The 135,835-nt window shown below is 40.1% G+C and overlaps 18 protein-coding genes across 22 annotated transcripts; 12 read left to right on the forward strand and 6 right to left on the reverse strand.

Annotated features, from left to right (window-relative positions):
* Positions 1 to 13,713: 13,713 nt before the first annotated feature.
* On the forward strand, positions 13,714 to 16,962 carry wasf3a (WASP family member 3a; the record flags this gene model as incomplete). The annotated part of the gene is made up of 8 exons (XM_079566841.1): positions 13,714 to 13,846; positions 14,385 to 14,519; positions 14,596 to 14,749; positions 14,822 to 14,939; positions 15,013 to 15,197; positions 15,692 to 15,889; positions 16,322 to 16,599; positions 16,793 to 16,962. The coding sequence occupies 8 exons, from the start codon at positions 13,714 to 13,716 to the stop codon at positions 16,948 to 16,950; spliced, it is 1,359 nt and encodes a 452-aa protein (XP_079422967.1). The 3' UTR covers positions 16,951 to 16,962.
* Positions 16,963 to 18,292: 1,330 nt separating this feature from the next.
* LOC306970823 (V-type proton ATPase catalytic subunit A-like) lies at positions 18,293 to 22,147 on the forward strand. Of its 2 annotated transcripts, XM_079566852.1 has the most exons (15): positions 18,293 to 18,417; positions 18,809 to 18,905; positions 18,995 to 19,123; positions 19,212 to 19,426; positions 19,497 to 19,634; positions 19,719 to 19,870; positions 19,951 to 20,113; positions 20,190 to 20,298; positions 20,367 to 20,489; positions 20,568 to 20,682; positions 20,774 to 20,837; positions 20,913 to 21,116; positions 21,196 to 21,290; positions 21,600 to 21,771; positions 21,837 to 22,147. In XM_079566852.1, exons 2-15 carry the CDS (start codon positions 18,824 to 18,826, stop codon positions 21,927 to 21,929), a joined length of 1,854 nt encoding a protein of 617 aa, XP_079422978.1. In that variant the 5' UTR covers positions 18,293 to 18,417; positions 18,809 to 18,823; the 3' UTR covers positions 21,930 to 22,147. The 2 variants fall into 2 exon arrangements, with proteins under 2 accessions (XP_079422978.1, XP_079422977.1); XM_079566851.1 differs by having other exon boundaries at positions 20,367 to 20,682.
* Positions 22,148 to 24,058: 1,911 nt separating this feature from the next.
* On the forward strand, positions 24,059 to 27,499 carry LOC306970578 (palmitoyltransferase ZDHHC23-A-like). Of its 2 annotated transcripts, none has more exons than XM_079566571.1 (5): positions 24,059 to 24,479; positions 25,099 to 25,217; positions 26,078 to 26,662; positions 26,835 to 27,002; positions 27,075 to 27,499. In XM_079566571.1, the coding sequence occupies exons 2-5, from the start codon at positions 25,108 to 25,110 to the stop codon at positions 27,340 to 27,342; spliced, it is 1,131 nt and encodes a 376-aa protein (XP_079422697.1). In that variant the 5' UTR covers positions 24,059 to 24,479; positions 25,099 to 25,107; the 3' UTR covers positions 27,343 to 27,499. The 2 variants fall into 2 exon arrangements, with proteins under 2 accessions (XP_079422697.1, XP_079422698.1); XM_079566572.1 differs by having other exon boundaries at positions 24,059 to 24,233.
* A 708-nt stretch (positions 27,500 to 28,207) lies between these two features.
* LOC306970490 (lipocalin-like) lies at positions 28,208 to 29,796 on the forward strand. The gene is made up of 6 exons (XM_079566474.1): positions 28,208 to 28,368; positions 28,884 to 29,020; positions 29,090 to 29,163; positions 29,246 to 29,359; positions 29,439 to 29,540; positions 29,633 to 29,796. Exons 1-6 carry the CDS (start codon positions 28,276 to 28,278, stop codon positions 29,650 to 29,652), a joined length of 540 nt encoding a protein of 179 aa, XP_079422600.1. The 5' UTR covers positions 28,208 to 28,275; the 3' UTR covers positions 29,653 to 29,796.
* Positions 29,797 to 31,617: 1,821 nt separating this feature from the next.
* On the reverse strand, positions 31,618 to 37,477 carry LOC306970604 (zinc finger X-chromosomal protein). 3 transcript variants are annotated; one of them, XM_079566606.1, is made up of 7 exons: positions 37,163 to 37,477; positions 35,852 to 35,948; positions 35,117 to 35,428; positions 34,895 to 35,041; positions 34,670 to 34,795; positions 34,459 to 34,599; positions 31,618 to 34,265 (listed from the first exon to the last, which is right to left on the reverse strand). In XM_079566606.1, the coding sequence occupies exons 2-7, from the start codon at positions 35,916 to 35,918 to the stop codon at positions 32,965 to 32,967; spliced, it is 2,094 nt and encodes a 697-aa protein (XP_079422732.1). In that variant the 5' UTR covers positions 35,919 to 35,948; positions 37,163 to 37,477; the 3' UTR covers positions 31,618 to 32,964. The 3 variants fall into 3 exon arrangements, with proteins under 3 accessions (XP_079422732.1, XP_079422733.1, XP_079422731.1); XM_079566607.1 differs by having other exon boundaries at positions 34,895 to 35,044; positions 35,117 to 35,224; positions 37,163 to 37,476; XM_079566605.1 differs by having other exon boundaries at positions 31,619 to 34,265; positions 34,895 to 35,044; positions 37,163 to 37,475.
* A 550-nt stretch (positions 37,478 to 38,027) lies between these two features.
* Positions 38,028 to 39,214, reverse strand: LOC306969830 (diamine acetyltransferase 1-like). Its single transcript, XM_079565527.1, has 6 exons — positions 38,983 to 39,214; positions 38,798 to 38,849; positions 38,642 to 38,725; positions 38,473 to 38,574; positions 38,356 to 38,396; positions 38,028 to 38,277 (listed from the first exon to the last, which is right to left on the reverse strand). The coding sequence occupies exons 1-6, from the start codon at positions 39,046 to 39,048 to the stop codon at positions 38,110 to 38,112; spliced, it is 513 nt and encodes a 170-aa protein (XP_079421653.1). The 5' UTR covers positions 39,049 to 39,214; the 3' UTR covers positions 38,028 to 38,109.
* A 499-nt stretch (positions 39,215 to 39,713) lies between these two features.
* On the reverse strand, positions 39,714 to 42,924 carry prdx4 (peroxiredoxin 4). Its single transcript, XM_079565523.1, has 7 exons — positions 42,651 to 42,924; positions 42,075 to 42,192; positions 41,889 to 42,005; positions 41,677 to 41,799; positions 40,875 to 41,005; positions 40,746 to 40,780; positions 39,714 to 39,819 (listed from the first exon to the last, which is right to left on the reverse strand). The coding sequence occupies exons 1-7, from the start codon at positions 42,841 to 42,843 to the stop codon at positions 39,769 to 39,771; spliced, it is 768 nt and encodes a 255-aa protein (XP_079421649.1). The 5' UTR covers positions 42,844 to 42,924; the 3' UTR covers positions 39,714 to 39,768.
* Positions 42,925 to 44,173: 1,249 nt separating this feature from the next.
* Positions 44,174 to 47,723, reverse strand: pdha1a (pyruvate dehydrogenase E1 subunit alpha 1a). The gene is made up of 11 exons (XM_079567049.1): positions 47,661 to 47,723; positions 47,039 to 47,107; positions 46,266 to 46,443; positions 46,011 to 46,133; positions 45,842 to 45,933; positions 45,672 to 45,764; positions 45,414 to 45,569; positions 45,224 to 45,295; positions 45,075 to 45,142; positions 44,626 to 44,734; positions 44,174 to 44,530 (listed from the first exon to the last, which is right to left on the reverse strand). Exons 1-11 carry the CDS (start codon positions 47,706 to 47,708, stop codon positions 44,366 to 44,368), a joined length of 1,173 nt encoding a protein of 390 aa, XP_079423175.1. The 5' UTR covers positions 47,709 to 47,723; the 3' UTR covers positions 44,174 to 44,365.
* A 349-nt stretch (positions 47,724 to 48,072) lies between these two features.
* map7d2a (MAP7 domain containing 2a) lies at positions 48,073 to 58,060 on the forward strand. Its single transcript, XM_079566785.1, has 17 exons — positions 48,073 to 48,409; positions 49,535 to 49,627; positions 49,858 to 49,941; positions 50,010 to 50,087; positions 50,854 to 51,017; positions 51,860 to 51,953; positions 53,137 to 53,223; positions 53,707 to 53,798; positions 53,861 to 53,964; positions 54,056 to 54,345; positions 54,428 to 54,575; positions 54,656 to 54,821; positions 54,907 to 55,008; positions 55,090 to 55,140; positions 55,324 to 55,354; positions 56,142 to 56,724; positions 57,180 to 58,060. Exons 1-17 carry the CDS (start codon positions 48,373 to 48,375, stop codon positions 57,436 to 57,438), a joined length of 2,463 nt encoding a protein of 820 aa, XP_079422911.1. The 5' UTR covers positions 48,073 to 48,372; the 3' UTR covers positions 57,439 to 58,060.
* Positions 58,061 to 60,096: 2,036 nt separating this feature from the next.
* LOC306970282 (uncharacterized protein) lies at positions 60,097 to 64,674 on the forward strand. The gene is made up of 7 exons (XM_079566198.1): positions 60,097 to 60,215; positions 60,300 to 60,944; positions 61,223 to 61,870; positions 63,530 to 63,627; positions 63,692 to 63,861; positions 63,955 to 64,186; positions 64,264 to 64,674. Exons 1-6 carry the CDS (start codon positions 60,175 to 60,177, stop codon positions 64,174 to 64,176), a joined length of 1,824 nt encoding a protein of 607 aa, XP_079422324.1. The 5' UTR covers positions 60,097 to 60,174; the 3' UTR covers positions 64,177 to 64,186; positions 64,264 to 64,674.
* A 405-nt stretch (positions 64,675 to 65,079) lies between these two features.
* On the forward strand, positions 65,080 to 67,543 carry LOC306970470 (uncharacterized protein). The gene is made up of 5 exons (XM_079566451.1): positions 65,080 to 65,174; positions 65,920 to 65,991; positions 66,075 to 66,310; positions 67,362 to 67,425; positions 67,495 to 67,543. The coding sequence occupies exons 1-5, from the start codon at positions 65,145 to 65,147 to the stop codon at positions 67,531 to 67,533; spliced, it is 441 nt and encodes a 146-aa protein (XP_079422577.1). The 5' UTR covers positions 65,080 to 65,144; the 3' UTR covers positions 67,534 to 67,543.
* Positions 67,544 to 67,981: 438 nt separating this feature from the next.
* Positions 67,982 to 70,456, reverse strand: lipia (lipase, member Ia; the record flags this gene model as incomplete). The annotated part of the gene is made up of 10 exons (XM_079566425.1): positions 70,369 to 70,456; positions 69,653 to 70,023; positions 69,462 to 69,570; positions 69,264 to 69,365; positions 69,093 to 69,182; positions 68,839 to 69,006; positions 68,656 to 68,745; positions 68,468 to 68,576; positions 68,147 to 68,323; positions 67,982 to 68,066 (listed from the first exon to the last, which is right to left on the reverse strand). The coding sequence occupies exons 1-10, from the start codon at positions 70,424 to 70,426 to the stop codon at positions 67,982 to 67,984; spliced, it is 1,359 nt and encodes a 452-aa protein (XP_079422551.1). The 5' UTR covers positions 70,427 to 70,456.
* A 1,449-nt stretch (positions 70,457 to 71,905) lies between these two features.
* On the forward strand, positions 71,906 to 78,506 carry LOC306970204 (choline-phosphate cytidylyltransferase B-like). Its single transcript, XM_079566083.1, has 9 exons — positions 71,906 to 72,034; positions 73,428 to 73,701; positions 74,817 to 74,916; positions 76,492 to 76,608; positions 76,706 to 76,857; positions 76,938 to 77,016; positions 77,095 to 77,237; positions 77,314 to 77,502; positions 78,130 to 78,506. Exons 2-9 carry the CDS (start codon positions 73,618 to 73,620, stop codon positions 78,382 to 78,384), a joined length of 1,119 nt encoding a protein of 372 aa, XP_079422209.1. The 5' UTR covers positions 71,906 to 72,034; positions 73,428 to 73,617; the 3' UTR covers positions 78,385 to 78,506.
* Positions 78,507 to 79,707: 1,201 nt separating this feature from the next.
* LOC306970289 (palmitoyltransferase ZDHHC20-B-like) lies at positions 79,708 to 86,273 on the forward strand. Its single transcript, XM_079566204.1, has 13 exons — positions 79,708 to 79,840; positions 80,594 to 80,620; positions 81,092 to 81,186; positions 81,259 to 81,379; positions 83,124 to 83,193; positions 83,301 to 83,333; positions 83,418 to 83,538; positions 84,838 to 84,970; positions 85,039 to 85,165; positions 85,236 to 85,322; positions 85,392 to 85,471; positions 85,579 to 85,615; positions 85,701 to 86,273. Coding segments are annotated over exons 1-13 (1,050 nt in total). The 5' UTR covers positions 79,708 to 79,722; the 3' UTR covers positions 85,702 to 86,273.
* A 1,326-nt stretch (positions 86,274 to 87,599) lies between these two features.
* Positions 87,600 to 93,051, forward strand: LOC306970952 (organic solute transporter subunit alpha-like; the record flags this gene model as incomplete). Its single annotated transcript, XM_079567048.1, has 8 exons — positions 87,600 to 88,205; positions 88,828 to 88,979; positions 89,708 to 89,781; positions 90,016 to 90,174; positions 91,046 to 91,157; positions 91,317 to 91,463; positions 92,444 to 92,549; positions 92,891 to 93,051. The coding sequence occupies exons 1-8, from the start codon at positions 88,124 to 88,126 to the stop codon at positions 93,049 to 93,051; spliced, it is 993 nt and encodes a 330-aa protein (XP_079423174.1). The 5' UTR covers positions 87,600 to 88,123.
* Positions 93,052 to 94,053: 1,002 nt separating this feature from the next.
* LOC306969831 (uncharacterized protein) lies at positions 94,054 to 97,186 on the forward strand. The gene has a single exon (XM_079565528.1). The coding sequence runs from the start codon at positions 94,325 to 94,327 to the stop codon at positions 96,875 to 96,877; it is 2,553 nt and encodes an 850-aa protein (XP_079421654.1). The 5' UTR covers positions 94,054 to 94,324; the 3' UTR covers positions 96,878 to 97,186.
* Positions 97,187 to 99,704: 2,518 nt separating this feature from the next.
* On the reverse strand, positions 99,705 to 115,296 carry LOC306970577 (pleckstrin homology-like domain family B member 2). Its single transcript, XM_079566570.1, has 17 exons — positions 115,091 to 115,296; positions 113,513 to 113,633; positions 111,853 to 112,799; positions 111,430 to 111,756; positions 109,425 to 109,559; positions 107,770 to 107,907; positions 106,892 to 107,044; positions 106,601 to 106,711; positions 106,434 to 106,523; positions 106,218 to 106,352; positions 105,127 to 105,226; positions 104,111 to 104,309; positions 103,187 to 103,277; positions 102,954 to 103,100; positions 102,315 to 102,534; positions 102,062 to 102,147; positions 99,705 to 101,626 (listed from the first exon to the last, which is right to left on the reverse strand). Exons 2-17 carry the CDS (start codon positions 113,568 to 113,570, stop codon positions 101,486 to 101,488), a joined length of 3,078 nt encoding a protein of 1,025 aa, XP_079422696.1. The 5' UTR covers positions 113,571 to 113,633; positions 115,091 to 115,296; the 3' UTR covers positions 99,705 to 101,485.
* An 8,959-nt stretch (positions 115,297 to 124,255) lies between these two features.
* Positions 124,256 to 131,572, forward strand: LOC306970092 (gamma-aminobutyric acid receptor subunit rho-3-like). The gene is made up of 9 exons (XM_079565933.1): positions 124,256 to 124,851; positions 125,536 to 125,648; positions 127,591 to 127,658; positions 128,196 to 128,419; positions 129,071 to 129,153; positions 129,641 to 129,778; positions 130,211 to 130,363; positions 130,598 to 130,791; positions 131,170 to 131,572. The coding sequence occupies exons 1-9, from the start codon at positions 124,709 to 124,711 to the stop codon at positions 131,470 to 131,472; spliced, it is 1,419 nt and encodes a 472-aa protein (XP_079422059.1). The 5' UTR covers positions 124,256 to 124,708; the 3' UTR covers positions 131,473 to 131,572.
* Positions 131,573 to 135,835: the final 4,263 nt, after the last annotated feature.

Here is a 135,835-nt window from a genome sequence, read left to right on the forward strand (position 1 = left end):
GCTTTTGCATTGTTCGTCAAATGCGATCTTATTTACTTACTTTTTTTGCTACCGTGTTTCTCAAATTATGCAGAAGCCAGTGCCATTTCCCTAAAAACCTTTCCTAAAAAACAAACAAAGATCACTCCAACACCCTCAAAGTTTATGTTCCTCCAACTCCCCCATTATCTAAACTGAAGTTACTCATTGTCTCGTTTTGAAGTTTGTACAGATTTGCTTTTGTGAGATTCTCAAAGTCAAACGTGCCCCCGACCGTTCCTCTGCAGACGCTCATTATGTTGGTATGACAGCGTGCATTAATGTGCAAAAACAAAAGTAATTTATCCACTTTACACCAGCGAAAGAAAAGTTGGCAGGAAAATTGCTCCTGACCCCACCAGCCCCCCCCCCCCCCTCCCCTCGCTCTCCCCGGCCGCTTCCTCCTCCTCTCACTTTAGCATGCTGTCGTGCGCTCCTGGATCATGCAGCTTGTGTTAATTAAACCCTCTTTCAGATCATTTTCTTGCTCAAGTGGCCTCGGTGCAGCGCCCATTAGGCAGAAAGCTCTGTTATCTGAATTTCCAAATGTAGCTCAACATTTATTAAAGTGAAATTCATCCAGTAATTGCCCGCCTCGCTGTGGCCCGTGTTCTGCCTCTTTACCTCTGAGGCCACCTGCTCAGAGACACCTCCAACTATTTACCACATGACGCGGTAATTAGACCCCGCCGACCCGGGCCGCTAAGAGCCCCGTAATTGCGTTAATAAAAAAATTAACAGCAGCAGCATGAGGATCATTATGTAAAAATACCCCATAATGAAGCATTAGCCTTGATTTTATTTGGATTAAAAACAGCTATAGGTATTTAAAGGTTACGGTGTCTACTAAAACAATCTCTAAGTCTTTCTGTTTTAATATAGAGCCGCCCTTATGGCATGAATAATTGTGACATAGTTTGGGCTGGGGATGTCAACTTTATATTGCCATTTCTTATCGGTGTTATTCTATGTTACTCCTGATTTTTTAAGGTAAGTAAGTCTTTTTTTCCTCTTTCAGGAAAGCTTTCGGTCGATGGGTTTAAACTTATGTCATTTATTTTATGAAACTGCTATCATATTGTTTCACATATATCTTGAACAGAACAGAACATTTCATTTTTAACCTCTTAACCCCCGCCTTAACCAAGCGCATTTTCTCCTGTTCAGTTTTTCCCAAATCTAAAAGCTTCTTGACTGGAGCTCACAGCCTATAGGCCAGAGTAACGCCTCATTTGAAAGCTAAGTCCTACAAAGCTTATTTTTTTGTTGCCACATTTTTGTCAAATTTTTGTCTCTTTTATGTCTTGTTTTTGTTATATTTTTGTTGTTTTCTTCATTGCTTTGTTCCTTGCTTCTTTGTCATGCTTTCTTTTTTTGTTGCTCTTTTGTTGTATGTTCTTCCTTGTTTTCATCACTATTTTTGACATTATGTTTAAGAAGCTTTTAGATTTGGGTAAAGCCAAACTGGAGGAAATGTGCTTGGTTCAGGTGGGGGATTAGAGGTTAAAGGCTAAAAGCACTTTTAACACAGCACAATATATCATATTTATTACATGTATATTGCATTATTGTGCCCTGTGTTAGACTATTATATGGGTTATATGACTTTACCCATATGAATTAACGCAGCACAAGAGAAAAATCAAACGTTAATCAAAACGTTATTACACTGGAGTGGATAAAAAGGTTAAAATTATATGAATTTTATATGAATAGAATTATGACAATTATTTTATATTCTTAATAGCGTTATCATATTTTTATATATAGCCTATAAATGCTATTTCTGTTAAATACATGTACATATGCAAACACAAGCATTTTGATTTCTATTTGTTTTTATAGTAATGTTTTTAAAGTTAATCCTGCATGTCTCTCCCCAAAATTAAAAAGGCGATATAGTAGCAGTGGTGGTAGAAGCCTCGGTAGAAGCGGCGTAAACGCACAGATGAACAGACGCAGTCACTGTATTGGCCTGTGTCTTGCAGAATACAGTACATACAGTGACACCCTCTGGCCTCTTAGCGCAACTGCAGCACATGTACAATAACCGCTCCGTTACCAATAACTTTCGGTTATTAAAAGACCGATTCATTCGTGCTCTCAGTCCCGGAAGCCATGGCCAAACACACTTTAACTGAGACCTAAAACAGTGGCTCAAATGACAATGTCAAAATATGAAGTGCATTACATTGTACTATATTGTTGATGGGTAATTCTTGCCTCTCTTGTATAAACTTCTATTAAGTGGAGTTTCCTAAACAGATGTTGAATATCAGTGAACATGCTTAATAAGATGTGGGATGTCTAATGTAATTTCCATGTCCACATAAAACAAAGAAATACTACAGCAAAAAGTCCAAGTGTGTGCATATACAAAGTGGTGGTCTTCTTCAGGACTAGTGCACCTTAAGGCTGGAGATAATCTTGGCTCTTACAACTCTAAGCTGGTAGTGGCTGTTTAAATCCTGTTGACTGCATGACCATCTGAGCCACTCTCAGAGGTTCTTAATCAGGGTAATCTGGAAGAGATTGGGTCTTTAACCTGGCTCTAGCAGAGGCTTGGACCAGCCACACCTTCACTTCACCTATAATGTTACTAAAATGAACGCCAATGGGATGGATTCAAAACTAAGTGTATTTAATGCTTGTTTTGTATGGTATTAAATGATGCTTAAAACAGGTTCTGTAAAGTGCAGATGAAATTTGAATCTCAGCACAGCACGAGCAACAGATGTGTGACAATCTGAGCGTATTGTTGATGTTACCTTTTAGATGTTTCTAAAGCTAGATTGCATTGTTTAACCCCTTAACCCCCTGAACCGAGCACATTTTCTCCGGTTTGGCTTCACCCAAATCTAAAAGTTGCTTTAAAAAAGTGTCAGGACAGCAATAGAACTCAGAAAACAAGAATGAAAATGCAACAAAAGAGTGACAGAAAAGTGACAAAAAAACGCAACAAAAGAGCCAAAAAAAGAGCAACAAAAAAGCAATAAAATGTGACAAAAAAAGTGCTGAAAAAGTGACAAAAATTTGTTATGAAAATGCAACAAAAAAGCCAAAAAAAAGAGCAATAAAAAAGTGACTAAAAGGCAATGAAAATGTGTGATGAAAACAAAACAAAAAAACTGGAGAAAATGCAGGATGAATTGCTTTACATACAAATACACTCATTGGAGATAAGCAGTTGTTGCAGTTGAATTTAAATGCAGAGAGTGAGAGTGACAAAAATAGAAATCTACCAGCATGTAGTTGGTTAGTGTTAATGTTAATGTCTCGACTTACCTGGCAGAGCAGGACACGCAGAAGAGTAAGCGAGCTGATCGTTGCCACGGGCGATTGAGTTTCATGTTCATCCTCGTCTCTTTCCCTGAATCAGAATCAGAAGAACTTTACTGAAGGGGAAATTCTTCTCGTTTCAGACATTGCAGAGACAAGACAGCAATTTTGAGTTAGAACGAAAAAAAAAAAACGATATTTAAAATATATTTCGCAAGCAAATGTATTAATTTGACAGTGTTGTTATTGTTTACATGAAACGCTTATCTTCAGAAGTCAACAAAAACTAAACAGAAAAGGTTGTGGTGTGGGAATTCTGAAGCGCTAGGTCCCCATCATCTTCCTACGCATAATCCGTTGAATGCGCCACTGTTAATTAGTTCCTCATAGTGTTACTGCTAAATATCTCTTTATAAAACACTTTTGTGCGTGCCTTTCTTACGTTGCAAACCACACTATTCATGGCGTAGTTTGGCTCGTTAAAGTGCTGAAAGGAGCCACAGCCGCGGTCATTACCCTGCGGCCTGTTGGTGTTTACAGCAGGACGGTGCGGACCTCACAGGCGCTTCACCGTCCGCGCCCATTCACAGCCATCACACAAACCCCACACCAGGGCCCAGTGAAAAGATAAGGAAACAGTTCAAATCCTAATTAGGAAATGGCATCTTTTTATATCCAATCAGTCAACCATGCACAGCCATCCACCTGCTACGTCTAAATGCAGTGTGTTTTTGTCCAGCCTTTTCCTAAAGGAATTCAAATGGGGCTCAGACATGTGCGGTTTGGACACAACGATCAATAGTGGATCATTTGGAGGCTGCTTTTAATGTTATTTCAAAGGATCATCAAGGACCAGCAGTATTTCAGATGTGAGAAGTTATGTTTCACATTATTACAAGTTATTTATTTATTACAAATTATGTTTTTTTTTTTAAATAATAGTCGGTTATCATGATACGGACCAAGATACAGCAGCATTAGTAGGATTATTGAGTGTCCTGCATAAATATATAGCACCACACTACTCATAAGTAGTCACACAATTTAAAGTTGTGTATTCACTGGGGGAAACGCATCTAATTAACAATGATGACTTAAGCTATGCAACACAGTAGACTTTAATGGGATAATTTTCTCAGACAATTTATCCAGGCTTAATGCCTGCATATAATCCGAAAAAATGCCACATAGCGTCTAACTTAATTTGTTCATATGTTTGCATCACGGAGAAATGTAAACATATTAACAGATAAAATCTGTTGATTGAATTAAAGCTACAAGCTCCTTTCCAGAGTAAAAGTTGGAAAAGCCTGTAGACAGGCAGGTGACGGCGCTCTACTAAACATCACATCCCAGAGCGAAGGTTAATGCCACAGAAGAAAGCACAGATTAGCCTCTCTTTGACACCACAGCTTTAAACATATTTACCTTTTGAGGTGCATCTGACTGTAAAATCTTTTTATCATTATTTCTATAGACAAATAAAGAGCAGAGTATCTTTGAGCCCAGCTCATGACGAGTTTATATAGTTTTAGACTTTAGCGTTGAGGCCGACACTAAGCCAAATGTGACTACAGAATTAACTTTATAAAATCATGGATACAGTTTCTAAATGTTTGAACAAACAAGTTAATCTGAAAACAAAAGCCACTTTATTCAAGTTTCTAAAGGGCCTTTGAAGGCTTGGCCTAGGGAACTATTCTGCCAGGGCCCCAGTCCCAGTAAATGCCTACAAAGGGCCTATGCTGAAAGGATGGGGAGTTCAGGGGAATAATAGAAAAGCAAATGTTGAGAAATGAGAGCTTAGAAGACGAGCAAATTTATAGACTTCGCACGGATTTTATTAATGAAATTCCCGGGAGAGAGAGAGAAGACAAAGACCAATAGAGACGGGTACCGGTGCAGGTCAAATTGTGTCAACCTGAGTTAGGTCCAGATGAGCGCACCAGGACTGACCTGAGGGCTGCTGCAGCCCGCTCTCAGCATTACATCTCCAATGGGCCATGAGCCAGACGCTGACAGCCTCCCATTCGACCACATCACGGTTTCAAAGCAGCCCCAGTGTGAAAGCCTGCATTTGTAAAAATGGCAAATTTGTGATCTGCAACAAATTAGACCATTGATAAGCAGAGAACAATAACAAGAATTCAAGTCTTTGAGGACATTTTTAACGACTCACTGCTTTTTGAAATTTAAACATTTCCCTTTCAATCACAACAGTTAAGTTATAACCATTTCAAAAGATAAAGATGTGTGGAGATATGTCAAAATGTTCAATCATAAAGAAAAAGATCTAAATTACAGTGTAGCCTAAATTGTTCAATTACTGGCCCACTTACAGGTGCCACTAAAACACAGCTCCCGGCAATCGGCCATAATAGGAAAGATAGAAAACGCAAGTGTAAACTGTAATGCATAATAAATCACAAAAAGAGTATCACTATCACCATACCTTTAGTTTAGACAGCAACAAGTCTACAGCACAAAGGTGAGCTTGTTGCATGGTTAGACAACCTCCTAGTGGTGCAAGTTGGGACCACTACAGCTACACAAAATGCCATGTAAAATAATATTCAGCTTCACATCGCTTCTCTGTGTTATTACAGCTTTTATTCAATTGACTATATTTTAGTACAAAAGCCACAAATGTTTTATTCATGTCAAAGGTAGATTTGGTATAGAATTTCATAGCATTTCATTAAACTTATGCCTCTTTTGTATTCACTTTCAAATAATAATAATAGTTCTGTATCATTCTGAAATAAACAGTAACTACTATTGTAAATAAATGCAAAAGCCATTTTGGGCTTTTTAAAACTCCATTAGTGTCTGTTGGACTGAAGTCCTCACGTGCCTCCTGAGAACCACTGCAGCCCATTCTCTTTTTAGTTGCACTTTTTGGCCTCGTCTATTCTCAAAGATGTGCTCTTTTCTTCGTACCACCAACACACGATGAGATTCCTTGGTGCACACAGTCACACAGGCATTTAGACACTCATTAGCCCTCACTAATACAATAAGTGTCACCTTCCATTTCATGGTGCCGAGTGGGACATCAGGATTGGAAACCCACCAAATCTGCTCACAAGGGCTGCTACCCCCTCATGCATCGTATTGTCTCTCCATTACAATGTTGGATTGTTTTCTCATTGCTTGTTTACTAAGGTGTAAAACGTCACTGTAAACCTGACTCTAGTGTAGTTAGATAGAGCAACATCATATTTTGAATCACTTGTGAACATAATGTGACTGTAGATCAGCATTAGCGCGAACATTCACTCTGTCTGGAGTGAATGCTCTTGTTAACTGTTTGTTTGAGCGGTGGCAGCTGTTTAAAGATGCGCCGTGCCCCGCCCGGATCAAGCCTGTTGTCTCGCATAAGGACAGCACATGCGGAGTGGTAAAAATCTTAATTAAGACTGCTAATTCTCCATGGTGTCGCCCGACCCAGGCTGTGTGCTCACGTGAAAAGCCGTCAGTCTCAGCATGAGTGGCATCGCACTTGTAAAAGACCTGTCATTTTTTCAGTCTCTCACACGGCAGGGAGCCCGGCAAATGCATCAACGGACTCTGCACTTTTGGTGTGAAGATGTTTGTGCATGTTGAATGAAAATGTGTTTAAAGAGTCCAGTGTGTATCGCATAAAAATAATTGCTTAAATCATTTGTATAACACTTTGTAAATAGCCAACTGAATGCATTGGGTGTCTTTTACAAAAATAAAACTTTTCCGTGCTCATATTGTTCAAGATTCTGAGAGGCTTCTTTCTTTTCTTGTATTAGTTTAGGAGTTAGTCGTTGAAGAGTGTTAAGGCTTCTGAAGTACATTAAAATGTGCACTTTAAAATGTATTTCTATTTGCAAGTGCAATACAGAAACATTGCTCGGGTATGATTTCCCAAGATCATCAGCCCTAATACAGAAGACACGCTCTGACACATGGGCACAGAGGTTTTAATTAGCCATGTTACAACCTACAAGTATAATGATCCCAAAGGTTACTGTATGGGCTAAGCTAATGTAAAGAATCTGCCTCATTATCATTGCACTGTACCACTACACGGCGAAAGAATAAGAAGTGACAAGTGGTTCTCAGCGTAAGGCTAAGTGGGTTTTGTATGTGGGCTTAAAGTAAGGGCTGCTCCCTGTGTGCAGTGGCAAAGGCCATGTGGTCCTCTGCGTGCAGCAGGTGCCCCGGAGACCGCTGGGGACAGATGAGTGCAAAACAAGCGTGACATGTGTTAAGCAGCAAAGCCCCACAACACTGACGTTTGACAAGATGATGGGCGTATGCAATTATTATGGCCTCCACTTAAGCTCGCAGTAAATATTCAGTACTGCATATGAACATGAAAGATATACATACAAATAAGCCTAGGCAGATTCCCCACAGATGAACAGATGTCCAGTGACTACGGTGATGCAAAGGTTAAATGAAACTAGAGAGGATCCGAGGTAAAGTTAATAAAGTCCTGATCTAAAACCACTTTGGCAAACTGGTAAAAAAAGAAATGATGACCGTACTGAAAGTCTCTTTACCCTTGCTTTCTTGAATACTCTTGTAAGAATGTAGAAATGAGTTAACTCTGCTTCAGGCGCTTGTACATCTCTGCATACACTTGCAGACCTTCGACCTTGGTCCTTCCTACTTGACAAAGGTACCAGTGATGGTGAAGTTCGGCCTGGGGAGGAACATGCCAAGAAGGTCCCCCCTATGGTCCTCAGGGCCCCCTCCCTTCAGCCTCCAGAACCATTTGGACCACAGGGAACGGGTTAATCACATTAGAGGCCCAGAAGAGAGATGGGAAGTAGACAGTACCGTGACAGCCGGGGTAGCACTGGCACGACTAATCCCGTTAGGCCAAGGAAAAAGGGGGACGCCATCGCGCCTACGAGGCTGGGAAAGAAAACACATTTTCCCAGGAATGAGTTCACCTGTATGGTAACTCAGAGAAGTTGGCCTGCTGATGCCTATTAGAAGAAACAATCGAACTTGGCACATACTAGTGTTTTTAATGCTGGGCATCACTCCATTGTCAGTGGGGTTTCAAAAACAATAGGCACAGACAGTGGCATCGCATGAGACCCTCTTTCATGCCATGGTAAAGCAGCCCCTTTTAAGTTGCTGCTATCAGTTTAACAAACAGTGAGAATATGGGGGGGGGACACGGGGGGTGCTGTAAGAATGATAGAGCTTACTTCATCTGCCATTGTAAGTGCACCCGAGTGCAACCTAAATGTAAACCTTTGCGGGCAGGATATGAATAGGATGCTCTCTATAAAAATATATCCTGCTGAGTAATCCGGCAGATGGTCACAGCAACAGACACTACAGCTCCTCCGGCCACAGCGGCAGTGTGGACCCCTCTCTGTCCCGGGACATGAGCTGTGATTCTTAACTCTCCTTGGCAACGCTGGGAAACAGAGCCGTCAGTTTACATCCATCAACTTTCTGCCTAATCGCACGCACTATTTTACTCTCCCCATTTTCTCCTTTTTTGTATCTGTTCTTTTGTTGCAGGGATTAAGCCAAGTGGTAAAACACTGATTTAATGATCTTTCCATGGCTATGTGCACCACTTAAACCATGAGACAAACAAGCCGAGGCACTCTAAGAGTCACCCCTCTAAAGGCGCTCCTCAGGAACTGTGAAGCTTTTGATACGGCCTTAATCTTTCCCACTGACGTGTGATGTGCTGTCTCTGCTATGGGAAAGTTTAAGGTTCAGGGCTTTGTATAGACTCATTGTAAAGGAGCCCGGAATAAAGCGGCTGGTTAATACTCCGCAGTTAATGCTTAATGTAGGTTTTATTACGATGCATTGTTATATGCAAACATAAAGGCACAATTGTACTTTTTGTTTAATTCATGCTTGATATAGATATATTTACAGTTTACTTCAACTTATTTGAAAACTAAAATAGAATTGTTGCCATTTTTAAATGTAATGCATTTATGTAATATTATTATTATTATTATTATTTCTTTTGTACAGAAACATACCATAGGCACTTACTAGTCAATAAATAACCATGAAAGGAGGTTTGTGGTTTACAAATAAAGGTTTAAATAAAGTTTGTTTACTTACTTACTGACTTACTTATTTACACATTTTTGATTTTAACGTCTGTGATAAGACTTACCACAGCAGAAGCAATAGTCGTTTCTTTGTCGTCTTCTATGGATGATGGCTGGAGAAAACAGATAATGCATAAGTTAAAACAAACATGAATAATCTACAGTAAACTAAACTGCAAACCAACAGAAAAGACTCCTTACTTCTTCAGACTATACAGTGGGAGGAAAATGTATGTGAACACTTTCTCACATTTCTGCCTAAATTGGTCATAAAATGTTTTGATCTAAATTATAAGAATGAATAAACAGTGTCTGCTTAAACCATCCTTCACAGTGGGGAGAGGGTTTTGATGTTGGTGCTGTTTCATTTTTCCTCAAGACATGACGTTGTGTGTTCCGCCCAAACTATTTAACTTTGGGTTCATCAGCCCACTGAATATTTTGCCAGTAGTGCTGTGGAGCATCCAAGAGCTCTTTCGCAAAGTTGAATAGTTTGGGAGGAACACACGACGTCATGTTTGGAAGAAAAATGGAGCCGCACATCAACATCAAAACCCTCTGCTCACTGAAGTATGGTGCAGGGTGCATCATGGTGTGGGGCTGTTTTGTTGCCTCAGGGCCTGGACAACGTGCTATCATCAATAGAAAAATTAATTCACAAGTTTATCATATTTTGCAGAAAGACCTGAGACATTTGCAACAGCATGGAATAAGAAAGTGAACCCTTGTATTAAATAGCTGGCTGATCCTTCTTTTGCAGCAATAACTGCTTTCCTGATTAGACGCTCACAATGATCAGGATGAATCTTGGACCAATCCCCTTTACAAAACTGTGGCAGTTCAGCGAGATTCCTGGGTTCACTTACTTTTTCCTCCCTGTCCTGTGAATGTTCACATGTTATGGCCATTAAGAATATGACCACATCTAATTGATTGGGTGGTATTAGTTTAAGCAGACACTGTTTATTAATTAATTGTTAGGATTTTGATGAAGATCAGATTATATTTAGTGACCAATTAAGGCAGAAATGTGAGAAATTCCAAAGCGTTCACATACATTTTCCTCCCATTGCAGAGTATGCCTAATTAAATATGTAGATGAAAAAAGATATATTTTTATGTAAAACCAACTGAAATTTGTCACTTAGCTAAGCTTAAAGCCACACGGTGTAACTCTTCACAGTGTACAAAGAAAAATAAGCATTTATTTTATTAGCAATCAATCAATTGATTTGTGTAGCCCAACATCACAACAGAAGTTGCCTCACAAGACTGCAGAAACACTACAACAATGATACAAAGCAATAAACAAGACAATGTAAAATTCAGGCAAACATAATGGTTAAAAAAGTGTCGGCAGCTGGTGGTCCCCTCTCCTACACGGCAGAAAAAATTAAATGACACAGTGGGAGAAAATTATGTTGTTGTTGGTGAAAGTACAAACTTTGCTGGGAGCAGGAAACCACCAGCTTGTCTTGTCATCTCGTGGATCTTTCATGACCGCTGGCCAAACATTAAGCTTATTATTTAGGTCCTCTTCAAAAAGCTTTTTTTTTAACTGAGCATAAAGAACATTCAGTATATTAGTATTTGATGACGGTTTACTGTAGTTGCTCTTTTAACAAAGCATCATAGAGCCTGGACTGGATCCTGGACTGGATCCTGGATTGTTCTGCAGTGTGGCTTTAAGTACAGCCTTTGGTTGTGCTTAAATTAAAGAGCATGAGTGAATTGAAGGAAGAGGATGGAAGAGGTGGATGAGCTGACCAGTGCAGGACACCACGCTCTGAAACCGGTACAAACCCAGGAGGCGCTGCACCATTTCAGAGGAGCTCTGAAGGCAGCCAGCCGGGTTTCTGCTGGGTACTCCGGTTTCTCCAACCTCCAAAAACATGCTGGTCAGGTTGGCCCACAGTGGAGGGGCACTCAATCGCAGCGGCTCAGGACTAACCCAAAACCTGAACACAATTTTGCTGAACAACAAATAAAGCACTTACTTACTTAACCATGAGGTGTGATGGAGACAAGTTCCCTCCATAGGGCCCTCATCACTGCTCCTATCCCTGAAGGCATCCATCAGCAAATCTAAAAGGGAACAACATTTAGGTTTATATGCATAGTTCATATAGGTACTAAAGAACTATATAAAGTAATTTTAATTTCAGGGTATAGAGCACATATATTATAAGAGCAAGTATTTTTTCAACTATGGGCAAAAACAAAAGACCCATGGGCACAGCGCAGTGTTTTATGAGGCAGGAACACTATCAGTGGGTAATAACAGGCCCAGCATTGGCAGTCGTCAATATTATAGAGTGACACTAGAAAGCCATAATACGAGGACAAATATCTGAGAGACAGGACATAATGGATGGTAGTCGGGCTGTTAGTGTTTTTCTGGCTCCGCGGTAAGTGGTTATAAGCTGCGGTTGGCCATATTTGGTGAAACAGCGAGGTCAATGATGGAGATAATGGGGAGGTAAGTACTGTATTGGGGTTAATACTTGTGAGTTGGAGAAGAGATTATGGCACTGTCTAAAACAGAGAGGAGCCTCAGTGAGACAGTGGGGCTTCCCCAAGCAGCCAAAAGGGCACAGTGGCAGGGATTATCTTCAGTAACAAACCCAAAACAATAAATAGCCTACAGTTCCTTTTTCTGCTCTGACGTGACAATAATATAAATAATGAAACATCAAAACCCAAATTAAGACATTATTTCATTTAATAATCGATCATTACAATTGTGTCAAGTACCTTTCACCAACAAAATATCAGGTTTATGCTGGATTCCTGGATTTACTGGAACTTATTTTGAGTATAAAAACGGCCATGCCACATTTTTACAAATGTAATAAAAATGAAAATAAAACACAGGCTTAAATGTGATGTGTGATGTGGCTTAAACATTTTCCAAAAAAAGCTAACAAAAACACTCTAAATGATCCACATTTGGCATATTTTATTGTTCAATTAGCATGTCAATTATCAATCCTAGTACTGGCTTGAGAAATAGTTTCACTATGCGTTACTCTTGGCTTAAGCCTCCAGATCTGGGTTACACAAGTGGAGGCCATCTGTGTGATAACATAGTATTTGAATCAGATTTGTGTAGTCTGTGCTGTGTGCATTTCACAAGCTACATGTATTCTCTAGTTATCCAGGTCAGTGACAGCATGTGACTGCTGACGCGCTGGACTATGGGTGGTACATAGAAAATCAAGCAAATACTGTCTAATATTTTCTACAGATCATGAAGTAAATTTCCTGCCAAACACAAGCATGTGTATCTGTGCATGCGTGCCTATGTTTATCAACAAAAAGTCTTCTCATAAAAATCGTATTACAATCATATTACAAAATCAGGAAATGTTATTCATAGAAGGATGCCTGTGGTCCAAAGAAGGATGACAGTGGTCCAAAAATGAGGACTAATACAGATACCAAAATAAAGCAGGATGGCAAGCGGCTGGCATGACGGCTGTGATTGGATGACAAGAGTAAATCTGACCAAATCCCCCCAGGCTCAAGCTGTGATTTGGACCAGAGATTGTTTCCAGAGTGAACTCCGCCCTTCGGACAGAGAGGATGCGGAGGATAGAGTCCGGGACACGACAACGAGAGCCTGGACTGAAGTGTCATCTTTGAATGAGCCAGATTGGATGGTCTACAAGAACTTTGACTGCGCCTTCTCTGCGGTTTGAGGAAGTCACCCCGAGATGACCCGAGGAACCGCCGAGCGCCATGGTTACGGTAGGCCCAAACCCGACTTTTACCCATTGTCACAGTGTGTAAACTATTTAGTACACAGCGAGAATGTCTGAGAAACTTACATTACACATGGCAGCAGAACTGGTCCTTAATTACACAACAACACAGCGGAGTTGCTGATTAAGTTGTCATAGCGCTTTGGATTAGCGCGCACTGCATTATGGGAACCTGTTTACCTGACTGCATAATGTGTGCATCTTTTTAGCATACTCATGAGATTAAAGTCTATTTATTTATTCATTTGTTTATTAACCACAATAAATAATGTCATTATTAAATAATCAACAAGAAGGTCGCTACAGAAAATAAAATTAATTCAATTGTATTAATTTATATATATAGGCCTATCTATCTATCTATCTATCTATCTATTGAAATGTGTTCTGGGGAAAATAATAATAAAAACATTTGGAGAGACAGTGCTAAATGGCAACGTTCAGAAATAAGTGCTTTTATTTAGAGGATTATTGCTACATTTCAATAATTTTTCTCATGACTAGCTGCTAATGTGTTGCTTGTGATTTGCAGGTTGTTGACTGAGGCTGCAGCAGGTGCTGTGTGACAAGGGCTCATGCCTCTGGTGAAGAGAAACATCCAGCCACGGCACTTGTGCCACGGCAGAGTGCCTGATGGGATTGGCAACGAGCTGGAGTGTGTAACCAATAACACACTGTCCGCCATTATCCGGCAGCTCAGCAGTCTCAGTAAGATGCTATATATGCAGCAACATAAATGTGTTCATGAGAAATGATCTAATTATTGTCATTAAGAGTTGACAATAGGAAATCATTTGCATCATTGGCTGTTTAACTTCTGCCCTGACTACTGTCCTGATGTACGGTAGTGTCAAAGTGAACAGAACTAGTTTATTGTCTATATGTCTATTATAAAGACAATCTACAAATGAAAATCAAGTCATGATGAGATCAAACCAAAACTGATTGTGAGAATAAATGCTTAACATTTTATTGGGCAGTTGTTCAAACACAACGCAAGAATACTATTTTTGGAAGCGGATACACTGGACATCTGTCCCATACATAGAGATTATCGTGTGTGGGATTTAGTGCAGTTACAGGAGCCCAGGGCTTACCGCACAGCCCTGTATCACCAACAGGAGAGAGAGTGCCTGAAAGATGGGACAGTTACAATAAAGGAGATTTAGATCATTTCATACAATGTGTGGCAAGAAAATATTCAGCAGGTTTAAATTGCACTGAATAACACAGCTTTTTTGTGCAGGCAAACATGCTGAAAATGTGTTCGGGGAACTATTTAATGAGGCCAATACATTTTACGGCCGCGCAAACTCTCTGCAGGACCGCATCGATCGCTTGGCCATCAAAGTCACTCAACTTGACTCTAGTATTGAAGAGGGTGAGTGCCATGTTGTGTTTACATGTGTAGATTAAGTTTTTACTTTCTAACTTGTGTTTTTTGTGTGTGTGTTCAGTCTCTCTTCAGGACATTAATATGAGAAAAGCATTTAGAAGCTCTACTCTCCAGGATCAGCAGGTTTTGTCCAAAGGAAGCACTCCCACCTCTGTGACTGACATGTACAACACAAGTGACAAGCCCCCTCCCTTAAGCACTCTCTCCGCCTATAGGTATGAATTTGAACTTTATTGTAAAGCAAGCCACACAATTCCTATTTACCAACGATGTAATCACTCTTTCAGAGATGACTCAACCGACGCAATTAAGTTTTACTCAGATCCTTCTTACTTTTTTGACCTGTGGAAGGAAAAAATGCTGCAGGATACAGAGGACAAGAGGAAGGAGAGGAGAAAGCAAAGGGTTGGTGCACACATGACAAATAAAGGGTAAATAACATTGATTTAAAATACTAACTTTGCTATGACATCTAAAGGAACAAAAGCGCTGTGTGGACAGTAACACAATTCAGCGGGAGGTGAAAAAAGTGAGAAAGGCCCGAAACCGCAGACAGGAGTGGAACATGATGGCATTGGATAAAGAGCTTCGTCCCGACCACAGGCATCCACAGAGTCTTCGGCGAGGGGCGTCTTCTGAGGGCTCGCTCTCGCCAGACGGCAGGTTTGTGTTTGCAAAGATCAATGTATGATTATTGCTGCCTATGACGCCGTCGTAGTGTAACCCTGAGGCCAGAGGTTTTCAAACATTTAGTACCACCTGGTAGAATAATTCACCTTTCAAGTAGCACCAGGTTGTGTCTAAAATACCCCTGAATTAGACTAAATTATATAGTGTAAATAGTGTAAACCATGTCTACCTCTAAAATTGCGGATTACCCCAAGTACGATCTGAAGCAGCCCAAGTACCACAAGTAGGATTATTATTATACAGTATTAGACACTTGCATGATGGACAAATAACTTGTAAGATTGAATTATGGTTTTCTTAAGAAGTAACAAAATATTTCACCACCAGAACCACAACAATTATAATAATCTATCCAGCAAGATGCAAGCAAAAATGTCCAATATTCCAGGCCAAAATGGTTGTAGAGAAGATTGTAGAGGGTATTTTTTTTTTTTTTCAAAGCCTCCTGTTTTTCTTTGTTTCTCAAGGCCTGACCTCCCAGACTATCCTGTCCCTCCAGTACCTGTCCATGCAGCCGGTACCTTTCCCAAATCTCCAGATTACGTATCCGTGGAGCATGAATACCACAGCATTGATGTAAATTACAAGAGAGGAACCTACTCCACTATAGAGCCACCCTTCTCAGAGCAAACGAATGGTGCAGTGCATCCACCTGCTGAATACAAGTAAGACAAACATTTAGTATTAGTGCAAACTAGTACCAGGACCACATGGATTTTTATAACATCATAGTTTCTTATAATATACAGTACATGATGAGTGGTTAGCACTCCTCCATCACAGTAAGAGAGTTGAAGGTTTGACTCTGTTTAGGACACTTTCTCTTTGTTCTTCCTGTGTCATTTTCTCTCAGAAGCAAGTGTCAATATGTGTATTTATTTATAAGTCTATAGAAACAGGAATCCCTTGAAATGAAGATTCCAATAAGGACTTGCTTGAACAATAACATACTATATTAAAATAATTTTGTCCTCAGAATAAATATGCTGTAAACTGGAAAACAAGATCAGAGCAAGTTTGAGTTGTGCTGGCAGGACAACGGGACACAATGCTGAATGATGTATTTAGAAATTAAAAAGATCTTTTTATTATCACAGCACAATCCCACCACTTCATGGTCCTGGAGCAAAAATCCCATCTGCACAGACTGCATTTGGATGTCCTCCTGGTGCACTATCTCCACCTCTTAATGGAGTTTTACATGTGGGGCCGGGATATGTACTCCCACCTGTACCACCACCACCAGGACCCCCACCTCCACCTGTCCCTCCCCCCGCTGCACCCCAACAGACAGCGGGATACAGCCACAGTGGCCGAGCTGACACACAACCTGTCAGGGATGCCAGAAGTGATCTTTTATCTGCAATTCGAATGGGTGAGTCAAACACTTGTGGTGAATGAGTTTTCCAGTTGTAAATCCCTGAATAAATCATCTTGAAACTAGCATAAGGATATTTTATGATTTATAAACTGCTCATGAACTATTGATGTAGTCAGGTCTGTCAGGTGTGTAGCAAAGATCATGCTTGAGGCTTTAACTGTTGATTAAACATTGTTTATTCCAACAGGTATACAACTGAAAAAGGTTCAAGAGCTGCAAGAACAGCAAAACAAGTGGGAGCCGGTGGGAAATGACGTGGCCACAATCCTGTCACGGCGAATTGCAGTGGAGTACACTGACTCCGAGGAGGACTCTGAATTGGAGGAGAATGAGTGGTCGGATTAAAAAACTGGACAATCTCAGATCATGAAAATAAAGCTGCAACTCCGTGAGATTCTTTAATACCAGCTCTGACTCCATCTAGTGGACTCTTTCATGCACAAAGCATCCCTCTTCAAACTGTATGTTTACATTGTCACCAGAGCTAATATTAAACTATACTTAATTCTGACATATCAGTTCATGATAGAATTGGATTTCCATTCCCAAGACTTATTTCCAGTTCACCTCAAAACTCAGCACTTATTTATTATTTTGTATGGAAAAAGTGACATTTTGTATTTATGAAAATATTGATTGTACAATATATTTATATTCTGTGTAGACTGCTATAAAAATGTAAATACTGAGTATACATGAAAACTAGGCCAACATCTATAATCTATAATGTATTATGAAACCCAAAGGAATCTATTATTTCATTTTTATGATGTCAACCACAAAATAACTTTGCAATCTTACCTCAAAGAGTGTTTTCCCCAATAAAAGGATTATCCCTGTCTCACAAGCAAAACTCTTGGACTACCATAGGAATATTAGTAAATATGATTCCCAGAGGTGGGTAGAGTAGCTCAAATATTTCCTCAAGTAAGAGTAACTTTACTTTACTCAAGAAGAAGTATAAAAAACTTGACCAACATGAGGCGTATTGTTTTAAATGTTGTAATCTGTAAAGCACTTTGTGATACCTTTTCGACATGCGCTTTATAAATAAAGTCTGATTGATTGATGAGTAAAATAATTAAAAATAAAAGGTACCTTGGGAAAATGCTACTTGAGAACTGTGAGTACTAACTGTGTGAGCGTAAAAGTCACATTTATGATTCAGTAGTGTCAGAAGAGAAGCAAAATATGAAATGGAAGGAAATGTCAGAAAAATTAAAAAGGTAGTACAACGTAGTTAAAAAAGTACATGAAACACAAACTACATCTATTTTATGTGACAACATGAAGCTTTTGCCACTTAAAGAATTTACACACTGTGGATGGAGTAACTTTTTTTTTTACTCAAGTAAGAGTACAGATATTATTATTACAATAGGCTATTACTCAAGTAGCCTTGAAGTAAAAAGTACCATATGGACTAAAACTACTCTAAGAAGTACAATTATTTTAAAAAGTTGTAATGTAACTTTACTCTACTGTCTTTAAGTTTTTTACTCCTCATTTTCGAGCAAAATCTGTATCTATGTGAACACTAAATTCCCAGTACAGTAACAGTACCTCTATTAGTGTAGTGATAAACCTCACCAGCAGAGGTCAGAATAATATTTGGCTGAAGAAAAAACAGACAGGCGGAACTTTTAAAGAAGCAGAACGGGACGCCATCTTGGCTCCAGATTCATTCTCAAAGCAGGATTGTAGCGCATTTGAGCCACTATGGCTCTGTTGTCTTCCCTTGACAGTTCAATGCTATGCAGGTGATTAGTCCGCCGTAGCTAAAGGTTAAACTTGGACACAGAGTTATAAAAGGTGAGTAAATCATGAAAAATGACTCGTTGTTGTTAAGCGTTCATTGTGAAGGATAGTTTGATTGAACATAAAGATGTAAAAGGCTAATGCTAACAAGTCACCTGACTGTACGTGATTACGCACAAATCCGCTTTGCCATAAATGTAAATTGTATTGTACTGTATTTGACTTTTGTTTTCAATACAGTGTTTGGAAACGTTGTCATATTTTGTGGATACCTAGATAATTGATATGGATAATTTTAAGACGATCAGGAACATTGTGATGATAGCTAAAGTTGATGAATTTACTTGTAGTAACGTAGGTTTGTCCTTAAATCCTCTTGGAAAAGTATGTAGTCTATAAGGAACATAAAGACAAATATGGTGTATTAACGCTATTATGTTCGCAGTAACTAGTTGTTAAAATGGACACTTCAAAGCTTCCAAAGATCCAGGATGAGGAACGTGAAAGCCAGTTCGGGTTTGTCCATGGCGTCTCTGGACCAGGTATGACCCTCTAAAAGGTGTAAAGATGGCAGTAACATTGTGACCATACTTTGATGTTCAGCTTTTGTGCTTGTTTTTGCTTTCAACAGTGGTGACAGCTACTGCAATGGCAGGTGCTGCCATGTATGAACTGGTGCGTGTTGGTCACAGTGAACTGGTGGGAGAGATTATTCGACTGGAAGGAGATATGGCAACCATCCAGGTCTATGAGGAAACTTGTATCCTTTTACACATATTTTCATATTCAGAGTTCAGTGACTTGCCTGGTCTAAAGACATGATAGATTGCCCTTGACTGCTGCAACAGCTGGTGTTTCTGTTGGTGACCCTGTCCTGCGAACTGGAAAACCACTCTCCGTAGAGCTGGGTCCAGGAATCATGAACTCCATTTTTGATGGCATCCAGCGTCCACTTAAAGACATCAATGACATGACTCAAAGCATTTATATACCAAGAGGAATAAATATTGGCGCTCTTAACAGGGATATTAAATGGGAATTCGCTCCTGGTCAAAATTTACGAGTACGTTTGTTTTGTTTTCTGCTTTGTGGGAATTAATAAAAAAAAAAAAAATGTCATTGTGTTATTTTAGGCTGGTAGCCATGTCACAGGTGGAGATATCTACGGTATGGTTCATGAGAACTCCCTTATAAAGCACAAGTTAATGCTTCCTCCCCGAAGCAGAGGCACAGTCACATATCTGGCATCTCCCGGAAATTACGACCTCTCTGTGAGTGTGGCAATTAATACTTTGTTTTTATGATCCAATTTTATGTTTAATCAGCATTTATCCATTTATTTGTTTTCCTTCTAGGATGTTGTACTGGAACTAGAGTTTGAAGGAATCAAGGAAAAGTTCACAATGATGCAGGTGTGGCCAGTGCGGCAAGTGCGTCCCGTTACAGAAAAGCTGCCTGCCAATCATCCACTGCTGACTGGTCAAAGAGTCCTGGATGCACTTTTCCCGTGAGCTGTGCCTTAAAAACAATATAATAATGCTTTAATAGCTCCTACAGGGACACTGAAATAGCTCTTCTGTTTTGCAGTTGTGTGCAAGGCGGTACAACTGCTATTCCTGGAGCGTTTGGATGTGGAAAAACTGTAATTTCTCAGTCGCTGTCAAAGTACTCCAACAGTGATGTTATCATCTATGTTGGTTGTGGAGAGCGAGGAAATGAAATGTCTGAAGTGTTAAGAGATTTCCCAGAGGTATTACACAGATTTTGCCTCATTGGATCCTGGTATTTGTTTTTTCTGATTGTGTGTGACGACTCTGCCCCAACAGCTCACTATGGAAGTCGATGGTAAGGTCGAAAGCATCATGAAGAGAACAGCATTAGTTGCTAATACATCGAACATGCCTGTGGCTGCCAGAGAAGCCTCAATTTACACAGGTACATTTTTAAAATGAATTTTAATGGTAAGTGAAATCTTTGATGCTGAAAAAAAAAATGTTTTTCAGGAATTACGTTGTCGGAGTATTTCAGAGATATGGGGTATAATGTAAGCATGATGGCTGACTCAACTTCCCGATGGGCAGAAGCTCTACGAGAAATTTCAGGAAGATTGGCAGAAATGCCTGCTGGTAGGTTTATTTATACTGCAAAATATAAGCTATCATTAATTAAGAATTGTGAAACTACGTGTCTGTGGTTTTCAATAGACAGTGGATATCCTGCTTACCTGGGTGCCCGTCTCGCCTCTTTCTATGAACGTGCTGGACGCGTTAAGTGCCTGGGAAACCCTGAGAGAGAAGGCAGTGTCAGCATTGTAGGAGCGTGAGTTCAACATTTTTATGGTTCAAAGCATAATGAAAGACTTGAGATCAAAATATGTTATTGCTGCATGTGGGATTATTGTATGTTTTAGTGTGTCGCCCCCTGGTGGAGACTTCTCAGACCCTGTCACATCAGCAACCCTGGGAATTGTTCAGGTAGGCCACCACTTTCACTCCTCCTGCTTGTAAAAGTACGCAGCGACTCATTCTCCTATGTCTTCCTTGTTTAAGGTTTTCTGGGGTTTGGATAAAAAACTTGCTCAGAGGAAGCATTTTCCATCGGTAAATTGGCTCATCAGTTACAGCAAATACACACGTGCACTTGATGAATACTACGACAAACATTTCCCAGAGTTTGTGGCACTTCGCACAAAAGCTAAAGAGATTCTTCAAGAAGAGGAAGATTTGGCTGAAATCGTGCAGCTTGTGGGAAAGGTGAGCGTCGTCGTTACAACCTCAAGGTTGTATTAAAAAGCATAATGCATAAATCTTTATCATGATGATGCGTTCACAGGCCTCTCTTGCTGAAACAGACAAGATCACTCTAGAAGTTGCTAAACTCATCAAGGATGACTTTCTTCAGCAGAATGGCTACACCCCATATGACAGGTAAGAAACATGTACTTAAAGGCCCTAGACCTGATTTTTTTTTTCTCAATACAAAGAATGAAAGTTAGAGCCAAAATGTTAGTTGTGACTAACTTTCCTAACCTATGTGTAGCATCTGCAGCCTGCAAGTTCATGAAACTGAACGCTTAATGATTCTATGCAATACTCTAAAGGAGGATAAACTACTTTCATTCCACTACTAGAAACAAAATTGGATACAGGGCCTTTACCTTTAACAGATATCTTGCTAATCACACTATTTTGGACATTTAACTTTATTGAGCATGTTTGGGGTTTTTTGTGCTTTAGGTTTTGTCCCTTTTACAAAACTGTTGGTATCCTCTCAAACATGATCGCATTTTACGAAATGGCTCGCCACGCGGTGGAGTCCACAGCCCAGAGTGACAACAAAATCACCTGGACCATGATCCGTGAACATATGGGAGACACCCTCTACAAGATCAGCTCCATGAAGTTCAAAGTAATTCATCTTATTTGCATCCATTTTTTCTATATTTTCTTGACTATTTTTGTTTTGTATGACAGGATCCGGTTAAAGACGGAGAAGCTAAGATTAAAGCTGATTTTGCGCAGCTGCAGGAGGACATGCAAAACGGCTTCCGGACCCTTGAAGAATAGATCGTCTCAGACGTTGCAACATGATGCACACTGATTGGCCCATGTTCAGTCATGTGGCCACTTTCATTCCTGTTTACATTGAATCATTCCTGTTGCTGCAAAACACTGCATTTGTTTGTGGCATCACTTGGTTTACCCTTGATTTTACACTTGATTGACTTGATATTCGTGGTTCCCAGTGATAAGCATCAAACAAAAATCACTACAGTTCGTAATTATGGCAAATAGTGGGACAGTGTATGGGACTTGAAATGTCTTTCCTCCAAATGTGACATTGAGTCTTAAATAATGAAGAGACCGGACATAAGGGACCAAGTTTTAAAGTTGTTCACAGAAAAGGCAATCGTACCTCATGTGATAGTAAGATGTGAGATATAGAGTTTGTGAAAGTATGTGTGTGTTGTGTACAATACATTATGAACAAATGAATGTTTGATGTGTCTAGTATCAGGTGTCTTTGAAAATAAATGTTATTTTTACTTGTGCCAACTTCCTTTTATTAAAACCGTAGTGTTTGTCAATTACTTTTTATCAATCATGGGATAGAAACTATATGTACAGTTTCTTTTACCAACACCATAAGAAACTTGTAGTGACATACATATTTACTTTTGTCTTTTAGTAGTTTATTTTTGTTCCGAGGTGTCCCTTGAAAATCTTCAATGCACAACTCCATGGTCTCTTCTGCTTTTGCCTAAATGCCCTCTTTATTCAATTTGCTGATACACATCTTCAGTGTTATGCTCGTCAGTCTATTGTCATATACTCTCAGCATTTTTTCTCCTCTAAAATAGATTAGAGCTGGTATCTCGAGTTCCGGGCTCCATCAAGACTAATGGACGTATAACCCACAGACGCTCAAGCCCACTCCTGTCTCCGCATTGATTCAGTGGATCAAGACCAGGCTAAAAGGTTTCAATGGCCTACAGCACCTCCCCATTGTCATCTTTCAGTTAGCAGGGCTTGCATAAAAACAAATTATTGCAAGTTAAATTTTGAGCAGAATTTTGAATTTTGAAACCTAAATGTAAAAACAGTATTAGATCAGCTTATTGTATTTCACAAGACCAGTGCCACTGTAGTTTTGTGCCAGTGCCCAATGCAACATTGTATTTGCCCAATGCAACAATGTATTTGCAGACTTTTCCTTAACCTGTTTGTACTGTTTTATGGACTCTTTTACATACATCTTTTATATATAAAGGTAATAAAGGCATTTTAAGCACTTCAGATTTACATTTAAGCAGACATTTGCAAAAATAACTGTACAGATTAAGCTAAAGGTGTCCCCTAGTGTACAGTAGCCTATGTGGGACACAGAGCAGCTCTGCTCAAAACACAGCGCATTTTGGCTCATGAAATAGAAATGTATTTGTCTACACAGTATCACGCATGGTACTTTTGCTTATATGCAAGTTTTAATAAGTAAAGACAAACATGAAATTAAAAATATTTTCGAAGTTCCTCCTTCCTAGATTTCTGCAGCTAATCACAGTCTAGTATCCTCCCATGTTGACCAATGAGACGAGCTTTTCCTGTGAACCAGTCTGTCAGGTCCAATCAGGAGGGAGGGGGAGGAGCTTGATCGTTTACTTTCAAAATTCTGTTCCTGCTCCCCACATTTTGCAAACTAAGAAGGGCTTTCTGGTCCAAGAGGGGAGGAGTTTACTTTCACATTTCACCCTATCTCTCCTCACTTTGCAAACTTACAGACGATCACTTTAATGCTGAAGAATAACTGTATAATTCTTTATCTAACCACCTGTCAGCAGATGTGGGCAATTGCAGTGCATTGCTCAAGGGAAAAACAAACAAAGAAAAATAAACAGGCTAATGACTCGAGTTTCAAAATAATAATATATTTTTTTTAAAGTCTGATTCTGCTACATGTATTAATCTTGCTTACATTCAACATGACTGATTCCTGTTTTTCATAGTTTACATGGTGATTTCCATGGCTATACTTTCTTCCAGACTTTTCTGCGTGAGTGGAGTTGTAAGGTCAGGTTGCCTGTTTGGAGGAAATGTGATCCCGGAGGGTGGGGCAGCCTGTCGCTCAATGCTCACTCTCCTCCTCTATGAGCGCCTGTCATGTTTCTGATATGAGCCATAACCAACTCAATGCCTGGATTATCAGCACTGTGGCTCTGCAGCGCCTCAGTATATACTCTCTGACAGCTGGCCCGCCGCACCAAGGACAACCCGGACCACTGGGGTGCTCTTCACTCCAAAAGTTGAGCTCGCGCCTATATTTACCAAAGCAAATGCCAGGGTTATCAACCGGCTAAAGCAAAAGCAGCCAAGGTATGCCTAGAGACTTGTGAAGAATTTGAGGAAATTTGAGAAAGATAGGTCTTTGAAAAGTGAGACAGTAGGGTGAGAAGGCAGTGCAGAAAACCACTTAAAGAAGAATTTAAGAAGACTGGTGCGCCGGTATCATGAGGCAGGAGATGATCTAATTGCTGATATGGCACAAAGCAACTATATGTTTTATGATTTATTTGCCTTGATATATTTGTTGAAGCATTCTCCAACTACAGGAAACACAAGGTAAGTTGACTTAATGACATTCAGAGATTAGAAGTGCAGATTGTTAGACCTCACTGTAAACCTTAGTGTAAAACAACAAATTTGATAAGGCACTGACAATATCATTCAGATTTGCTGGCCCACTTATACATTTCCCTGTAGACAGAGTGACCTTGTTTTGTGAAATTAGTTTAGATACCCTAGGGAATTACTTTACAATTAAAAGTCCCAGATTAAACTAATTATCTTTTTTTTTTATGGGTCAGGAGCTTGAAAACATTCTTTACAGAAAAACTGTCAATTGTTTTATCAGGACTTTTGTGTTTGTTTAAGTGGTGCTTGTGGTTGGCCAGTCTCCAGAAAGTCCCTTGCTGTAAGTGCACCTTGTGATTGTAATTGCAGTGTAGAAGTGCACACAAATCAATAGAAATCCTTTAAATCCGTCTCAGTTGTTTAAGAAACCTAGAGCAGTAAAAAAAAAAAAAAAAGACATGACACGAGGTAGAAGTATTGCAAACCAATGAGCCCATAAAGACTATTTCCTGAGGATGTCTAAAGCAGGAATAAAACCCCATACTCGCACCACATATTTGTTCCATGAGCAATGGGATATTTAAGTATAGCCTACTATACTCTCCAGGTAGCCAGGATGAAGTGGGAGAGGTTGAAGCCTCCTGAGCCGGACGACCCTATGTGCTGCTGTGAGTGCGACTGTTTCCAGAGCTGTGACTGTGAAGGCCTGGATGAGGCGTTTAACAGGTGAAAAAAAAAAAAAAAACGTATAATGAGGTTGCTCACTTTTAACACTAACGCACATGTATTCAAATGGCGGAGGGGTGTAAAATGTCCATCAGCACCATCTGCTGGACAAATGTTGTATACAGCCTAAAAAGACTGGGTGAGGCTTTAAAAGATTGTTATTGTTCTTAGGTTGTTGTTGATGAAATGTTCTAAGCTCTGCTCATTAACAATAAAGACATGGTTTGTGGTGGAGGCAATTTGAGAGCCGAAACAATCAAAGCAGGTCCAGTGAATGATTCTGCATGCATTAAACATGCATGAATTAAACAAACCACAACTTCACATACACTGCCTGACCTAAAGAAGTCGGCACCTGATCTGGGCTCGCTGCAGTTGGTCAGGTTTAGGTTCAGCAACACGTTAATGGGCCCAAAGAATGAGATCAGATGACGAGCTGAACATCCTGAATGACCAGGTTATTCCATCAATGGATGTCTTCTTCCCTGATGGCATATTCCAAGATGAAAACGCCTGGATTGAACGGACTTACATTGTGACAGAGTGGTTCAGGGCACACAAGATCATTTTCACACATGGATTGGCCACCACAGAGTGCTGGATGTGCTGGAAAAGGCTTTGCGCAATGGTCACACTCGCCTATCATCAATACAAGAGTTTAAGGAAAAATGTATACAACACTCTACAAAACTTTTGAAGAAGCTTATTGAAATAGACAGTGTATGTTTTTCATAAGGGGGAAAAAAACAATAGAGCATGAAAGGTTAGTCTAGTCGAATCCTCTATCTTTAAGCCCATCATGTTCACTTTTCCCAAATCCCATCTAATCTAAGCTTTTTTTTCCTGTTACCCCTGAATAGCTGGTTGAAGTCCAAACGCTTCAGATGTGGTTTTCGATCTCCAGTTCTCCGGATCATAATCGACAACCTGGAGATCTCCATGGTCCCAGCGCTGGTGCTCCTGCCCCTACTCCTCAGAATTGCAGCTATACACTTTCTGCTGGGTGTCACTGTTCTGACAGCTCTGCCCGTGCTAGTGCTCTGGTACTACTACGCCACTCACCAAAAGAAGCGCCGCACCGTCTTCTTTCTCACTCTGGCACTTTACTCTTTGGGCTATATGTACTACCTCTTCATCACTGAGATCCTGCCGCGAGGAGATGTCAACTGCACACAGCTTTGCACAGTCACTACTGGCATGATCCTGACAATAATCTCTCTAATAAACACCAAGAGGAGCCCGGGATACGTGACCCCAGATCTGTTTGACACACACAAACAAGAGAACATGGCAGTTAATGAAGATGTGAAGTCCCAAACAACTAAAACCTCCATTAGAACCAAGTGGGTTCGCTGTGCATTGTGCAAAATAATAAGACCTCCACGAGCAGGGCACTGTCGGACATGTGGAGCCTGTGTGCAACGCCTGGACCATCACTGTATCTGGTGGGTCAGAGGCGCATACGTCATTAATTGTTTGTTGTTTTTTTTTTGGGGGGGGGGGGGGGGATATTCAGTACAAAGTACAGAACATATAAAAACATTTATGACATCACTTCATGAAAAATATTATTGTACTATAAATATTTTTCTTTGTCTGATTGATGAGATGCTGCAGGATAAACAGCTGTGTCGGACAAGCCAACCACCGCGGTTTCCTGTTGACCCTAGGGCTGTTTCTGGTAACCTCTGTGTACGGAATAAGCCTAGTGCTGCACAGCATTTGTCCAGGACAACATGTGCTGACTGCTGCCTTCTACTGCCCAGATGTCTACTCACAGTTCAGGTAACACTGCAGGTCACTGTTCTTTGGTATAAGACAAATCCATCTCGGTCATGTCCTCTCTTATCCCAACAGCACAGCCTTGTGCTTCACCTGTGTGTGGTACAGTGGCATCATCACAGCCGGACTCTTTTACCTGATGGTCGTGCAGATACTCAACATCAGTTTCAATGTGACGGAGCGGGAGGCACAGCTGGCACTAAGGAGTGGGAAAGGCCAATGGCGCCTATGTGGACTAGTGCTGGTCACTGGCGAGCACTCACGCGGATTCATTCATAACTGGCTCGAGTTTCTCACTATGACACATGCGTCCACACGCTCCAATCACCCAATCCTGGTCTAGTTTACAACTGTTTTACGTCAGCTGGAATGCATGACAACACAGAAAAAAAAACATGAGCAGCTAGTTTGAAATATTTTTATATTTGCAGTGCATGGGAACAATTGCTCATTTTATTGGCAATATATCTAGACTTTAAATAAAAAGCTTCCCAATATGTCTCTGTGTATTGCCCAAATACCATAATACTTGATTAAATATGGACTAATTATAATGCCTAACAAAAAAAGCTGTAAGATGGCCGGTAAAACTTACCCACTTAAAGGGGGCAGATCATGCAAACTTTACTATAGGGAGGGTTTCTACCAAAATATGCATGTTTAAGGGGGGGCTTGTTTAAACAGGAATGGTATTTAAGTCAAAGGATGATTTATCTACTGATTCATTATCTTTATCACTCATGTGGAAAAATACTTAGTAGAACTTGAAGTACAACAGAAATAGTAATATAAGAGGAAATGAAATGCAGCAGAACAGACATAAGCTTAACATAGTTATTATCCCAGACTTTTTATGGTAAATGTCATGATGCACATACTGTACTTGAGTCAGCACTGCTGACAGACGGATTTAATTCTTTACACCACTGAAAGCTCTGGAGTCAGGTCACTGCTCTGTTTATGCCCTTTGAACTGGGGAAATAACTAACAAAATAATGCAAGATAGATTTGCATGCTCCTCAATAATGTCAGTACTGTTTGAGAAAGAGGCTCTTGACTCACTTGTCATTCATTAAGATTTATTGCCTTGTCTAATATGAAGGACAGTAACCCGCTGTCAGATCCAATAGCACTGCCTCTCATGCATAGACATATCCAGCGGCATGCTGAGAGTAGGCGTTTCTGTTTCTGGGCAATATAAAAGGGGCCCTTTCAGAATCCGTTCAACAGAACTTCATCAGATCTGCTCTGTGAGACGGACTGAACTTCTGTCACAATGACCTCCCTGACCACAGCACTGGGACTAAGCCTTTGCTTCATATTGGCATCTGCTCATATCCTGCCGCAATCAGATTTCAACATTCAGGGGGTAAGAAACACATTTATTAAGGCTGTTCTATGCAAAATGAGATGGATACACACATCAGCCCCAGTTAGTCAATGCCTTTGGGTTGAATGTGGATGGATATTGGTATTTGTTGCGTTTACCCTGATGAATTGTCTAAATAGCAGTGTCTATGTAGCTTATGCCTCACAACAACAAGGTCCGATTCCCAGATTGCATGCCCCCTTCCTCTGTGGGGTTTGCATGTTCTCCTCATCCAAACCTAGGCTCAGTATCTGGACATACTGTAGGTCCCTGTTGCAGTTGTCACGGTTGTCTCCCACTGCTTTTGACAGGTTGCCCCTGCTGCACTGAAGGATGGATCAAAAGCATAGGAAATTTCTTTTTGAGTTGAGGCTCACTTTGTTGTTAAAATGATGCAGCAGCTCACAACCATCTACAACATTACCAACTATCACCACATACGCTTAACTAATGTCTCTGGCTCATTAGATTTGGCAGTGATGGTCGTTTGGGAACTGAAGATATTGTTTGTGCAGATGTCGGGGAAATGGTACCTGGCTGGTTTTGCCACTAATGCTCAGTGGTTCCTCAGATACAAAGAAACCATGGGGATGGGAACTTCAATGTTCAAAGCAGTGGATGGGGACCTGGACATGCCCTTTGAAAGTCTCAAGTAAGTGATTATGCACAGTAAATCTAATTTAAAGGCAAAAAGGTCACTGTAATCAAGCTGTGTGTGCAGCCCTGATGGGTCCTGCTTCAGAATGCACAACTTGGCCAGGAAGACAGATGTGCCTGGAAAGTTCAGCTATGTCAGTGAGTGCCACTGTAGTAGAACCCATAACTTACAGACATGACGTACATAAATAGTATACCATTTATGTTTCCTTTGTGTCAGGCCGTGGCAGTCTGAATGACATGTGGATTGTGGATGTTAAGTATGACGAGTACGCTCTGGTTTACACTGTCAAGACCATTGGAAATTCTTCCGATGCGGTCATCAAAGCTTATGGTAAAAATGTGTAGTCATTTGGTGTGCGCCACATTAGAGTTAAACTGTATACAGTGAAAAAGAATTTGTATTTTTAAAGGTCGTGCACCAGAGCTCAGCACAGAGGTGCAGGAGAAGTTCAGGCTGTTTGCCTCAGGGCATGGGGTTCTTCCAGAGAATATGGTCATCTTGCCAAAGAATGGTAGGTTTTTTTTTCTTCTTTCTTGGCCATGTGTATTTCAGTGCCAAAGACAACAGCCCTGAACCTAACAGTGATGAATTCTCTTTCCATAGGAGACTGCCCCCCTGAATAATTGCCTCCTGAACTACAGAAGTACCTGCATTCCTGTAGGTCAAAGCCTTTACCTGAGGGGGCTGTAAAATATTTGATTTATAAGTTATAAAAGAGAAACTTTGTGATGCCAATAAAAGATACTGGGTTAAAATTTGTGACCAGCTTTTATTGCTTTGCAGCGTGAAATCCGAAAAACTGTAACCACATGAAAGTGAACACTGTGGATGTCTGGTCTTTCATCACTTTCTCTCAACAATTTGACAAGAATGGATCTGCTCTTCCTCAATGATATTGGACCTGACAGCCGATTAATGTCTCACTGGACATGATGGGATGAGCACTGAATGACAAGTAAATGTATTTGTACAACACCTTTGTGATATAGTCATCACAAACGAAAGAGGTTAAATTGTATAAATGTGAATTGTACAAATTTGGCCTTTACATCTGACCCATCCTTTAATGCCACTGGCAATTAGTCAGGAACAATGTGCACAGTGCAGCATGGGACCCATCTCCACTTAATGAGGTAGGTTCAGTCAGTCAGACTACGTTGCTGGAGGATTTAGCCGATTAAACCCAGAGGAAACAGACTGGAGGAGAACTGGAAAATTGAAACTGCAAAAAATGACTCATATTCATTTACATTTGGTACCAAAAGCCAATAGTTTTCATGGTTAATGGCTGTAGCGTGAAATTTGGGACTGATATTTGTCCATATTACCTTTTAAAGAAAGAACTTATATGAAATTCTATTGGGGCATACATATGTTATACTGTATATACACAACATTTTTCTTCACGAATGTTGTATACATATAAAATCGGTCATCTGTCACCGTTCATCTGTGTGCAATATGAATAAATGTGATCACTTATGGTCCTCTGCTGCCTTCCATACCCAAACCTGCACATGCACACACCAGGGCAGGAGGAAAAATAAACGAATGGGAAAATATGACAAAATGGTCACAAGGAAAAAAACAAACAAGAAAAAAAACATGGAAATTGAAAGCCTCCACTCTCAAATGCCACCTGGAAATAATGATTAATTACGCTTCATTGGCAAGTATATATAGTATATACAAGTAAAAACTGAGTCTTGCACATACACATTTTTTTTGCGCTCAGAGGATGTTTTTGTTAATAATGGGATGATTAAGCTGTTAGAGAAAACAAAAACAACCTTTTGAATTCACAGCTTCTTTCATTTTCGATGGATAAAAGGTCTAGCTTCGTAGTTCAACTCATAGTTAAGTAGTTGTATAGGCAGGTTTTCTTGGTAGTAGTGGTGGGTATGTATAAATAAACAAAACCATTTCAATAATAAAGATAATAGAGGTTTACATTTTTTCAGAACTGGTCTTAATGAGTCCTCATTTCGGAAAACAAAATAGTATTTCAGTTTTTTGTATTTCTGCCCAGAATGCAAATTTCATAGTCGTTGTAGAATCACCCAACTATGACTGGACTTGGCTAAGCATATAATTTACACAAAGGTTCTTGAACACATCATTCCTCACTTGAAAGAAGAAACTTAAAGAATTCAATCAGAGCTTTAAAGACAATGCCTGTACATACACCATTAGTTATACAACATGGTGTTGGGAATAGGTTTTGACTGGTTAAAAGAACGGAAAATTTAATTTTAGAATAACTGTGAATAAATCAACATTGCAATTGTTATCAATGAAACAAGTAAACATGTCCGGTTTCAGAATCTGTAATGATCCCGCAACACAATAATCTGTTGAATCCTGCTAACTTCCTGGTCATATTAAGCGACTAGGTAGCATCATTCTGGTGCTGCTGTATCCATCACTTATTGCTGTCACATGATTTAGCATCAACATGGCGACCTCCAGCAGCCGCCGCCCTCACGCTTCTGCATAAGACTGATAGCAGGCCTTACTCGTCACAATAAATGGTTTGAACATGTGAAACCAATGAAAAGCAGCTTGGCTAAAACACCATGTCTTTTATTACTTTTAAACAATGCTGTGGTACACCCATAACTACACAGTTAAAAGTCCATTTCAAGTGTTTACATCTACACGCTTTGTACATGTTGTATACAAAACAATAAATTACGTCCCATAGAAGTCTAGTTACACTCAACTATACAACAAGTAAATGGAATAAATAAGAAAAAAAATGGTCACGTGAATAGAACAAAAAGGATAAGCCCACAAGCACCAACTTTTGAAATTGCATTTAAAAATGTCCATTTTCCATTTTTTCCCAGGCAAAAGTACACTGTGATGGAAAACCGGCTTTGTGTTCAATCAAAATACAATGATGATAGTGTAGCAGTCCCACAGAGGCATCTCAGACACTCACACCCAACCCACATGAAGCATCTGCTAAGAGATTTATGTCATGAAAAATGTACATTAAGAAAAATATTCAAACTGAGAACAGATTAGGAGCTGCATTAATTGCTTTTGCCAATTTTTATCTCATTAGGTCATACTTAACGGTCAGTTAGTTTATGGCCATGTCACAAATGTTAAGCAGAGTATGCTTTACTTGCTTGTCAATATGATCCGCTGCTGAGGTTACTTAACCAACCCTCTTCATGTGGGACATTGCCAGACTTCAGTGGTCAGACTAGCGCAATGGGTTGAGCATTAGTGTCTCCAAATCCCATACTGATAAATCTCTACAGCAAGACATCCAGACTCCAGCCCTTTTATTCTCTCAAACTACGTTGTTTTTGTCCGACAGCTGCCTTCAATTCAATGTTTATACAGGCTTCATTAATGTATCGCCACTTCTTCTGCAGAACGATCATAGATGTACTGTACTTTTAGAGGGTCAATGAATCACATGACCCCATTCCACATTTTCAAGATCACAACTTCTGATGGACAGAGCCAGAAATGTGGGCACATGCACATGTCCCTATACCTGACAACTGGTGCTAAAACAATAAAATAAGTTAAGTAGTACTTAATGATGCAAATAGTTTGCAAATCACTTTTTCATTAGAGGCAAATTGATGGACGCAAACATTTTAAAAAGTGTATCTACAAAGACATCTTGCACACTCTGCCATGCAACTGTCACCATGAGGGGACATACCAGTTCTAAGTCCACGTCTACAGAAGGATTTTTTTCCTACTGAGAGTGTAATTTGTATGTACATGTGTATACATTTCAAGACGTATTAGGCAGGGAATGTAAAAGATTGAAAAGAACATGGATATGTGCAGCACAAACACACTACATTGTATACAAGTGAGTGTTTTTTTTTTTTTTTTTTTGAGTCTGGGTGCGAATGTCGTTTTAAACTGTTCAATACTGTGGCACAGTATTTGGCTGGTTAAAGTCACTCTGCCTGGACCACATCTTTGTGGTGACGCATAATATGCTGGTTTTTCTCAGAGGGTCGTCGGAAACCCTTTGAGCAGATCTCGCAGCGATGAGGATAGTCTTTTGTGTGGATGGAAATGACATGCCGTTTGAACCCTGAAGCGTCCCCTGTGCTGTAGTCACAATACTGGCACTGATAAATTCTCCTTTCTTTTTGTCCTTTGCCAATTACCACTGTGACACTGCTGGCGAGGCTGGCTGCGCTAACTCTGGCTGGAGGACCAGCGCCTGTGGACCCGCTCGCAGACTTTTTTGGAGAGACCGCTGAAGTGTTTGCTTCAGTTCGCTTGGCCTCAGTCTTTTCAGGAGAAGCCTGTTGCTCTTTTGTGTGAACAGACAAGATATGGCGACTGAGAACAAAAGGATCTGCATTTTTAAAGTTACAATGACGGCACTGGTGAAGTTTCTTGCTGCGGTGGGAAAGAGAGTGCTTTTTCAGTTCTGACGGCCTGTGGAAGCCTTTCCCACACACTGCACATTTATGTGGATAGTCTTTTGTGTGGACAGAAATTATATGCCGTTTCAAATCACTGGAATTAGAACTCTTGTGATCACAGTGGGCACAATGGTGGGTCTTATTCTCCTCATGAGTTAGTCCATGCTGGATTAGTTCCTCCTCCTCAGCAAAAGTCTGAAAACATCGTTCACACTTGAATGGCATCTCTTTGCTGTGTTTAGTCTTGATGTGAGTCTTAAGATTTGACGAATCAGCCGACTTATAATCGCAGTAGAGACAGGAATAGGGCTTCTCACCAGTGTGAGTTCGCATGTGTTTTTTTAGTTCTGAAGGGTGACGGAAACCCTTACCACACTCCACGCAAATGTGAGGGAAGCTTTTGCTGTGTACTGCCAAAAGGTGGCGATTCAACAGCCCCTGCTCAGCAGTTTCATAGTCACAAAACTTGCATTTGTGAGTTTTACTGGGGGGTGGAGGAGGTGGCTGCTGGTTCTTGGGTTCCCGTTGGTGCTGCAGTCTGTGTGAAAATAACGCCGACTGCTGGTGAAACTCCTTGCCGCACATTTCACACTCAAACGGAGCTTTGCTGCTCAGCGCATGCACCTCCATGTGGTTGTGGAGGCTAGCTTTCTTATTAGTGGTGAAATCACAGTCTGTGCACTGGTACTTCTTCCTTGTGAGAACATCCTGGTGGTGGTTCTTAGTGTGCCGTTTAAGGAACCCACGCGACTTGAATTTCTTTCCACACAGCATACAAGGATAGACAGTAAGTGGTTGACCATAGGGTCCAATAATGATGGCTGGAAACAAAAAAGATAAAAGAAATAAATCATCTTTCACAGGAGTACACACAGTATTAGTGGCAGCTACATTCAATCTACAAAAACGGTCCTCTGAGAATGTTTTTAGGAATAATACCACAGCGGTCTTGTAGCTTTATTCCTAATACTATAGCATGCTAACTGCAAAGAGTGTACTGAATGAGTCCCCCACCTGTCTGCACCTGCCGTGGCTCAGACCTTCTCTTCTTGGTCCGTTGCCGGTTAAGGTCATCGATTCGATCAGACTCATCAATGTGCAGCAGTGCACTTGCTGCCCCGTTCCGATTTTCACAACCATCACCATCATCAACACCTGAAGAAACAGGAATGCTTAGAAACATAAGAGCTTAAGTGTTATTTATGACACATTTTCTTAGGGGTACCATGATTTCCTTGATTAAAACGGGAATCTCCAACAGACATGTAAACCATTTTCTCTCTGAGTGGATGTCCAGAGTCTGCTAATGCCAGGCTCTCATTGTCGCCATCACTGATGTCCACTGATTCACCTGAAAAATCATAATAATACTTTGACAAAAGTATACGATGCACAACAAGGCTTCATAGTCAAAAAAATGGAAACTATTAAGGACAATCATAGCACATACCCATGTCATCCTCTCCAGAATCTGCTTTGAAGATATACACCTTGATTACTTCTTGTCCATCCTCATCCTTCTCCACTTCATGATCCTCCACAGCCCCCTCCACAGTCACTTCTGTCCCATCTTCAGACACCATTTTACCAGCTTCATCTACTAAAAGTATAGGCATAATAGTCATCAGAATCACTCCTAGTTAAAAGAATAGAGACATAAAACTCCACTTACAAGATATCATAAGATAGTCTCCACAACCGTCCTGGTCATCATCTTGCTGCTCTGTGTCCAAGCCATCCTCTGGGATGTCACTCATGGCTACTCCTTCCTCGTCTCCCTCTAGGGCCATCACACAGGTCTCTACAGCAACATCTTCATCTTCATCGCAGTGCACATACTCAGAAACCACATCCTCAACTGCATCCTGGATGACTAGCTCGTCTGAGGCAAACCTGTGAACCGCCATGCCTTCCCCCTCGCCTTCTGATACCAACACAGTCTCTTGAAGCTCCACAACAAACTGCCCGCCGGCACCACCCTCATCTGCAAGAAGCAGGGTTACCCAGTTAGCCAGTTAACAAGTCAATATGTAGCAATGTTACATTGTTATGACTTTGTTACAACAATAATTTGTTGTTATTTTCGGTTAAAAAAAACATAATGACAAATGTATTTTGTACAAACGATATACAAAATATCATACAAGTTATCTGGCCAACAAAAGAATCCTGCTTCTTGAAATACCCCAAAATGAATAATTAAAAAAAAAGCTAAAATATACACAGATGAGAAGGAAACAAGGAAACACAAGCATATTTTAAATGAAGACACTATTTTGGAAAGCTCTTTTGGTCTACAGATGTAACAAATATTGACATATTTTATTTTTCCCATTTATTTGCCCCCTCTGCACCGGCACACTTTAGTCTAACACATTAGTCGAACACACTTTAATGTATGCGTTACCCGATCCGTGTAGTATTATTTTAGGCTCTCTGGAATGTATAGAAAGCCTGGTGTCATCCTCATCCATTGTCCTCGCACTGCATTTGTTACTGGAGAGCTGGAAGCAAATCATGGAGACAAACTTAATTTTCTCAAAAACATGAAAAAAATAAATAAGCCACAGAATATTTGATATTAAAATAAAAACATTGTAAGAAAACCGAGGAGGAGACCCCAGACAGAACAGCCCCTGCACTAAGGCAGGAATGAATGGGGTTCTCAATAAAATGAACTCTGCAGTTCAGTATCAGACAGCATCCAGAGAGAACTTGGTGTTTCTGTCCCCACAATAAAAGAGAGGTCAGTGATGCTGTGTGACAGGACATGAAAGTAACTTGTCAGACCTTTATTTGATTATATCCTTATGAAATAGGAATACAGGCAAACTGGTGGTTTCTGTGAGCTGTGGCATCAAATCAAACACACGGAAAGATGGTGCAGATGTAAACAAGAGGTGGATAATGCACCTTGTGTCCATTGATTCTCTGCGCGCACCATCCCCCACATACAGGTGAAAAAGACGACCCTAAGTGATGCTGACGAAATCCTGGATGATAAAGTGCTTAAAAAGGATAGTATGAGCTGCTAAAGGATCTGTGAACTCATCAGGCGCAGTAACACCGGTGTTAGCTTTGTTTATTACCCACAAAGCTTGCGGTCTTTTATCGCACAGCATCCCTACCAACTGCACAGTTTCTGCAAAAATACAGCAGGAAAAAACAACACTGGTGAGATCTATTTGCCGGACCAAATACAGACTGCCAATTAAACAGACGTGTAGGAGTGCATTACTGGTCTGTAAATGTGTATCAGTAGCATTGCCAGGGGAGGAGGGCTAAACACCTCACACATTCTTCACAGCTTCTTTCAGAGCAGCGGGCGCCATTTTGTTAGCCTGCCGTCCAACGAGAGCTAATTTAACAATGACTGAATTGCGCATCTTCTCCAGAGGGAAAGATACGCTGTAGTAGTGTTATTACTGATCGTATGGCTTAGCAACCGCCATATAACATCCATGCATTGAGAGGGCAGTTTAAAGCATGCATTAAACGTGCTGTAACGCTGCCGAGCGAGCTAGCCGGATAGGCCTATGTCGTCAATTATGGCCTGTGTCGAGGCCCGGGCCTGAGATGAAAAGGCCCAACCCTCTGCGGCCTTTCAAAGAGAATAAAGACCAAAACTCTACATGCCTACAAAAGCAAGGCAATATTGACGAGCATGCATACGCTTCACTCTGTACGGGCCTCGAAATAGCAAATGTGGGCAGCGTACCAGGTTTCTGCTGCAGGGATGGCCTCTCTCCCTCGTCCTTCCCCAGGCCGCTGCTTTCCCCAGACTCGGGCACGATTCAGACGGGATTTTGTGTTATTTGGGCGGGCCGCACACGACCAGAGAAGGAGGGGTTATGGGTTTCTTCTGGAGGTCTGCTCTAAGCGTCTGTAGCCAGGTCTGGTCCTGCTACAGCCCCCCGCTCCTCCAGCGCCAAGGCCGCCGTCAGCACAACACGTCACAGCCGAGCAGCGGTAGGAAAACGCGGAAGAACTGCTGGAAATTACTGCGTGACCACCATAGGACATGTTACAGGCCTTACACAAAGACTCAGAGGGAGTCAGATCACCCAAGGCCATCCACATGATTTGTGTTCAGACGAAGCTGCAAAATATGTTTCTCGATGTCTTTGACTGACCTCATGACCTCAGAGTTACTGAAACATGTGACTAAATGTCCCAGAAATCACAGGCCTATCTGGAAATCCCAGTACGTCATTTTCTTACTTGATAAAAGGTTTGATCACGTTAGGGTTCTCTGAGGTGGGCAATTGGCACAGGGAGCAAAGCCTATATAAAATCACCCATGGATCCTTAAGAGTTTAATCAATTATCACAAGTGTGGCTTTGTTTAGTAGAACATTTTATTGATGTTTTAGAAAAAGCTTTTTGTGCTCAAACAAAAAACAAGTAAACATGTCAACATGTATTATAGTTTATTGAGTCACAAAATGTAAAAAAAAAAGAAAAGAAAATACAAAGTTAATAAATCAGTTTTGTATAAATAAGCATCTAGTTAGTTATGTAAGAGAATTGTATTTTTTTAAAATTTATATATATCAATATATATATGCAATATCTCTAGCTACATTACATAAGTAGGTAATCAAAGTAAAATCATAGAAAGTTTGATCATTTATCCTAAATTTCTGGTGAAAGACATGCTACATTTCACTTTGCAGTCATTTTCATTAGGTCCTCCTTGTCTATTGCAAAAAGACGCCAGCCCTCCTCAGAGGACAGGTCAGCTGCTCCCCTGCGCTTGTAAAACTCAATGGACTTTGTATTGTTTTCTGCAACAATAAAGTGCATGCTGCTACTGCGGGTTTTTACTGCAATCTGGAACAAGAGAAATGCACTGAAACTGGAGATTCTGTGAATTGAAAGTAATGAATTCACAACGGCATTAATATTTACCTCACTGAGCACCTTCAGGATCTTTGATCCAATACCATAACCTGGATGAAATAGTAAAAGTCTTTAAAAAGTACATTAAAACATATTATATTTTTCCAATGTAAAACTGAAACATACCTCGATAATCTTCCATGACATAAAAGTCCTCCAAATACAGCAGCTTTCCAATCCAAGGGTCATAGGTGAAGTAGTACATGGCAAATGCTATCACATTGTATCCTGCAAAAAGCAAAGCTTTGTTTACACTTTGTTTAATGGATGTAAATTTATATGCATTTCTACTCACCTTCAGGGCTTTGTTGTTCCTGTGGCACTTCGGCAACCTGGCAGTGGTAAAATGGATGATCTCCAAAGCCATCATCAAGTAGGTCTGTAGGTTATGACATACATATTTGAGTATAACAACTGACTTAGGAATAGCTGATAAGATAACAAGAAATACCTTTTTCAGTCAGCTTGACCTGCTCTTCCATTTCCTCAAATTTAGCAAGTTCCTAAAATTTGACACAAAAGAGGTAGTAACAACTTTGTTCATGTGATTAAGACAGAAACTACTAAGATCAGCATAAATATTTGAAACTACTCTTTAAAAAGAAAAACTGTGTAACTTTATAGAAATAAACTTACTTTTATGAGTCGTAAGATATCAGTCACATCCTTGGGTTCGGCTTTCCTTAATATATAATTGGCCATTTTCTTCTTTTTCCCCTTTTCCCTTTACTTACTAGTCCTCTGAATGTGAATAATAGTAAAATTTGTTTCTTCATTCGCTCCTCAGGAGTTTACCCCCCGACAAAAAAGAGAAAACTTTCATATAAAGGAAAGCGATGGCTATTTCACAAAGAATGAGATTCAGTTCCTTCCTCACTAGCTTTATACAGAACAGTGATGGGGGATGTGGTCTACAATCCTAATATGGTAACAACACATTCCGGATATGGTTGTCATTTCCTGTTGAACATGTCATTGGTGCCTGTTGTTTTTCAAGGTAACCATTAACTAGGCCGAGAACATATACAAGTAAATGAGTAATTACACGACGTTCAGTACATGACATTTAGGTCAAATTTCTGTGTTTTATGAGACTGATGTAAAGACTGACCTATACTAATCTGAACTCTGTTCGACAGAATAGTAAGTGAGGAATACTAAACATATTTCTGCTTGTTTGAGGCAGTCATTTACTATTGACCCTTGACTGGATATGACTGTTGACAGGTGGATATCGGCCTTCACAAATATGAGTATGGTCTCGAAAAAGATATTTTTATGAAAAGTTTATTAAAAACAAACACTCACTCTTCTTGACAGAAAATGTTGCCAACAGTTGTAACTTCTCATGAACCAAACAAACAGGCTTTAAAGACAAACATTTTATTGGACCTTTGTAGTAAATGTTGGACTAAGGGCAGTTCAGTTAGTCTTATGAAAGTATTTAAGTTTGCCTGAAGGGTCTGGAATGATCTGTGAAGAAAAACAAACAAACCTGTCAATACTGTATTTTGATTATTATTGTATGCCAGATACAGTGTGAAGGAAAGGGTGTGGCCAACGGGAAGAGGGGAGCTTGAATTTCAAAACCAATACATCGTGTCCACAGGAAGTGGCAGCAGTGCTCAATGAATGGAAGAACAATTCAAATTATTATTAATAGCAAGGAACACTTAACCTTCCTCCATACACTAAATCAGTGGTTCACAACCTATTTTCTTGCAGCTCCCCTGCACATGTTGGGAGTCCCCCTCATCTAAAACGGTGGCCCAACAAATGCATAAACATGACTTAAGGCCAATATGAGTTTATGTCAGACAAAAGGAAATAGGCGTTTTGTGCACCTGCAGTCATATTGTGAGGATTTGTACCATTTAATTAGCCTAAGTAGTATCTCTTATGACCCGACCCTCTGTTCAGTGGTCAATCTTCCTCCCACTTGGGAACCACTGCCCTAAATAATGTTGTGAATAACAATGAAAAGTTAGGTCAATACCCTAAACATGGCACAGTTCTCTCAGTTATACTGCATGTAATTTAATTCTCTTGGTGTCATCTCCTTGTTTTGCCTCATAAATCACAGATATTACTAAATATCCTTATGTTTTTATCACAGTTGTTTTACTGTACTGCACTGATCCATTGGTACAGTAGATATTGTCATCAATGAAATGTATTTTACATTCACTTATAATCCTTTCGATAGTTATTGCGTCTTTATAGATTTAAGGCCTTTAAATTGACAGAAGTTACATGTTGTAGGGGAGCTTTCTCCTCACCAACTGCAGCCTCTTGAAACTGTTCGCGATTCACTCAAGATTCATTTGTGAAATAGTTTTCACAGGGGGAAAAACAGCCCCTGGATATTGGCCCATATGATAAAGCTAGTAGATACTCACTGTGTCGCTGCCAGGCTTCCATCCAGCTGGGCACACTGAAAGATAATACAAACAAATATTTACATAATCTACAATGTTCTAGGGTCGTTGTTATTGCTCTTAATACTATGGGGGTTATTTGGACTCTACCTTCTCCATGTTTATCAGTATACTGGAAGGCCTGGACCAAGCGGAGAGTCTCGTCTACAGATCGTCCCACTGGGAGATCATTCATCGTTATTTGGCGTAGAATTCCTTTGTCGTCAATGATGAAAAGTCCCCTGGATAATGCAAAGCATTGACAATTGAATTTGTGATCAAACATGTTTGACAGAAGGTGGCCCGTTTGTGGTTACCAACTGGGATTGTCCTCTCCCACAACTCAAATCATTCCAAACATTCAAGCAACAGAGCCTCTTTTTTATCTTTCAAGAGCACAGTGCTTCAGAGCAAGTGTAGTCCAATTTTATACAGAATAATCTTCGTTCTTTGTGCATGCCCACTGCCCAGCTAAAATCCAGGTTACTTGATCACAAAAATGCCTGTAGTAGTGTAGTAAGAAAAACAGAAAAAAAAACTCTGATACAGAAGGTTGTTGGTTCACATAATGACAGGCTTTTTCAGGGATTTTAACAAAAGAACAGATGCAGTGAGTGTGCGCCATCTATGTTATGTCTCAAAGCAAATCTCAAAATAGCAGCTGTAGTAGTCTAGTTGTATTGTAAGTACACCAAAATTGCGTCCAGGTGTTAATTTAGTCTTGAGTCGCAGCGACAGAGCACACTGCCATTGTGGGTCAACCTGATCAGCATGTATTTTGAGGTAGAGGAAACTGGGGCACCCGGAAGAACCCTAGCTGGTTGCCTTTAGCAAGCAAGCAGGAGTACAGATACTTTATTATAAAATTACTCAAAAAGTCATGTAACTGAATACAACCCGCCTCTGCCTATACCTTAGTGTGTGTCCCTGATCTTCTAGGTAGACGCCATAGTCTTTGGAGATTTGGTGAGTGAGATCAGACAACAGAGGGATCTTCATTTCTCCAAGACCCCCTTGCTTCCGTGGTGTGTTTATCCTACAAAGACAATGATAGAATGCTAAATAGCCAATACACTGAAAAGCTGCAAATGTAAGGTTTACATGAGTTTTGGTTCCTTGTCTCACCAGGCCAGATGGGTGAATTGGGAGTCTACAGAACAGGCAACCACCTCGGTGTTGATGGCTTGAAATTCGTGCACACGATCACTGAATGCAATGATCTCAGTGGGACATACAAAGGTGCTGCAAAAGAATCAGCACATAATGATTTTTTCCAAATAAATCAAATACTGCACCAGTGGGGCCACTCACAAGTCCAATGGGTAGAAGAAGAAGACAAGATATTTGCCTTTGTAGTCCGACAACTTCAGCTCTTTGAATTCCCCATTGATTACAGCTGTTCCTTCCCAGTTTGGTGCAGGCTTGGAAACTAAAAAATGCAATGTTGTATTGTCCAGTAAAACTATTTCACATTGGCATTGGTAACATTTAAGTATGCAATACAGGTCATTCATTCAAAAAATATTCATGCCACTCTCTCTCTCACACCTCCTTCTTTACGACAGGTCTGTCTGCTCTTCAGTTCAGTGAATCTCGTGTTACTTTGTGTTGGACTTGTGCCACGCAAAGTCATCAGTTGTCAAAGGGGGCGGACACACATCACCATGATTTTTTTTTTTTTTTTTAGGAGTGACGTGTCCTTTCATTTAATTTACAAATAATATGGCCCCAAAACAAGCAATTTATATGAACTCAGCGTCCACTAGGAATAACGTCATTGTGTGCAGAGTTTAATTTGAACCATGCAAAATATAAAGAAAACAGAAGGAATACAGATTTTGAGAGGCAACCAAAGTTTACCCGATGCTCAGGTATTATTAAACTCACTCTTTGCTTTGCTGAGGTGCAGGGAATGATCGGACACAGGCACACGGAAAGCCTCCCCGGGATAGACGTGTCCTCCCGCGTAGTTGTGGCATTGGCCATTCTCCGCTGCAGAACTACCTCTGGTGATGAAGAGAAAAGTGCACAAAACACACAAAAGCTCCGTCTTCAGGTTTGCTTGCAGCAAAAGCTCCATTGCAGCGTTACTGAGAGCACGTAGCCACTGGCACACTGGCACCACTGATTTGAAGTGCTTCTTCCTAGGTTTTCTCTTCCTCTCCAATGCTTTCAGCGTCTGGGTAGCGCTACTGCCATCTTGTGGATGACAGGCGATTTCTACTAATTATTACCAACTTTATTATTATAACTTTATTTTTTACTGTGCTGTATAGATTACCAGTGTACCAGTCATTCTTAAAATACAAATCAAGGTCAAAACCTGGGTCCAATCAGGTCTAAAATTGGGCTAAACTATGATTAAAGTGGTTCAGAACTAACCCAAAAGAAGACACAAATATAAGTAAAATATACAAGTAAAAAAGATCTCAAAAGGTATCACGGTCCGTTCAGCTATAACAACTTGAGAACAACTAATTTGAGCCTGTCAAAGACGAATTTCTGTCGCCTTCGGGGACAGACAATAAAGTTCTTATCTTATCTAGTTCTAGGTCTATGCAGAAGACATTATAGCTCAGCAGCAGAAAAAAAATATTTAAGTCGTTTTGACGCACAATCCAGAATGTTGGGGCTGAAAGGAGAATGTAGTGCACATACCCTCTATTGTCCACTGCGCTTGATCTGTAAGAAATCTAAGACACATTAAACACAGATAAAAAGAGGAGTCGAGTCCCGATACCTTTAGAGAGTCTTTTATTACAGTGCTACAAATAAAACAATTACTTTGGAGTCATTCTTTGTTAAGCTTTCTTCCCTTTATGTAACAGTCATTTCAAGCGACTTTGTACAATCACTACAGCATTTTCATGTTAACTTGTAACACTGTTTTTTTCCTTCCTTTAACCTGGCTATTTAACCTTTCCTCATCCTTTAAAGGGGTAGGGGGATAATGTAAAAGTTGCAAAGGAAAAAACACAATATTTGATTAGGGTTGTAATCAAGTTGTAGAAATGGCACAGCTATTGATGAATAATTGATGTATCATTACTTGGAGACAATGCTACTGCATTAAGTCCAAGTAATGAAACAACATCGATATATATCTGTACACTGAACAAAGACAAGGAACCAAAATCATAAAAGCCAGTCAGATTTCTGACAATATATTTTACAGTACCCAGACCAGCATTGACCCTGTGTGGATGTTCTTACAAGGAGTGTAAATAAAAGGCATAATGAGTATACAAATGAGTAATACTTTGTAATTAAGAGCACAAAGCTGCATTTCTGTCAGAAGGTTTTAGACATTTACTTTACTTTAATTTAATTTATTTACTCAATACCATCAGCAAGAAGGTGATTTGCTTAAATATATATATATATACACAACAATCGGATTAGTAGTTATTAGAAACTTTAACAAAAAATAAAAACAAGGTCTGAAGATAGACATTACCCATTTCCGTGTGTTATATGGAGAATAAAACAATAGTCTTAAGTCCCAAGCAATAGGCACAAGATACTGCAACAGCTTGTGCGTTTTTTCAGCGTGGACTAGTTACAAAGACTCAATAAAGGTAGTGTGTGGAAACGAGCACATTTTAGCTGACAGATTTGAGTTTGGACCAGGGGTTGGTACCGCGCACCTCGAGTGCTGCGTCGTTGTGATAGATGTGATTGCACAGTTCTTCCAGAGGAGGTTCAGGGTCTGTTGTAGCAAACAGTGCAGCATCTTCAATTTCTTTTCTAACTGCAACATCAATTTCCTGTAGACAAAAGCAGAATGTTGTAATCAAATCAAACAAAACCCAATCATAATACAGGAGTATAATGTAAAAAAAAAAAAAAACAGTGACAAAACCTTAAGCTCCTCAATGCTGGCCATATTGTTGCTCAGCATACGGTCCTTCAGCAAAGAAATAGGGTCACTCTTGCTGCGGACTTCCTGGATCTCTTCACGTGTACGATAACTAAACAAAAATGCAAAAATTGTACATGATTCATTGTTCAAGCTGTAACTGTAAATCATAAAAATGTTGCACCATGTAGCTATATGTAACGCAAAAACAAGTAATATTGCAATTGAATGGTGATACACTACCCTAAAACAGACTGGATGTTAACACAGAAGGGTTCAGAAAAACAAATAAAAAAAAAACAGAGGTATGCGTGTAACTAAGAGGACAAACAAATTGTATGAAGTAACCTGGAATGACACTACATGAAGCTGATGTCTGTGAAGTGGTTCTTTATAATCTGACAGAGCAGGAGAAAATTGAATAATTGCCTTCATGGTCATTTTATTATTACCTGACGCCAGGATCACTCATGCTGTGTCCATGGTAACGGTATGTCTGGAGTTCCATAAGGATAGGACCCTAATAATAAGTGCATTGGACACATAAAACCACCATAAAATTAAACATGTACTTAAAATGTACTTCAGCAACAAAACTCACCTTTCCAGACCGACAGTGATCAGCTGCAAACCGTGTTGCTTCCCGAACACATAATACATCCATGCCATCAACCTTAAAGCAACATGCAGAACATAGTCATTGTATTGAACAAAATGTATCAGTTCATTCAAAGGTAAGTGTATTTTGAATTAAACTGAATTATTATGCAATCTTGCAGTGGAATTGTTACCCTGAGACCAGGAATGAACTCTCCTCTCTTAAAGTAGTCTGTGCTGGCAGCTGCCCGCTCCACCGAGGTTCCCATACCATATCGGTTGTTCTCACAGATAAAAATTAAAGGAAGTTTCCAAAGAGCTGCCATGTTGTAGGTTTCAAAGATCTGACCCTGTGGGATGTATAAAATATTATGGCACATATTCACAACAGACACAGTCACAGTTTAAATGAATACAATCAAAATCATTTCAAATAAAATAATGTGCCATACCTGGTTGGCAGCTCCATCACCATAGAGGCAGACACAGAGCTGATTATTGGCTTGATACTTGCAGGCCAAAGCCACACCAGCCCCCAAAGGAACCTATACAGAATACAGGTGCATAGAATTACTTGAAAACAAATGTAATCTAGTGCAGTGCTTTAGTGATTTATGAATACCTGTGCGCCAACAATTCCATTCCCTCCATAGAAATGTTTACAGTACATGTGCATGGAACCACCTTTACCCTTCGCAATTCCTCCTCTTCTTCCTATAAAACAGAACACGAAAGAAGACTAAGAATCATCACAAAAATATCCATCATCCAGTTATTTTGTACAAGCATACCAGTAAGTTCAGCCATGATCTCCTTCACAGTCCCCCCTCGAGTGAAGGTGTAGCCGTGGGCCCGATATGCAGTAATCAGGTGGTCAGACAAATTAATGGAGGCTTCAATACCAACTGCACAAGCTTCCTGGAGAGACAATTTTAAAGGGAGAACTTTACACAGAATATCACCATTACCGAAAGTCTATGTCAATTAATAACGACAAAACACACCTATGAATAGTATGGCTAATGTTCCACATAATGAATGATCACTTGCCTGGCCATCATACAGGTGGCAGAAGCCTCTGATGATCTTCTGCTTGTAAAGCTGATCTGCCTTCAGCTCCATGCGCCTCATCGTCTGCATGGTGCGGTAATATTCCAGGCCCTCATCTCGGGTCATCACCACTTGAGTGGCAGGGGCCTCATCCAGCTTGAATGTGTCACACTTCTACAAAAAAAATATGATTCAGACTCCTAAAGGCTCTCCAGTCGCTATGTCCAATCATTAAAAGAATCATTCAAACACGGAATAAAACACTTGTCCATCTGCGCATAGAGTTCCCCACGGGTCGAGCATTGACCGGTCTCCATTCCTATTTGCAATGAAGTTATTAAACAAAACTCCAGAACTGGGGACTGTCCTACTTTGGACTGTTTTAAAAACAAATTATGGGACATTGAGCAGAGGCTGATTTTTGATACTATGTTTTAATATCCAAGAACCCAGCCGAACCCTTAACAACTACTACTACTACTAAACAAAGAAAATGAAGTAACCAACTGTGATTTTTATTTTCTATTCTGTACAGCTGGTCTGTCAGAGAAGGTTTTAAAGAATGTAGGTTATGATTTTAAGATAATTTAAACTGAGGTTGATGGGCCGTGGTTTGTTCTTTGGATGTTGTCAATGTATGGATCTGTCTGCTGTGGTCGTTGTGGTCTTTGTGTATTTCCACTCGCTGTAAATGAATTTCCCCACGGGGACAATAAATGTCTACTACTACAACGTAAAAGTTGAAGTATTTAAAATAACGTATACTCGCCTTAATTTCAAATGATGCCTCAGGGGTAAAGTCAGCATAGGTGCGGGCTGACATAACCACTGCAGCGACCTGGAACATAAGAAATGCGTATAAGGCAAAGCAGGGATAAAATAACAGTCATGTTTTACTGAAACAATAATTACAGTAGAGTCAGAAGCACAAACAATTCACATCTTTATATATCTACACACATGAATCCACATGCGACATACCTTTCATACCTGCAGTGTACTCAGAATTACAGTCTCTGAGTAATAGGGTCATGTCACATCTCTGTCCTTAAATATATAGGCTAATTATAACACTTGATGTTGAAAATATTGGCATGAGAGTTTGCATTCTCGTAGCCTTGTACCAAGTGCAAACATTGTACATTACTGTTTCTACCAGCAGCAAATGACTGGAATGCTATTTTACTAATGCTGCAAAAATATTGATCAGTGTTTTTTACAAATATGCAAAAACAATGTCACTTAGGTGGAAATGTAGCTGTTAGCCAAACAAGCTACCATCGGCCTGCCAAGGTCAGAATACAACAGGACTTTTTTGAAGAAGCTTAGTCTTTTTTCGTGTACACCTATAAAAAGATATGACAACTCATTTTGTTCATTCCGTCACTTACATTTCTTTGAGCGCAGGCTCTGAGCACATTGGAGATATTGGTCAGCATCTTTAGCTTGTCTAGCCCTGCTTCACTCCCGTCCTTTACCAACACCGCCTGGCACTTCCGGTTCAGCCTTTTTTCAAGTGACAGCAGGATCTCTATCGCCCCCTCCTGGCGGCGCTTCTTTACGGTCGCTTCAGAAACAAAACAATTGTGCACGTGGTGATTTATTTATCCATAAATATGACAATAATATGGGTCACGGTTTTTGAAATCTGATATTATTTATGGTATGTGATCTTTTAAGCATATCAGACTCGATGTTGCAGGCTCTTTATTCTTTTCTCCTTTCATGCGACAAAGCTCAAAATTGCTGATCGCAGTCTTATCCCCTTTTGTAAAGGGTTGCCAATTTCCTTTTCCCCCCTATAACAAGCCATTCATCACATTCACCCTGTGCCCGTGCGCTGCAGTTCGCTCTCTTTACGCAGCGACGCACAGCTCAGTGGGTCGGCGGTAAAGTGATTTTTAGTGCGCAGCGCAGCATCCTCTCTGCAATAGCCCCAGCTTCTCTCCTCTCCATCATCTGACGCTATTGACCTTCGCAGTATCGGGCTCATTTGTGTCTGGTTGATGGGGTTTCTTTCCGTGGGCGCCGCGTTAGCTCACTGTGTTGTGAAACGGATAGCTGCACTGGAATCACCGCAGATCGTTCTTTATGTAAACTACGATGGCGACAACAACAACCGCATCCTCTTCGAATCCAGGTAAATCCGAAACATGAGCATTGTTAGTGTTGTTTTTACGTTGCATTTCTGAAGATATTTAAAGCCAGCATCCGGCGCAAATTAAATCAGGCTATAGAAAGAATACTCGCTTTTCTTTCGAATGGATCAATGTGCCTAATCATTTTTGAATAGTCAGGCTATGGCTACGTAGAAAACTGTCAAGTCCATAAATATGAAAAGGAACGAATTGTGTCTTTGGTGATCACAGCTTTATGACTAGTCTGTCATTAAAAAAAGGCTGAACCAAGGAGTTTGTTTGGAAGTCTTTATGAATGGGAAAGGACTAGGAATGGATCTGACCTGTCTGAGACTCTGAGAACAAGGTTTCATTAAGTCCACACCCTGACTGAGGAGTCATGATGAGCCAATAATCAAAGCTACCAGTGCATTAAAGCTCAAACCACATTTATTGCTTTATCACCCCTTTCTTTCTTTCTTTCTTTCTTTCTTTCTTTCTTTCTTTCTTTCTTTCTTTCTTTCTTTCTTTCTTTCTTTCTTTCTTTCTTTCTTTCTTAAGCTAATGAATGAAAATGTAAAAATTAATAAATACAATGATTACACATTTCTGGATATAATATGGAATAATTGTTCATAGTTTTTCAGCACAGCCAATAATTCCATGCAGTGCACAAAGCTGTTCATTCAGGCATTTCGCTAAAGTCCGGGATTTGAGAGCACAATTAGCCCACACTGCCATACTCAAAACAGGATAAGTCACTTGATTAGGCAAAGCTACTTACTTGCACAAATACAAACCAGACCACTGTGTTTTGTTCTAGTTAAGTCCTGGTTTGGACCCTGTTCAGACCTAATGTATTCTGGGTTTCGACCTTAGGTTTGATAACAAGGGCTCTGTTTCTACAAACTCTACAAACAAAAAGAGAAATACTTTTGCTGTTTGCTTTTGTGGATGCTTTGATACTTTTGCTTCAGTAGAACCTTAATCGGATACTTAACTTTCCTGATATTACATTTACTTGAGTAATGAAATTGAGCACTTCTTCCACCACTGACTTTCACAGGCAACGCAACTCGCCTAATTTAAGAATCAAACCCTTTGTTGTTGATGTTAAAAATGTATCACAAATGTTCTGTCTTTGTTAGCGGAGAAGATGACAGCACCCTCAGTCACTCTTCTTCCTGAAAAGAAATCTCCTACAAATGGTCACAGTTCTCCAGCCCAAAGTGGCAAAACTAGTAAGTAGCTCTTCCCCTCTCCCCACTATTGTACAACTGTCCTTGGCTTGGGGCGTGTTGGCATTTAACACTGTGCAGTTTAGTAGCACTGAGCAGATTGCACACCGACTTCCCCTCTGCTGGTAACAAGTCAGCACTACACCACTGCACTGGGCCATAACGTCAGACAGTAATGTAGAGACACCGCTGAGTCTGCTCTCTAACATAGGGTTGTGGTCTTTTTTTTTTAGCTCCATCAAACACAGAGAAGAAGCCACAAATAAATGGCTATGCATCTCCCTCACATGCTCAATCAAACAGCAATAACAAAGCCAGTAAGTGACACTATGCACATTTTAAAGAAATCACTGTAAACTATTTTCTTACATCGGTTTCTTTTCAGTCGTGGAAGGTTATATGAAGACGGATGACAGGGTACGTTTAGCCAAAGAAAGGCGTGAAGAAAGAGAGAGAAGCCTTGGTAAGTCTTCCAATAGGTTACTATACAAAATACACTGCATCATTCTGCCTGTTACAGAATAATCACGCATTTATTTGTTAATTCACTCATTGTGTCATTGTGTAAACAACCACATCTACCTGGATGTTTTAGCTCTCTATTGTTTTGTTGAATCAGAATTTAGCAGAGATACCTGTCATGTCATATTACACTCATGTATAATCTCGCTCTATTGGATCTTGTAAGACGCAGTCACAGACCAAGCACGTGAAGAAGCTTCACACCATTACAGTAAATAGTTAAATTGATCAGTCTGAGCAGCAACCTCCACATGAATCTCAAAATGTCCCTATAATCCAGGGCCAATAATACATAAATTTAATGTGTAAATGTCTGTTCTTGCTGAGACTCTTCCCTGGCGCACAGTCCCTACACCGATAATGTGTCGCGACAGAGTTCACTGATTCCTGTCTCGCTTCAGAGGGCATAAGACATAATAGTCAGCAAAAGTAGGTCTCTCATTCCTCCAGAACCCTGCTCCTATTTTCCTAAGGATTTCGCACTTTACACTCAACTTAGTGTGATATAAATGAACAGTTACTGCCTGATCAAACAAAGGCTAAACCAGGTCTAACCCAGAAATAAACAGAGCTTACAAAATAAATCCAAACTTTTAACATATGAAGTGCTGGTATGAACTAATGCTAAATATAAAACTAGTTTGAGACAACAACTAAAACAGGTCTGGTTCTCCAAACCAATGCAGAGTTTGCCTTATGTGTTTCAGCGGCCAGAGAGCAGATGCTTAAAGAGAAAGAACGTCGTGCCCGACTGCAGTACGAGCGCACAATGGAGGAGCGCTGCCGGCGTCTGGAGGAGCAGAGGCTGCGAGAGGAGCAGCGTCGCACCGCTGTGGAGGAGAAGAGGAAGCAGCAGCTCGAGGAGGACAGGGTCAGGATTTGGGGCAGTCTGCAGGGCTTAGTGCAGACAGCATGTAGTGTTGACTCTGTTTCATTATCGAAGAGATAACAACAGGCATCACAACTCAGGTGGCCTTTGGGGGATCTGCCATAGCTCTTGAGAGTTTACTTTTTAATAAGCTGAACATTTTCTTGCAATTCTTCAAAATACTGTTATTTCTGTTCTTGTGACTCAGTATTTGTATAAAGTATGAATTTGTGACATAATGTGGTTAATCCCCCATAATGAAACAATCTGGGATATCTTTTAAACTGGCTACCCACCAAACAACTGAATACTCTTGAAGTAGCCCTCGGCTCCAAAACATTTGGGGACCCCTGTATTAGAGATAACAATGATCAAGGTATACAGTATTCATACAACCATATACTATATGTTTCAGCCCACGCATTCCTCCCAGCCTCAACTTTACTCCTAATTATTCTTACAAAAAATTGTTAAATGCTTCTTTAGGTTTAGTTTGGGTAGTTTTCTTCTTATTTTAACGAAAATCAACCAGACATTTTTAAAGACGGCCATTCATTGTTGAAACAAAGCTATAGGCTGCATCTTAAGACTCACATTTCGTTTCAGAGCCATTGGAACTTATTTTGGTTATGGGTGCTGAGGGACACGATTTCCCCCCAAAACGTTTTTTCTGTGCTTATTTCCTATTTAATAATATTCATTGCAATACACAAACTATCCACCAGGGGGTGTCCTGCAGCACCCTCAGCACCCTGGGTTCCCATGGCCTTGTTTCATTTACATTACATGCAATTTTTTATCTTGGCTTGTAACTTTAAGACTGAGTCATTTGTGTTGTGATTCAGGAGCGTCTGGAGGCGCTGATGAAAAGGTCTCTGGAGCGCAGTCTGCAGCTGGAGCAGAGAAGCCGGCGATGGGGCAGAGGGTACCCAGGCGCAGGTAGGCGCTGGTCTGCTCTCACACAACAACAGGAATGCTTCTAACAAAAGAATGTAGTTTGCTATTTCCCACATCTAACAGAATGTGAAGGATTGTTGTTTTTCCTTTGCTTTGTTTGCTTGTGTTTTGCATGAGCAGAAATGAAGCTCAAAAGGACAGTTACATACAATACCCTCTGTTGTATGTACTGTTTACCTGTGATCAGACCTGTTTGATAATGGTAAAACAAAGAAAAAGAATCTCACAGTTAAAGCAACCAAATATTTCAGGTTGTATAGGTTACATCTCAAAGTCAACTCAACTCAACTGAAAACATAAACGAATACGCCAGCAATATCAAAAGTGCTCCTACTGCTCAGCTGCACACAAACAGTGCTGTTCTTGCAGTGGCCTATCAAAACAAAGAATTTGGACGAGAACCTAAGGAACAGTATTTTAACCTCATATTTGGCTACCTCTATTCAAAGCAAAGCAGCAATCTCCATGGAAACGAGCTGGTGATGTCCCGCTCCCAGCAAAGTTAGTGAGGTCTGAGCAGAGGTGAGCCTGCTCGCACTAAAACATGTTTTCTAGGCTTTTCATTAATAAAAACAATTTTATGAAAAGACACAAACACGCAAAGGCGAAACCAATTTTCTGGATCAAAAATAAGTAAAATGAAAAAACAAAAAATCTACAGAACTGATTAAGCTTTTTTTTTTGCTGCTTTTTTGTGAACATTTTCAGTTGTGCAGATTTTCCTATGTTTTTTTCATCAGTAAAACAACCCATAATATAATATTGGTTTATTTTATTTATCAGATGAAAAGTTATGCAGTTTAGCTTGTAAAACTTTTCAAAAAGTAGCAATCTGGATCGGGCATTTTTTCTCAATACATTTTGAGTTCAGGACGTCTTGCCTTTTTGACTCAAAAAATAACCTAGTCCCGACTGCTACAATAAGAAAACCTGTGCTACTATGTGACAGGCTTGGATGACCAAAAGCTTGCACAGACACATGTTATTTTTAATAAATAAACATGTCAGATATCAATATAATTCTTCCCCTTCGGAACTAAAACATAAACAACTTTAGTGGCGGCAGAAGCTTTGAATGACTTTCCATCCAGATTGAGATCTGGATGTCGATGCTCAGACATTGTTGATAATGCTTTGTTTGCTCTGCTCCGCCCGCTGCCTTTAGGTGACTGTGAGAATGCCTCTCTCCCCTCCGCTGCCTCCGCCTTTCCCCATGGCATTGCCTCCCCTATTCCTGCTGTCAGCGAATCTGGTAAAGTTATGCCCCATGTCCTGCCCACATGTATCTCCCCCACTTGTTCAGTCGTTTGTTTGCTTTTTGGTCAGGGAAAGGCTGACGGCATGACTTGCATGTTTGACCTAGCTATTTTTTTAATATTTTTTTGCTATGTAGATCAGTGGGGTCTTATCTCTACAAAGCAAGGCATTAAAATTGCTGTGTTTTGACATTGCCTTGGCTTTATTAGCTGTAGTCTTTGATTGTGAATACGACTGGATGGAGAAGCACGTGGGCTTACAGTTTACACTTGGTGGATGCCACACACACTCAACCGGTGTCTCTAAGTTAGAGTGCTACAAAGTAATTAGTTCCACATTTGTGTGCCAATGACTAAGAACCCTATTGTTTCTGCATGCAGAGATATAACAGTTTTCAGTGAGTGACCGTTTGTCCACAGGCTCTGAATCACTTTTGCCTTAGATTTGATTGTTTTCTATGAATCACATGTTGTTACAGCGCCCTGTAGCCCGCACAGATCCCCATATCGCGCAGATCACAGCAGAGTGGTTCTCCAGGGAGGATCTCAGTCCACTCCAAACACTCCTAAAGTGAGTTACACACATGAAATGCACTCAAAAACACAAATTAATGTTGATATTTTGTTTTTTAGAAACAGCGCTTGCGAAAATATAGAAATGCCTCTCCAGGTTATGGCTCCCCCTTGAGAAGATCCAAATCTCCAGCTGCTGTTAACCACACTTCTCCCACACCTAAGTAAGCTCATATTTAATCAACATATTTTGAGTTTTTTTTTTTTTATTACATGGTATGTCATTTTCTATACAATTATCCTGTGTTTGTTCAGGATTGTGTCAAAGATGCACAGTCAGTCACCGAACAGGTTACACCCAAACCAAAACTCTCCAAGTAGAAATCCACCAAATCTTCCCAGCAAAGCAGAAGACAAGCCCACAAAAGTCTCCAGAACTGACAGCCCACAGCGGAGAGCTCAACCCGAAAGACACAGTGCAGACCCCAAAACTAAATGTGGGCCCGCTCAAACTATAAAAGTAAACATGATCGAAAAGTATCACTCTCCTGAAAGAAGAAGCCAAGGGGCCACGCCACATGTCCAGGAGGGAGAAAAGAAAAAAGGTGGGTCACTTTCTTTTATGTATCGCAAATTTCTATATTTTACAACAAAGACCATGATTGAAATTGTATCTATATTATTTAGACACAACCCTAGGTACATCCTCTGGGAAGATAGCACCAGGTATGACCAATGAGGAGGAGGCCACGAGGCTGTTAGCTGAGCGTCGCCGTTTGGCTCGTGCTCTGAAAGAACATGAGGAAAAAAAGAGAGCAGAGGAAAGAGAGGCAAAGTAGGACACTTTAAAACGTCAAATACACTTTGTTACTGACGAACGTTTCCCTGACTTTAGTGTTCTAATCTGACACACAGGGTGAAAGAGGAACAGCTGAAGAAGCCGATAGCACAACCACAAGAAGCAAAGGTTGAGACTCACAAAGAAGAAATCACAAACGTTGCAAATCTTGTGCCAAAAAATGAAAACACTGAGAAACAGGCAAATGGAGAAAATGGGCAGCCGAATCAAAATGGCAAAGAGGTAAACATGACACATATGCAGTGCACATGTGAGAGGCTTCAAATACAACACGGATTAAATAAGTATGCTTTGACTTTAATTAAAGGAGAAAGCTAAAGCACTGACACCTGAAGAAGCAAGACGCCAGCAGCAAGAGCGAGATCTGCAGAAGCAACAAGAGGAGGAGGAAAGACAGCTTCGCAAAAAGGTTTTTCAAGACTGCGACACAGATAACCGTTAGTCTTAGTAATTCAAATGTCAAAGCAATAAATGTCTGTCTTTTCTACAGAGAATTGAAGAAATCATGAAGCGAACTCGTAAAGGCGAAGGGGACTTGAAGGTACCATAAAAGACGTGACATGTGTGCACGTCTGCCTTCTTCTCCTTCCTCAATCCCTTTTTGTGATATATATTTTTGAATCAGATTTTTATTAAATGTACTGGTTTTGCCTTTTCTAATTATTCATTAAATTTGAGGATTGCTGAGCCTTTTAGTTTGGTGTGACTGTGTTCATGTTTGGAGCAGGTGGAGGAGAGTGCCGGCACAGACACAGGTCAGTGGGTCGCTCGCTTTTTGGTCTGCAGCCGTCCCATGCCGTTTCCACTTTGCTCCGTTTCGCTCACTTTTGTTCTGAAGCATCTTATTCCAGTCCTACTTTGTTGCTTTTTGAAACTGTATTGAGACATTAGTCATAGCATTTCTTTTGAGTTTTTACCAAGTTTTGTTTCATATTAATTATGATTTGCTTTCAAATTGATTTTGCTCATGTTTGCAGTGCCTGGTTAAACACATTTATTCTCTTGGTCTTTGCATTCTATACAAGGTCTGACTTAACTTTACCTGCACACCTTGGAGAAAGAGTGCATTTTCCTTTGCATTCATGAATATATGATTAGGAACGCTGTTTCCTGACCCTTAACATGACACTGAATGGCCTACATGTAAATCAAAGCAAAGCAAAGTTTGGGATTATATTGCATTTGCAATGATTTCAAGAGAAGCCAAGAGGATAAAGACTGATTTCTTACTATAAAGCTGTTTGTACTTCCTCCCAGCCCTATGCATGTGCCATGCAGCTAGTAGCTACATGCCTGGAGTATGGTGCAGTGTCCAAAGAACTGCTGCTGAGTGGACATGATGAGAGCTGTGCATTGGGAGCTGAAGTAAAATTAGCTGCTCTTGAAATCGCCCTTGGAAGAATCTATTGAGCTTGCCCCTTGGGACAGAGCTCTATGCAGCATGAGCGAACCTACCTGCTGTTAATGCTAAACTCAATATTGTAGAGGAGGTGTTGAACATGGCCAGAGGTATGGACATTTGTGGTGTTGTATTCTCTACAGGGGAAACATCGGTGACTGTTGATGGAAAAGTGAATGAACAGTCAGACAAAAAAGAGGTTGAGGTGCAGAGCAAAAGTGAAAGCAAAACTGTTGTTCACACTGTGATGGTGAAACAGGGACTGACTGCTCCTAACAAAGAAAATCTCCTAAATGTGAAAACCGCCTATGCAACTATTCCCAAAGTGGATACCCAAACGCCGGAGGAGACTAAGCAATCCCAAGACAGTAAAAACTCTATTCCAAAGAAAGATATGGATCAAATTAATCAGAGCAATGCAAATGTTAAAATCACAAACCAAATTAAGAAAGAATCTACTGAGACAGTTGAAAGGGAAAGCAGCAGAGAGTTGGTGAACGGAGCTGTGAAAAGTGAATCTCTGAAGTGCACCATCACTGAAGCAAACAGACTGCAAACTCTGTTTGTGTCAAAGACTGAGGCCAAAAGTGTGTCCCAGGACAGAGTGACTAAAACCTCGGTGGCACAACTCTCTTTGGGACTGCTCACTCCCCCAGTCATCAAGCTTGCACCTCTGGAAGTGTCTGGGACAGGCTCTGGCGATGAGGTGCAGTCAATGGAAGTCAGGTAAGTCAATGTTGTAGGCCCTGAGTTAAAATAGAAAGTGTTTTCAGAACTTCTTTTAATTTTTCGGGCAACAGTGACTCAAATGGTTGAGCGTGTGGTCTTATAACCCAAGTTCAAATCCAGTTTCTTGCAGATGCACACTGCTGTTGTGCCATTGGGCAAGACACCTTTAGTGCGTGTGAATGTAGTGTGTGAGTGTCAGTGGTTGGTGGTGGTCGGAGAGACAAATGGCAGCTATAATTATAGTTTGCTGTATAAAATGAATGATAAATGCAATATTTGGTGTCTTTAAGTGTTATAAAAAGCGATACACAAGACAGATGCATTACAAATTATATGATGTAGCAGTACTATGTGATAATTTCAATGAACTGCCTTCATAATAACAAAGGAAGTGAGTATTTCCTTTACTGTTTACAGGCATATACAATGACAACTATTGTGTTGTGTTTCAGCCCAGTGTCGAAGGAAGAACTCATCTCAATCCCAGAGTTTTCTCCAGTCAGTGATACTCTGAACAGCGCCTTAAATAACAGCAAGGCACTTGAAGACTTGATGGATCTGACAGGAAGTGTGACCTACCCACGTCTGTCCCCTCAGAACCCTATTGGGGATTGTAACCAAAATCTAATCCACGGTGTGGTCAGCCCTGTGTCAGATTCAAAACTGGTTGGAAAGTCACCTCCATCTCCAAATAAACTCACTGTTAAGTAGTTATCTGATATGCTTATCTTCTCACTATGTCTAAACTAGTTCATCTACAAATAAGTGTAGGATACTGTGCTGCTTTCCTCATAGGAGTTGAGCCATACTGGTTGGTGTTATCAACCAATGCTACAAATATGTCTCGAGTCGAGGATGAACCCATTATAGCATTAAAATATAATAATATATGTTAATCTAGTCAGGGCAAGAAGAGACTAAACATCAAGTTTTTATTATTATTTTTATTATTATTATTAATATTAATATTATGGTTATTATTACTATTATAATGAGAAAGCACTTAAGATGTCCTAGTTGCCTTACACTGCAATATTTATAGTGCATGATCAAAATGTTCAATATTTGCCATAAATGCGCATGCAGGACTTGATTCCCTGCTACTGGAATAGTTGGAAAGGTAATTTAGTTCAAACCAGAAGCCAAAATTGCAAAAACTCTCCAAGGCACCAGAAAAGCGAAGCATCACTGGTGCAAACAAACTCTGCTGTAACATTTAGACAGGTAAGCTTTGGATCAAATGTTATTATTATTACATTATTTATACTTTGTAACAGAGGTAATGGAGAAGATTAAGTATTTACTCACGTAAGAGTAACGTTACTATAAAATAATTGTACTCCTACTAAAAAAAATAGTAACACTACTAGCAGTGAAATACTTCATGAGTACTGAGTAAGTGAAACTGATGAGCGTAAAATTCCTATTTTTTTGTGTTGATTTATCTGAACAGACAAAGCTACAATTATAAGATAAGAAGACACAATATAAAAAAAAGTGTTTATTTTTTCATTTTCAGATGCCCAAAGCAAAACAGATTGAAATTGAAATTAATTAAACTGATTCATTTCTGATGTAAATATGAAGCTTTTGTCACACAAAAAGTTACTCCTGTGGTATAGTGCATTCCTAACAGAGGTGGGTAGAGTAGCCAAAATATTTACTCAAGTAAGAGTAACATTATTTTTGAAATCATCTAACTGTGACCGAAATTATTACTCAAGTAAGAGTAAAAAAATGTACCAGTGGAAAATGCTGCTTGAATACTGTGATACTGAGTAATTTCTTGAGCGTTTACTCTGATTTACGATTCAGTAGTGACATAAATTATGAAAAAAAAAGGTGAAAATCCTAGTATTTCCAAAGAAAATACCAGATAAATATCCAAAAATATTTTACAGTACATGAAACACAAACTACATCTATTTTATGTGTCAACATGAAGCTTTAGCCACTTAAAGATTTACTCACTGTGGAATGAGTAACTATCTTAAGTTACGAGTAGTCTACTTTATTGTACTAGTACTCAAGTAGAAGTAAAAAGTACCATATGGTGAAACTACTCTAAGAAGTACAATTTCTTCAAAAAGTTCCTCAAGTACATGTATACTAATTGAGTAAATGTAACTGAGTACTACTTGCCTCTAACTCCAAACAAGCATTTTCTGAGGGTATGCGCTTGCATCAGTGTTATTCTAAATGGAATCAAATCAAAGAATATAAATGTATTATTTGTTATTATTGACTTAATCTTATTTTTATGGCATCATATCCACATGCTCTATGCATCCGTTATGACTATATTTAACATAGTTTAAGCAAGGAGTGAAGCAGCCCTTATCATGTTTGCGTCATTCAAGACCTCGCATAAATGTATTGTTGTATAAATATGCTGTGTAAGTCCACTAAAAAACAGCATTTGTGCCGTATTATTTCATGATATAGCCCTTTTGTGCATGATTAGCACAGTCACAATTGAGAAAAATAAAATGTATTCTGGCACGGTTAAGTGTTTGTCTGGTTTTTGTCTTTGTCACAACAGTTCACTTTTAGGTTTTTGTGTGTTAGATAAACAAAATGCAGTTCAGCTGCCGAGCCGACAGGGGGCGCATGTTCAGTTTAATACTGAGAGTCGGTCGTTCAGTGGCATTCCACGAAGAAGAGCAGTTGGAGTCGTTTGCTTTGCAGTTGCAAGCGCACGGCTCTCGGTAGATTTTGGTTTTCGGTAAGTTTTCTTCTTTTATGTATTAGTTATTTTCTCAGGTTTTGCGGTACTCGGTGTCTGAAATCTGAGTTTATCTTTTGGCTGAGACAGTATGATGTTTGTTTTCGGTTTCGGTTGATTGCAGTGTTGTAGGCCCATCCTTTAAAATGGAGCCCAACGATCTTAAGTTTAATTCAACCACGATTGATTACGTGTCTCTTGAAACAAAACAGTTACGCATGTATTTCGTGAACATGCTACAGCGATTTGTACTTGACATCTGAGACTAGTTCAGTTGTTATTTGAGCGTATTCTCAAATTTGCCAAAAATAGATCAGTGTGCTAGCTAGCTTTACCCAAATGCGTCACGGCATGTGGCCTTCTTTCTCTCGGAGCTGCTGACACGGCGCACTACGATATTTTAAGTGGAAATAATGTGGCCACTTTGTTAATATCATTTAGACGGCACAAAATTATCCTCACTGGAACGCGCTGTTCTATTGTTATCGGATCTGTTCGGACTTTTAACCTCATCCTTTTGATAACACAGGCTGTTCTCTGCTTGAGATATCTGTATATACGCGCGTGTGTGTGTATACAGCATATACAGTGTGTGTATATACTTAGGTAGTTTTGCCTTTGTGTAACTGGAAGTTTCGTTTTATTTAGAAGTACATGTACAAGATTCATTTACTAATTATTTGAACGTGTTTGTATGCAGCCTCCGAGCGTATTTGCCAAAGATGGTACGCCCACATTATGGACCCCCACATCTAAAGCCCAGGTACATTTTCATTTATATTAGCATCCATTCAATGTTTTCAAACATGAAATAATATATTTAAAACCGATGTGTTGTTGTTTTCAGACCCTATAGAGATTACAATGAAGTGGGATCATCAAGTGACAGTAATTACAGATCACGAAGAGACGACCATGGCTTTCATGGGAAGCCTCCTCCAGCTCACTGGAAAGATTCCAGAGGTAGAGGTCGCCCCCCTATGGTGAGAAGAGACCCCCCTGTGGGGGAGCATAGGGAGTCCCGTTTCAACAACTGGAGGTCTTCAAATGAGGATTCCTATCACTCCTACTCCTCCAAATCTGAGCCACATCATCAGAGGAGACCCTCTCCTTCGAGGTCAAACCGGTCCCCCCATGGCCAGCATCACTCCCGCAGTCCTGCACACAGAGGCCCACCTTTCCACAGTCACTCCCCTGGTCACAGGCCACCATCACCAAGGCATTTTCACAGCCACCCGGATGACAGGAGGCCCGGCCCCCCACCACCCTTCAGAGGATCATTTAGAGGGTCATTTAGAGGATCATTCAGAGGAAAAAGACACCCAGGTTTTTCTCACCCAGAGCCGAGGAGTCGAGACCCACCTGCGAGCTACAGTCCAAGAGAAAGACCCTATGAGCCCTCACACGGGAAGCGTTGGAACGGGGCAGGAGCGTTTTCTCATTCACACAATGAGAAGAGTCCCAGAGAGTTTCATGGCAGAGGTCCAGAGAGGTACAGAAGTAATGCTGGGGCTCAGGCTGGGTAAAAGTATTAAGCTGGCCCACGAGTCTTGATTGTTTATGATATTTCTTCCCTGTCCCAACATTTAATGCTGAAGGGTTAATGGGGGATGATGATTGCAGTAGTGGCAAATCTGTGCTCTTCAAAATTTACTCCTGCTAATTCATTGTGTCATGACATAATAAGAGGGTGGTTGGTTAAAGTTCCACTTCCCAATAACATGGCTACGGAGCTACCAATGTAACATGTCTGTGTCTGTGGATATGCAGGTGGTCCGCTGAACAAGACCCCAGGCGGCAGCGTGGTCCAATGGAGAGGCAGCACAGTAGAGAGCGGGCTCACGATGCCCATCCTCACCCACCTCCATACAGAAGCCCATCATGGAAAGGGGCACCACCACAGTCACCCTCCCGCGAGAGACATATGATGGAGCCACGCAAGAGGAGAATATCAGATGTCCACCATCACCATTCAGACCATGCCATGGAGCATGGCGACCCAAAATACCCCAGAAGAGAGAGACCGCAGCCCCTGAACATGCCAAGACCTCTGGGTGCCAGGCCCTTTGGAAGCAGGCCATTTGGTCCCAGACCTTTTGGTGTTAGACCGTTTGGTCTTCGGCCTTTGTCTCTCAGAGACAGAAGTTTCCTGATCAAGAGCAGACAAATGAGAACGGAGTCTCTTATGAAGCTGAGATTACCACCATCAGTCAGAGCCAGAGCCAGTTTCAGCTCTGTCCTTGCTTTGAGAAAGAAGAGATTCGAGTCCGGTGCCGCGCCCTTGAGAAATCAGGAGCAGAGAGAAGAAAAACCCAAACAGTCTCCCACCAAGGCAGAAAGCAATTCAAGCCATTCCTCATCGAGCTCAGACTCTGCAAAAGAACAGGTGGAGTCTCGCCGATCCGTGAACTCGCACAGGTACGGTATTTCCCTATTAGCTCTGTCCGCAGGGGCTTGATGGTGGTTGAAAAGAAAGAATGAAAAATGGAAATATTTGGGCTTTGTGTGCCACATTGAAAGATGAAAATGTGAAAATGCCTCATTACGACGCTGTCCGTATTTGAATATTGAATGAAGTGGAATGAGCAGAAGTTCAATATGTGCAGAAAGTCTGTTAAGAAAACTAATATTAACTGGATGGTGAGATGCAAAGTATGGAGGAATAATTTACTCACTGCTGCAGAAGAGTGCGTTTCTTTTGACCTGGACCGGATATCAACCATTACCAGAACCTGAATCAATAAGATACAAGTATGGGTAAAAACAGGAGCTTCAACACGAAATAAAAACGTGTAAAAGAGGTGTTACTGTGGAAACCAACATCTTGTGAGATGACAGAAAATGGATAAAGCAATGAAGACTTGAGGCACAGAAGAAGATTCATTTACTTTGTTGAATTGATCACACTTAGAATCACCTTGTAAATTTACTTGACAAAACAATACCAGCAGAACTCCTCATTTGACAAATTTGGTAGAACAAAATTAAATATTGCTGCTCTACTCAAAATTGTACCCTCTTGACAAATTCAAAGAGAATCAGAAAGAGATGTGCATGTTGATGGTTCTGAAAACATGTAATAGAGACCGCATGATTGCATTGATGAAGCCACGGCTCGATGACCAAGACAAGCTCTGGACATGGATAAGGGAAATGCAAGGCCAACGTGGATCTTCGGCCACATGTGGATGCATCTGGATGAAGTTTCCACTGATCGGTTGACGCCTGTGACCTCTGTCTCCAAAGTGGCTCCTGTTGCTGTATGAAATGTTGGGGTGACGATGTTAAGAACCATACCACATCAAGAAGCATATATGGTATTACATTCTGTGCAATATATACCAGAGGGCAACGCTGTAATGGACTCAAAAAATACAGAACATCCTCTCGATATCTAGCATGATATGAAGCGCTGGAAGAGACGAAAAGCATTTGAAGAACAAGGCTGTGTGCATTTAAGGTCTCCTATTTTGTCAGATGTGGTTAAACAACTGAATATTCAGACAAATCATAGTCCAGGCTAGAAAGAATTGTGCACGTCAGTGGTCTGGTTATGAGCTGGTTACATGAACAGGCCATGTGTTAAATACAAAAGCCTCAGCTGCCCAAGGCGACCCGAATGGTATGCATTTCTTCAGTGATTAACATGAAAAATCAAGACTGAGGCGATTTTATCTGCATGAACCAAAGTCTACATTAACAAGAAGAAAGTAAAGAACATCCAAATACTACCTGACCTTCAATAACTTGCCTTGGAATCAAGTGTGGGATCACATGGGAAACTGGTTAATAAAGGAGGATGTGAAGAATTGTGGCATGATCTAGATGTAACAATCGTACACGCCCTTGAAGAATTACTACTATAAACGTACGGGAAGAAAGTTGAGGGTACAAAAGTAGGATCAGGAGCAAGGACAGTCCATGGTTTTGTAAGTACCCAAGTATGATGTGTCTTTATTTGCCTGCTTTGCTGAAGAGTTTATGGATGTCCTGATTATTTTCCTTGACTTTTGTGAATTGAAAAGAAATAAAAAATATTAGGAAATGCTCATTAACATTGGTTTGGTCTCTTCTCAGATCCTCGCCACCAAAGAAAGATGATCTTGTTGTTTTGTCCCATTGGGATTCCTCTTCAAAAGACCACTCTCCTTCACGTGATTATAACTCAAAAAATGGTAGGTAAAATAATCTTATAGTGAGAAATGAAAAACAAACCTCTAATTTCACTATGCGTTGCAGAAAGGAGTTCAGGAGCAGAGAGCTCATCAACAAGCCAAATCAATAAGCCACATTTTACACGGTCATTTGAGAACCGTAACCGGGACTTTCCGGATCGGAGACCAGACAGTACTGATGGGTTCTTCAGAAAACCTTTCCGTGGGGGCCCAAGAAGGCCTGGCCCACCAATGGTGTGTGCCACCGCTTCATTGTGTTAATTATTTTACAACTGTGGGTCAGCAAATTTGTGAAAATTTACATATCAACGTCTTTGATTTTTCCAGGACCGGTTTACGGCAAATAATTTCCAGAGACCGGCATTCAGAAAAAGTCTAAGTATTGTGTCCAAATATCGCAACATGAGAGTGATGCGTCAGCGTGGATCGTACAGCCGTGGATCGTACACCCGTGGATCGTACAGCCGCGGATCGTATAGCCGCGGATCGTACAGCCGCGGATCGTATAGTCGTGGTCCGTACACCCGTGGTCCTGAGCAGCGATGGTGAACCCCTTAGGGTAAGTCAGATTAGAGGTTAAACATGTTTACATCCATATCATACACTGACATTTAGGGCACCTTTTGTGTATTACAGGTCCCGGTGACAAGCCCGAAAAGGAACCCTCTGCAGTGAACATTTTTAAATTTCCTACCTGTAAATAAAAGTCCAGATAATGTGTTTGAGTATATCTTTTTAAAGACTGCTATGCGTTCATTTTTGTTTGACAGTGCGAACTATGCCCATTCTGTAACACTGTCCACTTTTTTATTTGATCTACACTACATTTGTTACATTGTTTGTAATAGCTTTGACAGTGTTTATTTTACATGGGTATGGTGCTTAGCAACGTGTTTCTGTTAGCAGCTATGATCCGACATTTTTAGGGCCATATCTGTTAAAGTCTTGGCGCAACCCAGCCCCCCAAAAGAACAAAAACTCAAATATATATATATATTTAAAAGAAAATCTCCTTTTGTGCATTCTTGTGAGTCGTTGACAAACATTACATTTGTGTCTTTATGAATAAACAATTGTGGAGAAGAAAAAGGTTCTGGTCTCATCATTAGTGACATGTTTTTTTCTGAATATTATGAATCTTAAGTCACAGTGTAACAAAATCCAATTCAGTTTGCGAATCGTCATACTTCACCTTGAGCGACTGTTCTGTATCTTCTAGTCCTATTTAGACTGACATCTTTCGTCCTTCACCTCGTTCAGACAGACATTTCCCTCTGAAGCACTGTTTGCTTCTATTCTAAACTTAGCCGTGACAGCACCACTTCAACACAGTCTTACAGTGTGGTACAATGGAGGGTGTCGAGTTTCCTCACACGGGACAGTTTCTCTCCGGCAAAGCTGCAAAAACAAGGTGAGATCCTCATACTCGGCTTGTTATAATCTGTTAATTGGGTTACTTGGGAGAACTAGATGATATAGTCTGCTGTCATAGTGTATTGGTATGTTGGTTCTCTGCAATGGCTACACAAACAGCACCTGTCATTGAAGTAAAATTGTCTCTTCATTAGTACAATATAGCCTACTGTTGACTGTTTTGTTGGACACAATTAGTCCATGTGGCCATAGTTTTGGAGGCCCCTCTTTGCAGGATTTATGTCTTATTCTGCCAGTATCTTCCCCACTCAGTCCTCCTGTGTGTCTTGATGGGCAACTATAGTTCAGTTCTCATTCCTGGTAAGTCACAGCTGTAACCTTTCAGCTGAAAGGAGCTGGGGAACCTACACTGAAATGTCACTCTTATTTTCAAAGATACAGAAGAATTTGAGTCCATTGTGTCTCTAGTGACAGAGAAGGCGAATGAGCCCAGCAGTTTATTGTCCGCGCTGCAGACTATGGGAAGTATTCTGTGCAAATTAATATAACATGATTGCCATAACTCCACATAGTCACTCAGCTGCAGCCCTTTTGTCACTTCTCACTTGGTTGTGCCATGTAATAAGTGTGCAGTAACAAAACGCTTTTACAAGTTTTGCTTTGGCCAATGTGTCCTTGGGATAATTTTAACTGTTCAGGCTGGCTCAGTCGACCATAGCTCTATGTAACACAAGATAACATGGTTCTTGCACCTTAAAGGGGTGATGGGTCCCTAAGATTCAGTATCAATCATTAACTTAATGCTAAAAACATTACTCTTCTCACCCTCCATCCTCTGGTTCTTGCTTTGACTTTCTACATAGCTGTAGAATATTTGACGTTGATAAAAATCAGAAATCTTGAACCCATGACCTATAGGTGAATATGGAGTCGGAAAGAGAAGAAAAAAACAATGAAGATGATGCTTCAAGTAAGGAAACATCTGGAACTGTAAGTCAAACCTCACAGCTTTCAGCATCCTGTAATATTTATTTATTTTTTCTGCAATTAACATTTCTTTGTAAATTTACCAGTCTTTATCAGCAGCATCAAGTGAAGAGCCCTGTGCCTCCAGTTCAGACACCCTCTCCACTCTGCTTCCAAAAGCCCTGTCCGCAATCCTTCATCACACAATGCCCCCTGGACACAACACTGACCATCCCACCAGCGAACACTCTGCAACACACGCACATCCCTCAAACGTTGAACAGCTGCAGTCAGAGCTCACCATCCTGAGAGGGCAGTTCGAACAGATGAAGGCTCAACACAAGTAAGAAATATTCTGTATAGTATAATGACAGTAATATAATAATGTAATGTGGCACTGTCTTTGTGAGTAGCTTTGGATTCTCATTCTCCGATCAGCACATCTTACTATAACATCTCACTGATCTTTTCACAATCGAATCAAACTTTATTTATAAAGCAACACAAAGGGTTTTACACATTAAAAAACTCCAACCTCCACTTATACAATTCATGACAATAAACACATGCATACTCCCCCCATCCCCTAAACTCACTCACTCATGGACACCCACACAGGTTAAAATAATGGACATGAGGATTAGGCATCCAAAAGTATTGAATGAAATGTGCAGTGGGAAGAGTCTGGGGTGAAAGGATTACAGATTACTTGAGTTGGTTGGGATTGTGCATGTTATTGTACACAGGAGACATGCATGTAAACTACACACCGCACCAGATTGTAGTCATGGGCTAATTTCCATATGTTGTCCTGCTTTTGCACACACAAACACACTCTCATTCATCCTGGCACATATTTCTAGTGGTGGGGGAAACCGGAAAACACAGAGGAAATCAGTGCCAGCATAGGGTGAACATGGAAACCCCATGCAGAAAGGCCCGACTCAGCCCGGGAATTGAACCCGGGTCCCTCTTGTAGTTAGTTTGTAACCACTGCGCCACAACCACGCTGCCCATTTTTGCACAGCCGTCTGACTAATATTGAGCACATAAAATAATGTGGAAAATTGTGATACTTCTTACAAATACAACACAAGAATTATCAAACAGATGCTTCTAAAGGTTCAAGAAATATTTTTTTGTCACTAATCGATTCACAGCAGAAAGAGTATTTTCTCTGTCTTTATACACATACGCATGCTCTTAATATTCATCGAGTTGCCTATAAGTGAAGTATAATGTTACTTCAATGTACTTAAGTAAATGTAATCAATTATAACTTCTGGAAAAGATAGCATAATATTACATCAAGTGAATAAATGAGAGAATCTGAGTGCATCAATGAATTGTTCACTGACCATTCTTCAAACATTATGATGTGTTGTTTTCTCCAGTAAAGAAATAAAACTGCTAATGAACGAGCTGGATGAGGAGAAGAGGATTCGCTTGACTCTGCAGGTGCGCAATGCACAGTGATGCACATGTTTACTTTAACGCTGACTGTAGCTGCTGTTTCTCTTTGTTTAGATGGAGATCAAACGCATAAAGAAGCATCTGTCAAAATAAAACATGACTAACCAGAAAAAGGATTTGTTGCATTGTTCGGTATTCCTCTGCACCAAGAAATTGGTTTTATCCTACTGTTCTAACATATTTTATCTTTATCCTTCTATGTATCTTCTGTATAGTAATGCCTGTAATATAACACACATATTTGTCAGTTGCATCTGTATATAATGGCAAAAAGTAAAGTTATTTTGTCATATGAGTGTTGCTCCTCTTCAATAAGGACAAAAGCGAATACACAGACACACATTTTATTTTTGGCACTGGTTGAAACAGATGTTATGTATAAAACATACACTAGAAAAATATATATTATCTCAAAAAACAAAACAAAACTGTACATAAAATATTCACTGTATCTGAAAGTATACACTGTATGATTGGATTGTCCTGCAGTCCAATTTGATTTCCTGGTTAAGGCCCTAATGGACTCCTGTCGGTGTGATGTTTAGAAGTCTGTGTCCTCACAAGGGATAGGCCTGAATGTCTTCTTTTGGTTTTCCTCAAGAATAAAATCATATCGGCACAGAGAGCTGAGACAGAAAAATAAAAAAGGAACACATTTATTTAAAACTTTAAAAAATTTAGCTGAACTTGTATAATAAATATGCACCTTTCGTTGGTCTCTATGGGAGTCAGTCTTAGTCTCAGAACACGGACCTTATAGAGAGGCTTGAAGACGTTTCCAGTGGTGAAAGTCAAAGAAACCTTGTTCACAGGGGATTCAGGGTCTGTATCAAAATGAGCCAACATCCTGGTCTCTGTGAACTTCTTGAACCTTGATGCTCGACTACAACACAAAAATATATGCAGTAGTTAAAAGCGCTTTGAGAAACTTGTGGCACAGGCTTGGAACGTGCAGTGTAAGCCATCATTAAAATGAATAATTATTGTATGCAGCATAGGGTTAGTAGTGGGGAAAAAAACAACTTACTGGTCAATGGTTGCCACCGCCTCTTTACTGGTACCATAAAGTTTAATGGTAATATATCCAAAACGTACTTCTTGGTTCCATGTCACTATATCAACCCTGTAGCTTGTCACTAAGAAAGGACATGAAATAAAAAATAAAAGAAACTACCGTAAATGTATAGGTATAAATAAATACTGTTTTATACTCACTGCAGAATGGCGACTGAGGATTTGTTTTGAAGTAAGCTTTACTTTGCTGCATTCTTTTAATGGCATCTTTCTTCTCTATAGTCTCATAACCTGAATTGAACAGGCACAAAAAACACTTGTTAATGAACCGCACATTGTATTGAATAAGAAGAAGAAGAAAAAAAAGAAAGACAATCTACCAACCAAATATGGGACATCCATCAGGCCCGAACTGTTCACAGTTCAAGCACTTGCCATCCAGAAAGTCTCTGTATGAGCTACAGGGGTATGCCCTGATCGGACAGGTCCCCTTTAAAGACTCCATGTAGAGAAACACTGACCTCTGGTGGTCACATTTGAAATAAGCCCCTCCTTGTGAAGGTTTGAATAGAATAAAATTAATCGACAAACCACATTAAGGAACTGAAAATGTGACGTCCATAAATGTGTGTATTTACCAGAAAAGACAGTGGGTGGACAGCCTGGCTGGTCTGTGCCTCCATTGGCATAAAAATCGATATGGCCCACAGCCTCTCTGAAGCCAAGAGCTGAAAACACAGTTTTAAACCACAATTGTTTTGTTAAAAATACAATATGATATGATTAAGGGCTCTGAAATGCAGGCTGACCATCTATGTCTGTGTGCAGCGCATCAACAAACTGAGCGTCAGTCGGATCCAGCCTGTGCTCTAGTGATGTGCCTGTGAACAGAGGTCCTGCTGGATCTAAAGCTGTAATCAACACAACAGAGACACAATGATCAACACTTAAGTGCACTCTCTTTTCTTCAATATCATTATTTCATTTTGTACCATCTACTATCACACCTGTTATTCTGCCAATCGACGAATTGAATTGTGCTCCAATGAAGCCTGATACATGTGCCCCGAGACTGACTCCAATCAGGTGAATAGAGCTGAGAGACACACCACTATTCTGAAAACATGAAAACACTGTCAAACAAAAGCATGTACAGTAATAACCCCTTGTCAGGAAAAACGGTTCAGTCCGAGTTTACCTCCATAACTTTGACAAACGCGGTGAGGTTTTCTCCAGCTTTGAGCGTGTTCTGCTTTGCCTTAAAATAATTGACATTGGCTGCCCCTCTGTTCCAATCCACGACAACGAGGTTCATGTCTTGTCTTTCCAGTAGCAGCTGAGTGAGTTCGCCGAGCCAGGCCGGGGGGGAGCCGGTGGGACGGAACCCATGAATGATGAAGGTGGTCGGACGGGATGCGTTGAACTGAGGCGTGGCCGATAGGTTTGTGTGGGACATCCGAAGACCACAAGACACATTTTCTCTGGTGTAGAGCAGAAGCTTGACCTTGAGGCTTGTTCCAATAAAGGCATGCCTAAAATCCAAGTCGGTAAACTCTTCACACTTCAAGGCTGTAAATAGAAAATAAAACATACCACTGAGTTGGCAAATGAATAATCATTCCATACATTTTACAGTAATATTGAAATGCATAATGCTTTTTTTTTATTTTCCAACTCCTCAAACACAACACACAAAAATCAAGACAACAGTTCAGGGGTTTTCCTTTTGATTTTTAAGATCAAAATAACCCCAGCCTTTCGTCACATCCCTCGAACAACTTCATGAGAATTTTCACTTCTGCAAACATGAGAACTGCATTTCCAGGAATACAGTTTCCTTTTTAGCGCATTTTAGGCGGGGAAAGATCTGACAGTAAGCTGAAACTATGTGCTTAACTATGCATCGTGACTTACCTTTGCATATTTGAACAGTTATCAGCAGCACAGGTGTCAAATATTGCCACAGGAACATGCTTTACAAACACAGGACGGAATTTCTCTGGAAGGACACAATAGAAAAGTCAACAGTAGCAAAGGAATATAGAGTAGGTGAGACAACGACTGTACAGGCAATGCAGACATACGGTAGCTGGTAAGAAATGGCTGGTTAAGAAAGGTTAACAAGTAATTAATTTAGCTACATATTAGTCTTTGTGTGGTTTGCAACAATCCTCAAGCAGCCTTTCAAATGCATTAACTCTACACAACAATGAGTGTCCTTTAAGTCAGTCATAATGTAAAAGGGCCACATAAGTTTGCAAAAGGAAACCCTCACTGTATGTTTGAGACACACGAGCAATTGAATATGAAAAAGAAATTCTGTTGCTTTGTTTTAAGACTGGGCGATCTCAATAATCGTCATGTGACTTTTTAAATGGACATAGCCATACTTTTGTGACAGAAACAGCTCCTAGTTTATCAATCAAAGTTTATTTGTATAGCACCTTACAACAACACAAGGAAGACCAAAGTGCTTCACAGACAGATAAAACAATATTGAAAAAATCAATCAATCAAATAAGTGCGATCTAAGTCTTAAAAGCTAGTTTGAAGAGATGTGTCTTCAATCTAGACTTAAAGAGGGACAGCTCAGTGAGAACACGCAGACTGAGGGGCAGGCTGTTCCACAGTTTTGGCTCTACAACCCTGAAAGAACGATCGCCTCACTGTTTGTACCGTGACCTGGGCACGTCCAGAACCATTTGATCGGCAGACCGGAGAGCTCTGCTGGGGCGATGCACGGTCACCAACTCAGTCAGATATAACGGAGCGAGACCGTGGAGGGCTTTAAAAACAAACATTAAAATTTTGAAATCAATCCTAAAACGGACTGGGGGCCAGTTTAGTCGTTTTGATGAGGCAATAGGCCTAGAAGATTTTCGTGCGTTAAATTAACCTGGAGGAAAGCATTTGTTTTTGCTTGAGCTGAGGTTCGTATGAAAGATATGTGAAAGTTCGTGAATCGGCTACAGGTATTTGAATCGAAAATCGAGATAGAGCGACAAAGAAAATCGCGATACATTTTTTGCGATATCGCACTTTGTTTGAGTAAAATATCTACAAATCCTGTGATAAACTGATCCCTGCTTTTGAACAATGACACAAATGTTAAGGCTATCGGGTTAAAACAGTTTCGCTTTATTTGTAGAAACACTCCAATTCACAATCGACAAAACACTAAGTCCTTGTTTTGAACCTACTGCGAGTTTCTATTCTTGCAAACCGTAGAATTCCTCTTTTCTCAGCGCAAAGCTACAGTTTCACAGCTGTAACCTTTGCTCCTTATGTTCAGCCTTGAGTTTCTACAGCCCACTTGTCCTGTTTACCGAGTCACACACGCTCTCCTGCCGCGAGACTTTATCAGCCGCGTTATCAACATCAAAAGATTCTCTGCATTTCTCTTACCTGTGTTCACTGCTCCTCTCTTCAGTCAGAGCCGTAAAGCGTCTGTAGTGTCTTCATATTTGCAACTGGATCTTTGTTAAAAGACGAGAGAGGAAGAAGTGTCATGCAGTATTCCCGCCCTGCATGTCTTCACAGAGAAAGGCCCCACCCCTTCCACAGGTCAATGTGCTCACAGGTGAGCTCAGGCTCTCCTGAAACCGGTCCGGTCACTGCGGAGCGTGTCGGTGCGTTTCTCCTGCGCCAAAAAATCACAGTGAAAGTCAAGGATTACAGTGATTAACGTGACCACATATAATAAATAATAGACACGGCCATCACGGTTGACTTGTGTGGTAGTGAAGCGGCGGTGGCAAGAGTTGAAGTGATCAGGAGTGTGTGTGAGTGAGAAGGGGAAATGTGAATCACAGCGCTGGGTTAGTTTCTGTGGGAGTTGCCTGAATTTATTCATAAATCATAAATCTTGCCAAACAGAAACGTGATTTAAAGCTACGTGACAAGGCATGAGATAAGACAACGTGAAGTGAACAAAAGTGTTTAGATAAGTTGAGGTAAGCTATGTCTTTTGCTGATTTCTTTCTTTTGTAGCCTATATACAACAATGTACTTGACAGGAAAGGTCTTTCTTTCTTCCTTTCTTTCTTTCTTTCTTTCTTTCTTTCTTTCTTTCTTTCTTTCTTTCTTTCTTTCTTTCTTTCTTTCTTTCTTTCTTTCTTTCTTTCTTTCTTTCTTTCTTTCTTTCTTTCTTTCCCTTTTCCTTTCTGTTATATATCTTTGTAATAAATCCGATTAAAGACCAGCCCACTCCATCATTTTACGTCTGGATAAAGTCTATAATATAATGAGTTGTTACATCAGAGAAAGAATCAGTTTTAAAGACTGTATATGTAAATCACTGTTTCATAAACTGAATGATTTGCTGATATTCAACACATTGCGTCAACTGCCTGAGGGTGCAGTCTCTCTGACGTTCACCCACTAAACATGCATGCTTTTAAGATGGTGGGAGGAGAGTGGAGACTATCAAATGCCAAATACCAAATATAATATCATTGCGCACAAATATTCTCCTCATTAAAAAGGCATTGCTGTTAAAATACACACACACAGGGGAAACTTGTCTTCACTTTAAGTTGAATAACAGAAATAAATGAACTTTTTAACGATATTCTAATTTTCCGAGTTTCACCTGTATTTACTACGGTACTTTACAAACAATATTAGACAATTCAGTCTGGCAATTGTTAACCAAGACAGGACAAAGTTGATACTATTGTGAAATAACAGAAATGTGAAATAAGAACTGCTTTAAAGCACAAAGTCTGTACAAAGTAACTGATAGTTTGATTACATAATAGCCCTCTGTAAACCATATGGGACTCTTAAACACTGAAGCAATAGGCCTATATATTGTTTGGTTCCAAAGGGTGTCTAAGGGGATATAATGTGATAGGTCGCTTCCCTATAGGCTGCTCCCACATTAAAGCTTGTTCTTCACAATAACATCAAAAAGATTAAAATATCATACAAGTGTCAACAGGATTTATTTTGAACTTGTTTCCTGTGTACAGAATCTTCCGGCTGCATTGTTTTCCCAGGAAATATGGGAAGGTCTCCACTCTCCACACACTATTGATTATCTGTGCCCCTGGAGTGGAATGGACTTTGCCCACTACGTACACTTGTCACCGGGTCAGGCTGGGTGCACTCTTAGGCAGAGATCTCACTGCACGGTACGTTCAGCAGCTCAGACAGAGCAGGATGGCCGGGAAGAGACGAAACAGAAATAACAATGGCCAACAGCAACAACAGGCCGCTCAGAACCCGAGAAGAGCACCACAAAAGGTAAGTCGTAGTTCATTCAGTCCTAGCCAATGTCCACGTCCTGCCAAACCGAAATTTGATTCAAGAGAGTTCATGTTCCTTTTATGAATGATGATTGAATATTAGAGTGAAGAAGTAAAATGTAATTATTGAATTAAAGTCGCAAGGAATCAGAGTAAATGTTTAAGAAAGTTTGAAATCTGGATAAAGGTTCAGAGAGGGCACCTGACAAAGACCTAACCTTACACATCATGTGTCACTGTGCTCCAGATGAGTCCTGTGGTTATCATTGAAATAGAAATGCATGCTCAGGAAATATGTTGTACAGTATCTTCTAAATGTCTTATTCATAATGACTTGCCAATGCTAAGTGATTAAAATAGACCAATGGCATTTTAACAGTTGAAGATACAGATTATCACTGTCACTGTAGATAACACATGAGTCTGTGTATAATTAACACAAAGTCCAGAACCAATTCAAATACTAATTATTTTACAACTATGTATTTATCTATCCATAGAGATGATTAAATGCAAATGTTTTTAATAATGTCTGGGTTTTACTGACATGAGTCTTATGTTTTGTGAGTATGCTTATTTGCCAGCCATACACATTTATAGGTCTTATCGTATGCCACTTTTTGACGCCTGAGCATTGAAATGGAATGTTTTAGAGCTTGATTTGTAGAGAAATGAAAAGAAGAAAAATATCATCAAAGCAGAAGTGGAGATAGTGGAATGTCTTAATGAAAAAATAGAGGGGCGCTATGACCTTATGACTAGCTGATGGGATGCAAGTGTTTGAAGCTGTGTGGAGAAGGCGGAATATGCAGGATGACTCAAACATGCAGGAATGAAACAACTCCAAGCATAGTTTCATAACGGGACAGTGTGGCTAAGAGCTCAAAAAGTTTTTGAAGGAGAATAAATAAGTTATGGGTAAATGGTAAGTAGCAGGTTGTCTGTCACTTAACATGTTCCTCTGGGTGCAAGTGTGTACATGTTCAAAGAATGGGTGAACTCAAGGGAGAAAATGTCCTCAGGCGGAAATGGGATTGTAAACACAGTGAAGTACTACCAGGTCCTTTTGCAGGTAATGTGGAGGACTCAGACAGTTTCCTTTTTCTTTTCCAGGCGCTGAGAGAGCCAGCTCCTTTTGCCAAGTCCACAAGCTCTGAAGCAGAGGTTTCCACAGAGAAGCTGACTATAGCCCAGGCACGGAGGGGCACACCAGGTTCACAAAATAGTTTACAGTAAAAGCCTTAATATAAACATAGAGCGGCAGTTTGAGTATAATAACAACACTGTACCAATTATTGTTATCACAAGATTAGGTGGCAGACCATCCACATCACAAGAAGCTCCAGCATATTGCATATCACTTAGGTCTTACATCTGTCTGAGATACTTTGCTCCTGCAGCCTGAAACTATTTATAACTTAAAAGTATACAGTATAAAGTTCTGTTTTAGCCTAGATTCTCCCATTTTAGTTACATTTTAGTCTTGTGTTAGTCCTGATTACTGTTATTAACTGTGTTGAAAAGGTTTAGAAAAATATATAGCGCAACATTTTGCGCCTAGTAGGAGTGCACCTCCAGATCTTGCCACTCCAGACTCCAGCGCTTTTAAGTGGGAAGTACATGGGGTGGAGACACACCATACACCCATAGCCAATGGCAATGTTATGTACAATAGCCTTTTCCTTTTTTTTTTAAATTGTTTTTTGTGCTCATGTCAGGAAGGAATATTTATGTTGCAAGTCATATGGTCTACACACAACATGTTTTTGCTTTTTTCCCCCCTTTTTTCCCCGTTCCCTCCACCCTGTTTCGCCCCCCACCCCCACCCCAATGCCACATTGAGAAATAATAATACTAAAAAAATAAAAAGAATTTAAAAAATCATCAACAATAACAATGACAATAACATCTGAAAGGCCTAGTTTTCAAACATGTATATGTAGATAAGTAAATTTGGAAAAAATTAGGAAATAATGTGAAAACTTGGGGCAGATTGGGGCAAAAATTGGGGAATGTAGCGTGAGAAAATGTGAAGATATGTAGGGGAAAAAATAAATAAATTAAATAAATTAAAAATTCAGGGAAAAAGAAAATATGAAAAAATTGGTGGTACGATTTTATTTTATTTTTTCAATTAATAACCACTCACTTAGATTAAGATCGGAGAAAGAATAAATAAATAAATAAAACTCTGTTCGGCATCGGCACTGGAGACCGAGCATTGCCAGTTCACTGGCATCAAGAAAAAATATGTAAATAAATAAGTAGAATGTAAATAAATAAGTAGAAGTACAATAGCCTTTTCCTCCAACCAGACTCCATGGCCAGGAAGAGGGGTAGGGTTGTGGGGGAGTTGGGGTGAATATTTGTTTTGGTCACATTAGCGCAATTACGGCTGAGTGAGTGCCGACCCACGCCACAGCGGGACTGGCTATAGGCGACATCTCTTTTTCTCGGGACACGAACATTGTTTAGATCACGATGGGGTTAATAAAGCTTTTGTTTTGACCTGTGAGAGCCTATGATGCTTAAAGAAGAACAAGAAGCCCAGCGCAATGTAAACAAGGAAATCAATTTAAGGCTGCCACCAGAGACCATTGTTCTCAGTGCTGCTTGTAATAAACCACGCCTCAGTCTTCTCTCTCTTATAACCATAGCGCTTGAAGCTTGTGCTGTCCTTGCGCCAGGCACAAGATCTGGCCCCTAGTGTCTTGTTATGACAATAAATATTAAAGAATGATTGTGAATTTGAGCAAAGATCGATAAAAATGACTATGATTTGTTATAGCTCATCGTCCAGTGCGAGTCTACGCTGATGGCATTTTTGATCTCTTTCATTCGGGACACGCTCGAGCCCTGATGCAAGCCAAAAACGTGTTCCCCAACACGCACCTAATAGTTGGAGGTACTATTCGCTTCAAAAAACCCTGTGCAGTTAAAACAATGTAGATGTCAACATCATACATGAGCGTTTCAATGGTCACAATGATCCTTGCCCATAGTCTGCAGCGACGAACTCACTCACAAATACAAAGGATTTACTGTGATGTCAGAAGATGAACGGTACGATGCTCTGAGACACTGTCGATATGTGGATGAAGTAGTTCGGGACGCTCCCTGGACCCTCACCCCAGAGTTTCTCAAACTACATAAGGTAATAATTGTGTCCTGATCAAAAATAACATCAAAGTTACAAATACAGATGAATTTAATTAATTCACATAATATCAATAGATTGACTTTGTGGCCCATGATGACATCCCCTACACCTCTGCTGGATCAGAGGACGTTTACAAGCACATCAAGGAGGCAGGTGAAGAAGCACTTTGTTTTGTGATTATCAACACTGTTTGAAAATTCTGCAAGGCAATAATTAATATTGTGATGTCAGGTATGTTTGTGGCGACTGAGCGAACAGAAGGCATCTCCACCTCTGATCTCATCACAAGGATAGTTCGGAATTATGATGTCTATGTTCGGCGTAACCTGCAAAGAGGCTACACAGCACGAGAACTAAATGTCGGCTTCATTAATGTGAGAAGAGTTCATTTTAAAGTGTTGTTTGTACAGTATCTTGCAATCAGTGATGTGTCACATGCTTCTTAAACAGGAGAACAAGTATCGACTTCAGAACCAGGTTGATAAGGTGAAAGAGACGGTACGCACTGTGGAGGAAAAGTCCAAAAGTTTTGTCTACAAGGTGGAGGAGAAGAGCCATGATCTGATTCACAAGTGGGAGGAAAAATCACGAGAATTTATTGGCAACTTCCTGGAGCTTTTTGGACCCGATGGAGCCTGGGTAGGGCTACTTACACTGTGCATACACTGAAAATGGTTAACAATAAGGCCAAATATTCCCTATTGACACATTTGCTTGCTTGAACTTGTTAAAGTACTCCAGAAACGGATCTCATATTAAATGAAAATCATCTACCTTCCCTTTTATTTAAATTTAGATTTTTTTTTCCAATTGAACGTGCTTCATTACATCATGTAACAAATTAATATAAGTTGGAGTTTCTTTTTTTAAATTCCAATTTAGTAATATCAGACTTCTAGATCGCGCGGAAACAAATTTGATAACCGTTTTCTGCTTGTTAATATGATTAGCAGCAGTTACTGGGGGTACTCCAAAAAGCCAACCTTTTTAAGACTTAAAATGTTATGGGGCAACCATTAAAAATATATCCAGAGACATTTTTAAATACGTTTGTGTATTAACCATATATTACCATAAACTCACACATTTAAACATTATGAGTAAGAATAGAAAACAACTGTATACAAGAAACCAGGTTGCCAGAGAGTAAATGTAGAACAAATCCAAGGGACAACTGAGGAAGCCCCCAGGCAGACATAGGACATCTAACAGTCCTCAACCAATAGAATCATACTTTGACCTTAATGTCCTTTTCTCTGTGTTTAGCATGCAATTCAAGAGAGGAGTGGGCGCATGCTGCAGGCGCTCTCGCCGTACTCATCACCACGGGGCTCTCCCAGCAGCAGTCCCACCAGAAGACGTTCTGTTTCTCCAGGCTCCTCTCCGTCTCTGTCCTCCTCCTCCTCACTCAGTGCACCCTCCTCTCTCAGTGCACCCTCCTCTCCTTCAGCCTCCTCTCGGAAAAAAGGCAAAAGATCTTCAATCAAATCTCCCTCCACCTATGCCAGACATGAACAATAAGCATCGCATGGCTTCACTGGTGCAAATGAAATCAGAGTTTTTATTTTATTTTATTCCTAATAAATAATAATCTGATGAATGTAATGTAAACACAATAATGTTTTTGTACATCACTCCTCCACAGTCGCTTCCCTGTGAGGATGCATTTAAGCATCGTAGTATTTAAATTTTACTTTATATAAAGTGACCCTGTCATAACTTGAAGATCATAACATCAACTTTATATATATATATATAATAAACTCGATTGAGCAGAAGCTATTTGACTTTTTCCTTTCAGCTATATTTGAAATTATTTGACAACAGCAGAAAATACAGGAGTCGACATCACCTTTTTTGTTCATTGGCCCATATGGCAAGGCTTTTCTTTTTTTTTAATCCAATTCGGGCTTTAACTAACCACAGTTGCAAACTAAAGTTTTTAGTGTGTATACTTTGTAATATAAGATAGGCTTCTTGCTATAAGTTATATGAAGTTTCTATCAAACATGAGACAAATACATTTTACATAAATGCCTTTTTGATTATTATTTATCTATTAAATATGGTGTAGATTACAAATCAGCAGAAATTCTGTCTCCAAGATACATGTAGGGCATGCTAAGCATAAAGTAAATTCCAACTGCCCCATGGAGTCAATGTCATTGTCCCTGCCAGTGCACTTGAGCACACTGATATGAATCACAAAATACATATAGTACCGGTCAAAAGTATGGAAAACCTCTTTTATGTATGTTTTCTTTTATTTCAAGATTATTTACATTGAAAATTCTCACTGAAGGCATCCATTTAAGAATGGACATATATGGAATTATGTTTTAAACAAACGTTTTTCTTTTCTTTTGCACACTATTGACATTTCCTCAATAGGAAGTAGTCACCAAAAATATACTTCACAGGACTGTTGAAAAGTTTGAAAACCATTTCAGATGATTACCTTATGAAGCTCATTGAGAAAATGGCAAGAGTAAATGGTGAAATAAATGTTATTTCACACGTTTGTGTTTTTTACATAATTCCATCCATCCATACATCCATCCATACATCCATACATCCATACATACATAGTTTAATGCCTTCAATGAGACTCGTACCATGTTAATAGTGTTGACCGGTATTGTACATTTGATATGACTTGAAATATAGGCATTTACATTATGAGCCAATTATAAAACAACGCTCATATCAAACGTTTACACAGGTGCGAAACGTGCGCTTTGTTTATAGAAACAAGTACAACTGCGCATGCGCCTGGCTGCCTGGTCCTGGGAGTTGTAGTTTTTGTTTTTGCTAAATCAGCATACATTACGCGCAGCGAGCCTGTCCCGCAGATTAAAGATGGCGCCCTCTCATGCGCTAAGGTGCTGTAAACGGGCTTTAAACTGGGTGCCTGTCCTGTTTATAAATCTGGTCATCGGCTGGTCTTATTATGCTTATGTCGTGGAGCTGTGTGTCTGTAAGTACACTTGTTTTTTAGCCATTTGCCCCCTGGCATTTATTGTAATCTTCTCAATGTTGGGTAGTTACGTGATTGTTAACTTTGTCAAGCCGCTGCTGAATGGGATGTAAAACTCCTCAGACTAGAAGGAGTGTTCATAAAAACAGCAAATTAAACCACTTTCGAAATGTTTACGACAATAAAGCAGCACAAATGTCCATGTACAGTCTGGGTTAAACTTTGCACTAGAGTGTAGGCAATAGGCATAGGATTAATATTCATCACAATTTAACAATAACATGCATGATTCGATAGGGCACAAGTGTCTATTGATTATTAGTGTTGATAAGTAGTAAATAGACATATACATATAGGAAGCATGTAAGCTGTAATAACACCCATATCTATTTATTTATTTGTTTATTTATTTGTTGCTGTTGTTGAGCGTTCCTGCAGTTGTGTCATAAGGTGTCCAATGTCCATATAGCAGCCTATAGGGTAATGGTACAAATGCTGTATATGTTAGAGCAGGAACACAAAGCCCTCTGTTGTGAAGGGGTGAATGCTGGTCGTACCAGGCTGCTGCCACATGGAGGGGTGGCGTGAGACTATGATGGATGTGTAGAAAAAGGATGATTACACATAATACATTTATGTATATCAGAAGTTAAGCTTAGCTTTGCTTTAGCTGCCAAATCAAGTGTTATTTGGAAATACAACTGCTTAGGTTAATATTCTCGTTCTCTCTTTCTCCCTTTTATTTTTGTCCAGATACAATCCCAAATGATGCCGAAAGAAGTAAGACATACCATTGCAGTTTGGATTTGTCTTTTTTTTGTATTGCCTATTACTAGTCCTATTACAATAACACAGTGTGGTACGTTATTGCAATAAGCGATAATGTTGACTATTTAATCCCATTTACAGTAATAACACTGAGTCAGTGCTTTGTGCAAATGTACATAACCATATCTTAAAAGCTACAATACATTTAAAGCACAATGAAGGACATTATTCTTCAATTAGTTGTCCCTCTAACGGCAAATATGTTAATTTTTTTTACTCTACCGCCCTTTTGTAAAGACACATTTTTTCTTTTCCTCTAGTTCAATTGAAGGTACATAGTATGATAAATACTGAGTTGATCTAGGCACTATTGTGACTCTTGTGACTACTGTGGTCAAGCCCAAACCTCTCTTTAACTCCACATAGTTTAACGTTAATTATAATCAGTTACAATCAATGACCTTTTTCCCCTTTTTTAAACAGTCAGTTATTTAGTCATCTTCCACATCTGCCTCATTATGTTTATATGGTCATACTGGAAAACCATATGGGTCACACCAGCTGAACCCTCTAAAGCCGTAAGTTTTTTTTGTTTTGTTTGATCTCCATAATATTTGATTGTCTTAATGTATTTTCTCTTTCCCTGGCAGTTCGGTTTGCCCAGGGCTGAGAAGGATCAGTTTGAAAGAGAGGAAAGAGCAGAAGTGCAGCAGGAGATTTTGAAGAAAGTAGCAAGAAATTTACCCATTTACACCCGCACTGCTGGAGGAGGTGAGCCATGGCCAAATCAAACTAAAACATATTCCTTTAACATATCCGACTCATGCACAAAGGTTTAGAATCACAACACTGTTTTTTAAGCTTAATTTTTCTTTTTAACCTCTCAGCAGACTGAGAGTGCTGGTAAAAAGAGAGGCTGCAGGAGTTTTTTAGTCGTTTTTCATTAGGAGCAGAACGACCCGGGTCATGTGAGAGCGGTTCAAATTGGTGGGGGCCGTCCCCGCAGGTTTGTGCTTTTGAGGATTTTATAATAGACCGCTGTGAGAGCAGGTCTGTCCCGCTGTTGGTTTAAGATCAAGTTACAATAGCTGGTGGACAAATTACTTCTGTTTATTACAATCTGTTTATATTATTTTCAGCTATTAGTCCAATTATACTACATTCTAAACCAGGGGTCTCCAACAGGTGAGATGATTCAGTCCGGCCCCTGACTTGTAGAGCACAAATTCCTGTGCATTTAAAAAAGAAAAAAGCTGAATGTTTTACGGAAATAATCAGTGCGCTCATTCCAGCCACTAGGGGGGCACTTAAATAAAAAAAGGAAAGAATTCCACACGTGTCCAGCAGAGGGCACAGACTTAAAAAGAGATCAGGATAAAAACAGCAAATTATAGCCACGTGGTAAATGGTCAGTCTGCCCCAGGGCGGCTGTGGCTACAATAGTAGCTTAACACCACCAAGTGCTGAGTGAATAAATAGTGACTACAGTGTAGCAGAGACTTGTGGCACAGGCTTGTTAAGTGCAATACAAGTGTAAGCCGAGGCTATAGTCCTGACAGGCTCATTATTATTCTTTTATTGAAACAAGTTTCCTCAATAGTATTTTCCCAATTAAAACATATTTCACAGAAGTTTTTGTTTATGGACCCCGGTATTACACTCCTGATATATTTTGGCCCCAGGGAAATTTACTTAGAGACCCCTGTTCTAAACTCACCATGGTGGGTAATAATGGATTTAGCTAGTATTCAATGCTTTCTGAATGCTTTCCCAACTGTTGCTAATAACTAGCATTGTTTTGCTAAACATTTTAGCTCAACATGAAATAGACATTCCCACAGAATATGACTGCTCATCGCCAAAACAGGTAAACGCTGAGGCCACAGCGAACTGAAAGGCAGAGCAGGTCTTCACGGCCAGTTTAGTTGGTTTCAGGTGCCGCGCCAATGCCTAAACATCAACTTATGCTTGAAATACTTCCGTCTTCTCTCGTGGATCAGCATGGGTGACTGCGGATGTGAATAATAACACCTCAAATACTAGCGCTTTTTGGACATTCATGGATGCTTTATTACTTTACAGAGGTTATGGAGGGATTTGTTGGTGAGGAGAAGGAGCTTGTATTCTATGGGAACAGGAGCTGTTGGAGGATACTGGTGATATGTTCTCTGTGTGTTTTTCCTTTCTGTCTGACTCAGGGGGTTTGAAATGGTGCAGGTACAGTTAGTGATATTTCCTGTGGGAGCCCAAGTTCATTTACTCTCACATACAGACTCCCATCAGGATAATTTATAACGCACTGAATCAGGATGTCCTAAAGGAGCAAAAAGGGAGTCAGTATTTACAATCTACAATAAAGTATGTTGGAGGCTGGTCAGTGGTCACCAGTGTAAACAATCATGTTCAAGACGTTGTTGGTTTCCTTTTCAATGATCTTAAATACCTTGTAATAAGTGTCTGGTGGGAGTTGCAGAATCTGAAAGCCACCGTTTACTTCTTTGTTTTCTGTCAATAGCGGTTAGATACTGTGACCCTTGCCAAGTAATCAAACCTGACCGCTGCCATCACTGCTCCACTTGTGAGAGGTGAGACACTTTTACAATATACTCAACAAATATAGATTATATCCATAGGCGTAGTATTGGACATTATATAAGATGATCTTTTCAACCTCTCTATTGTCCTTCTGCAGGTGTGTGTTGAAAATGGACCATCACTGCCCCTGGTAAACCCTTTTGTGTCATTGTTTCAGATTCAGTTTTATAAATAGCACGTTCTCTTTGTTCATCTCAGCCCTCCTTTTCCTCAGGGTCAATAACTGCGTTGGATTCTCAAACTACAAATACTTCATCCTGTTCCTGGGCTATGCTACACTCTACTGCATCGTCATTTGTGCAACGGTTATACAGTATTTCATCAAATTCTGGAGGGTAAGTCGGTGTAGGACTTCCTCTTTAGCATTTGACACTGACAGGGCAGTTTTACACCATAGATCTGTTGAAAATAATGGAGGAATGTGAACCAAAAACCACATAACTACTATAAGTGTGTGGGTCATGTGATGTGTTTCTGGTGGTGTCGCTGAACACACAGTTTACACAGTGACTGTCACACGGTCCCATGATGAGAAGCTTGTGGATGTGGACAAACATAACACAAACAAACAAAACATCTGCAAAGAATGAAAATAATTACTTTGCATTATTTATTATCAATGAGGTTATTTAAATAGCTTTTTAAGACAAAGATGACGTTTGGATAGGGCAGTACGATTTAAAAAGAAAATAATAATTGTTTGTTTTTATTAAAGTTTTCGATTTGCAAATGTTGTGAAATAAAGATCCAGTTCACTGTGTGCATATTTTTACATGGTTCGTGGTTTGAAGCACTTGAGAAATGTCTGAATTGTGAACTTTAACTGTAAGTTAATACAAGAATCACAAACTGAACATGCTTGTAGAGGTCTAAATTACAGTGTCAGTAGATGTTGTTTTCAAAGACATCTAATGAATGAATGAATGGTTATATTTAATATATACCTGGATGTTTTGTCTCTCTGCTGCTGACTAAATCAGAATTTGCCCGAGATTGCCTTGTGACAGTGCAGAATTCAAACACCTGTGCACTTTCATGTATCACCACCCACTGTTGAATCTTGTGAAATACAGTTTCTAACACAGCCAGCCTTATAAGAAGCTACATCTTTTGTTGTGAAACGCCGCCATTAAGTCTGGAAAATCCAGCGGGTTCAATTGATCAAAGTGATAATTTTATGATAAATTTATGATAAATTTTGATACAGCAATATTACAATAACTTTGTTATTATCCTAATGCATATTCATTGATTTCTGTTAAAAACACCACCTCCCTCACACACACTGCACACACACATACAAACACACCAATTTCTCAGTCTATGTTTTCTTCATTCTGTCTTTGGTCAATGTATGTGATCTTGTTTTGTGTCGTGTGGTGGTTTGTTTCGTTGTTGCTAGTTGTAATAAATGTTAGTATTTTTTTTTCTTTAAGGGTGAACTGAGATCATTTTCATTAATTGTGCAGCTGTAATTTGTAAGAATGAATGTATCATATCTCTCTATGTAAATGTTTGTATTTCTTTCTGAGTTTGAAAGAACCAGAATCAACCAACCAATTATAATTTAATATAAATAGTTCTTGTACACTTTCCTACACCAAACTACTAATTTATATTCTGTTTATTTTCAGAAACTGCTGCCAGACACTCACGCCAAGTTCCACATTTTATTTCTGTTCTTTGTGGCGGCTCTGTTTTCCATCAGCATCGTCTCCCTGCTCAGCTATCACCTGTGGCTCGTCGGGAAGAACAGAACCACGATAGGTATCTTCACAACACGCACATGTTTTTATATCATTTTATCTCTAATCTATGTCGTTGTTTTCATTCAGAGGCTTTCAGAGCCCCTGTCTTTATCAATGGTCCAGACAGAAATGGCTTCTCTTTAGGATTCAGAAGAAACATGGCTGAAGTCTTTGGCGACCAGCCCAAATACTGGTTTTTCCCTGTTTTCTCTGGGTTAGTATTACACATTTTTAGGTCTATCCCTAAAAGTTTGAAGCTAACTTGGCTGGTTTTATTTTGTCAGTCTGGGAGATGGGCATTCATTTGTTACCAGGTTGGTTCATATAGATCCTGAGCAGGCAAACAACATCGTGCAGCAAAATGGCAAAAGGCAAGTGATAAATGTTTAAAGAAATTGACATTGCTATAATTATTGGCTCAAATTATTTATTAATTTTACTTGCAGCGCTGTTGATGGCGCGACAAATGTCTGTCAGCCTGAGAATAATGAACAACACACAATGGACAATAACAAAACAGGTACTTTCACGGTTGTTTGGCTACATTGAATTATTTTTTATATCTATTGTGAAAAGGTCTTTATTTTTTTTTATTTCTACACTGAATTGTTTTTCTTTTGGATAAAGGACACGCAGACTCTGTGGCAATAGAGACTGAGCCATAGTGAGTAATTACAGTGCTGTTTCATGTTTTTTTTGCATTTTGGTGATTTATATTTGTATGATTAATTGTCATGTGTTATATGCAGGTTAAGACATTTTCAAGCACAAACGAGCGATGCCTTAACCTCTCTCTATGAGCCTCTCATTACGTCCTCTGCACTGAGCTACATGTCAAGGTGCACTAGTGTCTCTGTACTATGTGCTATCACAGTGATCACCACAGGCAGACCTGTGACCTTTTGACTGTCCCAAGCAGGTCTCTAGTTCTGTCTCTGCTTTTGTGGAAAGTAGTTTGTTCCCTGCTTTGGTCGTAAAAGACGGAGAATATGCTCGCAGTTGATTGTGTAGCAGAAAATTGGTTTATAAAATAGTATTCCATTGTATTAATAAGCAATGTAACTCAATCTTGTTGAACTTCCGTGGGCTGCTAGTCCAAAAGTGTGAAGACAAATTTTGCCCTTGGGGAAAATGTGATTTTTAACCACTGTGTCTTAAGGGTATAATATATATCAGGGCAAATCCACAAATGCAAATATTTTGTCTTTGAGCAACCAAAACGTGAATACAGGGTTGTCATTTTTTAATTTAATTTTAATGTTTGAAGTACTAACCAGTTCATTGAAAGATTGGGGATATGAAGGAACAAATGCAATGGATTCTTTATTTTAGTTACAGTATTTATTTTTTAGGTTTATATCTTCAGTGTGCATAAAGCAAATTGCATTACTCCTGAATAAACAGTAACTTAACTATGTCCCACCAGTTGCACTACCACCGGTGGTGCAAATATGAAAAATGAGACATTTATGTCATTCACGTTGCATTCCAACAGTAGAGCAATATCTTAATATGTGTACACAATAGGGGGCAGGGGGACTTTGCCAATAGACCTGAATCAGATGTTGATATTTTCATATTTATAAGAGATGTTTCAACCACAAACAAGTGGCTTCATCAGGGCAGCGCTTCCAGAATAATGTAATAGTTCATTTCAACACTCGATGTTTTTTAATTCATCTCATGCTTCAAAACCATGTCTCAGTATTTTTTTAAATGATTGTTTTATATTTTAACTAAGCTGTAATATTTCTCACCAAAATAGAACAAAAATGAACTAAATGCATTTAATGTAAGATGTTTAACATCATAATGGCTTTGTTTACATTTACTAGTGTAAAGAACAGGTTACTATGACCAACTGCAAACAGCCTGTGGGCTTTTATCTCTTCCAAAAACACAACTATTGCACTGTGTAAGTCTATGTAAAATGTGTGTAAATTATACTGAAATTTTTCTATGTATACTATTTATTATTATGAACAAACTGTTTTTGTAATTTTTTTTACTAAGCTTCACCCAAGATGAAAACTAATATGGAAGTAAAATTGTTTATTTGAATGCACTGATTTTAATTGACTGAACTGAATAAAAGCTACTTATGATGCTGTTTTTTATTGGGAAAACGCTGAAGGATTTGTGAATTTTTGTGTTGCAATAATAAACACTTAAGTGAGAGGCACTGTAAAGAGGAACAAATACATTTAGAGAACACTTTGAAACTTGCTATAGATTACAGACTTGAATATAAAAAAAACTTTTAATATCTTCTTCTATAGAAATTAGTAGTAAAAACCTGAAAAAATTATACAATTTCACCATTTCTGGGGTCGAACGCTGATTCATATTCAGTTTATTTGCCATTTGCAGTATAAACCACATTGGAAAAATGGTGCAGGTTGCTCCAAAGTGCACTGTCAATTTAATAAAACATAAAAGGACAATCTGTTCAATTTGTTTTCATATCTTTGGCATTAACCCATCTTATTATGTGGCGCTGCGTTGTGGCTGCCCACTGCAATAAACACTCAGCTAGAATTGTCACATATGTTGTAATTTGCAAGTATAGCTTTGTGCGACATAAAAGACCTGTTTTTGTTCTACATCTCCATTTTTTGTTAGTAAGTAGAAGTGAGGAATAATAGCACCAATGAATAATTACTTTACAGCCGCTGCTTGTTGAGCAACAGCTTTAACAATGAAGAATGGCGACAGGTAAAGTCACCGCCACAAAGGGTGAATGACCTACATGCTACTGGCTTTTAAAACTTAAGCACTCATAGGGAGAGCTTGAAGAAACCCCCCCTTATTAATGATTTTCAATAGACCCTTGCCGACCTTTGCACTTTAAACAGGCACATTTGCGGTTAGTTTACAGGTGTTTTTTTTTATGTTGTTTCTGTAATATTAATGACTGGATTTGTGACGTTGGTGTAATAACTTTTATACGTTCTGGCAAGGAAGCGGACACACCTTGCCTTGCCAAAGTTCATTTTGATTGACACTGTCAAAGAAGTGTCACTGACCTCTGTTGTTTTTATAAGTTGGGTCCAACACGAGTGTTGAATGAGTTACTTGGAGGAGCGTCTTTGTCTCTGCTGTAGCCTCATTCTTCACTTCATAAGTTTCAGGTTTTGAACTACCCTAGTGGGATTAACTTTTTAAATAAAGCATGGATAATTTGGAGACAATGAATAGTACAATTCACCCAGCGTGTTTACAAGAGCCTCCCCTGGCCATTGATGTGATAAAAGGTGAGTGATTCAAACGCATTCATCATTAAAATGAACTTACGACTTGGTCAAGCGACACATTTAAACACAGCTTACCTCTTAAGGTTTGCCAAGAATAACATGTTTGTGCCATGTAAGATACTATTTAACTAAACAGTGTTTTCTCTGTTGTGACCCAAGTGTAACAACACTTTAAAATATCACAGGGCAAGTGTACAGGTGACTTAAACTATGAAACTAATATATGATAGACTCATTACATGCAAAGTGAGATACGTATAGCCTTTATTTGTTACAATATTGATTATTATGGCTCAGCTTCTAAAAATCCCAAATTAAAAACTCGTAAAATTCGAACATTTTGAAAATGGACTGTAAGCCATAATCATCAAAATTACAACAAACAAAGGCTCGTTATAAGTTTCACATTTTAAGTTGAATTACAGAATTAAATGAACTTTTGAATGATATTTTAATTTTCCCAGTTTCAAGTGTAAAGCTTTTGCGAGCTGGTGGATCTTCAACTAATCTAAAGTTCTGAAATAGTTACGGCTTGTCTTGAATCAGCTACATATACTGCAGATGACAAATATTGAGACCTTGCACGTTCAGTCTTTTCATCATTCCCATATCTTCCCCATAGAGTTGGACGTGTTTGGGATCTGCCTGTACTCCATGCTGACCTTCATGTCCTGCATCTCACTGCTGCTGTACCTGGACACTAGTGTGTTTATTTACAGAAAAGTGTCATACCCCAAAAAGACAACTATCATCTGGATCAACGGAGCAGCGCCAGTAAGTTCTAACAGCTGCGATACTGTTGTACTGTACTTTAAATCTGTGGGTCTTAACTGGCGGGTCGGGACACTAAAGTTTGTTGCACCCGCACCGGTTTGAGTGGGTTCATTGGGTTTGTCATGTAAAAGGATTGCAACGAAATCTGAACAAGCTTCTGACTCATGCTTTGCTTACACACTCGAGAACAAGAAGACCATGTGAGATTAGCTGATAAACAACGGTCAAAACCATAATCATTCTGAACATAACCTGAAATACAGATAAAGTACAAACACATAGACACAAATAACTGATTCACTGGTAGGTAGTCACCCTCTCTGCGTAGAAAAGTGCAAGACTAGGATAAAAGGCAACTGTCAACGGAGGTCTGGCCTTCACTTCTTCTCTTTCTCTGAAGTCACCAGCTGGTTATACTTCTTTGTAACTGGGAACAATGGCAGAGCATGCTTTGGCTATTTCCAAATATCTGTTCTCACGTGATACAAAAGAGCCGGGTCTTAACAATTGGTGCCGTGACCCAGAGAACCAGGTCCTAACACATTATAGGTTGAAAGTGGGTCCCAAATCTACACCAGGCTGATGTTGAACACTGTGGAAAGCTCCATGTACTTCTGCTTTAAAAGTTCAATGAAAGTGAAAGCAGAATATAACCAGAATACTACATCATTATGGTCATCAATGATTTGAAGTTCTGCCTTAAAATGAATTTCACTTCTCCATTGCAGTGCATAGCCGTCATGTCTTGTTTCGGGATGTGGATCCCCAGAGCGGTCATGTTCACAGATATGACGTCCAACTGGTGAGTTCACTCCCCCTTTTCTTTACTTTCTAAATTCACTCACAGTTGTAAAATATGATGCTGTGTCCTTGAGATTATGTCCTCAAATAAAAAGTGGATGAATCATTACACAGGACTTGTACAAAGATCACATGTCCTTGTCTTCAAAAGAATTCACTCGTCTTTATAGGCTTCTCTCTGGACAAAACTCATTAATGTTATGGGACTGTAAAAAAATTACTCTGGTATGTACAGTTACTTTGCAGTGGTGGTGTACAAAGTCCTTGAGTTGATGGTGGAGGAGCTGGGGGGCAGCAGTAGCTTCCTGAAGAGGTTTTCCGGTCAACCCTTTAAGATCAGCACGGGGCCGTGCTGCTGCTGCTGCGTCTGTCTACCCCGAGTGCCCATGTCCCGGTAAAAAAAACATTATGTTTTATCACACACCCAAAGCAATAGACCTCTCATATTTTACATAATGAACTTAAAGGTATAGGAAACGTAGCATAAAAAAAATATACATACTGTACAATATAAAGGCAAGCTACTAGGGCTGCACAATCACAAAAAATAGCGTATTGCGATATTAGGTGATGCAACATCCGTATCTCAAGGAGCCACAATATATCGCAACGTCATTCAAGTCTTCATCTGACTGAGATCAACACATTTTTTTTTACAAACTCAGCAAAAATCAAACATTGAACAGAACTTAAAAATGTGTAAAAATTCAGTTTTAGTTTTAACATTTACTAACTTAAATGTTACCCTTGTTTTAGTCTTTTTTAAGTTTTGTTTTGACACAATTTGCTGAAAAACGAGTTACTTACAATTTGTGTTTCATTGGAACAGAACATATTGTGCCGAAATCGTGTTATCGCATATCGCAACTTACTTCAACATCGTTCAGTCCTACAAGTCATAATATTGGTATATTGCCAACTGGATTTAGCCATAAGGATCTGGCAACTCAAAGTATGGGGCTCTGTGGACTTTTTGATTTGAAATATAAAAAAGTACACATAATAAACCTTTTAAGTAAAATGTTTTTGCAACTGTTAAATAGATCCACATCACATTTGTTATCAGTAAAATCATTTATGCTACTTAAACATATTTGCTTCATAACTGGGACCCATAATGATGTCCCCCTCTTTAAAATAAACATTTACCTGAGTATGTTTCAAAGGCAGTTTGAAACAACGGGCCGCTAATAATCAAACATTATATTATGAATGACCAATGTATCTATTGAGGCCAATATCACAATGTCCATTTTCTGTTTTAGACGCATGTTATTCTGGATGAAGTTGGGAGCTCTACAATACGCCATCCTCAAAACAGTCCTGTCTGTCCTCTCCATTATTCTGTGGACAAACGGAAACTTTGATCTCTCAGATGTAAGGATGTGTTTTCCTATAAGTTTAGATAATGATAACACCAGCCAAACAGACCAATGCAGGATATTTCTATTTTAAACTCTCACTATAGCTTCTTTTGCATATCCAATTTTTTTTGTCTTGGTTAGAGGGTTCATTGTGGCATGTGTTCTGTTATAGCTGGAGATAACCGGCACAGCCATTTGGATAAACCCATTCATAGGAGTCCTCACCATCACCTCCCTTTGGCCCGTGGGAATCCTGTTCATGAACACCAACTCTCTGCTGCGGCACCTCAGGATGGTCCCAAAATACGCCATGTACCAGGTCAGTCACTTACCGCCCCTCAACGTAGTAATATTTACCCAAAAAACAGCAGCAGCACAATACAGAAATTGCTAAATGTTCATTAAAAAAAAAAAATCCAAATAGCCAAGCTCGCATTTCCTATTTTCTCTACAAGCCACAGAATCAGCAACAGTTAAATAAAATAATGCTACATTGGATTTGAACCTTTTTCCTCCATCCTTTTGACATTGTATGGTCCTTTCATATGGAATTAAAGATCGGACCGGGAGAGACGCGAAGGAAGGAGAAATAGGGAAATAGGGGATCCTTTGAAAACTATGAAACTACAATTAATTTGCCTCATGTTGCTGCACATGTCCCAAACGCGTTAATCCTCACAGGTCTGTCCTCAGTCTCCTGACTTAAAAACACAAGTAAAACTGTCCAGAGGCTGTGAACCTACAGGAGCATAGCAATATTATTTTATCTTATCTTACATATTCTTCCACATGAAGGTAGATATTTAGATGAATGAATAGAATGTAAAAGCTTTAAATGAATTTGCCCCATTGTCTAAGGCTTTGATTTTGAAGTATTTTGTTAGGTGTAAACTATATCGCCAAATACATCGTTTTTGTTATATTTCTTTTTCATACCGTGATATACATTTTTGTTCATATCGTCCCGCCCTAATGTTTCAATCAATAATGTCTCATATCTTTATGTACTAGTAATTCTATACAATAATACGTCAGATACAGCAAGTCAAAAGACCAACTGGACCTTCTTTGCCAGTTTGCACACATTTAATTGAGGGATTGCAAAAATATTGTCTGAATATTGATATCGAGATATTGAAAAAAAAAGATCGAGATATCCATTTTTTCAATATATCTCCTATATATATCTCTTATATATGCTGACACACGCCAATATAAATAATCAAGTTTAACATTTGAAGATTTTCCGTGGATATTTCTGCTGAACACAGAAGCAACTGATTCTTGTCCTGCTTTTAGCTTGTGCTGGTCTTGAGTCAGCTGCAGACCTCCATCATCAACATCTTGGCACTGGACGGGACGATTGCGTGTTCCCCTCCGTTCTCTTCTCAGGCCCGGGGCTCCAGTAAGCACGATTTTCACATGTTTCAGTGACTTTTTTTGTTTTTCTGGGAGACTAAAAAAATCTAAATCAAAAATATATATAATAAAATTCACAGAAAGGGTGAACAAAGAGCCCCCAAACTGTACAACTGGAGAGGCCCAGGAGGGACACTGAAATCAATTTCTTTCTGCCTTTGCCTAAAACTTTGCCTTTTCTGTCAACAAAAAAAAAACCTCACATTTTCACTGAATCTTGACTAAAACACTTTCATTTAAAGACTAAAACTTAGACTTAATTTATAGATAAAACTGTTTTCTGTTCCGACATTGTATGATATATGTGTAATGTGGTTGTGTTTCCAGTGCTGAGTCAGCAGATGATGATCATGGAGATGTTCATCATTACTCTGGTCAATCGGTGGTTGTATCGCCGCACGTACGACAGCGTCTGCCCAGAGGAACAGGACAACACCCACAACGGCGGCGTGGCCCTAAAGGCAGCCTCTGAGGAGCACGATGTATGAAACTTGACAGTTTTAGGACTTTACATTTCGATAAACTTTAAAAGTCTATGTACTGTAAACAAATGTGAAGTAGATTTTTTGCATGTTCCTATATTCTCCCAAAGTATTTATTTCGTATCTAAACAGAAAAACAAAAGAAAAACAAGCAGAAATAAACACTAGTGTTAAAGATTGTTTTGATGTCCCTTGTTATATTTTTAGAACGGTCCAGTTTCTTTGATTATTAAAGCTGCAGAATGACAGCAGGTTTGTCCAAAAATAGCATAAAAATCATGCTATTTTACCACAAGAGGGAGCACTTGCATGGCATCCAGCCTTACTTGCACTTAGGAAGACAGTGCAAGTACAAAATAAAAGGAAATTGATTGATCCTTGTTCATCTAAGTAAGAATGAAGCCATTCAATGTTTCTGTGTTCCTATATATGCTATATACAATTATTGAAACACTGAATGGCTTCATTGTTGTCTAACATTGCACTATCAAGATGTTCAGAAAGTCACAGCCCTCGATTGCAGAAGCTGTATCTGATTGTGAAACATAACTAAGGCTCTATAAAATCCCCCAAACTTTTTTTTGGGAACACCAACAAAATTCAGATTGCGATAGCAAATAAAACAACAGTAAATCAGCAACACCTTTTGTAGATCACATCTTTATAAACAATTATGTTAAATTGTCAGCCTTTAAACTTTGGGCTCTTACTATAGGATGTTGTGTCATCTGATGCTATGAAAACTGTTTATCCCCAATCTGCACTTAAACCTGAGATTACCCAGGATAGAGGTGTTTATATAAAGCCGGATTAATGAGAAAACCAGAATTTGGCAGTGTTAAAGGAGTGTTTGTTTGTGGCCCTTATGTAAACAGTCATCAGACAGAGATGGAGGGCAAGAGAGTGAGAGAGAGAGAGAGAGAGAGAGAGAGAGAGAGAGAGAGAGCCGTGTTCAGGGTGGCTCCTTGATCGCCCCTGGCTCTGCAGCGCTGACGAAAGCTGCTTAGCCCCTCAGTTTCCATGGCGACCCACAGAGAGCAGCCAGACAAAAAAAAGAAAAAAACGAGGCAAAGGGGAGGGGCTTGGAGGGAGGAATAGAGGAGAAAGAGCTGGATGGCAAAGATAGACAGAGAGAGAGATAGACACAGGCTGTAGCGCTGTGAGCCGCCGAGGTAACACAAGGCTACACACGGATTCTAATATTGCATTTGCCCCCTGAAGGAATTACATATTTACAAGTGAGTGGAGGACGCGCAGGAAAAAGGACAAAGCACTGAAGATGGATGTGCAAACTGAAAACACAGAACCTCCACCATCAGAGTCGCAGCCTAGCGGAAAAATCAGAAAGGGATTCAAGCTGTTTGGCAAACGCAAGCCCAGCAATATCTTTTCCATTCGAAGCAAGAGTGAAGGAAACAACAAGTCCCCACTGCACAGGAGCAAAACCCTGGATGTGCCCGACTCTGCAGCTAACGACTCCGAACAGGACCAGGAGAGAGAGAGGACTCAAGGAGACGAGGAGCAGGGAGAGGAGGAACCACTGGGCGAAGATGGCGTGTACGCTGCCGCTCATGCCCGCACCTCCATCTCCTCCGCCTGCTCGGCCAAGTCCATGGGCTTTCTCTCCATCCTCAGGGGCGGCCGGAGGGGACTGGGGGACCGCAGAGTCCAGACCGTTTCCCAGCCCACAGGACGACAGCGCCGTGGGATCAAGGGTCTGTTTGGAAATGTGAAGTTTCGCTCAAAGGATAAAGATGAGAAGGAGGAGAAAGAAGATGTCCCACCGAGTCCGCTGCTGATGTCATCAAGGAGTAACAGTGTGGAGATTATCAAAGAGGACCTAACACTAACCCCTAAATCACAGCCGCGCTCACTGGACAGCCCCGGGACAGACAGCTCGGAGACCACCATCAAGAGCCTAACAGCCCAGGACAGCGCAGCTACTACCCCCTCCAAGATAGTTACTCGAGGCGGTTATGCGTCACAAGTTCCTATGGTTCCCGGTGAGACCAGCCTCAGCACGCTTCTGGCTGACATCTCCTCACTTTTGACCTTTGACTCCATCTCGGGAGGGGACATCATGGCAGACGTAGAGGCGGAGTGGGGCAAAGCCACTACCCCTATAGCTTCAGACACTTCTCCTTCATACACTCCTTTCTCCAAACCACTATCTTCATTTAGCACCTCGCTTTCGCCAAAACCTGCCTCGCCTACCCTTGCCCCCCAGCCTTCTTCTAATGCACCCTCGTCTCCTCTGAAACCCAGCAGCATCATCACAACTTTGACCAAATCCACAACTCTGACGACGTCTACCTTTAAATCATCTACAGAGGTGGCAGCAAATGTCATGACGGCAGCCACAAAACCATCAACGGCCCCCTTTACGAACACTTCCTCTCCTATTGTGTCTTCCCCTCCAATTACAATGAAAACAACTTTAGGCGTGACTTCAGCTACGGCAGCTCCTCCAAACACTCCAGTCACCGAAACTAAAGTGCCCTCAACAGTGAACAAGCTTGAGTCAGGGCTGACCGAAACTGCCAAAACAACATCATCGATTAGTAGCTTTGTAACGACGGCACCTGCAGCTATAGCCAAAACAACACCAGTAACGCAAAGCCCCCCTATTACTCCTACGCTCACTCAATCTTTCACTCCCAGATTTGATTTGACGAGCAGTTTACCAGCCGCTTCATTCAACAGAGTCCCAGTGACAGTATCGGTGACATCTAGTGTTACGGCCAAGCCCTCGCCTCCCGCGCCACTTATCTCTTCAAAAATGACAACAACAGAACAAGGCATCTCTGCTGCCGTATTATCTGTATCTACGACACGTACGGCGACACCTGCTTCCACCTTGTGTACAGCAGGTATGAGCAAAACCCCACAGGCTGTTAGTCAAATTTCCAGTTCAGAAGCTGTAGGTTTTTCTAAAACCCAGGCAAGTTCTGTATCAATAACAGCTTTGAAAAGTCAAGCTCCACCATATGCTGTACCTGTTTTTGTAAATGGGACACTTTCAACTTCAGCATCTATATCAGTGGCATCTAAATCTTCACATACCCCTGTATTAAGCCAAAATTCCCACGCCTCTTCCCTTTCTGTATCTAAAGAAGCCCCTCTTTCTATCTCACAACCTAAAATTTCCGCTGCACCTTCCGAAATGCCTTCATTCCTTTCAAAGACGGCCATCCCGACTTCACACATTTCAGCATCATCCCCTCAAATTCCTCTTGCGTCCACCATGGCTCCTCCTCACCCTGCACTTTCTCAGACTTCTTCTTGCCCCGTTACCTCCGCCCAACTGTCCCGGGATGGCAAGAAAAGAGAAAGTGACCCCTGTTCATTGGATGGGAGGTTGACAAGTCCAAAAAGTCCAGAGCCTCGCGACGATTCACATCAGATCAAAGAGGACAAAAGGAGGACATCTCAAGGACATAGCACGGGACTAAGCAAAATACCTGTCGTAGGTGGGGGCAGAGTGGGCAAGATCCCAGTGCGGGTTACACCGCATTCAGAGGAGGAGGCAATCAAGGACACGGCGACGACCCCCCCGGAAGAATCAACCCCTCACCTCAACTCACATGACAGTGTGAGCAAAGATAAAATCGCCAACTCTGAGGTTACAGCAGCCACGTCAAAACAGAGCCACGAGGAGCAGCAGGCGCAACCGAAAGCTACCACCTGTTCCCCGCGTGATTCCAAAATCCCAGTAAAACACGGCTCGCAGATCCCTCAAGCAAAAACCAAGATACCAGTGTCTAAAGTCCCGGTGAGGAGGGCAGGCGCCAAACCCACAGCTCAGAGTAGCAGCATGCAAATACGGAAATAGAACAGCGGAGCAGATCAATACACGCACGGCTTTGATGTCATCTTTCAAGTATTCTTTAAAGCTATTTTTGGCTCATATCTCTCCGTCTCACAACAGTAAATATAGACTCTCAAGCACAATTTCTCTCTCTTGACAGCCTAAGGAAGTCTTCATTTGGACATGCTCTCAGGAAGGATTTTGGCTAAGCGGCATCAGTTAATAAAATAGGTCATGGATGGATGCAGTCTTAATAACACACACGCCTTTGAAGAGGTGCTTTTCCGACAGACATAATGTTTCTACTTTGTTAACTTCAATTTTTGTAGAAAAGACAAAATACACTTCTTTTTGATAATAACGATAATAAGCTGTTCTTTCACTCTCCACCTATAAATAAATGCAACCAAAATCTAAACATTCCAATCTAGTATCTGGATGTACAGTATGTAGCAAAAACATTTTTGCACAATTTTTGTTATTTTGAACTGGTCAGCGTCTAACTGTTTGTCTGCTGGTACTTCAATGATGTGATCAAATCTCAATGTGAACTATGGGAAAGACGTGCAACTAACTTCTCCCAGTTACAGTGGACAGTAGCTGTGTCATGGCAAAATGGATTTAACATGGGAGACGTTATCGATCGGGCTCATACTTATCTTTTCCCCACTTACGCCCGGACAAGAGCAGTATCTGTGTATTGTCTTCGCAATGTTGTTCTGTTACTATTTAATCAATAAATAATACAAGTCCTTAGTAACATGATATCTTATTGAAGTTAAAATTTCTGATTGTAGAATCTAAACTACACAAAATATTGATCTTTATACATAATACCAGTCTTTGACTTGTGCAAAAGCCTTGCAATAGGACGTAAAGAATTTAAAGAATTTTACTTTTAAACTAGGGGTTTAAATGTAATGAGAGTTCAGAGAGACTGGATATATTATAGTTTTTTCCTATTTAACAGTTTCAGAATATGTGGGTAACCATGTACAGGCAAAGGACTAAACCCTAATCAACTAGGACTAATACAGTATCTAAAATAGTATTTACTAAAAGTAGTATTTTATTTTTTGTGAGTCCATTTTTAAAACTACTATTGGACTCTCACCACATTTCCTGAAGCACTGATTTTGATTAATAATTAATGAGAAAAACATTATGTAACTGAAGATCGTTTCACTTTCATTGACAAATGACGGCAGCTAAGTATCCCTCTACTGTAGCCTGACAAATGGCCCATAGAGACAGCAGCATCATACTAACATCATTCTCAGGCCAAGCTCACTGACCTGAATAAACAGAGCCTGAATGTGAGCTGCAGCCGGCCAATCAGCAGTGAGGGAAACACTTAACATGCATACCTCATTTGAGACAACTATAGGGATGTGTGTCACTGCTATTATTGGTGCAACATTTGCCCGATTTAGACTTACTGAACAATTCACTTATGATTAAAGCCATGCATAACATTTCACCTGGTTTATTGGTCAGATCTTGTGACAAAGCAAAATATAGCATGACAGTTTGTTTCTATATTTGTATTTGTCGACTTAATTGTCCCTGTATACAAGGAATAGCAGCAGTGGGCGACCCATTTCCTAATCTTGAACCAAGATCTTGCTCAGTAGTGCAGAACCTAGCTGGAAGTCTGAGTCTACTGTGCACATTTTGGGTTATGATGCTATGATGTGCCTTTAAGTTACAGATTTATATCCTAGTATGGTCCCTCGGGTGGTACACAGGTTTTTGGCAGTATTTAGAAGTTTGGAGATTAAAATTGTCACTGGTTCCAAGCGGATTTAGTTGTGGTTTTAGGTTCTGGGTTAAATCCATCCATAAGTTTCAGAAACATGACTTTTTTTCCAGTTATGTACAGTATACCATGTTTAGTAGTTTTGGGCATTTGAAAGATTCAATATTTCATTTTCAATCCCTACTTACCCTGAAACAGAATATCTCACATCACTTATGACCTATGGATGGTATTCCTGATTTGGTCACTGGTTGTCCATACTGGTTTAGATGTGCTATTTGAGATTAGTCCTGGTTTAATTAAATGAAATTATGAATTCGAACTCGGATTAGTCCTGGTTTATTTCTAGTGTAGATTAGTTCTAGATTAGTCTCGGTTTATTCGACCTGCTTTAACCCAAGACTGAACCCTGTTTTTTCACATCAATTAAGAAACTTGCGGTGGAAATTTTGAATGCAGCGTCAAATTGCTTTAAAAGAAACCTCTATTACAAAGTACAGACAGAAACTCATGTCTAGTGGTGACAGTGAGGCCTCATGTTAAAGATAGTGACGCTGATACGAGTCATGGGGATGGATGCGGAGAAGAGCCTGATGTTATGAATAAGTACAAAGGGTGAGTTTTTACAAATAACACGCAGCGGAGGTGACACAAAAGGACCTCTGTGCGGTTCTACGGGCCAGAGGCGGCAAGCTGAGAAGAACACAATCATTTGGCTGAGGAAAAGACACGAGGGTTACGCAGGCATCAGGTGCTATGACAGACCATAGAGAGTGAAACTGTATCCCTGAGAAAAGAACAGCAACTCCCTGAGGCCTAGACACAACTCAATAATGCTTGTATTCAACTCACACCTGCAATTGAGGATCAGAGAGCGGTATAGAAGGGCACCTAGTGTAAATCTGTATTGATGTTTCTCTCAAGAGGGCAAGTGCATAATAAATGACAATGAATAGATACTGGAAATTAGACACCGAATACCTTTGATGGCACTCGCAATTATTTACTTTATAATGATTAGATACAAAAAAGAAAAATTGCCAATGATCAAAAGACTGAAGGTACAAAAAAAGTAAAGTCTCTCTCTCTATATATAAATACTTGCAATGTTATATGTAAGAAAATACTGAATGGCAATATTCCACCCTATCTATGCCTGCATTACTAACACCCCCATGGAGAAATTACAGGGGATACCGTGAAATTCAAACAGAGAGAATTCAGCGTTTTGTCATGATGCATTCACATGATTAGGAGCAATGTGTCTTTCAGTTTTACTTGGCTAATAACGCATCTGACGACACTTGAGGCAACTTTGAGGCAACTTTGAATGAGTGGTTCATTATGTCCCTTTAATACATCGTTTGTGCAACTGACTCTGCAGTGATTTTGAGGCCAGCCTCTGTACCAATTATGTTACAGTACCCATAATACCACGGGGCCACCATGACACACTGTTTAAACTCTATAAAGTAAGTGTTTGTGTCTGTGCAGCCTCTGGAGAGACAACGTGCCTCTGTAGAGCCTAATTTAGCACGCCTCATTCTGAGTATCCATGCCAACCCCACTAGGTCAACCAATCAAAGGCTGGGGAGAATAAATGGGGCGTGGCTTGAATAGGGTCTGACTCATGTATAGATGCGTATAGGTCATGTAGTAGTTAATATGGTTCAAGTCACGCAGTGAAGAGAGAACATTTCATTATTGTGTGCTGCTTTTTTTTTAAACATAAAATGGACTAAATCATGAGAATGATTTTGCAATCTTTACAAACGGAAATATTTTATTTTCATTCATTAAAATCATTTATAAACCATTGCATATTGTCATTGTAATGACGGCTGTTCATATATAAAACATACTCAAATATAAAAGTTTTAAAAATGTATAAAAATGACATCATTTCTTTCGTCTAAAGCAGTCACACTGTGGTGCAGGGAGGAAGAGATGACCTCTAAAATATTTTAGCACAGAAAACAACTCATCCACAAACTGTGTCAGAGCCCACATCAAGCTGCCGCTCTGGGTCAACAGCTGCGCACTGCGGGTTAAAAGTGCCCCGCCATCATTTAAAAAAGATTATACTTCAAACAATAAACAAGCCAGTATTACAAGTTTATAATAATGTGGCAATAATGCAGGCAAATAATATGTTTTGTAAATATGGTATTTTCTGGACCCTCTAATTGATTCTAGATTTTGAGCCTGTTAAAACGTGACGCATCATTTACAGATGAACAGTCAGCTATAGCATTACGTCATCTCCGTGCCAAAACTGCACTGTGGCCCTCTGCTGGTGAACCGCGGTAGTGCAACAATGGTTACATGACATTGCAGTGCTACAACATGGCCTTCCATTGTCTACTACTGTGTTATAGCAAAAGGCATAAGCTGCATGCACGTCCAAAGTTTCCTTTTCATATAATAACTAAATTTCTACCTTATTCAGAACAAAAAGTGCTGCATTATTATAAATAAATGTCACATGGACATAATTCTTTAAGATTAAGTTATTTTTGTAAACTTTTTTGAGGAAAACTGGTCCTGATCTGAAGTAAACTGAGGTAAAACAGAATATGTGCATTTAGTGACAGTATGTGATCTATTATAATCAAACATTCAAAAAGAGCATATTCAATAAGACAAAGCAGAAGCCGATATATTCAACAGAATAAACAATGTAAAGTAGTGGATACTGCTATGAATGCCCTTTACATAGCCATAAGTAATACTGGCTGAGTAGCTTATAAATGATAGTGGCGTGTAACACATGTTGGGTGTTTTTGTGTAGTGGCACTCTGAGAGCTTCAGTCACAGTTAATAAGCTGCATCTGCAGGGAGTATGTAGTCCATTGACCCACAGTGTTCAGATGTTAAACCATGAAGTGCATGTGTCCCTCGGCACCTGTGACTATCACATCCATCCAGATACGCATGGCCTCAGGGGATGGAGCCACCATGTAGTACACTCGGTCATGGGTCTTCACGCTGAAGGTCAAAGAGGGGTTTGGGCTCTGGAGAGAGAGAGAAAAGAGACTCTTCAGCAGGTGGAACAAACGAACAGTGTTTTGTGTACATGGGGACCATCATTAATCCATCAAATTATATGTTATATATAATATATTTACAAAGCAACTTGACCGTTCAAAAATTGACTGCTTAACGATTCAATAGAGCCAATAAGTGACATTAACTGTGGATATTTACAATCATACAGTCTGATCAATAGAAACAATTGGACGACTTGCAAAAGCAAACATTAGATGAGCAGAGAAATGTTACCTTCTGTCTTCAACACAGCCATGAGGAACTGTTCGGATGAGCATTTTTATATGCTACATTATTCAGATTTTATAATTGTAAATCTACCTAGATTCTTAGGATCTTCTGAGTATTTTTGACTGTGGTTCGTAGAAAAATCAGATGAGTAGTTAGATAAGAGTGCTTACTTTGTGTGCGTTTTTTAAGTGGTCATAGTACACCTCTTCTATGGCCTGGAAGTAGATTACCCCTTTCATCTTGGTCTCGTGTTTGTCTGTGGTAGAGAGCATAAACACAGGGTGGTTTGTGTATGTGGCTGTCAAGCCTGATCAAAGAATGACACGGTACAACCACTGCTTTATAGAAATGGTAATATTGTGCTAATTTTATTTTCATAGTTTATACAATAAGACAGAAGAGGACCAAAAGGGAAGCACCTACCTGCATAGTAAGTGAGTGTCCTGCGGTTTTGGTCAAAGACGAACCAGCGCTTCTTCCAGGTTTTGATCTTGCCGCCCATTTTGACCAGGAAGCCTCGGCAGGTTTTATCAGTAATGGCCAAATGAAAGCATGCATCTGGATTGTGTCCAGCTGCCTCAATGTGTCCGTGAAGATCAAAGTCGTCTTTTCTGACCGGGAGGTAGCGTGACAGGAGGCGGGACTGCAGAAGCACATGAACACATGGAAACACTGATTCTCAAACTATGGCACAGGCCTTACTGGTGGTACATAGGGCCAATCTAGTAATACTGAGGAGTCTTTGGCAGCCCATATTTCTGCCCTGTTCATACTTCCATTGTTTGTGTGCGTAGAACAGTTTTTGTCTTGGTTTTAGAGCAAAATTAGTCCCAGTCCTGTTCTTGATTCCTTCTGGTATGGTTTTGTTTAAGTCCTGATTTTGATCTGGATGAGTCATGGTTTGCACCTAGTATACATATGGATTGTCCTGGGTTGGCTTAGACATGCTTTAGTTCTAGTTTATAACTTTTCCAGACTCAGATGAGTCCTGGTTGCAGTCCCTTGACGTCTTTTGCTTTGTGATACATAAAAACATTTATAATAAAAATGGATTGAAAATACCTGAGACCTCTGCTTCTCCCGTAACTTCACTTCTCTCTCCACTAGTTTCTGCCGCCGACTCGTCTCCTCCTGCAGCCGTTTCTCCAGTTCCTCTCTCCTCCGTCGCTCCTCCTCCAGCGCCTGTCTGCGGATCTCCATCTCATGCTCCTACACATGAAGAATAGAGTCCTCAGCGTCAAACGCACACATGTACACTGTCAGCGTAGTGTCAACAATTACTGCAGGATAGTTACTCGATGTTCCAGCAGTCTTTGCTTCTCAGCCTGGGCCTCTCTGAGCAAACGCTCCATCTCTTCAATCTTGGCCATGTTGGATGTGCTCGCACTGAAGGAAAAAAGGTTGTCAAGCAACGAGAAATTCTTAAGTGTCAGAACAAAGGGAGTTGAATATTTTAATATGACATACTGCAGTGGTCCTGAAACTTTGCAGACCACCCAAGAAAGTATTTGCTTACCAAGTACCAGGACCTCTAAACCAGGTCTTTCAAACAATGGTTCTAAACTGGCATGGCCTCGGGACACAACATCCACCAAGGATGTCAGCTTAGAATTTCCTATATACAGTATAAAGCAAAATATTGATTTTCCTACATATTGTTTTCCAAGCATTAAAGGGCATTTAAGCTGAAATTGTGATCAAACATCTCATGTGGTGTTTTTGTAACCATTGAAAGAATGGATTCCTGAAAAAGACTCGTGACTCAATTTGGGACCTGACCCACCAGTTGAGAAGAACAGCTACAAAAGGACTATACCAGGATTGAACCGGTTTAATTACAAACTAAACAATGTCTTAATTCATTTTAAATGAAGCCTGGTCCAAAGAAGGCAGAACGGCAGAGGACCTTCGGAGCCACCAGAAGAACGTCTGCACCACAGTTTGATAAACACTAAGATGCTGCTTTTCATGTTGAAACCAAAGTAGCCCCAAAATGCCCAAGCAAGAAGTACAGCAGTGCATTGCTCAAAATGCATGTGTGAAAGAACAGCTGGACTCAATATGAGTCTTTTTCACATCTCATACAGAAAACCAGACAGAAACATTCCTCTTGAAAACTACACTGCACTCTTTATTGTTCACATTTCCCCTGCCTCAGATCTTGCCCTGACGTGAAGATGACTAAGGCGCCTTCACAGTAACTCTAGTTTGTGTCTAACCTGGATATATTGTCCGGGGAGCAGGCAGAGAAGCTGGTCTCCAGGCTGTCCGAGCTGTCCACGCTGACTGTGTCGGAGGCCTGGCTGTTGTCAGTGAAGGAGAAAGAGTCTAAAAACATGCTGGGCTCAGAAACCATCCGGCTGCAGAAGTCGCTCCGCCTCTGTCTGTCGTCATTCATCTGGACGTGGTTATTGTTGGCTGAAGGAAGATGATATACACAAGTAAATAAGAGACAGGGCTTTACAGTTTATACATAATGTAGTAATCTTTATTTATTTATTTATTGAACAGGGCTTAAGCAGTTAAGCATGAAAAGCAGTGAAGAGTAGAGACAGTTGCAAGTTGTAAACACACGTCAGTGAGGTCCAGAAAAATGTCCAGCATGTGTGTTACATCCTGCGTTCCACTATGCTATTGTGCAATAATATGGAAATGTTGATTTAAAAAACATTCCAGCACCAATACAAAAATCTTGCTGAATCGGGCGCCACAATAACACTAGTCTTGCAACAAGGCTGAAGCACATGTATAAAGGACACTGTGCCGCAGGATGAGGAGCATGATGAAGGCTACCCTCCGTAACAACAAAAGTCACCCTCTGCACGACGCTGTAAGCCGCCGCAGTGACAGATTCCTCTCCATGAGCTGCAATACGGAAAGGTTCAGGAGGTCGTTTATCCTGGCCGCCATAATACTGTATAACCGATCTGGCAAATGTGCAAACTGATGTATTACTATTGTTAGTAACTTTTAGCCTATTTATTTGTATTTCATTTCAATAAAGTAAGTAAGTATGTACCTAAGTATGTAGTCTCTCCTTGCTATTCACTGCCTTTCACGCAAACATATCCTGTCAAATAAAGATTGAGTGCCATTTTAAAAAGATGGATAGAAAATGTTGGTGAATCTGATGAAAAAAAATGTTGGCCCCATGTTTGGACGGAACTGGATTTTATTTCTCACTGATAAATAGCAGCATATGAACAGTAAGAGGCAGCTTGATCATGTGACTCACTCTTCTGCAGGCGGCGGGCGTTTAAGTCCCGGGACGAGAAGCTGAATCCTGGAGGAAGCACACTGCCACAGCTGGAGCTCTGGGATAGAGGAGGGTGTGCCTGGACATAGAGCAGAGATGGGTACCGTTAAACGATGCCAGTACAGTATTGAGAAAAAGGTTTAGGCTCTATCAACATCGAAAAAACAATAATAACAATATAATAATAATAACAATGCATTGGTTTTATATAGTGCTTTTCTGGACACTCAAAGACGCTTTACATTGCACTATTCATTCACTCCATACTACTATTGTAGCCACAGCTGCCCTGGGGTAGACTGACGGAAGCGAGGCAACCAGTCTGCACCATCGGCCCCTCCGACCACCACCAACCACTCACTCACGCACTACATTCCCAAACGGTCTCCCATCCAAGTCCTGCCAGGCCCTTCCCTGCTTAGCTTCCAAGATCTGACGGGATTGGGCATAGCAAAGGCATACCGCCACAATAGTATCGAAAGCATGTACAATAGTATCGAAAGCACGTACAATAGTATCGAAAGCACGTATCGAAAAAAATATTCTATCTTTAGGGGACCAGGTTTTGTCTATTAGTTAAGTCCAGGGACAAACTTAAAGGTTGTTCCACCAAATAAATGAAACAAATCATAAAAGAAATGCACATTATGGGAGTATAGGAAGTGACAGCACTGATTCTTGATGGCGAATATTTGAGTATAGGTACTGCTAAAGTACCAGTATCGGGGAAAAATAGTAACAGTACCCAGCCCTAGTTAAGAGGAAGATGTTTTTTTTCCACCAGGGAGTGTCCGGGTGAAATCATAATAAGGCTTGAAACTTTCTAGTCATATGTCATGTGAGAAATGTGTAAAACATATTGAGTTTATTAGGAGTGAGGTCAGTGCAGGGTGGAGGTAACGGCACAACAGCAGAACAACATAATCTCTGTTGATCTCAAACGTTTGCATGTGAAATACTAGTAAGAATGGACATGAGTGGTATTGTTACACAAAGGATATAATAAAAGTAAAAGCACAAAATATCACAATGTGGAACTTGTGACACAACAGTGTAGTAACAGCACAGACCTTCGGGGGCAGCGTGTGTCCCGTGGATCTGCTGTAGGACGTGAGGATCTGCTGGCTCCTCTTGTGAGGTAGACTGTCGCTTGCGTGGGATGAGTTCTCTTTGCTTCTTCTTCGTTCCTTCAGAGAGTGCAGATGCTAGGGCAATCACAAGCCACACAGTAAAAACACTAACTCAGGCCATCTATGCTTTGAGGATATACTCGCTGCTTCTTTTACCTCTTTAATGGATATAGGGCTGTTATTAAAGGCTTGCCCTTCAGATAACTCTGCATATTTTTCTTCCAAAGATGCCAATTTTTCTTTTTCCTGCAAATGCACAGACAGTAAATACCTATAACTATTAAAAGGCATTGATCGATAAGCATAATGAGGATGTAGCTTACTTTCTGAAGCATGACGAGCAAGTTGTTTTTCTCCTTTTGGAAGTTGTCTCGCTCTTGTTGGGCTTGTAAAGAAATCTGTGTGGACTGTTTCTTCAGCGTCATAATCCTTTCCTGCAAAGAACAACAATGAATGGTACTCTGTGTGGCCTTTGCATTCAGAGGCACTGGAGGAAGACACATCCAGCTAAGCTTTGGAAAAATGCAAAGCGTTTTCTCACCAAGAACAATAATTTACTAGAGGACCAGGGAACTTTAGGGTTAATTATCAGGTTTTCTTTTCCAGGATCGTACCTTGCGTGTGACAGAAATGCGCTGGCAGTCGGCGATCTCCCGCAGCAGCTCTTGACTTTGATTCTCTTTTTCCTCATCCTGATTAATCTCTCTTTCCAACTTCTGAAAGTCCAGCTCCTCCAAAGTTTTGGCCTGTTCTTCAACCTCCTGAGATTGAAAAACAAACTGAACATTACTAAAATCAATAGATACAAAGACTTTCAATAGTACTAATCCTTCACAAATGTCTTACACTATAATGGGAGCCAATATGCATTTACTCTTCAAAAAGAAAATAAGTCATGCACCCCAGCTTTAATGTTTCTCAGTGTTCTCAAGGATAAGTACAAAATAAACACTTACGGTGCCAGCAAATGTTATGGTTTCAGATTTCTGTCTTCATACTAAGTGGCGTCAGGTGCAGTAGCTACTATTTAAACACGTGGAAACTATTTGAGGCCATTCTTTGGGACTCTTGGTCGAAAAATGAAAAGTGAAAATAAAATAATGTAGGATTGCACAGAATAAGGTCAAGAGCGACTGGTTTTAATCATGGATGAAATACCGTAGTCTGAGTGGTTCTGGTGCTTTGTGCAGGAATGAATGGTGGAAATGTAGACATACATTAGAACACCACATGTCCCTGAGATGGAATGCAACTGGATTATTTTTCTCTCATGGTATACTTAAAAAAATGTCAGTGAAAATATTAATCACATAATCAGTGGGACTTTCTTGATTAAATAAAGGTCAAGTAATAGTTTTTCTTTAATCATTCGGCCCAACATTGCACATTTCATGCAGGATTTTATTTGGCTTTTGAAGAAGCATCTACGGACGGCTGTATTGACAATCCAGATGCGTGATTCATTCCACTTATGTAATAGTCTCATTTTTACCTCCGTCTTCTCCGTGCCATTTGGTTTTTCGATACTGCGCTTCTTTTCCTTGAGTTGATCCAGGAGCTCTTTCTCTCTCTCTAACTGGGCCACCTCTGACTCGTGTTCCCCGTCCAACAAAGCTCGCTCCACCTCAATCTGCAGCACATCAAGTCGACATCACAGACACTCAGCTTTATGAAGAAAGACCATACTGCCTTTTCCAAACAAAGCATAAAAGAGTCTCACAGTTGTCCACATGTGTTTGATCCAGTACCACAAAGAATGGTTTATTTCAAAGTACCACTAAACTAAAACAGGACTTTAAACAGAGCCAAGTTTATAATAAGTCTCATTAAAATTACTAAACCAAGTTGAATCTTTGACTCCACCAGGACTAAACAAGCTTTTTACACCAACACCTGACCAGCATTAAATCAGGTTTTAACTCAAATTTAAACAGAACTAAAACATGACTGGACCAGAGACGCCTCAAAGATTCTCATTAAGGTGGCAGTGGCTCAATGAGTATTCCCGGGGTGAAAAGCAGCCCTGAACTATGCATACTGCAGTTGTGACCTTGGGCAAGACATTTTAAGGGCCCATCTCACCGGTCTGGAGACTTCTTGGAGATTCAACTTGCCGCCGGTCACGGAGATGTCTTCGAGACCTCCCCTGGAGATAAGGCGGGTCTCCAGGTAGTCTCAGTAAAAACAGGCGGAGACTGAAAGTGAGTCTCCGTATGCGTGCGGTCTCAAGCAGTTGTGACACGAATAATATTTGTTGTCCTCAACCTGTAAGACATTTCTGTGACGTCCCTGCAATGTCTCCGAGACCTGACAGATACCAAGGAGACCATACGACTCTTTGAGATCTCCTTGTTATTGCAGGGATGTCACAGAAACAACGTTGCAACAAACGCTTGAGACCGTGAAGACCACCATTCTGGGGACTCTGCTGCAATCATCCCTGTTTGTTTTCATCGTGACTACTCTGAGACTCGCCATGTCTCCAGGAGACGTCTCGGAGACATCTCTGTGACTAGCGACAACTCAAGTCTCTAACCAGTCTCCAGGCCGTTGAGAAAGGCCCTTTATATGCCTGCAATCTAAGTTGCGGAGACGTTGCAGAGACTGCCAGTCGCGGAAGTCTCTGCAATGTCTCCGCAACTCTCTTCCGGTGAGATAGGCGCCTTTACTCGCCTTGCCTCCAGTGTCTGTGTATTTTGGTGTCTGTGAGAACATATGGGGACAATAGATGGAAATATATGAAGTAAAAAAGTAGTTCTAAATTGCTTCTGTTATTATGTGAATAGCTCAAACAGTGGTTGTGAGTCAAAAAGCTGTTCTGAAAGGAAACGAGTTCTTCATTTTTTGTTTTGTTTCTTTGCTATTGTTCCTTGTTGTTGTTTTGTTTACACTGATTATACTATGAGAAATGAAAAGTTCATCATTTTGAGTTGGGGGTAGGCGCTCATAAGCTTTTGCTTCAGCCTACTCCTTTTGAGCAAAATGTATGCTCAAATAAATAAAAAAAAATAAAAAAAAAAATAAAAAAATTGATGAAAATCAGAATCTAAACCTGCAAAACCATGAGTTCAACAAGCTTTTTCCTGCATTCCACCAGTGAAGCGCACTCCACAGTCTGAGAATCCTGTGCCTATAGCACTTCTTTACCTCTCTGACAGACTCTTCCATCTGGTTGTCCAAGTCTTTGATCTTCTGCTCCAGTTCCTCGATGTTGTTGAGAACCTGGATGCGCTCTTCCTCGATCTGCGTTACTTCCTGCTTCAGCTGCAAGCTCTCCAAAGCCTGCAGTCAAACCAGGAATGCAAATAAACGCTTGATTTTACAGACTCCAAAGCTACACTCTGTTACGGTTATTGCACCAGCGAAGACCTTTTAGTGCAATACTGGACGACAGCTGTGCATTTTTAACTCATCCAAATTTGGAGCATTGACAACAAGAGATTCTTTCAGCCTAGTGCAATGGAAATTTGGTGCCCTCCACTGCCAGTCGGTCTTGAATGCTCCCACACAACTCAGAACTGCAATAAATATATCAGTAATGACTCTTTATTAGGCGCATTTTAAATACAGCCAGGAGGTCAAAAGCCAATTGTTTATGTGAAACAGTGTTATGTAAAGAAGGGCATCTGACTTAAAAAAAAAAAAAAAAAGTAGGACCAGGAGCAAAAACAGGCTCAGAAATAAAATCTTATATTGGGATTTTGGGTGTTGCAAACCTTAGTTGAAACCTTTTCTGTTCGACCACAACTATAACATACAATCACAAGCCATGCAAAGCACTTTTTTGTTAATGTCATCATTTTCAGTACAAATCAATGTGCAGATCACTGCGTGCCAGTAAACACATGATTTGCTGTTGCAAGCCCAGAAAGGAGAAGTCAGGAGTTAAGACAAAAAAAAAGTTGCTCTTTTGGGCCGTAGGCTTTGTTGGACACACAGTGAAAAGAGGATGAAGAGCAGGGAGAGACATTCAGTAAACTGTCAAAGTCGGGAATTGAGCTGAGACTGGAAGAGTGTCTAATGTAGCCTTACCCACTAGGCTATGCAAGTTATTCATCTTCATAAAAGTTGGTTTTGTCGCAAACTTTCAACCTGAACTTCCCATTTGAGATTTCTTGAGAGAGCAGTCAGTGGACGGGACGGTGGTGGTATGTGTGAGATGAAGGGGAAGGTACCAGGAATTTGTAAACATCTGTCACTGTTGACACGTAGCAGAAAATCGCCCCAGCTTCTCTTAAGGACGTGCAGATAGATGGCAAACCTGTTGATTACGTGATGAAGTGCAAACTCCTAACACTATTTTCTTAAGATAGTAGGATCTGTTGGGTTTAGGTATAAAGTTTACACATCTGGAAAAGGCGCAAGTCTGCATACACACACACTCATGCACACACACACATGCGCAGACCAATTCTCCGTGGGATAAAGTCATTTCCTGTTCCCCCCTCCTTAAAAGGTTTGAAAGGCTGAGCAGCGAAGCGAGACTAGGACTTCATCATTAAAACCAGACGTGCCATTAGTTTGTTACTGCTCGGGCCTGGAAACATTGCCCCTTCAACACACACACAGGGGGTGTAGGGCCGAGGGAGCAGAGAGTGACCCAAGCCTGAGGTAAAACCCAGGTGTACAATTATACTGCTTCTAAGTGGACAAAGGTGTTTTACTGTCTGCCTTTTTTTTCCTTTTGGCCTTTCTATTCCTAGATAGCTACAGGGAATCAACTCAATCCAAGAGCAGTTATATAGGAAGTTATAATATGTCCATGGTTAAAGCTGGCACAGACAATAAATCTGCTATTTTACTTTCACATTGTCTCAAATATCCTTATCAGAAATTCTTTGAGTTTTGTAAAAATGCGTCAATCAAATCCTCATAAACAGGAAATGTAAATCACGTCCTTGTAAACCTTTGTGGAGGACCAGCACCACAACATCCACTGTGTTATTATCGCTGTTAGATTTTCCACTGCGTACTTACACTTCCAAGCAACCTTTTCCTTTAGCTCAGGGGAAAAGTATTTTCTTTTTAATATGATTACATGGAAGACCATAACGTGTTCAGCACAGCACCAAAATCAAAGCTCTATTTTCTTTCTCTTAAAGACAAATGGAAAAAAGACTTGTTGGGTGGTGAGTGTATGCTCTGCTCTTACTTTGATTCGATGGTGTGTGGAGGGGGATGGGGCACTGCTGTTGAGGCTGACTGCAGGTGAGTGTGACCGGACCCCACTGTAGGAGCTCTGTTGACCCCTCTGCCCCACTGTAGGGTCCTCATTCAGAGGAAAGTCCCGGGTCTTGGGGCTGAAGCAGCTGCTTGGAGCACTGCTGTTGGGAGAGTCTGAAAACACAGAGTCATCGTCCGAGACCTGCAGCTTCTCCAGCTCTTTGTTGATCTTCTGCAGACTAGACACAGCTGAAGTGGAGGTGTCCCGCTCCAGCTCAGTGCACAGGTTCAGTATCGTCTCCAGACGCTGGCACTCCTGCCGGGAGACACAAGTTTATGTTTCATGCCAGCAGTTTAGACGCTAAAAATATACTCCATTGTACATGTCTTATGTTGACATAAACACACTCACCAGTCTTTGGACTTTCTGTTCCCTCAGGCGCTCGTCCCTTTGGTGCTGGTGGTAGTCTCTCAGCTCCTCTTTCCCATTCAGAGAGCTGATGCTGCCCACTCTTTGCCCTGGGCTGAGCCCCCCCTTCCCAAAGGACAGTCTCCTCTCCCCAAAGCTCAGGTCTAAGCCCGTCCCATCCAGGTCTACCCCCAGAGAGCTAAGGGAGGCCATGCTGGCCCTCCTGGGAACGTTGGGCATGCTGGCAGGTACAGTCACATCCGGGGGCTGGTCTAAAGAGGACATACTTCTCCTAGCAGAGCCCCCTGCTTTATGGGACACCACAGGGTTACGTAAGGGCAGTGACAGAGTGGGGGGGTCAGCGGGATTGTGAAGCCGAGGCAGAGAGCGACTATGTGCCCCTAAACTGGTCAAAGATCCAGTCGAGTACTTCCTCTGTCGCGACTCCCCAGCTTTACTCTGGGAGTAGAGTCTGCGACCCATTCGCGGACTAGAGGGAACACTGGCCGCTCCACTCTTGATCCGAGGAGAACGGGGCACAGGATCGTAGGAGGGAGACATAAGAGGGCTCCCATCACTGGACAAGAGCAGGCTGTCTTGAGACTGATGACGAGAATGCGAGTGGCGATGAATGCCATTGGAAGTGATCTGGCGGTCTCCTTGTCGAGGGGAAGGGGGCACACTGCTTCCACTAGACACATAGGCGAACATCCTGGATGTGGATGGGGGCCGGTCCATGCTGAGGGCAGACAGGGGGCGAGGGGGCTGGGCTCCTGCAGCAGAGGGCACACTTAGGTACTTGCGGCTGCACTCGGCTGCTCTCAGACTGGCCTCCAGAGCACTCTTCCTGCGTTGCAGGGTCTCCATGAGCTCCTGCAGCTCAGCCTTTGAGCGACCGCTCCTCATTGCTCCGCCCACAGACGTCCCAACAGACTCCAGCTTCACACAGTCTAAAGAAAGAAATTATAACATAGCATCATATATTCTATTGTTCAATACTCAGAAAAGCGGGTTTATGTAAGATAAGACTGGGCTCTATCTATACATAGTTGCTTTCTTGGTTTACTGAGAATGTCTTCAAACAACAGTAAATGTGCCGGATGTGAATTGCTCTATCACTCACTTCCTTCACTACTTTTCATCGTCAACTTTTTATTTTAGAATTTCACTGCAGTAACTGGTAAAAATAGTGAGAAAGTTTCTTTCTTCTTTAACAGAGCAGATAATCATGAGATTTAACAATGAGGAGGGGACTACATGTTCTGAGTAAGAGGGGAATACCAAAGAAAAATGTACACTCATACTCTTCTAAACCCAACACAAACACTGGCCCAAGAGTCTCGGCTACTTCTAAAAATGGAAGAACGCTGATGGACCAGGATAGAAATATGCACTGTCGTCTTGACATTACTGTAATGCTGAGGGCACCTTCAACCACAAAACGTCTTACTGAGCATTATGGACATTATAAGGACATTATCATTCTTAAGATCATTATCATTAAGAAAGTGTTTACAAGACAACACTTATATTCAAGTTTAAGTGTAAAGGGAGTAACATCAATAATATAATAATATATCTGTGTGTGAAGAAGTATATTATTCAATAGCCTGGAAGGTGATGAGTGCTGAGGTGATGGAATCATGCTTTGTTGTAGTGTTACCTGCGCCATAGCTGAGTGTGCCCAGTGAACTCCTCTGAGGAAGCATGCTGCTGTTCATGTTTACCTCCTTTTTCTGACAGAGCCGTGTGCTGCAGATTTCAGCTGGACTTGATGATTATTACTAGAAACAAAACAAAACATAAAAACACAGAAAATTAATTATTTCCAAAACAAATACACACACACCTTGTTTAGCCCTAGGGAGATGAAAGAGGGAGAGAAACTTTGCCTGCGGCCTGCCTTACTTGCAAATGCTACATGTACCATTTTACTTCAAATACACAGACAAACCAAGAGCTACCGTGACACTGTGTAAAAGCCAAGATTTCCATGCTCCAAACAAGGGCTTTTTACACAGAAAGCCACACTACCCAGGACAAATTAGAAAAGCAGAAGTCGACTTTTCTTTCTTTCACAGTGCAACCAATAAAACCTTGAAGTCTGGAGTGCTGCACTTGCCCCATAGTATAAATGATCTTTTGGCCTCAGACACTCGAGCAGTCGTCCAAAGCGTTCCCTCAGAGACCCCAAAACTCATTGAAAGAGCAGCCAAAGTCAGGCCTGTCCCGGTCTGGGAATACTGAAGGAGGTGGAAAGTCCTTCAGTGCTGCTGCTGGGGTGATAAGTGAATTAAAAAGAGCACACAAAGAGGTTTCGTCTCCACAATATTCTCATTAACATTAAAACTAGGGGTGGATAATATAAAACATTGACTGCCAATATGCAATATGTTGAATATGACTGAAAAATACTGCTGATATTTGAAAATGGTTAAGCACTGACAATAATTTCCATACAAAGCAGTTTCTTAACTCCTATTAGACCACAGGAGAAAAGAGGCAGACAGAGATGCCCCATCCAAGGATTTCTGGTGAGCGTCTGGAGCTAGGGCCCATACAGGAAGTGGGGTATCCTTTTACACAGTCACACAATCAATCAGCGTGAGTTCATTCTGCAGACCTCCTGGAAAAAGAGGGGAGAGAGAGCCCCTCCACATGTGAGGAGCAGGAGTTTTTACTGCATCACCCGGACTACAGACCAGCGGGGCAGGCAGACACACCAATAACACACAGGAAAGACCCACACTGATAAACTACAAGCATCGTATTAAGTGTAACTAAATGTGCATTCAAGCAGTGGGTCAGGAATCCAAAAAGCGGACTGTCTGTGGGAAGGTTTAGTTGTGTTGTTTTATTTCACAGTAGGGAAAAAGTGGTTTATAAACAATGACAATATTAATAATAAAGATGATTGTTTCTGTAAAGAGTAGGTGAATAAAAATGATAAGGAAAAAGTTGGTCCAATAATCTAATGAAGTAGGGAGACTACTGGAAGCAGACAACATTATGCACAATTTCCTTGCATTACATAATAAACGGTTAATCTCTACTTTGAAAAGTTCCCATTACAAAACGAAAACGAAAGCCCAGAATAATTATTATGATTATTTTTTACATAGCAACTTTTTGCAACACATCCACCTATGGATTTGAAAAACTCGGGTCAACCAGTAGTTCAAACCATTCAGTTTGTCAACACTTTCATACCACTGTCTAAATAGTAACTTTGATAACTTACTTGACCGTGTTTCCAGTAAACTCCGTCACATTTCCCGCAGCATCCTCCTGATCGATCAACTGATCAAGAGCCCATTGACCGCGTTACTTTCTGCTTCTTTCTGTTCATTCTTCACTTTTGATGGCGCTTTACTAGCTTTAACTCATGGTGATTTCTGGTTTTCTCGTAAGGAACCGAGGAGAAGTCCAAAAGTCTGCATATGACAAAGGGAGACAGGAGGAGACCCTCTACCCTCCCACAAAATGTGAATCAGGAGGGGAGTGTTTACTTCTCAGCATCAACGCCAGTGCACCGCTGCGCCTCCTATTGGCGACCTGCGGAACACCATCGCTACACATAAGGAATCACTTAATTTTGTATCATAAATAATGACACGAAATGTAACACACGTTGTGAATTTATGTTTCTGAAAAAAGTGTATCCAATTGTCGAATAGTACAATGCTCCCCCACAAGTCCCTATCTATTCCTAAGATTATCTGCACTCTTTGACCCCAAGGAGTAATCAATAAGATACCACACCACATTGCTATCATATTAAATTTCAGCTTTTGTTACACATAATACATAGTCCCCAAGAAATGTAAGCTGAAAACCGTGTAGTAAAAATGTAATGGAAAAACTGTGTTTAGGCTACATCATCAATTGATTTCTAGCATGTGGAAACCAAAATAACTATTCTCAACCACAGCAGCTTTTCACATATTTCCACTATGGAGAAGTCTTCCCATGAACAAGAAAGTTGTAGAAAAAAAAAAAAATACACTCCTGAGTTTGTTGTTTCAGCAGTACTGTCGAGGCGAGATGGGGCCCATACTGTTATAGCTGTGTTTGAAAAGGGGGCCAAAATCGCCCCCCTCCTCAAACTGAACGCCTGAAAGCGCACCAAAAATCTGAGTTTTGATCTGACTGGAAAACTATGTTGTAATATATCAACAGTCTGAGAATAAAATAGGTCAGCTTTGAGACGATACTGAATTTGAAACCCTTTTGGAGAAGGGCCCGAGTTCTGACTGAGATCTCCGTCCATTAGGCACAAACCTTCGATGACATCATGGGGAGAGGGGCTGTGGAGCGCTGCGGGACGACATGATTACTTCCAGACGCTCCAGTGTCGTTAAAGCACACATACATGAGCTCGCAATCAAACGCCTGTCTGCGGCTCCTCCGTGTTCCTCCCCTTACGACCTACATGAAATGATAACAACACATATTTGACATCTATGAGAAGTGTGACACGCTAAACATGCATTACCAACATGACGAGAATGTTAACTACCAGTTCATTACTTTGACTTAGAAGTCTATATGTCAAGCTATGGGGGACTCAAATGACTAAAGGCGCCAAGTCCAAAATCCTACACCATTACATTTAGATTTTGGTATTCTGAGGAATGCTGCGGTAGAGAAAATAAACACATCTTGATGAAAGTCTTACTCATGCCCCTCACACTAACATCCTATACATTTGCAGACTCACTGCTCATGCACAAACTATGGATACTCTACAGTCAGTAACATTCCTCTCCTTCCTCCAGAATCAGGCTTGGTTTTGTCCTACAGTTTTTACACTGTAGTATCGAAATAGGAAGAGTACACTCCTGTAAAACTGACAAATCTTTTCTAAGGTGGAACGTCATATAAGATTTTTTTGTATCTTTTGAGTAAAGATTGTAACGGTTCAAACGATTACAAGTCACATTTGGCTTAAATTTCAAGAGTTGGGAAAGAAGTTATGTCAATGTTATTATAAGAGACATTGAGACAACAGCCACAAGTTATGGCCACCCAGGAGCGCGTCTCACTCCCTTGTTATTCTTGGGCATTTTAAGAGACTTTAAGTATCCACTGCATATAAGCAAAGTCTTAAAATGGTCATACTTAGATAGTCAAGGTTGGTTGATTTTTTTTCCCTCTCCACCCAGGTGTTTTTTTTCCCCCCTCTCGCTTGAATTGTCCTCATAGGGATAGTGAAACATACATGTGTGTAAGACTTGTATTTGTAAAAACTAGAGCAAAACCATATGTGGAGTAATTGTGAATCTGGCTTGAGCCGCGTGGAAAAAGGAGGTCGGTGGGAGAATGAGTGAAGAAAAATTGGTGTCAGATTTTGGGAGTGGGATGTACAATCATCTGTGGCAGTTGCTGGGAAGTCTGAGTCACGGCATCAGAAATCATCCCTCAAGAATAAGTAAACAATAAGGGACCCACAAAGTAGAATCAATTAGGCTGGTAACTTTTGAATGAGGGAACAATTCTGCACCACATACTAAACACAACATGGCCTGCCCAGTGCTGCACAATTAAGGGAACATATCTAATAGCACTGTTTCTAAAAAGAATTGTCTTTTCATCATATTTCAAGATTAACATTTGAAAGAAGACTGGTTTAACAAATACAAGAGTCATACGCAGGACATCTTTGTAGGTTTTATACATAGTAATTTACGGAGACACAATGACCAATACATTCTTTGCAGATTATATTAACAAAATAATTGCTGCCTACTATTTGCTTAGATTGATTGTGGATGTTATGGTAATTTCATCATCAATCATCTGTCTCCCCACATGCACTGATTTGCATATCCATTTGGCTTAGGTTTGAATGTCAGATGCCCTGCCGGACACCTTTAGATAGACCAGTTTAGTTTATTGGTTTAGTTGCAAGTTAATGAACAAGCCACACTGGATTGTAGCCTTAGGCTAATTTCCATCCGTCATCCCCCAAGCGCACTCTCAAACACACTCGCATTCATCCTGGCCTATTGTATATGTTTTTAGTGTTAGGGGAAACCGGAGTAAACCTACGCAGACACGGGGAGATCATGCAACACAGAAAGAACCTGTCCTTGGTGGGAATCGAACCCAGACCTTCTAACTGTGAAGCACAAGCACTAACCGCTGTGCTACCGTGCCACCAGGAGTGCACTGTATTGGAAACGCGTATGGCTGGATAAACTGCTCTGTACTGTGCTTAGCTAATTCATAAAAAAGGGTCAAGCAAATGTAACTTAAGACAAGAGAAATGCCCAAACTGCACATAAACAACTAAAGTGGGAAATTATGTATCTATTTAGACCAGCTAGAATGGCCCACTAATGAGTAAATGAGTCCCAAAGTCTTGTGGGGACTTGTGGAGCACGCTAGCAATTAAGATAATGCTCATAACCACCAAAGCCAAGATTATCTTATTCATCCAATTTAGTTCATTAGAAAAAATAACTCAAGGTCAAAGTGGAACCCACAGAGCAGGAAGTCAGAGACCACAAAGTAAGGTATAACCAACAGTGATAAACAATGATGTGAATTGTTTCTGGTTTACCATTTCAACATTATTAAAGTAGAAATCTGTGCAGTAAAGGTGAGTTTATTTCATAGGTTTAAAGAGAATTATAGCCATTATCAAACAATTAAAGCGGGCGTTTGACTTGTAATAAATACATATCCTATGCAGTATCTACGGGTTATCATGAAGTTCCACATCAGTTGTGTCCAGTGTCTCTTGACCATTTGACAGCACTCCATCAGCTTCCTTCAATGTGACAGGTTTGTCTTCCAGATCATTTGCTGCAGTTGGCTCTGGTGATGAATCCCCCAAACCATTTGCTGCTTGGACAAATTTGATTTTTTCTTTTACTTCAGCTTCTTGTTGAGGAAATCTGCCATTGTCACCATTTTGTACAATTTCAAATGAAGCAGAGATGGGTAGATCTTTGCGAACAACTCCTGCTCCATTGTAACTACGTGAAACTGTTCTGGCCGTCTTTTCTGGAAAGATAAATTTAATCAGAAGTAATTAAACTTTTGTATGGACACACATTATCAACAAATATCATCATTTAAGATTTGAAATGCTGCACTTTCCACCAAGTGACAGCAGGTGCTTTATCAGTCAGCATTTTACTGTTCAGTATTTAACAATATTTTGACCCAACACTTTTGCCTCATTCACATATATAAAGCAGGGATGCCCGACTTATTTTATTGAGAGAATTTTTTTTTTTCTATTGAATTGTAAAAGCACCTGAAACTTGCATATAGGTAACTTATTCACATGAATACTCGGGGTGTCTGGGAGGAGATTGTGAGAGCTTGAAATGAGTTGGGGACACGGTAAATAGCTTCATTTGAAAACGTGGAAAATCTCAAACTCAAAATAGCAGTGCATACCTTTTTGACTTATACACTGTGGGAGAGCTCCAATAATGACCACCAAAACAAATGCTACAGAGGCCACGGCGCTCCACCGTGACCGCTGAACGCTCTGTTCATGTATACCTGTCAAAAACATCAAACACATCTTAATACAAGTATATTATCCTCATAAATAATCATTTGTGAGTCTGTCTCGGTAGTAGTTTCATACTTATTGGAGCTACAGTGATGTTGACCAGGGTTTGCACTGTGTGTCTGCCATGATGATTGGAGAAAACACAGGTGTAGACCCCAGAGTGCTCCTCCTTCTCCGGTTTGTGGACCTGGAGAGACCCGTTCCCGATCAAAAGTCCGTCCTGGTCCAGCTGGGCTTGTCCCTCCCAAAGGTTAAAGGTGTGTTTAGTGCGGTTGTCGTAGCGCAGGATCACCACAGCCTCAGAGGAGGAGGTGAATGTCCAACCCAGGGAGTAGTTTTGGAAACTGAGCGGGGCGATGCAAGGGATGGACAATGTATGTCCTTCTTCTTGCATAATACTCTCTGGAAAGTATTAGAAAGGGCAAATGACATTGGACATGGGAAAACCTAAACGGCGTCATCCGCACATATAATTATCATCATCATAAAAGAAGAATATTTCAGCTAGGTCCCAAGCTCTGATGAATTAATAGAAGGGCTGTACAATATTCAATGTCTTATGACTAAAACAGAACGTTATAAGATGATTAGATATTTGCATTTCTAAACAAAAAGGTGTAGCTCTTATAATGCATTCAAACATACCCTGTATTTTATGAGAGGCTGTCCACACCTGAGATCTGTCTGCAGACGTGAAGGAGCAGAAATAGGTAATATCAGAGACGTTGCCCACAATCCTCAGTGTACTTTCCACAGTGAAAAGTCCTTTGTGGTCTGTAATTTTGACTGTAGCGCTGTCCAAAGCGTCCTGAGCAGAAGGCGGGTCAGTGGTCCAGGTTAGTTGAGGGGCAGGGTAAATGTTTGAAGATGAACAAGTGATAGCTTCATCTGATATTTCCAGAAGGACTGTCTGGACTTGAGCTGAAAGACAAAGTTAGTTAGTAATATTAAGAAGGCAGTATCTCATTGATTTGTTTATTATATCAGCAAATGGTTTAGGTCTGACAGAGGGTACATGCGCCCCCTTCTGGTGAAATGATGTAGTACAAGAGTAGCATTAAATAATAAATGATTGTCTGCTGTGCCAACTCTTATGTGTTTTTTCCATAATTGCTGGCATTATTTAAACACAGAAACTATAAAACTGCTGTCGGCCCATTCCTGCCATCGCTTTGTTGTTATTACAGTCCCACCAGAGTAATGCGAGGATTTTTTATTTTAGAAAAGCTTATGTAATGCTCCAATCCTGTAAATCTCTAAAGTAGTCCATTAGAGCTCTTTTGAGATTTGAGATGACTCTTTGATCACAAAGTGCAAAGTAGTTAATGTTGGCTTTATTGCACTTTTGTTATGAGGATTTTCTTCTTTTGTAGTGGTGGATGGACAAAGTGCGCAGAAAAACAATGCTTTGGAGTAGAATATGTAACCAAACTTGCTACATTTGTGCTCTGCCAAATGAAAATCAAGTCACTGAACTATTTATTGATATAGTAGTATTGCCAAAGGGTTTTTCATTATTGTACTGCTAATCTGTAAGGTGGCCTTAAAAGGTTGATTGATTGATTGATTGATTGAGCTGTTTATTTGAGCTGTTTACATTCATATATATATTTTTTTTTACAGTTATTTAAACATTTCATCACAATTATGCTCAAAAGGAGTAGGCTGAAGCAGAGCTTATGAGTGCCTACCCCTCATTCACCATTATTAATCACCCTCGTGCTGTACATATTCAGTAGTGACTTTTTATATATATATATATATATATATTTATTTATTTATTTATTTTTTCTCCTTTTTCCTTTTTTGTTCAACATCCTGTCAATTTGGAATTGATTTAGTTTCCACAAGCAAGTAGACGCATAGTAACACGTGTGCACTTGCCAATGAATTACATTCAGTTCATTCTTTCAGTTATAACAAGTCATATTCACTGACATCATTTGTATTTTACCGTACATTGTATATTTCATAATGGAACGCATTGTACAGGTTATCAGTGAGCATCAATCTGGAGCGAGATACCTGTGTGGTGACATGGAGCATTTCTTAAACTATGTAATACCAATCATTACTGGTGGACCATTAGGTTAGAAAGTTGTCTATTTCTATGATGGAAATAAACAGATGGTTATATATCAATTCTGGTATCTTATTATGGTAGTTATTTTTTTTATTTTATTTTTTTTATTTATATTTATATTTTTATATATATTTTAAATTTTTTATTATTCCTTGCTGCTTTCTTATAGACATTATCATCTTCACAACTACAGAGTATTTGTGTGTGAGCATTTTTCATGGTTGGTGTATGTGCCCTATTCTGTGTAGTGCATTAAGAAACCAGGGTGTGGACCAGTTGATGGGGGGGGAGCCCCCATCCGACTAGTCCCACTCGGCTACCCTAGGAAGTTGTCTGTCTGTAGTCCTTTCTGTATGTTGCATTAAAAGACAGAGGCCTGTCGGCTCAGATTCTCTTTGGTTCTTGTGTGTGAAAATAGTAATGACCATGACAATGTCAACGGAGCAGCAGAGTGATTGAAGCATCATTTTCTTTCAATTTTCTATTTCTCTCTTTTTAGTATGGCCAGAATCTTTTTGGGAGCGTAATGGTTATGTTAGTAATGATTTGATCACACTATTTTGTTTGTCAATCCATTGACTAGTGGTTGAAGCAGTAATGTGTTCTAAGTGTTCTAATGTTCTAATGTGTTCTAATGTTCTAATGTGTTCTAATGTGTTCTAATGTGTTCTAAGGTTCTAAGTGGAAAACTTAGAAGAAAATGTTCCACCTCGCAGTCACGAGTGGTACGGTAATTTGGCCACCTGATTTGCATAGTGTTTCAAGAATGAAGGACAATCAAGCAGTTTAAACATGATGTTGAAGTTACCTTTCAAGTCTAGATTGACGTAGGCCTCCTGGTTGCCTTTCCTGGTGCTTGTGTAGCACTTGTACCTGCCCTTGTCCTGAACTTTGACCTTTTTGAGCAGCAGCGAAGCATTGCCCTGTGTTATTTGGGAGTTAAAGAGCGAGGTGCGTCCACTGAAGTGTTTGTTTTGGAGCCCAAACTGGTCCTTGTTGTAGTAGAAGCTGTGCACTGGGATCTGCTGCTTGTACCAGTGTATGACCACAGAGCCAGTGGGTCGGAAGGGGCAAGGCAGCAGGCAGTCCTCATGCACCAGGCAGGTCACATTGACATCAAGGAGAACTGCTAACACATAAAAAATAAAAAAATAAAATAAAAAAATCAATTGACATGGGCTTTGTTTAGCCTTGTTTTTTGTTAATATCAAGGTCAGAGAGTTGCTTTTACGAGTAAGATTTATATGAAATGAAACTGTATTTTGACACTTTTCTGTAGTTATAAATTAGCAATAAGTAAAACAAAACCTACATACCAAATACATACAAGAAATTTAGTATTATTCTGTAAAATGTCAACAACTAAGTATTTCACAAGAAAGTTTTAAATTGCATTACATCACTTGAAGGTATCACACATGGTGATAAAGTAATAACTAAAAGCAGCCAATACAGAGCCAATTGGATCATAGCATTCCATAGCTATTCATTATTTACTCTAAGAAATGAAGTTTTTAAAGATTTGATCCTTTTCTAAACACTAGCCATAGCATTGAGTGTGATTACAATAACATCAAGATTATGTAGAATAAACGTCCCACTATACCTTTTGCGTTTGTCATTGTAGAGAGAGTCCCCAGGAACAAAAGGAGCTGAGGCCAGAGCAGAGCCATGTCCCTCTGCATGAGCTTCTGGGACATTAATCTGCATCTGAGGGTGTGAATGCAGTCGAGTGTGTCCTTGCACCTCCACTTACATCCTGTCCAACACTGAAGCACGGACTAATTAACCAGGAAGGTGGAAGTTTAACCAGGGCTACTGTAGAAACTATATCTGCACTTTATATAATAAGATATGAGGACTCAAAAGCAAAACTTCAGTTGTGAATATAATTTACATTTGCTATGTTAGTGTCACACACCATTTTAAAATAGAAAGTTGGTAATATTATGTCTGTCTTAATAATATTGTACTTGAGCTATACATAAAAATGCCTTGTCAAAAATGAACTTTTACAAATTTGGTGCCACTAAAAAGCAGTGGACGATTGTGGCCTCTAGAGGGCGTAGATGAAACACACTGGAACAGCTTTCCTAGTTGCAACAAGCTCCACGTGCATTCTTCTAAAAAGATGGTGTTGCTCATCTCTGTCACTACTTTCAGATACAAACCTGATTAAAGGCACACTGTTGAGTGGTGTTGTGATCTTTGTGTTTTGGTTTTATTCTTCATTCTTATTTCATTAGGGTTTAATTACACTTTTTGTTTCTTTATTTGTCTTCTGTCAAGTCTTCAGTGTGTGTTTGCGGGGTTGCTGGGGCAAGCCCAGGCTCCCCCAGGTGCCACCCCACTCAGAGAGGCTGAGGCAGTATATTGGTTGTCGGAGGAAGAGTGCATGGGAAGTCTGGGCATCTCTGCTAAGACTAAGCCCTAGATAAGCAGTTGAAAATGATTGAATGGAGCTACCCTGGCATACGTTCCCTCCTTGGGCCAAGGGGAGGAAAAATTCTGGACAGGTTTCCTATTGTAGTCTTTGAAGAGCTAAAAATCATACCAGAAATTCATTTGGTTAAAATTAACATTACAGCATGCTTAATGAACTTGTCCTTTAAAGCACTACTACTGTAGCATTTAGGGCATTATTTTTTGTGAAGGGCTATGTATGTCCGAGCATATGCCAGAGCTATATCTGTCTTGTGTGAATGGGATTGGCCGTTCCTCCCACCAGCGCAGAGCTGCACCAGAGACGAGTGCTTTTTATACTGTGTGTCTGTGGCAATGATGATGAAACGGCTGCTGGTATTATCCCTCTGCCCGCCCCTGCTGCCTCCTGTTTGTAGGTTACTAAAAGATTTCACCAACCACAGATAAGAAGATTAGAGAGGAATTAATGGTATTCCTTTGTCATTATAGGAATAAATTGATATTTGGTTTTTGATGGGAGGGGTGGGGACAGTGCCATGTTGTGTCGGGAGACGTAAGCGCGTGGAGATGACACAGTGACAATCAGCGTGAACCCGGGGAAGCCTGGACGCTAAGCGCTGGACACACGACTGATGTTCTCCATGTTTGCCGAGATGACGGAGCCGGATCAAGCTGAAACGAGCCAGTGTGTGCATGGGAGGGCAGAATGAGCATTGCAGTCGGGACATGGGCAAAGTGAGGACACAGGGGCAGTGGTGGCACCTCCTTGCGAAAGGCAAGGCACTGAAGAGGTCTAAGGGGTACTCTGGGTACTCACCATGAGAGTGGTCCTGTTCGCCTTCAGAGTTGTTTGTATGGCCGGACTGTGGCCTGTGACGCAACTCAGCACCGGCCACTTCCCCATCAAGAGGAGGCACAAGGAGCACTACCTGGGGGACAATGCAAAACAGAAGAACACTGGGTAAGCAATACAAAAATACATCAGATATTCATGCAAGTAGCCTCCACTAACGTTTGACATGTGTTCAATATGCTGCCAGTGCCAGTGTTGTTACATAAATGCAGTAATTAAGACGTTTTTACACAGTGGTTGAGGGGAGCACAGGTTAAATGATCATCCAGGGTCAGAGGCACCAAGGAGAGAGCAATTACAAAATCAACAAAAATACAATGAGCTTTTTGGCTATGTTTTAAAGTGTCGTGATATGACAGTACATGCAGTTCCCTGTGTACTTATTTGTCTCAGGCTGTGATCTGAACAGATTAAATTTGAGGTCTGTTGAGGGAAAGTTGTGTCACTTTGTTATATAAATGTGTCAAATCCCCTTTTAACACTTGTTACATGTTAGATGTGTTCGATGTCACTGCAACTTATTTGACAAAGTTTCCTAAAAAGATATCAAACAGGGATTGGTTGAAGTCAAAGGGTCAAAGATCAAATTCGAGTGAAATAGGGGTTTTCGTAACATGGTTTGCTACAAGCCGGTCAGATCAGTGTAAATGCTGTAATTTCCTTAAGGCTTTCCCTTTTAATCAGAGTGCCAAAGTCTGTTAAAGCATCACTAATTCCCACACCAGATGTCTGTGCAAGAGTGTTTAGAGAGAACAGAGAAAAGTTTCACCTTATCTACTATTTCTGTTGCAGGCGTGTGGATCTTAAGACGAAAAAACATGACAGCACAAAGTCAATGTTAATTAAGTCAGAGCAGCTGCTGCGGATAGACGACCACGATTTTGCAATGCGGCCAGGCTTTGGAGGTGAGGTCACTTAAAGCCATAAGGTGTAACATATCGGTAATGAATATACAAGCTTTTATTTCATTGTGGGTGTTTTGTTTTTGGCATAAAAAAAAAACAAAAAAAACAAAACCCTGACTCTCAACTTTGCTGGGACCACTTCGTTTCCATTGACATGTTACTGTTTTGCTTTGACAAACTGCATTAGGCCCACTCAAATGCTATAATTTGACAGTGTGAGTGTTTGGCTTATCATTAGGAGTAAGTTGGCACCAATGGCATGTTGTTGCATTTTCTGCAGTGTTGCTTTAATACAGTATACAGACATATTTAAGATCAAGTTCAACATTATACCTATGACTCCTATTGTTTAGGGATAATACAATCAGGTTTTCACTTCCTGGCCAACTCTCTAAAGGTTAAAGTAGGTTATTGTGTTGTCTTTTGGTCCATTGCCTCCAAAAAACCTTAGTGACCTACATTGTGTGCCGTGAGAGACAATGATTGCAGACAGTAGTACATATAAAATGGTCTAAATCTCTGGGGGGAGGAATAAAACGCTGTCTGTTCTCGGAAAGTGCTTTAAGTATTGTGATAATTACATACTTTATGTCACAAAGCGGAAATTGGCACACTGTCTGGAACACATACAGGCAACGAACAGCAATTACAAAAGTAAACACACAGAAAAAGTGTGCTTCCGTTTTTTCATATCGACTGCCCTAAATAATTGATTATAAATATGAGGCGTACCATTATTCCAGTACTTCAGACTTTTCCTCCATAAAAGCAGTTTTGTTATATACATACAAAACTGACAAAGAAATCTTACCTCCTTGTCAAGTTTTATCATCTATTTTTTTTAATTTAACCTTTATTTGTCCAAGTAAAAACTCATTGAGCTCATTGAGATTTGACCTGGTCAAGAGGCAGCAACACTAGTTTGTCTGTTAAATCTGTCTAAAAAGATGCAAGTCATCTTTGTAAGCATGAACATGCTTTTAATAGGTCTGTGTGGCGATAATCCAGAGCTCTTCATTAGATAATGGCGCAGAGAACACGATGTCTACATACATTTACTGTATTATGGTGCAGCAGCGCAACAGCAGGACACTCCTCTTTTAATACTATATAGTATGATGTAATGGCATTACTAAAGCACGTGACACATCTTACCACAATGCAAGTCACTTGCAGGACACACATAAGTTGTTTTGAGTGTTTGTTTGTTGAGATAAGTGAATAATAAGGCTGGTTTATGATTACGATTATTATGAAGTATTGGAAAACTACACCCTAAATAAACTTAAAAATAATGCTCAAGCAGAGTTTGCAAGAGTATAAACCAAAAGTATAATCTGACTTTTGGTGAAATATTTTGCCAAATACATAGAAGTAGACAGTGCTGCCCTCTCCTGTCATCCTGGCAGAATTAAAGACCATTTTGGCCCATTTTTTCTTCTCTATTATTTTTTAAAGCTCAGGAACAGGCTTAGGTTTATAATTTTGGGGTAAATCTAAAGCACTGGCTGAAGGCAGAAATGTTTTTTTTTTTTTAAACATAGAGAGAATATAGATACTTATTAGGCAGATGTGTGGGAATACAATGTTTGTTTGCTTGTAAAATGTAGTTTTCCTAATCAGACAGCTCCCATATACTGTATCAAATCTAATCTATTATCTCTGTACTACAAGATTCTGGCCAGGCATAAAAGAATGAAAGCAAAACAGCTACATGTGATGAGTTTTAGGCAATAGCTGTCGCTGAGTGATGTAATACATACAATGTATTCAATACATGTTGCAAAAGATTACAAAGAGGCTATGAAAGCTGATGTTTCATGCCCATGGATCAGTATAAAGCCTTTGTCATTAGTTATGCGCTCCATAAGATACAGCTTTTGTTTATGCTTTTGGATTAGTTCATCTCTGACTGTGATCTCACATATTTTTTGACCTACAGGTGGAGCCCTCCCTGTGGGCATTGATGTTCAGGTAGAGAGCATTGACAGCATATCTGAAGTCAACATGGTAGGTTCAATCTCATAATAATGGTATACAGAAGATTAAGATGTTTATCCTGGCACCTAATAGTGGGTAGAAAACTTAACTCTAAATGTAAATGTGCTGGGGAGAAAAACAAAAGAGATGCGAAGGTTTCATCAAGTTTGACAATGGCTGCTGTGATAAATCAATGTTTGGCTCAGAGCATCTTTTCAATGAATCAATCAGCACAATTATTATTTGTAAAGCAGCTTTCAACAACCAAACGGTGCTCAGAGAACACAGTAAAATCAGAGCAAAGGTCTTTTATTCTGCTATGGTCAGTATCTATCAAAAGATTCATATAGGAACTGTGTTGAATAGAAGCACATTGGAACTAAAGGCTTGCCAGTGCAGTTTGATGCAGCAGGAGAAGCTCAAATTGCAAACAAAGGCCATTGCAGTTCATTGTTATTGGGGATTTTTAAATATTATTCAGATGGTAATAGCATTATAGCTTACAAAATGGACCATGTCTTGACTGGTAAATGGGCAATAGCTTCAGCTACTGTGTTATTATTGCAGGACTTCACCATGACGCTGTATCTGAGGCATTACTGGCAGGACATTCGCCTGGCCTTCCCCTCCAGCAGCAACAAGAGTCGGACTTTTGACGCCCGTCTTGTGAAAAAGATTTGGGTCCCTGACGTGTTCTTCGTCCATTCAAAACGCTCCTTCATCCATGACACAACCATGGAGAATATCATGCTGAGAGTGTATCCCGACGGCCATATCCTGTACAGCGTCAGGTAAGTAACCATGTGCCAATAAGCGCACACATAAAAAAGCGTGATATACGAGCTGCCAGGCCATTTACGGGCACTTACCAGCTTCAGTAACATGAGCCTCCACAGCGCATGTGTCTCTTTCAGCCACAGATGTTGGCAATATGGAGTCTCTGTGACAGCTTGTCAAAAACCTGTTGCAGTGATTATGCAACAAAAACCAAACCATTCAGCGATGGCCAACACACAATCTTACATAATTTATAATGTGATTTTCTGCTTGTGTATATTTTGACACAAGTGGAAATAAAAATGTGAATTGTTTTGTTTGTCCTGATATCACATTCTGTCCCATAATCCCATAGATAATGGATTTGGAAGAAAGGAGTGGGCGATCATTGATAATCTTTAGGTGTAGGTCAACTTTACCATAATACTTGTACACTTAGGGGGTCATTTATTAAGAGGGTGTGTTCAAGCTGAAAAATAAAATATACTATTTTGTGGGAATCTCGCATCAAATTAACCATTTGATCATGCCTATATCAGAGTATGAGGCCCCAAATCTGAGTGGTAAATGAGAGAATGCGCTGTGTCATACGTGTCAGCAAAAATAAATACACTGCTCACTTGCATTATTTTCTCTTTTTGAGCTTGCATTTTGTATTTTTGTAGGATCACAGTGACTGCTCTGTGTTCAATGGACTTCAGTCGTTTCCCACTGGACACACAGAACTGCTCTCTGGAACTGGAAAGCTGTAAGTATAGACCATTACGCCACTGAAACTGTAACCCTAATGCAAGGAAATCACAGCATTCCTCGTTGTAAAAGTTTTTAGCCATAGATTAATTGACATTTGTATTGTTATGAATAATATGGAGGAAAAAGTGAAAAGAAAAAATGCATATAAATGTTCTTGTTTAATGAACAAATGGTCAAAATAGTAATTGCTGTGACAGGCCTATGTGGTGGTGCACATTCTCTTATCACAGACAATGTGCTTGTCAACATAATTTCAATCATTTTACTAAAAATAACCCCATTAGTATGACCCACTTCATTTTACAGAAGTGACTAGTAATCCAGATTAATTTGGATAGTAATTTTGTCAAACCTGATCTAACCATGGATATATTCAGGCATTTTACACTCTATTATTTAAGTGAAATAGACAGAATATAGCATGGATCCTTGTGAAAGAGACTAATTCAATGTCTTTCTGACCTCATTGTCCCGTGCTGAAGATGCGTACAATGAGAATGACCTCATACTCTACTGGAAGAACGGGAATGATTCCTTAAGGACAGATGAGATGGCACTCTCGCAGTTTTTCATCGAGGAGTTCCAGTCGTCCTTCGGTCTCTCCTTCTACAGCAGCACCGGTACGTGACGACGCCTCAGGGCTTTGGGAAACACACATATGAAGATTACTTTTGAATTTAAACGGCCAAAGGGCAAAGGTGTCACAGAAAATGCATGCATTAAATGTCTGTCATATTCCAGCATACTATACTTCTGTATTCATGGGTTTCCGCCACTTGACTTTTTCCTATTATGGCTGCCATTTTGAAGACTCATTGCTACAATACTGTGTTTTTAAGTTGGACAATTATTAGGTTTTGACTTTATTTTTGAAACTTGCTGCTGTCACATTTCTGCCGTATTTGGTGAAGGGATAAAAAGAGGCATTTTCTTCTGTTTGATAATCTCCAGCAGACATGTGTGCTATTATGTAACACCAGATCAAGACCGATCACTCGCTGACATTGTAACTTGTTTCTTGAAAAAATGTTTACATCTCATCTGTGTTGCAGGTTGGTACAATCGACTTTATATTAGCTTCCTTCTGAGGCGGCACATTTTCTTCTTCCTGCTGCAGACGTACTTCCCCACAATGCTCATGGTCATGCTGTCCTGGGTGTCCTTCTGGATTGACCGTAGGGCTGTACCTGCTCGAGTCTCTTTAGGTACTTAGTTGGCTTTACTATTTCTATTTTCTATCAAAAGCAAATGTCCTAATATAATAAAGCCAGAAATACTTTAGCAAGAAACGCATAGGTCTTAGTAGCACATCCACGACTGTCTTTTTTACAGAGAAGTTGATGCACACCGGCAATTGATATTGATTGATAGCTTACTTACATACTTTTTTGCAATCGTTGCTTTCAGTTATTATTAACACTATATTTTTCTGCCTTCAGGTATCACCACAGTCCTGACCATGTCCACCATCATCACAGGAGTGTCCGCCTCTATGCCCCAGGTGTCTTATGTCAAAGCTGTGGACATTTACCTTTGGGCCAGTTTCCTGTTTGTGTTCCTATCTGTCATTGAGTACGCAGCAGTCAACTACTTCACGACAGTGGAAGAGATGAAGAAGCTCAGAAGGGCAAAGGTCAGACGCATTTCATTAAGTGTTATTCAGTGTATCTTGATCTCAAAAATACTAAAGGACATGGCTGCGCTATAAAGGACTGCTCTTCTTATAGTGACAGAACCAGTGACAGTCAAAGTAAAGTTAAGATAAAAAATATATAATATTGCTATCAGCTTAATTTGTACTGTAGGTCTAAAGTCCAAAGCATTAAATCTAAAAAAAAACAATTAGTTACAATAACAAAAACATTATTTAGGAACCCAGTCATAATGTTTTATACATACATGAGGTAATGTCTTTAAATACTTCTGTTTTGTTTATAGTGATATGAATATTGCATTTTCCCATATTGCGCTGATAGGAAGCATTCATGATTATTATATCGTCTCTTTATAGATCCCTGCTTCCTTCAACACTGCACAGGCCATGGCCTTTGATGGCTGTTTCCATGACAACGACATTGACTTGGCCTCTTTCCCGGAGGTCACGAGTGGCTCAAACACAGAGAGGAACACGCGTGCCCGTAACTCCACAGTCACTTCTCCCACTGAGGCCACGAGGCTACAACACAAACACCCTTTAAAACGCCGCCTCAGCTTCATCATGAGTCACAGCTACGTGATAGACTCGTACTCCAGAGTCATCTTCCCCCTCACATACCTGCTCTTCAACATCATCTACTGGAGTCTCTACTCTTAGTACAGCACACAGTGGTTCCCAACCTTTTTTTCCTGCTGCTTGCACTGGAGTAAAGCTGGGCCCCCTTCTCAGTCCAAAATACATCAAAACCTAAAAATAATTTCCATTTGCTCAAAGAATATTGACCCTCCCCCCCCAAAAAAAAAAATCCCTGGCACCCATGAGGTTGGGAACCCGTGCTCTAAAGGACATTCTAAGCGGGACAAGTGAAAGTACAAGAAACATGCTTCAGATTGCACTGTATGGACAGTTCTTGGACATTAGCAGCGTGACTCTTTTGTATATGATTATTTTCAATTCCTACTGTAAATATGGTGTAAAACTTCTTTAATAAATGCAACAATATGATCGTCAGGCTATTTCAATGTTTGGGGTTATTTTTAGACAATAGACCACAGTCATCACTTTGTGTAATAACGTTTAGTGAATGAAGTCAGAGGGGAGTGGGACTAAAATGGCAGAGGGGATTAGACGTCATACATCGAGTTAAACTGAGTTGCATAACATTATGTTTTCGCACATCCAGCCAAATGTTGGCCTCATCAGAAGTGATTGATGAATTATGTGATGAAGAAGCAGAGCCCTGATCAGAAAACCCAGCGGGTGGTCATAAATCTGACAACTGGCCAACACTCCACAACAGCTGCCATACACTTGCTTCTGGACCCTTCTGGTGAGGGGCACAACTTCCCTGGTTATGCCTATATAAAACAGTATACAGTGTAATAATGACTTACCTATATGTTAGAATAGATGGTTAATTTAGCATTTTTGTAAATTTATAGCACCCCCTTGTGTGCCAACATAAAACTACACACAATTGCACCATAAATACACACATCATCATCATTCGCGTTCATTGTTAGAGACCGAAACAACAAGAATCAAAAGCCGCAACTTGTCATCAGCTCATGACTCAAACTGACACAAGGAAACACTGGTTGACCGAGCTCAAACTTAAGCTCTTGTGCAAATGGGAAAGTCTAGGTGATACTGGGCCTGAAATAGCTGTATTCTTCATTGTCTCCTGTTTTTTTGAGGACAGAGGCAATATAAAAAAAGATAATCGGCTAATTTCATATGGCAACTTTGATTATTCAAGCTGGTTTTGTACAGGCTACTTTATTTCATATTTAGGAGCATCCATCATAGAATATGTGGAGGACTTTTCAGTACATAATATAGAAGCCCAATAACACATTCTCAGGGTAAAACAGAACTGAGATAGCGTGTAACTCAAAAGTGTGACGTAGTAAGTAATAAGTAAAAATTGCCACAGGTTGCATATAATAATAGGCAATAAAACAGTCCATTCAAAACCCTAATAACAGGTGCAGGACGGGACGTACAAAGCCATTGGTGTTTGACGCAATGGTAAAATGTGTCTCCCTGGAAACATAGTTTGGACACACCCTGGGGCACACCTTGACTCACGAACAGAAAAGGACAAACAAACACTATCAAACTAATGTGTTCATGTTATTGGTATTGACAAAATATCCAGCATACTTTTCAAATGCTTTTGAGCTTAAAAGGAGCTCCGAACGACTGTTGCAGTCGTTTGTTTGCCGTCGAGTTGCTGTTGCTCTTTGACAGGAGTCGAGGCATGTAAAGCCAACCTGTTCTTGATGACGTGTTTTGGGGCGGGACATTGTCACGTAATGTTCACTCATGGGAAAATCAGAGTTCTACAATAGCCAGCACACAGCAAACAGGTGCTTGGGGAGGTAAATAGAAAATGGAAATTTAGCATCAGCGGATTTTACCTTTTGGATTTAATGGGCCATCAAAATGAGAAGAAAGCCATGAAATCTGCAGATATTTGCTCTGGAGCGGGTCCTGTCCAGCACATGGTGCTTCCTCTCAGGTAAAATCTTTTCTCTTCATAAATGACAATCCATCAATGGGCCCTGGGACCTCATCAGAATCTGTACAAATACAATAATATTCACATTAATAACACAATCTGTAACCACAGAAACAATGTAAAACTGGTTATGTGTACATGAAGAAAAATTATGATATGGCACAACTAATTTAATCCTATTTGTCAAAGAATAATTCCAACATGTGGCAATCTGTCCTGTATAACAAACACACATATAGCTTACTGGTTTTATTTTAATTTGTGTAGTTCTTTATTGAAGTGCCTTGGCAAATGAAAGACTTCCTTTAACATAATGCAGCCACAGCCCCGGGCCAAGTGGTTTTATGGGCTCTGAGTGAAAGCATCACACAGCCTACTGTGCATGATCACAGGTCAAAGATAACCATTATGCACTTAATATTTGCAGTCTCTGGCAACAGTAAAGGGACACAATGTTTGCTCTGCTCTGATGCATTACATTCTAAGGTGTGACCAAAAGAATATCCAGGTAATTTTCTCTGGTTACCATGTAGAGTGACATTTGAGGTTCAAAAGTCACAAAGGTTAATTAAATAAAAAACAAGCAATGTGTAAACAAAAAGTTAACGGTTAGTTGTTCGTACTACACAGTGAGAACGTCCCGGGTTAGATCCCAGGCCAGAGGGGGCCTTTCTGTGTGGAGTTGGCATGTTCTCCCCGTGTCTGCGTGGGTTTCCTCCACAACAAACAGGACAACATTTATTTATTTTTTGTTTGCTTTGAGAAACATGGTATCATAGGCCTGTAAAGCGCAATACAAGTGTAATCCATCAATAATATTTTTAATTTACGTAATTAAAGATGAGAAAGGGGTTTGGTCGCAGCACACATTCTATGAAAATAATAATGAGAAGAATATCTTTTGAAGAGAATATCCCTCCCCTCATTCTCACTCTGCTGTCTGATAAAGAATATGGGCTAAAATATATTTCACAGATTGAGTGCTTCTCTTTTACAGATCCTGTTTTCCACAATATTTGCAGATTCTACTGGTTCTCGGCTGCTGTGCAGGTAATATTTGCCTTCAGAAGATGTGTCTGAGGTGCCTTGTCTTGTCTCAAACTTCTATTTTTAAATCTCACATCCCTGACATACCAACTGAGCTTTGTAACATAGTCTGCCATGCCTTTACAATTGTTTAACATAACCTGTTATTCTAGTATCTGCTGTAAAAGCACAGACGTCACAGAGATGGAAGTGCATAATACCAAGCAGATGGTGGTGCATTGTTCACCATTTAATCTTTTGTCTGTGTAAAAGGAAAATGTTACACTTAGATTGACGCTGGTCAAAATTGTAAAGAAATGCTGTTTATTACATAGTACTAAAGTCAGCCCTGTGTATTTGTTTTTATAATATACATGGTATTTTCCCAGTATTTCTATTGCAGGTGCAAATCTAAGGACAATTAGACAACTACAAGAGTTAAAATTATGATTTTTTGGGGGGATGTAATTAGTGCTTGTGCAGGATCCCCATAGTTGAAGTAATTCTGGTGGTTCTGAGCTTGATATATGGTATGTCCACAAACTTGTGTTGACGCAGCTCAAGGCAACGCCGCTTGAGCTGTAAGTTTGATATGCCACAAAAAGTGCCTGGGCTCAGAACAGAACAAGCAAAGGCAACACAATGTGACATATAAATATCTAAATATGTATATAAGAAAACTACATATTACAAAGAGAACATAAGAAAAGAAGAAAGAATGATGAACTGAAGGGGTTAAAAAAGAAAGAGTTATTTAAATAAAACATTTAATTGATTAAATATTGAAAGCATATATTAAACTTTTTTTATTGTCTATAGTTTTAAGATAATATTTTAATATTCCTTTGAAATGAAATATATTTGGATTATCTTTTCACCATTTGCTAAAATAAATATAAAATTTGCCATAAAGGATTAAAAAAATCAATAATGTTATTATCAAAATAATAAAACAAAACATCCCGTTTTCCCAAAATAATTCTTACACCACACAGAGATTCAAAAAAATATTCAAGTTCACACCAAAAGTATCTAACATAGGAACATTCATAAAATAGATGTAACACAGCTTCTTCTTCAATATTACAGAATGTACAACGATCACAGTTATTAAAATATTTTCTCATGTGAGACTTTGTTGGGTAAACTAAATTAATAATTTTATAGAAAACCTCTGAAACTTTATTATTAACAATATACCTATTATTATAAACCCAGATTTTTTCCCAGTCAATGTTTGTGAAGATATTATTAAAAGTTTTATTATTAATTATTTGCCTGAAAAACATATTATTGCATTTTTTCCCCATTAAATTTCATTTAATCTAATATGGAATATATCTGAATTAAATACTGGTTGATCATTGGGTATCCTATTTCTGTCCTGTCTTCCCTTTCTTTTTGCTGACGAGACTATTTCTTCATAAGGTTTAGCACTGAGCAGCAACACCACAGCTACAGCCTCCTCGC

This window comes from Gobius niger, assembly GCF_951799975.1.
Source record: "Gobius niger genome assembly, chromosome: 11".
Classification (NCBI taxonomy): domain Eukaryota; kingdom Metazoa; phylum Chordata; class Actinopteri; order Gobiiformes; family Gobiidae; genus Gobius; species Gobius niger.

Bases quoted from the DNA above. Each gene is read 5' to 3' on its own strand.
- LOC306970823 (XM_079566851.1), top strand. From the start codon at position 18,824: ATGGACACTTCAAAGCTTCCAAAGATCCAGGATGAGGAACGTGAAAGC. The intron at 18,906-18,994 runs GTATGACCCTCT...TGCTTTCAACAG, and splicing joins CCATGGCGTCTCTGGACCAG to TGGTGACAGCTACTGCAATG. The intron at 20,299-20,366 runs GTACATTTTTAA...AATGTTTTTCAG, and splicing joins AGAAGCCTCAATTTACACAG to GAATTACGTTGTCGGAGTAT.
- LOC306970578 (XM_079566571.1), top strand. From the start codon at position 25,108: ATGAAGTGGGAGAGGTTGAAGCCTCCTGAGCCGGACGACCCTATGTGC. The intron at 25,218-26,077 runs GTGAAAAAAAAA...ACCCCTGAATAG, and splicing joins CTGGATGAGGCGTTTAACAG to CTGGTTGAAGTCCAAACGCT. The intron at 27,003-27,074 runs GTAACACTGCAG...TTATCCCAACAG, and splicing joins GATGTCTACTCACAGTTCAG to CACAGCCTTGTGCTTCACCT.
- LOC306970490 (XM_079566474.1), top strand. From the start codon at position 28,276: ATGACCTCCCTGACCACAGCACTGGGACTAAGCCTTTGCTTCATATTG. The intron at 29,021-29,089 runs GTAAGTGATTAT...CTGTGTGTGCAG, and splicing joins ATGCCCTTTGAAAGTCTCAA to CCCTGATGGGTCCTGCTTCA. The intron at 29,164-29,245 runs GTGAGTGCCACT...CCTTTGTGTCAG, and splicing joins TGGAAAGTTCAGCTATGTCA to GCCGTGGCAGTCTGAATGAC.
- LOC306970604 (XM_079566605.1), bottom strand. From the start codon at position 35,918: ATGGATGAGGATGACACCAGGCTTTCTATACATTCCAGAGAGCCTAAA. The intron at 35,429-35,851 runs GTAACGCATACA...TGCTTCTTGCAG, and splicing joins AATAATACTACACGGATCGG to ATGAGGGTGGTGCCGGCGGG. The intron at 34,796-34,894 runs GTATGTGCTATG...ATGATTTTTCAG, and splicing joins TTCTGGAGAGGATGACATGG to GTGAATCAGTGGACATCAGT.
- LOC306969830 (XM_079565527.1), bottom strand. From the start codon at position 39,048: ATGGCCAATTATATATTAAGGAAAGCCGAACCCAAGGATGTGACTGAT. The intron at 38,850-38,982 runs GTAAGTTTATTT...GTCAAATTTTAG, and splicing joins ATATCTTACGACTCATAAAA to GAACTTGCTAAATTTGAGGA. The intron at 38,397-38,472 runs GTATGTTTCAGT...TATTTCATCCAG, and splicing joins TGTCATGGAAGATTATCGAG to GTTATGGTATTGGATCAAAG.
- prdx4 (XM_079565523.1), bottom strand. From the start codon at position 42,843: ATGGAGCTTTTGCTGCAAGCAAACCTGAAGACGGAGCTTTTGTGTGTT. The intron at 41,006-41,676 runs GTATAGGCAGAG...TGCATTATCCAG, and splicing joins GATCAGGGACACACACTAAG to GGGACTTTTCATCATTGACG. The intron at 40,781-40,874 runs GTAGAGTCCAAA...ATTATCTTTCAG, and splicing joins TACTGATAAACATGGAGAAG to TGTGCCCAGCTGGATGGAAG.
- pdha1a (XM_079567049.1), bottom strand. From the start codon at position 47,708: ATGCTGACCAATATCTCCAATGTGCTCAGAGCCTGCGCTCAAAGAAAT. The intron at 47,108-47,660 runs GTAAGTGACGGA...CTTATGTTCCAG, and splicing joins GAGCCTGCGCTCAAAGAAAT to GTCGCTGCAGTGGTTATGTC. The intron at 44,735-45,074 runs GTAATAATAAAA...ATTTTTGTTTAG, and splicing joins ATGAGTGATCCTGGCGTCAG to TTATCGTACACGTGAAGAGA.
- map7d2a (XM_079566785.1), top strand. From the start codon at position 48,373: ATGGCGACAACAACAACCGCATCCTCTTCGAATCCAG. The intron at 54,346-54,427 runs GTGGGTCACTTT...TATATTATTTAG, and splicing joins GGAGGGAGAAAAGAAAAAAG to ACACAACCCTAGGTACATCC. The intron at 55,009-55,089 runs GTTTTTCAAGAC...TCTTTTCTACAG, and splicing joins AAAGACAGCTTCGCAAAAAG to AGAATTGAAGAAATCATGAA.
- LOC306970282 (XM_079566198.1), top strand. From the start codon at position 60,175: ATGGTACGCCCACATTATGGACCCCCACATCTAAAGCCCAG. The intron at 61,871-63,529 runs GTACGGTATTTC...GTCTCTTCTCAG, and splicing joins CGATCCGTGAACTCGCACAG to ATCCTCGCCACCAAAGAAAG. The intron at 63,862-63,954 runs GTGTGTGCCACC...TGATTTTTCCAG, and splicing joins GAAGGCCTGGCCCACCAATG to GACCGGTTTACGGCAAATAA.
- LOC306970470 (XM_079566451.1), top strand. From the start codon at position 65,145: ATGGCTACACAAACAGCACCTGTCATTGAA. The intron at 65,175-65,919 runs GTAAAATTGTCT...CATGACCTATAG, and splicing joins AAACAGCACCTGTCATTGAA to GTGAATATGGAGTCGGAAAG. The intron at 67,426-67,494 runs GTGCGCAATGCA...CTCTTTGTTTAG, and splicing joins GGATTCGCTTGACTCTGCAG to ATGGAGATCAAACGCATAAA.
- LOC306970204 (XM_079566083.1), top strand. From the start codon at position 73,618: ATGGCCGGGAAGAGACGAAACAGAAATAACAATGGCCAACAGCAACAA. The intron at 76,609-76,705 runs GTACTATTCGCT...CCTTGCCCATAG, and splicing joins CACGCACCTAATAGTTGGAG to TCTGCAGCGACGAACTCACT. The intron at 77,017-77,094 runs GTGAAGAAGCAC...TTGTGATGTCAG, and splicing joins CAAGCACATCAAGGAGGCAG to GTATGTTTGTGGCGACTGAG.
- LOC306970289 (XM_079566204.1), top strand. From the start codon at position 79,723: ATGGCGCCCTCTCATGCGCTAAGGTGCTGTAAACGGGCTTTAAACTGG. The intron at 83,334-83,417 runs GTAAACCCTTTT...CCTTTTCCTCAG, and splicing joins ATGGACCATCACTGCCCCTG to GGTCAATAACTGCGTTGGAT. The intron at 85,472-85,578 runs GTACTTTCACGG...TTTTGGATAAAG, and splicing joins AATGGACAATAACAAAACAG to GACACGCAGACTCTGTGGCA.
- LOC306969831 (XM_079565528.1), top strand. From the start codon at position 94,325: ATGGATGTGCAAACTGAAAACACAGAACCTCCACCATCAGAGTCGCAG.
- LOC306970577 (XM_079566570.1), bottom strand. From the start codon at position 113,570: ATGAACAGCAGCATGCTTCCTCAGAGGAGTTCACTGGGCACACTCAGC. The intron at 103,278-104,110 runs GTTAGACACAAA...TTTTTCCTTCAG, and splicing joins TCCCCGGACAATATATCCAG to TGCGAGCACATCCAACATGG. The intron at 103,101-103,186 runs GTAACTATCCTG...CTTCATGTGTAG, and splicing joins AAAGACTGCTGGAACATCGA to GAGCATGAGATGGAGATCCG.
- LOC306970092 (XM_079565933.1), top strand. From the start codon at position 124,709: ATGAGAGTGGTCCTGTTCGCCTTCAGAGTTGTTTGTATGGCCGGACTG. The intron at 127,659-128,195 runs GTAGGTTCAATC...TTATTATTGCAG, and splicing joins GCATATCTGAAGTCAACATG to GACTTCACCATGACGCTGTA. The intron at 130,792-131,169 runs GTCAGACGCATT...GTCTCTTTATAG, and splicing joins AGAAGCTCAGAAGGGCAAAG to ATCCCTGCTTCCTTCAACAC.